The sequence below is a fragment of the Oncorhynchus keta genome, unplaced genomic scaffold (assembly GCF_023373465.1).
Source record: "Oncorhynchus keta strain PuntledgeMale-10-30-2019 unplaced genomic scaffold, Oket_V2 Un_contig_10789_pilon_pilon, whole genome shotgun sequence".
NCBI lineage: Eukaryota > Metazoa > Chordata > Actinopteri > Salmoniformes > Salmonidae > Oncorhynchus > Oncorhynchus keta.
The window spans coordinates 4,517-110,513 of NW_026277201.1; the positions used below are offsets into that span (position 1 = coordinate 4,517).

Below are 105,997 nucleotides of genomic sequence, written 5' to 3' on the forward strand. Positions count from 1 at the left end.
TTCCACTTCATGATTGTGTCCCACTTGTTGTTGATTCTTCACAAAAAAATAGTTTTATATCTTTATGTTTGAAGCCTGAAATGTGGCAAAACGTCGCAAAGTTCAAGGGGCCCGAATACTTTCGATAGGCACTGTACAAGCTGAGAGTGCCTACAAGCTGAGAGTACCTACAAGCTGAGAGTTCCTACAATCTGAGAGTGCCTACAATCTGAGAGTACCTACAATCTGAGAGTACCTACAAGCTGAGAGTTCCTACAAGATGAGAGCACCTACAAACTGAGAGTTCCTACAATCTGAGAGTGCCTACAATCTGAGAGTACCTACAATCTGAGAGTTCCTACAAGATGAGAGCACCTACAAGCTGAGAGTTCCTACAATCTGAGAGTGCCTACAATCTGAGAGTACCTACAATCTGAGAGTACCTACAAGATGAGAGCACCTACAAGATGAGAGCGCCTACAATCTGAGAGTGCCTACAATCTGAGAGTGCTTACAATCTGAGAGTACCTACAAGCTGAGTACCTACAAGATGAGAGCGCCTACAATTCTTCCAATAATTGTTTACAGACAGATTATTTCACTTAAGTAAAAAGCTGAGGACAGAGGAGACTGAATAGCTGACTCTCAGAATAACATTTTGATTTGTCCTCTCTGAAAAAAACTATTTTCCTCTCCCTGATTTGCTTTGGAGTTTGTGTTATTGAAGAATAACATTTTGATTTGTCCTCTCTGAAAAAAACTATTTTCCTCTCCCTGATTTGCTTTGGAGTTTGTGTTATTGAAGAATAACATAACAGAACTGTTGCGTTTATATTTTTGTCCAGTGAAAGTTCTACTACTTAAACAAAATGGATCTCCATTCCTATATTCTAAATGTATCACCCTCCCTAACAAAGTACACATAAAGGCTTACAAAACTCTGGGAAAATTATGAATAAGGCGATGTCCTTTTGCTGTTAAAACCTGTAGGCTGTGACAACTGCTTATCCTTGCAGCGTTATATGCATTCACTCTTAAATATATGCATATGTAGATATATACACACACGAAGTCATGAGATGTTCTTTTTTAAAAGTCATAATTTTATTATGTTTCATTTTTAGAGCCAATGGCCTTTAGATGACGATCTGAGAAAATAAGGATAAAGGGAGAAAAATCACAGGTTTCTTTTTTTCATTTTTTTGTTGATGGCATTGAATTCAGTCGTGGTGATAACATCCTTTACCCCCGGAGTTGGGGGTTGGGGGTGTCACTAGAGGAAACGTCCCTGGCCTTGCTTCTCTCTCATCCATGCCTGGATCCTCTCCTTCAGTTCAGGGACTGTGAATAAAGACAATGACACAGCAAAACATGACCACAAACCCCTGAGGACCTTAACCGTTAATAAGGTGTGCTAGTCGGACATATTGCCTAAAAGAAAATGGAAAATAAACAGACTTCAATTGCAGTTAGAGAGCTGGTCCTCTTCTTTCATTCTTATGTGACCAACTCTTGACTGGAAGACCATGCTGTGTGTGTGTACATACGTGACTCCAGCATGACCATGCTGTGTGTGTACATACGTGACTCCAGCAAGACCATGCTGTGTGTGTACATACGTGACTCCAGCAAGACCATGCTGTGTGTGTACATACGTGACTCCAGCAAGACCATGCTGTGTGTGTACATACGTGACTCCAGCAAGACCATGCTGTGTGTGTACATACGTGACTCCAGCAAGACCATGCTGTGTGTGTACATACGTGACTCCAGCATGACCATGCTGTGTGTGTACATACGTGACTCCAGCAAGACCATGCTGTGTGTGTACATACGTGACTCCAGCAAGACCATGCTGTGTGTGTACATACGTGACTCCAGCAAGACCATGCTGTGTGTGTACATACGTGACTCCAGCAAGACCATGCTGTGTGTGTACATACGTGACTCCAGCATGACCATGCTGTGTGTGTACATACGTGACTCCAGCATGCTTTCGTTGAGAGGCTGTCTGTTAAAGGGGTCAGTGGGGGAGTTGAGTAGGTGGCGGAGGATGATGGCTCGGTTCATGATGTTCCCAGAGGGCAGTATCACAGGGTCAGTCATTAATGTGTCCATCAGAGGGTCTGTGGACACACACGTACACAGACAAAAACAAAGAGAAAATTACATGAATCTTCAATTAAATGCGTAAAATCAACATATACTGTACTTTCCTCTCTTCAGATATTGTTATTACGCTCTTTGCAATTATTTTTGCATGCAAGTGTTTATGCTAAAAAATAAAGCAGACTATAGAAATGCAAAAAGGAATCTTAATTAAGATAAGGCAATGATCTTTAAATTAAAAGTTGTGTCCTATATTGAAAGGTTGCGCTACTGTAGTAGAGGGTTTCATATGTTACATGTTTTATGTTACACGTGAGGACTGTCATGACTGGCCTGTTCAGGTCATGTTACCAAAGAGCACAGTCCTACAGAGACATCTCTCACTGCCGCAGAGGTGGGGGTTTATGTAAATCGTAAGGCAGCAGACGAATCCTTTGTCCTCTCAGTAAGGAGGATCGGAATGTGTGAGTGGGCCCTAATGGAGAACCTACCTCAGGACGGTAACATGCAATAAATGGACGTTGGGATATTCCATCAGACAAAATGTTGGTAACAACGATAGATGGAATATGAAAATGAATGTCGTTTTTGTTATGTTATTAAAAGTTGAATGACGGCGATATAACAAAAACGTAACTTGAAGAGTTTTCATAATAGGTACCCGATGTTTGCATACTGTGCATTGTGTGGAAAGTCTCCAGATCAAATATAATGTTTTTGGAAAAGATGAAATGTGAAGTTAGTTGTCAAAACCGGATCTGAGTAAAATCCAGTTTGCCTCGTAACTTGATACGCCAAAAAGACGGAAACGCCTCTTTGTGACCCGGGGGCATAAAACATGTGAGCAGACTAGATGACCACGCGCTGCAGCCAAGGTCTACAAGTTGTCACAACCCCAAAACGCAACACGAGCATGAAGTCAGAGGAACCTCAATCAATTCTACGGTTGAGTAGCTGTATCTAAGGTGAATTCAAGCAGGACCAACCGGTTATTCTCTCCAAGGAATTGTGCGTCTACACTGCTTTCATTCCCACGCTGGAACCATCTATATGGCTGACCGTCCTCAGAAGAACCCTCTTACAGAACGAGGGCGAGGAAACAGACAACTAGGAGAAAGGACACTGACATTGTGTGGACAAGCAGACTTACATCTATATGGCTGACCGTCCTCAGAAGAACCCTCTTACAGAACGAGGGCGAGGAAACAGACAACCAGGAGAAAGGACACTGACATTGTGTGGACAAGCAGACTTACATCTATATGGCTGACCGTCCTCAGAAGAACCCTCTTACAGAACGAGGGCGAGGAAACAGACAACTAGGAGAAAGGACACTGACATTGTGTGGACAAGCAGACTTACATCTATATGGCTGACCGTCCTCAGAAGAACCCTCTTACAGAACGAGGGCGAGGAAACAGACAACTAGGAGAAAGGACACTGACATTGTGTGGACAAGCAGACTTACATCTATATGGCTGACCGTCCTCAGAAGAACCCTCTTACAGAACGAGGGCGAGGAAACAGACAACCAGGAGAAAGGACACTGACATTGTGTGGACAAGCAGACTTACATCTATATGGCTGACCGTCCTCAGAAGAACCCTCTTACAGAACGAGGGCGAGGAAACAGACAACCAGGAGAAAGGACACTGACATTGTGTGGACAAGCAGACTTACATCTATATGGCTGACCGTCCTCAGAAGAACCCTCTTACAGAACGAGGGCGAGGAAACAGACAACCAGGAGAAAGGACACTGACATTGTGTGGACAAGCAGAGATCCGTTAACAAAAGAGGTGGCGCCATCAGAGGGAGAAGGCGGAACTCGGTCCATGTAGAGATAACCCAACGTAGACCTTCGACAAGTAACAACATCATTATATTCTGACCTGTAAGGTGGCAGTTCGGGGCACGGTGTTAGGGCTAAACCAAGTTTACAAATGTATCCAAGTGTGCTTTTCTCCTGGGCACTCTCTCTCTTTTAAATCCCCATTTTGTGAAACACGTGTCATATTGTGTTGGCCCGCTAGGGACCTGTTTCATTGTACTAAGTTCTAATCAATAACCTACGCCGTATGTGTGTGTGTGTGTGTGTGTGTATCTTATATTATCATTTAGCTTGTTAGTAAATAAATAATCAACTCAATTGGTGTGGTACGGATTGAGTGAGAGCCGGGTTTGTGCAGATTTACAAACTATGCGACGAGACTGTAGAGGAAATTAATTAGCACTGCTGTAAAATCAATATTCTGATATTCTTTGATTTAATATGGGAAACGGAAACACAGTAAAATAAACTTTTCCCATGGTGCCCCAGGTTACTGAGTTAATGATTACCTGATTAGTTTAATCATGTAGTTATAAACATAGTTCATTATTCGATAAATAATAAACTAATTCCCCCCCCCCCTTAAAAGATTTAGATGCACTATTGTAAAGTGTCTGTTCCACTGGATGTCATAAGGTGAATGCACCAATTTGTAAGTCGCTCTGGATAAGAGCGTCTGCTAAATGACTTAAATGTAAAATGTAATGTAAATGATAAACATCCGTCGTCACTTTAAAGAGACCAACGTTATGATAGGATTCAATCACGATTTATGGCATTGTCTGGATGGCTGACCATATGTTCGCAATCACAAAAGTCAAACACCATGGCTTTTTTCCCATAGAACCCTGGGAGCAAGGACACCGTCGGGGGTATGAAGACATATGAAAACCTGAACTGACTAATTTAATGTTAATGTGTGTGAATTAAATTGTGGTGATGTTGTGTGTGGATTGTTTCAGGAGTTCATGACCAGTTGCAAATTTTTATATATATTTAAACAATAAAATAAAACCTAAATGTATTTTTACAGCGTTACTGTCTTAATCTGTTCGTTGGACGGCTGTCGGTTCAAAGAGGGAGCGGCACAGCTGTCCTATAATTGAGATAATTGAGGTTAGAATGCATGTGTGTTTTCATCCCTTTTGTTTATTGTTTTGGCTAAATGATATTAGACGATGGGAGATTTGGCGGAAGAATAAAAGACGGGTGGAAACTTTGCTCAAGGAGCCACTGTAAACCAAACTCCTGGTGTAGCATTCCGGTAATACATCGGAGTACTTTGAAATGGATACGAACAGTATATTTCTGAGTAATATTCCTGGAATTATTATATGATCGAATGGTAAATGTTATTCACATTACACATAGCATATATACAGAGCATTCTGACAGTATTCAGACTCCTTGCCTTTTTCCACATTCTTCTTTTTTTCCCTTTTTTCACCTTTATTTAACTAGGCAAGTCAGTTAAGAACAAATTCTTATTTTCAATGGCGGCCTAGGAACAATATCTGCCTGTTCAGGGGCAGAACGACAGATTTGTACCTTGTCAGCTCGGGGGTTTGAACTTGCAACCTTCCGGTTACTTGTCCAACGCTCTAACCACTAGGCTGCCCTGCCACCTCTATTGTACAGCCTTATTTTAGAATGGATCAATCTACACGCCAAACCCCATAATGAGAAAGCAAAAACAGGTTGTTAGACATTTCTGAAAATGCATATATATTTTTTTTACAGAAATAAGTATTCAGACCCTGTGCCATGACAGTTGAAATTGAGCTCAGGTGCATTCGGTTTCCGTAGATCATGTTTCTACAACTTGGAGTCCACCCGTGGTAAATACAATTGATTGGACATGATTTGGAAAGACATACACCTGTCTACATATGGTCTCACAGTTGACAGTGCATGTAAGCAAGCATTTCACTGTAAGCTCTACACCTGTTGTATTCAGCACGTGACAAATAAAATTTGATGATTTGGTCAGGGAGGTGACCAAGAACCCGATGGTCACTGACAGAGCTCCAGAGTTCCTCTGTTGAGATGGGAGAACCTTCCAGAAAGACAACCATCTCTGCATCACTCTACCAATTAGGCCTTTATGGTAGAGTGGCCATGAAGAATCCACTCCTCAGCCCGCTTGGTGTTTATCCAAAAGGCACCTAAAGGACTTTCAGACCATGAGAAACAAGATTCTCTGGTCTGATGAAACCAAGAATGAACTCGTTGGCCTGAATGCCAAGCGTCATGTCTGGAGGAAACCTGGCGCGATCCCTACGGTGAAGCATGGTGGTGGCAGCATCATGCTGTGGGGATGTTTTTAAGCAGCTGGGACTGAAAAACTACTCAGGATTGAGGGAAAGATGAATGGAGCAAAGTACAGAGAGATCCTTGATGAAGTCAGGTTTTCAAGACAACGACCCTAAGCACAGAGCCAAAACAACGCAGGAGGGGCTTCTGGACAAGTCTCTGAATGTCCTTGAGTGGGCCAGCCAGAGCCTGGACTTAAACCTGATAGAGCCTCTCTGGAGAACTGAAAATAGCTGTACAGCAACACTCCCCATCCAACCGAACAGAGGCTCTGCAGAGAAGAATGGGATAAATTCCCCAAATACAGGTGTGCCAAGCTTGTAGAATCATACCCAAGAAGACTCAAACTTGTAAATCGCTGCAGGAGGTGCTTCAACAAAGTACTGAGTAAAGGCTCTGAATACATATGTAAATGTATATCTTTCATTTTTAATATACACTGCTCAAAAAAATAAATGGAACACTTAAACAACAATGTAACTCCAAGTCAATCACACTTCTGTGAAATCAAATTGTCCACTTAAGAAGCAACACTGATTGACAATACATTTCACATGCTGTTGTGAAAATGGAATAGACAACAGGTGGAAATTATAGGCAATTAGCAAGACACCCCCAATAAAGGAGTGGTTCTGCAGGTGGCGACCACAGACCACTTCTCATTTCCTATGCTTCCTGGCTGATGTTTTGGTCACTTTTGAATGCTGGCGGTGCTTTCACTCTAGTGGTAGCATGAGACGGAGTCTACAACCCACACAAGTGGCTCAGGTAGTGCAGCTCATCCAGGATGGCACATCAATGCGAGCTGTGGCAAGAAGGTTTGCTGTGTCTGTCAGCGTAGTGTCCAGAGCATGGAGGCGCTACCAGGAGACAGGCCAGTACATCAGGAGACGTGGAGGAGGCCGTAGGAGGGCAACAACCCAGCAGCAGGACCGCTACCTCCGCCTTTGTGCAAGGAGGAGCAGGAGGAGCACTGCCAGAGCCCTGCAAAATGACCTCCAGCAGGCCACAAATGTGCATGTGTCTGCTCAAACGGTCAAAAACAGACTCCGTGAGGGTGGTATGAGGGCCCGACATCCAAAGGTGGGGGTTGTGCTTACAGCCGTGCAGGACGTTTAGCATTTGCCAGAGAACAACAAGATTGGCAAATTCGCCACTGGCGCCCTGTGCTCTTCACAGATGAAAGCAGCTTCACACGTGACAGACGTGACAGAGTCTGGAGACGCCGTGGAGAACGTTCTGCTGCCTGCAACATCCTCCAGCATGACCGGTTTGGCGGTGGGTCAGTCATGGTGTGGGGTGGCATTTCTTTGGGGGACCGCACAGCCCTCCATGTGCTCGCCAGAGGTAGCCTGACTGCCATTAGGTATCGAGATGAGATCCTCAGACCCCTTATGAGACCATATCCTGGTGCGGTTGGTCCTGGGTTCCTCCTAATGCAAGACAATGCTAGACCTCATGTGGTTGGAGTGTCTCAGTAGTTCCTGCAAGAGGAAGGCATTGATGCTATGGACTGGCCCGCCCGTTCCCCAGACCTGAATTCAAATGGGCACATCTGGGACATCATGTCTCGCTCCATCCACCAATGCCACGTTGCACCACAGACTGTCCAGGAGTTGGCGGATGCTTTAGTCCAGGTCTGGGAGAAGATCCCTCAGGAGACCATCCGGCACCTCATCAGGAGCATGCCCAGGCGTTGTAGGGAGGTCATACAGGCACGTGGAGGCCACACACACTACTGAGCCTCATCTTGACTTGTTTTAAAGACATTACATCAATGTTGGATCAGCCTGTAGTGTGGTTTTCCACTTTAATTTTGAGTGTGACTCCAAATCAACACCTCCATGGGTTGATAAATTTGATTTCCATTGATAATTGTTGTGTGATATGGTTGTCAGCACATTAAACTATGTAAAGAAAAAAGTATTTAATAAGAATATCTCATTCATTCAGATCTAGGATGTGTTATTTTAGTGTTCCCTTTATTTTTTTGAGCAGTGTATATATTTGCAATAATGTCTAAAAATCTGTTTTTGCTTTGTCATTAATCAGTTTTGTGTGTAGATTGATGAGGGGAAAAAAACAATTAAATCCATTTTAGAATAAGGCTGTAATGTAACAAAATGTGGAAAAAGACGAGGGGTCTGAAAACTCCTCGAATGCTCTGTAATTTATAGTATTCCGAGTGATGCAAGGCTCGCTACCTTGGCTAGACCCATCGAATAAGCTTATGGGCCTATAGCATTCATATGATAATGGAGTCGGATTTAATATTATATTATGGTCGTATTGCTCTTATACTAATTTCGGATATCCTCATTCGGAGTGGATTTTCACTGCGGATAGTGAGGCATATTTTTTTTATTTAACTAGGCAAGTCAGTTAAGAACAATTTTTTTTATTTACAAACCCAGACCACGCTGGGCTAATTGTGCGCCACCCTATGGGACTCCCAATCACTGCCGGGTGTGATATGGCATGGAAACGAACCAGGGACTGTGACACCTCTTGCACTGAGCTGCAGTGCCTTAGACTGCTGCGCCACTCGGGAGCCCATATCTGGACATCAAAGTATGAGGCCTGCATTCCCCTCCCAGAGTATATTAAGTCAGTAGTTATAGGATAGCCCAGTCTAAGCTGTCTGTGTGACTGACCCTCATTACTCACAAAATGTCCTGAGTTTTGCCACGATAGAGGGTCTTCCTTTTACTTGTATCCTAATCAAACTGACTTGAAGTCAGCTCATTTGACCGAAGTCCTGGACTATAGACGTTCAGAACATTCCGGACAGATATGTAAGGTACAGAACAGACACGGTGCTGTAGCAGGCCTAATGTGGAATAGAGGACTGTGACCAGTCTTAGTAATTTAAGTCTTACTGCGACGTTGCAGCCAAATGAACATGCCGCTGCGGTCAGGGGCAATTAGTAACACAATAAATAAAATATATATGTTTTGTTCCAAAACTTTCCAGTTTGAACACTAGAAAGTGAATATAAACACGTGCAAGTTTGAAACCTGGAAAACTTGAACACTTGCCTTTAAACTCGTCAGGTGCCTCACTGTAGTCCATTTCGGACTGCGAGTTCCTGGCGACTATCTCCTCCACCTTCTCCGATAGCAGCTTGAATTTTTCAATGGTGATGGTGGACTTGATGCCGGCTTTCTTCATCTTGGAAATCACTTCCTCAAAGAGCTCTCGGCTGTATGACCGCTGGAAAGGGGAGAGAAAGAACACCATGTAAGCCTTTGGAGTATTTATTACTACACACCATAGCAAAACGTTCTGTAACAGTAGATCCCTCCACGCTTTGGCCTGTTTGGTTCCTAGTGAAAGGGGAGGAGTGGAGCAAACAAACAGCCTTTCGGGGGAATTTTCCGTGAGACGCCTAAGGATGTAAGTGTGTCATTCTTCCAAATTATAACTACATTGAGATGTCAGCATGGTCTGTACTGACAGCACAGTCTGTACTGACAGCACAGTCACTAGTACTGCTATTTCTTCCCCAGGCTTTGTATTGTGGCTAACAACTATGTGCCTTGAATTTCATAATCAATTACTTTACCCAAACCTGGTATAATGACGTACATATGGAGGGGAGTGTATTTGGACAGTGAAGCAACATTTTTTACATTCAGCTCTATACTCTAGCATTTTGGATTTGAGATCAATTGTTTCATTCGAGGCAACAATACAGAATGTCACGTTTAATTTCAGGGTATTTTCATACATATCCATTTTAATGTTTAGAAATTAAAGCACTTTATGTATCCAGTTCTTCCCCAGATGAAGTATTTGGTACAAATTCACTTACTGTATTAGTCAAAAGCTTAGTATTTGGTCCCATACTCCTTGCTTGTGACTACAAATACCAGCAACATTGTGTGAAAACCTTGTGAAGACTTACAGAAAACGTTTGACCTCTGTCATTGCCAACAAAGGGTATATAACAAAGTATTGAGATAAACTTTTGTTATTGACCAAATACTTATTTTCCACCATAACTTGCAAATAAATTCATTAAAAATCCTACAATGTGATTTTCTGGATTTTTTCTCCGCATTTTGTCTGTCATAGTTGAAGTGTACCTATGATGAAAATTACAGGCCTCTCATCTTTTTAAGTGGGAGAACTTGCACAATTGGTGGCTGACTAAATACTTTTTTGCCCCACTGTAAGTGAGTAGATAAGATGCCGTTCAGAGGCTACAACAAAATATGCTGAACTCACCATTACCAATAACAGGGGAGAGGATAGCATTTTTGGGGGGGTATGATCTTTGTGCCTCTAACTTCTCACTCATCATTATCCATGTGTTCAGAAATACACTACCGTTCAAAAGTTTGGGGTCACTTAGAAATGTCCTTGTTTTTGAAAGAAAATCTAATTTTCTGTCCATTAAAATAACCTCAAATTGGTCAGAAATACAGTGTAGACATTACAGTGTAGACAATGTCAATGTTGTAAATGACTATTGTAGCTGGAAACGGCTGATTTTTCTATGGAATATCTACATAGGTGTACAGAGGCCCCTTATCAGCAAACATCACGCCTGTGTTCCAAAGGCACGTTGAGTTAGCTAATCCAAGTTTATAATTTTAAAAGGCTAATTGACCATTAGAAAATCCTTTTTTAATTATGTTAGCACAGCTGAAAACTTGTGCTCATTAAAGAAGCAATAAAACTGGCCTTCTTGAGACTAGTTGAGTATCTGGAGCATCAGCGGGTTCTGTTACAGGCTGAAAATGGCCAGAAACAAAGACCTTTCTTCTGAAACGCGTCAGTCTATTCTTGATCTGAGAAATGAAGGCTATTCCATGTGAGAAATTGTCAAGAAACTGAAGATCTCGTACAACACTGTACTACTCCCTTCACACAACAGTGCAAACAGGCGCTAACCAGAATAGAAAGAGGATTGGGAGGCCCCGGTGCACAACTGAGCAAGAGGACAAGTACATTAGAGTGTCTAGTTTGAGAAACAGACGCCTCCCATGTCCTTAGCTGGCAGATTAATTAATAGTACCGCAAAACACCAGTCTCAACGTCAACAGTGAAGAGGCAACTCCGGGATACTGGCCATCTAGGCAGAGTTCCTCTGTCCAGTGTCTGTGTTCTTTTGTCCATCGTAATATTTTATTTTTATTGGCCAGTCTGAGATATGGCTTTTTATTTGATGAGTCCAAAGAAACAGATAAAAATACACCTTATGGAACAGCGGGGACTGTGAAGCAACACAAACAAAAGCACAGACACACGCATACACACACACACACACACACTTACACATGGCTTTTGTGTTGTAGATATGTGGTAGTAGAGTAGGGGCCTGAGGGCACACACTTAATGTGTTGTGAATGTATTGTAATATTTTTAAAATTGTATAAACTGCATTAATGTTGCTGGACCCTGGGAAGAATAGCTGCCGCCTTGGAAGCAGTTAATGGGGATCCATAATAAATACAAAAAACTGAGGATGACCACACAATGCATTTTCATCATGAACACAAAAGCAATTGGTTTTCTATCCAAAGTTTAAAAGAAAATGGTGTGATCCATTTTAAACACAAGAGAGCAGCAAAATGGATAAAAGGGTGTGGCAGTAGCAGGAACAGAGGCATTTAGTAGGCAAAACCTGATACTTAACATTAGTTTATGGTAAATAATGCAAGCAAGTTCAATGGCAAATTTCTCTGAACAGGGTGGGAAAAAACATCACCAGATGCAGAGGGAATACATTAGATAGGATGAAGAAGCAATACTCCAAACCTCAGCTCCATACTACGTGTCAGACAGAACTGTTACTGTATACTGTTTGTTGGGGTATCTGTGGGAGGTCTTTGATCATTTTCCTGGATTCCTCATATCTTACTCATTGTTAGGAAGAATTATGGTCCAAATCGGATGTTAGGTACTATAATTATTGAACATTATATTATGAAACCTATCAATCAAATTCAATTTAAACAAAACAATGTTTCATGAATGTTAATCTTTTGTTTCGAACTACAGAAACTATTTCAGAAAAATCTGAGATGGTGGGTGTTGAAATACTGTTTTTTTAGGTGCAACGACCCGTGACTATATACAGTGCCTTCAGAAAGTATTCAAAACCCTTGACTTATTCCACATTTTGTTGTGTTACTGCCCAAACTCTAAATGTATTAAATATATTCTCACCCATCTACACACAATAACCCCCTAATGAAAGTGAAAACATGTTCAGACATTTTTGCAAATATATCGAAAATGAAATACACAAATATCTCATTTATTCACGCTCCTGAGTCAATACTTTGTAAAAGCACATTGGCAGCGATAACAGCGGAGTCTTTCTAGGTAAGTCTGGACACCTGGATTGTGCAATATTTGCCCATAATTCTTTTAAAAATGATTCAAGCTTTTTCAAAATCGGTTGTTGATCATTGCTAGACAACCATGTTCAGGTCTTGACATAGATTTTCAAGTAGATCAAAACTATAACTCAGACACTCACGACCATTCACTGTCTTCTTGCTAAGCAACTCCAGTGTAGATTTGGCCTTTTGTTTAGGCTATTGTCCTTCCTTGTGGAATGCAGACTGAACCAGGTTTTCCTCTAGGATTTTGCTTGTGCTTAGCTCCATTAAGTTTATTTTTTCATCCTGAAAAACTTTACAGTCCTTAGCGATTACAAGCATACCCATAACATGATGCAGCCACCACTACGCTTGAACATATGGAGAGTGGTACTCAGTAATGTGGTGTATTGGATTTACCCCAAACAAAAGGTTTTGTATTCAGGACAAAAATTAAATTGCATCTTTGTAGTGAGTAGGTGTATGGATACACCATCCAAAGTGCAATTAATAACTTCACCATGCTCAAAAGGATATTCAATATCAGTTTATTATTTTACCCATCTACCAATAGGTGCTCTTATTTACGAGGCATTGGAAAACCTCCCTGGTCTTTGTGGATGAATCTGTGTTTGAAATTCTCTGCTCGATTGAGGGACCTTACAGATAATTGTGTGTGTGGGATACAGAGATGAGGTTGTCAATCAAAAATGTTGTTAAACACTATTATCGCACAGCGAGTGAGGCCATGCAACGTATTATGTGACTTGTTAAGCACATTTTTACTCTTGAACTTATTAATGCTACCCATAAAAGGGTTTGAACAACATACATATTAGCTCAATACAAACTTTTCATTTTTAATTAATTTGTAAACATTTCTAAAAACACAATTCCACTTAGGCATAATGGGGTATTGTGTTTAGGCCAGTGACAAAACATCTCAATTTAATCTATTTTAAATTGAGACTAAACACAAAATAATGTGGAATAAGTCAAAGGGGTATGAATACTTTATGAAGGCACTGTACATGAAGTGCTTTCATTTCTAAAGTCTTTATTGAATCGAACCTTTATATAACTAGGCAAGTCAGTTAATAAAGAACAAATTCTTATTTACAATGATGGCCTACCCCAGCCAAACCCTCCCCTATCCCGGACGACACTGAGCCAACTGTGACTCCCGATGATGTCCGGTTGTGATACAGCCCGGGATCGAACCAGGGTCTGTAGTGATGCCTCTAGCACTGAGATGCAGTGCCTTATTCATACACCACATTATGTGTTACATCCTGAATTCTAAATGTTTTACACACCATACACCTAAATGAAATCTTATTTACATAAGTATTCACACCCCTTTGCTATGACACTACAATTTTTTAAAAATAAATTTGCAAGAACTTCTAAAAACCTGTTTTCACTCTGTCATTATGGAGTATTGTGTGTAGATTACTGAGGCGTTTTTATGTATTTAATCCATTTTAGAGTAAGGTTGTAACGTAACAAAATGTGGAAAAAGTGAAGGGGTCTAAATAGTTTCCTTAGACACTGTACTGTATCTGGGGAAGGGTATAAAACAATTTCTAGAGTGTTGGAAGTTGCCAAGAGCACAGTGGTCTCCATCATTGGAACTACCCAGACTCTGACTAGAGCTAGCCATCCGACCAAACTGAGCAACCAGGCATGAAGGACAGTGACCAAGAACTCAATGACCACTCTGACATGAATTAGAGTGGCTGAGATAGGAGACCCTGCCAGAAGGAGTACAGTCCTTCACCAATCTGGGCTTTATGGGAGAGTGGCTGTAGTATAGAGCCAAATAAAAAAAAGATATACTTTACTGTGGGAGGGGAGTGTAGGTGTGTAACCATAGACATTTGAGTCAGAACTGTTTTTACTCCCTGATTCATTGCTATCGGTACACTCAATATACACAGTCAGGCTGCAGTAAGGTCTTTCCTGCAGTTATTTTAATGTATAAAGCTCTTTATTTAGCAAGGCTTAGGGTTTAGTTTAGATTAAATTAATGTATTGGGACTTCTACTCAGACATGGGTTCAAATACTTAGAATGTTTGCCAGGTGGGTGGGGTTTGCAGTTGTGGGACTTTTCTATTTGAAAACCCAGGTGTGCGACTACTACAGTTTACCTGGTCGTCGGCGATGGCCTTGGCGAAGCGGGCACAGTCAAGTTGCAGGTAAATGTCAGTAAGCTGGTCTAGGAGCTTCTTGGGCTCAAAACCATACTTCTCTGGGTTCTCCACCTTCAGGTCCCGGCACTTGGGTCCGCATAGCTGCTGGAGGTTAAAGTTCAGCATGGCCGCCAGACGAGGCCCCAACTCCTGGAACGCACAAAGAAGGAAGTTCAGTCACCAGGAAAAATATTTGTGTATCTACGTCGATGAATAGGAATGGTTTAAGGTTACTATTGAAGTAGGCTTCACACAGTACAGGGCTTGACATTAAGGTAAATTTGCCAGTGGCACACCGGGCCAGTACCAAGTGAAAAATCCTGGCTAACTAGTTTGTCTCTTCTTTCTTCAGTCGGGTGCTGTGGTGTATTCTGTTGTGTTGCTGAGCCCTGGATACAGCAGCCAGTATCACTCCAAACGCGCATCACGGAAGTTCACATTAAAGAGTTTTAATGACTCCAACCTCAGTGTTTCAACCACTCCACAAATGTCTTGTGAACAAACTATATTTTTGGGAAGTCTAAACCATTGTCTATAAACCAACAATGGTTTATAGACAGATTATTTCACTTATAATTCACTGTATCACATTTCCAGAAAGATAAATGGTTGACCTCCACAAGTCTGGTTCATCCTTGGGAGCAATTTCCAGACGCCTGAAGGTACCACGTTCATCTGCACAAACAATAGTATGCAAGTATAAACACCATGGGACTACACAGCCGTCATACCGCTCAGGAAGGAGACGCGTTCTGTCTCCTATAGATGAACGTACCTTTGTGAGAAAAGTGCAAATCAATCCCAGAACAACAGCAAAGGACCTTGTGAAGATGCTGGAGGAAACAGGTACAAAAGTATCTATATCCACAGTAAAACGAGTCCTATATCGACATAACCTGAAAGGCCGCTCAGCAATAGCTGAGCCACTGCTCCAAAACCACCATAAAAAAGCCAGACTACGGTTTGCAACTGCACATGGGGACAAAGATGGTACTTTTTGGAGAAATGTCCTCTGGTCTGATGAAACAAAAATAGAACTGTTTGGCCATAATGACCATCGTTGTGTTTGGAGGAAAAAGGGGGATGCTTGCAAACCGAAGAACACCATCCCAACCGTGGGTGTGCCTTGCTGCAGGAGGGTCTGGTGCACTTCACAAAATAGATGGCATCATGAGGAAAGGAAAATTATGTGGATATATTGAAGCAACATCTCAAGACATCAGTCTGGATATCAAATGGACAATGATACCAAGCATACTTCCAAAGTTGTGGCAAAATGGCTTTAAGGACAACCAAGTCAAGGTATTGGAGTGGCCATCACAAAGCCCTGACCGCAATCCTATATAAAATATGTGGGCAGAACTGAAAAAGCATGTGTGAGCAAGAAGGCCTTACAAACCTGACTCAGTTACACCAGCTCTGTCAGGAGGAATGGGCCAAAATTGTGGGAAGCTTGTGGAAGGCTACCCGAAACATTTGACACAGGTGTATTTGGCTAAGGTGTTCCACTGTATTTTGTGCTGCTGCACAGCAATGTTCTATCCTCGTAAGAAAAGCTAAAAGGGGATGATTGCGACCACTTAGTAAACAAAAAATGTAGACAAATGAATGTTGGGCCTTACTTTCCCATCATGGCACTCTTGAAGAAAACGGATGAAAAACAAACTTTGGCGTTTTTCAGGTTATTTATATTTCTACCGTAATGCCAAGACAATAAACACTTTATTTAAAAAAAAATGTTTTACCCCCTTTTTGTGGTGTCCAATTATTAGTAGTTACTGTCTTGTCTCATCGCTACAACTCCCATACGGGCTCGGGAGAGACAAAGGTCGAGAGCCACAATCCTCCGAAACACAACCCAACCAAGCCGCACTGCTTTTTAACAGAGCGCGCATCCAACCCGGAAGCCAGCCGCACCAATGTGTCAGAGGAAACTCTGTACACCTAGTGACCTGGTCAGTGTTTATTTATTTTACCTTTATTTAACTAGGCATGTCAGTTAAGAACAAATTCTTATTTTCAATGACGGCCTAGGAACAGTGGGTTAACTGCCTGTTTAGGGGCAGAACGACACATTTGTACCTTGTCAGCTCGGGGGTTTGAACTTGCAACCTTCCGGTTACTAGACCAACGCTCTAACCACTAGGCTACCCTGCCGCCCCAGTGTACACTGCGCCCGGCCAGCCACAGGAGTCGCTGGTGCGTGATGAGACAAGGATATGAGACAAGGACCCTCCCTAACCCGGACGACGCTAGGCCAATTGTGCGTCACCCAATGGACCTCCCGGTCGCAGTCGGCTGCGATAGAGCCTGGGCTCAAACCCAGGGTCTCTGGTAGCACAGCGATGCAGCACCTTAGACCACTGCGCCACCCGGGAGGCCAGACAATAAACACTTTTTAAATCAAGAAGTTATTCCCTGCGTTTTCTTCAAGAGTGCCTTGATAGTGAAAAGTAAACCACATAATACATTTTCCATTCACTAAGTGGTGGCCATCATCCCCTTTGTTTCCCCGACAGTCACAGGATAACCTTTTCAAAGAGGCCTTAATGTTTCATCCATTCGAGTAGACCAGCACATCGTTTTTTCTTCTCAATGCGCTATTGTTTTTGTCGGCGGCTGTATGTGGCTGTGTTGACAGCCAGTAAAAGCCATTTTAATCTTTGTCAAAAACAACATTAGTAAATTGGGTGTTCTAGAGCCCCTCTGCCTTTGTAGCCTGGAAACAGAGCATGATTCAAAATGTGCATTTTTTCCCTGGTCAGAGTGGTACTCACAGGCCGGAGGAAGGGCTTCTGGACCTGCTTGGTGAGGATGTGGAACATGTCGACTGTCTCTGTAGCCAGGGCCAGGTAGGAGCGGGACACCCGCTCATCCTGGGTCAGCTGGGACTGGCGGCTCTGCTGCTGGCCCTGAGGGAGAAATGGATGAACACTCAGTGTTTCAGTCTTAAGGCACTACAAATGAGCTTCGTAACACATTTATAAGCACTTCACAACCCATTTGTTTTTTCCCCAGAAATTCCGTACTGACCCTGGGAAGCTGATTCCACTGCTCCTTGTTCTTCATCTCCTCCTGGACCTCATGGATGCGCTTCAGGGACTCCAGGCTCTCGTCCAGCAGGAAGGTGGTGTCGTTGATCAGCATGTTGATGTAACGCACAAACTGTTTCCCGGAGCTACAGGGGAACAAACAGATGTATTGATTGACTGGGAGGCCTGTGGAAGCCACACAGAAAATTCACTACGAGTCTGAACTAGTTCCGAGTACATTTTACACGCAGCATACAACCATGACCGGACACCTATTTAGACCAGGCCGTCACCATAAAAGTAATTGCCATGGGATAAATACTAAGCTTTGATTTTAGCCGACTTACTTGAACTCTTCCAGGAAAGTGCCATGGTGGCCCATGTTCTGCCAGAGGCTCTTGAAGATGGTGCTGATGTGGTAGCGGATGGTGAACTTGTCATAGAACTCGCTGGTGGCACCGGTGTGCTCCACGTCTGTGGGAGGGAGGAGTCACTCAGTCAGTTGCCTGTGAGAATCAGTCCACTTAACATTTTCAGACAACTGAGTCGAGCCAAGCCGTACTACACATCCACTGTAGTTGATGGAACCAACGACAGTGAATGTAGCGCAAAACTGAATCCCCCCGCACCAAGTGGTCTCACCAGTGTAGAACTTCATGAGGGCTGGGACCAAATGTTTGACGGACAGTTGGTGGTTCTCCATCATCTCAGAGAAGCGCTGGGTGCGGGGCTGCACATCTGGGTTGGTGACAAACAGAACCTCCACCAGCTTGGCAATCAGGTAGGGGTTCCGGATGTAGTTCTGACTGGAGATGAACACCACCAGGAAGGTGACAATGTTCTGGACACAGGGCTCATACAGGACCTGAGGGGAATACCTGGCAGGGCATTGAAAATGGATGCTGACTTTCAGTCAAAATCCATTTCTCAGAAGATGCATTATTTTACCTTTTTTAAAAGGTAATTTCTATATGACCCCCATTCAAACACCATCTTATTTAAAAGTGTTCTGCAGATATACCCTTGTTAATTCATATTGTGTAACCAGCAATTTGGGGGGGGTGTTAATTCAAATGTATGTAATTCATCTTCCCTTGATTTCTTGCTTCCTCTCTGCTCACCACCTCCTCATAACGCACTGGAGGAGAAGGTCTGGGGGACCTTTGAACTTCTCCTCCAATGCGGTTTGAGAAGATGTAGAGAGGATGTGAGGAAATGAGGGGAGACTGAGAAAAAGTCAAACAGAGGAGAGACTGTCCAGGGAGGAAGAGGGTCCCCCTCATGCATGTAGTAATACAAGGAAAGGTAATGTCTGCTGCATGTCAGGGCCAGGAGTCTCTCTGGTTGGGTCACATCGTTAGGAAATCCTTCTGGCTCTACTCATATCACATCCCTTTGAAGTTACCATTTATACAATACTCCAATAAAAGATAAACTGAAACATTTGCTTCAGGTAAAACAGGGTAAATTAACACGATCAATCCCACTCTGGTGGTCCCCATTGTAGAGTCTGTTGGTCAGGATTGGCTAAAGCTCCAATGAAGTTGTTTTAGGAGCCAATCAAAACTAAGGATACAGCAGCCCAGTTTTTATGACATAAAATAAAATACAAATTTAACACCCAAGTTTGTAGAAATGTTTTTTTTTCATTGTCTGGCTCTGCACACTGTAATAATTATGACCATCGATCTGTCAACTTACTGCACAACAAAAAGGAGGAACTCGGCCACATCTTCAATGTAAAACTCTGGCAGAGCAGCAAAGCTTTTGGGGATCTCGGGATTCAGTGGTAGAGTTGTGCTGCAAAAAGGGAAAGAAGGAATATAAGGGAGCGTCATTGACCCACTTAATGCAAGTCACAAACAATACAAACAATAGCTCAATTGCTCAGTTGTGCACCAGGGCCTCCCACTACTCTTTCTATTCTGGTGAGAGCCAGTTCGCGCTGGTTCTGTGAAGGGAGAAGTACGAGATCTTCAGTTTCTTGGCAATTTCTCACACGGAATAGCCTTAATTTCTCAGAACAAGAATAATCTGACGCGTTTCAGAAGAAAGGTTTTTGTTTCTGGACATTTTGGGCCTGCAATCGAAACCCACATATGCTGATGCTCCAGATACTCAACTAGTCTAAAGAAGGACAGTTTTATTGCTTCTTTAATCAGAACAAGTTTTCAGCTGTGCTAACATAAATTGCAAAAATGTTTTCTAATGATCAATTAGCCTTTTAAAATTATAAACTTGGATTAGCTAACACAACGTGCCATTGGAACACATGAGTGATGGTTGCTGATAATGGGCCTCTGTAGACCTATGTAGATATTCCATAAAAAAAAAGAGGTTTAAAATCAACCATTTCCAGCTACAATAGTCATTTACAATATTAACAATGTCTAACACTGTATTTCTGATCATTATTATTATTATTATTGTTATTTTAAAAATGGACAAAACATTTGCTTTTCTTTCAAAAACAGGGACATTTCTAAGTGACCCCAAACTTTTGAACAGTAGTATACACACACACACACTGAGCAAAAAAAGAAACGTCCTCTCACTGTCAGCTGCGCTTATTTTCAGCAAACTTAACGTGTAAATATTTGTATGAACGTAAGATTCAACAACTGAGACATAAACCGAACAAGTTCCACAGACTGAACAAAGGGGGGATTCAAAATCAAAAGTAGTCAATATTAAGTACTACGCCAGATTTGCCAGTTCTTGCTGTGAAAGAGTTCCCACTCTTTCACCAAGGCACCTGCAAGTTCCCGGACATTTCTGGGGGGAATGGCCCTAGCCCTCACCCTCTGATCCAACAGGTCCCAGACGTGCTCAATGGGATTGAGATCCGGGCTCATCGGCTGGCCATGGCAGAACACTGACATTCCTGTCTTGCAGGAAATCACTCACAGAACAAACAGTATGGCTGGTGGCATTGCCATGCTGGAGGGTCATGTCAGGATGAGCCTGCAGGAAGGGTACCACATGAGGGAGGAGAATGTCTTCCCTGTAATGCACAGCGTTGAGATGACCTGCAATGACAACAAGCTCAGTCTGATGATGCTGTGACACACCGCCCTAGACCATGACGGACCCTCCAGTTAGCAAACCTTAAGCTGGATTTTGCATCTCTTCAGCATCTCTCGGTGTCGGCTGGCAAGCAGAGAGTCCTTCCACTGGCTCTCACTACTCTTCAGCTCTTCCACCGTCCTGCCACGTCAAACAACAGGGTCATCTTCATTAGGGCACACCATAGCTAAACTGATAACGAAAAAAAGCCTCTCTTATTGGACCACTTCAAACTGACTGTGTGTGTGTACCTGTTGAGCTCGCGAATGGCTCTCAGCCTGCGGATGTAGCGTCGGCAGCCTGGTAGGATGGACAGGTGGTGGGTGTGCAACGTCAGAAAGAAACACTCTGTGGGGAACTTGGGATCATACAACTTGGAGGGGTCATCTGTCGATAAAAACAATCAGGACAATTTCAGGTAGGTGAATGGCACATCCAGTTAGTTAATTTTGCAGGTAATAATAATTTTAATAAATCCCAATTAGCAGACACTTATCCAAAGCGACCTACAGTCACGAGTGCATACAGTACATGGCATATACAGTTGAAGTCGGAAGTTTACATACACCTTAGCCAAATACATTTAAACTCAGTTTTTCACAATTCCTGACATATAATCCTAGTAACAATTCCCTGTCTTAGGTCAGTTGGGATCACCACCTTATTTTAAGACTAAGAAATGTCAGAATAAAAGTAGAAAATTATTTATTTCAGCTTTTATTTCTTTCATCACATTCCCAGTGGGTCAGAAGTTTACATCCACTCAATTAGCATTTGGAAACATTGCCTTTACATTTTTTAACTTGGGTCAAACGTTTCATGTAGCCTTCCACAAGCTTCCCACAATAAGTTGGGTGAATTCCTTTGGCCCATTCCTCCTGACAGTGCTGGTGTAACTGAGTCAAGTTTGTAGGCCTCCTTGCTCGCACACGCTTTTTCAGTTCTGCCCACAAATGTTCTATAGGATTGAGGTCAGGACTTTGTGATGGCCACTCCAATACCTTGACTTTGTTGTCCTTAAGCCATTTTGTTACAACTGTGGAAGTATGCTTGGGGTCATTGTCCATTTGGAAGACCCAGTTCTGACCAAGCTTTAACTTTCTGACTGATCTGACTGTCTTGATGTTGCTTCAATATATCCAAATAATTTGTCCCTCATGATGCCATCTATTTTGTGAAGTGCACCAGTCCCTCCTGCAGCAAAACACCCCCAAAACATGATGCTGCCACCCCCGTGATTCACGGTTGGGATGGTGTTCTTTGGCTAGCAAGCCTTCCCATTTTTCCTCCAAACATAACGATGGTCATTATGGCCAAACAGAGGACATTTCTCCAAAAAGTACAATCTTTGTCCCCATGTGCAGTTGCAAACTGTCGTCTGGCTTTTTTGTGGCGGTTTTGGAGCAGTGGATTCTTCCTTGCTGAGCGGCCTTTCAGGTTATGTCAACATAGGACTCGTTTTACTGTGGACATAGATACTTTTGTACCGGTTTCCTCCAGCATCTTCACAAGGTCCTTTGCTGTTGTTCTGAGATTGATTTGCACTTTTCGCACCAAAGTACATTCATCTCTAGGAGACAGCACATCTCCTTCCGAAACGGTATGACGGCTGGGCGGTCCCATGGTGTTTATACTTGCACACTATTGTTTGTGCAGATGAACGTGGTACCTTCAGGTGCTTGTAAGGATGAACCAGACTTGTGGAGGTCTACAGGTACACCTCCAATTTACTCAAATGATGTCAATTAGCAGCAACCAGTGTTGCTGAAATAGCCATTGGAGCCATTGGACTCTGGAGCAGTAGAAAATCATTCTCTGGAGTGATGAATCACTCTACACCATTTGGCAGTCTGATGGACTAATCTGGGTTTTGCGGATGCCAGAGGAACGCTACCTGTCCCAATGCATAGCTCCAACTGTAAAGTTTGGTGGCGGAGGAATAATGGTCTGGTGCTGTTATTCATGGTTCGGGCGCCTTAGTTCCAGAGAAGGGAAATCTTAACACTACAGCATTCTAGATGATTCTGTGCTTCCAACATTGTGGCAACAGTTTGGGGAAGGCTGTTTCCTGTTTCTGCATGATCGCCCCGTGCACAAAGCAAGGTTCATACAGAAATGGTTTGTTGTGATCGGTGTGGAAGAACTTGACTGGACTGCACAGAGCCCTGACCTCAACACCATCAAACACCTTTGGGATGAATTGGAACGCTGACTGCGAGCCAGGCCTAATCGCCCAACATCAGTGCCCGACCTCACTAATGCTCGTGGCTGAATGGAAGCAAGTCCCCATTGCAATGTTCCAACATCTAGTGGAACGCCTTCCCAGAAGAGTGGAGGCTGTTATAGCAGCAAAGGGGGGGACCAACTCCATATTAATGCCCATGATTTTGGAATGACATGTCGAAGAGCAGGAGTCCACATACTTTTGGTCATGGGCGGCAGGTCGCCAAGTGGTTAGTCGTTCTGCCCCTGAACAAGGCAGTTAACCCACTGTTCCTAGGCCGTCGTTGAAAATAAGAATTTGTTCTTAATGACTTTCCTAGTTAAATAAAGGTAAACTTAGTGTGTCTGACAGCTGGCAGTTTCATGGCCGCTGGAAATAGGGTTGCCGCGAAACCCTATGAGTACTGTGCCATTATTACTCAGGTCGTTGTGTTTTTTACACAACATTTCTGATTTAGGCCTTTATTACTACAGCCGACAGCACACTATGAGCCAAGAAAAACATTTTCCTCAACACCCTAGGATTACACCCAGAGTTTAGTCTCAACTTTCTCAATTGTCACATTATTCAATAATAAATCTAAATTAGGTTCAGCATTGAGCGAGTGATGTGTCCCAAACATTATGCTTTTAGTTATTGAGATATTTAGCACCAGCCTATTGTTAGAGTTGCTCTATGTCAAGGGTTTTAGTTATTTATTTTACTGTTGCAGCCGACGTGTATATTGTTGAGTCGTCAGCCTACACAGACACACAGGCTTTATTCAAGGTCAGTGGAAGGTCTTTAGTAAAAACAAAAAACAATAATGTCCCTAGCCTGCTGCACACCACACTCAACTGAATTTGCATGCGAGGATTCCATTAACGAAAACCCTCTGTTCTATTACAGAGCAAAAATATAAACACATCATGTAAAGTGTTGGTCCCAAGTGTCATGAGCTGAAATAAAAGATCCCAGAAATTTTAAAGACAAAAAGCTAATTTCTGAACAAACAAAAAAATGGCACAACCCTGTTAGTGAGCATTTCTCCTTTGCCAAGATAATCCATCCATCTGGCAGGTGTGTCATATCAAGAAGCAAATTTAAACAGCATGATCATTACACATGTGCAACTCGTGCAGAGGACAATAAAAGGCCACTCAAATGTGCATGTTTTATCATACAACACAATGCCACACATGTCTTAAGTTTTGAGAGAGTGCAACTGGCATGCTGACTGCAGGAATGTCCACCAGAGCTGTTGCCAGAGAACTTCATGTTAATGCATTACCATAAGCTTCCTTCAACATCATTTTAGAGAATTTGGCAGTACATCTAACCGGCCACACAACCTCAGCCCACGCGTAATCATGCCAGCCCAGGACCCCCACATTTGGCTCCTTCGCCTGCAGGATGGTCTGAGATGAGCCACCAGGGCAGCTGAGGAAACTGTGGGTTTGCACAAATGAAAAAATGTCTCAGGGAAGCTCGTCTGGGTGCTTGTCATCCTCACCAGGGTTTTGACCTGACTGTAGTTCGGCATCGTAACCGACTTCAGTGGGCAAATGTTCACCTTCGATGGCCACTGGAGAAGTGTGCTCTACACAAATGAATCCCGCTTTCAACTGTACCAGGCAGATGACAAACTGTGTATGGCGCCGGGTGGGAGAGCAGTTTGCTAAAGTCAACGTTGTGAATAGAGTGCCCCATGGTGGCGGTTGGGCTATGGTATGAGCAGGTATAAGCTACGCACAACAAACACAATTGCATTTTATCGATGGCAATTTGAATACACAGAGATTCTGTGATGAGATCCTGAGGCCCATTGTCGTGCCATTCATACGTCGCCATTGCCTCATGTTTCAGCATGATAATGGACGGACGGCCCCATGTCACAAGGATCTGTTCACAATTCCTGAAAAATGTCTGGATACTCAGACATGTCACCCATTGAGCATGTTTGGGATGCTCTGGATCGACATGTACGACAGCATGTTCCAGTTCCCGCCAATATCCAGCAACTTTGCACAGCCATTGAAGAGGAGTGGGACAGCATTCCACAGGCCACAATCAACATCCTGATCAACTCTATGGGAAGGAGATGTGTCGCGCTGCATTTGGCAAATGGTGGTAACACCATATATTGACTGATAAACACCCTACCTTTTTTTCTAAGGTATCTGTGACCAACAGATGCATATCTGTATTCCCAGTCATGTGAAATCCATAGATTAGGGCCTAATGAATTTATTCAATAATTTCGCTACACCCAACATTTGATTTTATTATATGACCTGTAATTCAGTAAAATCTTTGAAATTGTTGCATGTTGCGATTATATTTTTGTTCAGGTCACTCAATCCGGACAGAATTGGCAGAGGTGTTGCCATTATTTACAAAGGACAATTTAAAATGTTTCTGTATCTTTTGCTAGCTTTGTCCCTAAGCATTTTGATTGTCTTGTTCTTAAATGCCGGCCTTGGTCATAATAACCAGCTGACACTAGTAGGATTGTATTGTCCTCCCTGGGCTCACTCATGTGCTCTTAAGAATGATCTGAATTGCTATGCAAGTATGGTAAATCTGAACTGTTAATTATGGGCAATTTTAATATTGATTAGAGGACGTCAATGTTAGATACGATGAAAGATATTTGTTCTGCGCAAAACCTCCCTCAACTGATAACAGCCTACATGGCCGAATCCTAAAGATCCATTGAAATCTATCTTGATTTATCTTATTTTGACTTATTATACTCCAGATAAATGTTGCTAGTGGGTTTTTCCAGCTGGATTTTAGTGACCATTGCCCAGTGTCAGAGATGTGAAAATACATAAACCTAAGCCTCATGTCATCACTAAGAGGCATTTTAGTGAAAGCTTTTTTACATGATTTTTATTTTAGTGCATCTCAGCTATCACTGAACCGGATTTAGCTTAAAGCTGGTTAACAAAAGGTCTTCAATACTATTGTAGATAATTATGCTCCCTTCAAAACTCAGAGTTAAAGGTCAATTGAATGCCTGGTTCATTCCTAAATGATCTGAAGTCATTCCTAAGAGGCCAGGACCACAGGCATAGGCCCAGATTGCTTCCTCAGTTGCCTAAAATATTGCCAATGTGTAAGACGGATCAAAAAGGCTCAATCTGATTATGTAACCACTCTTTCTGATCGTAAAGGGAACCTGGCTAAATTCTGAAAAACTGTCAAAACTCTAAAGGGTTGCACTTCATTCCCTCTGCCCCATCAAATGAATTCAGACTCGGGCCCCATTAGACAAAAATGCCATCATTGATAGAAGCGTCAGACCCTTCTATCTCAAAGAATGGGCAAAACGCTGATTCAGAAATTTTGCAGATTGACTTGGAAAATGGTAGTCAAGCTTTTGCATTTCAGCACTTCACAGAAACATCTGCTATAGATACCAAGAAATCCACAGGGGCTGACTGATTTCAGCCAGGTCTGCTCAAGTGTGCTGCCCCCCTCATTGCTGGCTCAGTAACCCACATGTTAAATCTAACATGGTTATGGGGAAATATTCCTAAAGTATGGAACACAACTTATGTGCTGCCACTCCATAAGGGCGGGGTTAGTCGAGTTCTTGATGATTATCATCTCCGGGCTTCCATGTCAAGCTAAGACTCTCAAATCCTTGGTAAATAAGCAACTTCACTCCATCTGAGCCTGGTATTTTGAATATAAATCAATCTGGGTTTAGGCCAGGGCACAGCACTATCACAGCAACCACATGAGTTGATGATGATATTGCCAATGCTTTAGAGGCTAAAATTAATTGTGCTGCCTTGTTTGTGAACCTGTCAACAGCATTTGATAACGTTGAGCATGTTATTTTTTTGAACAACTTATCCTCGATTGGCCTGGGCTTTGACGCCTGCTCTTGGTTTCATGATCATCTAAGTGACAGACTTGCCTATTTAAATAACTCAGGCCATTGTGATTGGTGGGGTTAAGTACATAAAGGTGTTCCGCAGCTGTGCAGGAAGCCCTTACTGATTGTTCATGGCACCCTTTGTTTTATCACAGGAAACAGTTGTATAACTCACTGTATTCTTACCAAAAGGTTGTCTGGACCTCTTTGAAGTCATGAAGGTCACATCATTACGCTCCTTTTGTTCACAAAACCTGCTCCAGAAGCTTCCGACTTGCTTAACTAACATTATTAAGATTTAAAATTCCAAGCAATCAAAACCGTTCACAAGGTTGGTTAACTCTGAAGACTCCTCTTCAGACTTATATCAAATCGGCTTTTAGTTTTTCTACTCCATACGTTTGGAAAAACAGTACAAAAAGAGGCCTTAGTCTCCGTGGATTAGATTAGAGAGTGGACAGAGGAATTGTTTTAGTTGATTGTGTATATTTATGTTTGTCTGTGCAATTTGTATCGGGCTGTATTTTATTTGTTTTATATTGTATTACAACATTTTGTTCTATGAAATTGTATATGCAGGGCTCCCTTAAAAAAGAGACACTGGTGTCAATGTGGATTCCCTGCTAAAATAAAAGGTAAAAAAATAAGATTTGTGCAATAGCAAGGACTTCGCTATAGTAGCTAGCTAGAGGGAGTATTCAGCATTGAGTGTGCAATCTGGCGTTGTTAGCATAAGTCATGACGTGTCCTGGGGGGAGGATCATAGCCCCCCTCTGGAGGTGACAATCCCCACAGTGAAATGGTGAATTTCTACTAGACCAGCCAGAATCCAGCGCAAGCAGAGTATGGCAAAATGGTATGAACTATCGATCACCACATAAAAGTGATTAAATAATGGATGTCGCGGTTATCAGTCTGCAGCTGAGAACGTACGTGGCCTCGAACATAGACACTCCTCTAAGAAAGACCGGCCGGGTACTCCAACGTATCCACTCTAATCAACACTACGACCAGAAAGACTCAACAAAAGGACAATGGCGATCTCTACTGGGCAAACCAGACTTTTACATCAACGCATTTATCGAAGACCAATGTAGGACCTTGAGAAGCTTTGATCACATATATATATCATAAGATTTTATATTTACATATATATATATATATATATATATATATATATATATATATAAAAATAAGCCTGAAGACTCCTTAGCTGTCTTCAGAGTTAACCAACCTTGTGAACGGGTTTGATTGCTTGGATATATAAGATTTTATATTTACGTGATCATAGCTTCTCAAGGTCCGATAGAGACCCATTCCTTTGTCTCTCCTCCTCCCGCTCCTTCTTCAACCCCCCTTTGTGTAACCAGCTGTCATATCAGGTTAGTCCACTAGGCACTTTTCATGGCATGATTAGTAATCAATGTATAATCTATTCTGTAATTCTGTGTGATTTATTTAGGTATTTAGTAAATAAATAATTACGCCAATTTGTGTATTGCTGATTCACAATGTACAGTCGTGGCCAAAAGTTTTGAGAATGACAAATATTAATTTCCACAAAGTTTGCTGCTTCAGTGTCGTTACATATTTTTTTGTCAGATGTTACTATTGAATACTGAAGTATAATTACAAGCATTTCATAAGTGTCAAAGGTTTTTATTGACAATTACATGAAGTTGATGCAAAGAGTCAATATTTGCAGTGTTGGCACTTCTTTTTCAAGACCTCTGCAATCTGCCCTAGCATGCGGTCAATTAACTTCTGGGCCACATCCTGACTGATGGCAGCCCATTCTTGCATAATCAATGCTTGGAGTTTGTCCACAAGTTTTCAATGGGATTAAGGTCTGGGAAGTTCCCTGGCCATGGACCCAAAATACCTATGTTGTGTTCCCCGAGCCACTTAGTTATCACTTTTGCCTTATGGCAAGGTGCTCCATCATGCTGGAAAAGGAATTGTTCGTCACCAAACTGCTCCTGGATGGTTGGGAGAAGTTGCTCTCGGAGGATGTGCTGGTACCATTCTTTATTCATGGCTGTGTTCTTAGGCAAAATTGTGAGTGAGCCCACTCCCCTGGCTGAGAAGCAACCCCACACATGAATGGTCTCAGGATACTTTACTGTTGGCATGACACAGGACTGATGGTAGCACTCACCTCGTCTTCTCCGGACAAGCTTTTTCTCCGGATGCCCCAAACAATCGGAAAGGGGATTCATCAGAGAAAATGACTTTACCCCAGTCCTCAGCAGTCCAATCCATGTACCTTCCGCAGAATATCAGTCTGTCCCTGATGTTTTTCCTGTAGAAAAGTGGCTTCTTTGCTGTCCTTCTTGACACCAGGCCACCCTCCAAAAGTCTTCACCTCACTGTGCATGCAGATGCACTCACACCTCCCTGCTGCCATTCCTGAGCAAGCTCTGTACTGGTGGTGCCCCGATCCCGCAGCTGAATCAACTTTAGGAGACAGTCCTGGCACTTGCTGGACTTTCTTGGGCGCCCTGAAGCCTTCTTCACAACAATTGAACTGCTCTCCTTGAAGTTCTTGATGACCTGATAAATGGTTGATTTAGGTGCAATCTTACTGGCAGAAATATCCTTCACTGTGAAGCCCTTTTGTGCAAAGCAATGATGACAGCACATGTTTCCTTGTAGGTAACCATGGTTATCAGAGGAAGAACAATGATTCCAAGCACCACCCTCCTTTTGAAGTTTTGTCTGTTATTCGAACTCAATCAGCATGAGAGTGATCTCCAGCCTTGTCCTCGTCAACACTCACACCTGTGTGTTCTCTAGGGTAGGGGGCAGCATTCGGAATTTTGGATGAAACGCAAGCCCAAATTAAATGGCCTGCTACTCGGACCCAGAAAATAAGTTATGCATATAACTGGTAGATTTGGATAGAAAACACTCTAAAGGTGTCTGTGAGTATAACAGAACTGATTTGGCAGGTGAAAACCTGAGAAAAATCCATTGAGGAAGTAGCTTTTGTTTTGTTTTTGTAGTTTTCTATTCAATGCCATTACAGTATCCATTGACTTAGGACTCAATTTGAAGTTCCTATGCCTTCCACTAGATGTCAACAGTCTTTAGAAATTGCCTGTTTTGACTGCGTTTGAGCCTGTGGATTACTGAAGAAAACGCGCTAACAAGAGTTTTTTGGATATAAATAGACTTTAAATCGAACAAAAGGAACATTTATTGAGTAAATGAATATCTCCTGATTGCCACCATATGAAGATCAAAGGTAAGGGATTCATTTTCTCTATTTCTGAGTTTTGTAACGCTTCTGCTTGGCTGGTTACTGTTTGTAATCATTTGTCAACTGGGCTATGTTCTGGGCTAGGTATGATCTGGGCTAGGTATACTTTCGCCGAAAAGCATTTTCTAAATCTGACACCGTGGTTGGATTAAAAAGAAGTTCATCTTTAATCCTATGTAAAATATGTTTTGTTTTCAGAATTTTTATAATGAGCATTTCTGTATTTGAATTTGGCGCTCTGCAACTTCACTGGATGTTGGCCAGATGGGACGCTAGCGTCCCACATACCCCAGAGAGGTTAACGAGAGAATCACTGACATGATTTCAGCTGGTCCTTTTGTGGTAGGGCTGAAATGCAGTGGAAATGTTTTTTGGAGGATTCAGTTCACTTGCATGGCAAAGAGGGACTTTGCAATTAATTGCAATTCATCTGATTACTCTTCATAACATTCTGGAGTATATGCAAATTGCCATCATACAAACTGAGGCAAAAGACTTTGTGAAAATGAATATTTGTGTCATTCAACACTTTTGGCCACAACTGTAGACTAGGGTTCGTGCAGATAGATCTTACGATGTTCAGATGACTGATAGAAGGTAAAGAATAATTAATGACCGATTGATAACTGAAATGTAACAGATCTTTAGATCTCTAAGAGTTCATTGGGAAGATGGAACTCCTTAACTTGTTATGGCTGTAATCCCGATATCGGGATAAGTGTCATCAACAACCTCTGAATAGCATAGCGCTACATTCAATGTTTAATACTACAAATATTTATATTCATGAAATCACAAGGGCAATATAGGAAAACACAGTTTAGCCTTTTGTTATTCCACCTGTCGTGTCAGATTTTGAAATTGTGCTTTTCAGCAAAAGCAATCCAAGCGTTTGTGTAAGTTTATCGATCGCACGACAAAGCATTAAGTACACTTAGCATCAGGAAGCTCGGTCACGAAAATCAGAAAAGGAATCAAATTAATCGTTTACCTTTGATGATCTTCGGATGTTTTCACTCGCGAGACTCCCAGTTACACAACAAATGTTCAGTTTGTTCCATAAAGAGTATTTTTATATCCAAAATAACGCGATAAACAAACGGAGGTATGTTCAGAAATCCACATCAAAGAGCGGTCACGACAACGCAGATGAAAATTCCAAAAAGTTTCTATAATGTCCACAGAAACATGTCAAACATTTTTTATTATCAATCCTCAGGTTGTTTTTAAAATATTTAATCGATAATATATCAACCGCAAATGTCCTTCACAGTAGGAGAGGGAAAAGCAATACCGATCCAAATTCTGTTGCGCGAGCAAAACTCATGTGACCACTTAATATATATAATAATATATGCCATTTAGCAGACGCTTTTATCCAAAGCGACTTACAGTCATGTGTGCATACATTCTACGTATGGGTGGTCCCGGGAATCGAACCCACTACCCTGGCGTTACAAGCGCCATGCTCTACCAACTGAGCTACAGAGTTTACTTGACGCGATGTTATCGTTCTGGCTCATTTTTCTAAATAAAAGCCTGAAACTATGTCTGAAGACTGTTGACACCTTGAGGAAGCGATAGGAAAAGGAATCTGGTTCATATCCCTTTAAATCCAGCAAAGAGAGGCTATGGAACATGGACTTTTCAAAATAGAAGCTAGTTTCTGTTTTGATTTTCCTCAGGGTTTCGCCTGCAATATCAGTTCTGTTATACTCACAGACAATATTTGGACAGTTTTGGAAACTTTAGAGTGTTTTCTATCCAATACTAATAATAATATGCATATATTAGCAACGGAGACTGGGGAGCAGGCCGTTTTCAATGGGCACCTTTTCATCCAAGCTACTCAATACTGCCCCTGCAGCCATAAAAAGTTAAATAAACTTCTCCGTGGTGCCCCAGGTTGAGTTAATTATTGCATTATTTTATTCAATCACGTAATCAATTAAACGTTAGGTAATCATTTTGATAAAATTGCATGCCATCACATTAATTATACTAAAGACACATCCCAGAATTAATTTCATATGGATTGATTTGAGACTGATCCAGCCAGCAAGCAGACACCAGCTAGCTAACGTTTGCTAGCTAATTTCCGTGCACATTTTGAATTTCATTAATACTGATTCTACCACTGCTAGATGTACAATTAGGTAGTGAAGACCTGCTCATGAAAAAAAACTTCAAATATTAGTTACAGGTTTAGTTTTAAGGTGAGATTAACTCTGACTTGAGGATGTAGGGGGTTCAGTGGACGATGTCATCTTGATTACATTTTCTAATGTTAAGACAGCATATTGTAACCAAAGTTCTTTTTAGCTATCCCATGAGTATTTGCAAGTTAGCGCGACAGACGTCTGCACAGATCTGTCTATCTGACATGAGAAAATGACGCTTATTAGACTTGGTTTCAATGAGTAAGACAGATCTGTAACTCACATTCCTATGCGCATTTGGTTGGGTCATGAACAAAGCTACATATCAAGCCTTTAAAGATGCATTATTGCTTATTGCAGTTAACCACAGAAATACTTTGTTTTCTGTAAACAATAGGCCTATATGCTTTTGTTCATGTGTGGAGAGGTGTGCCCCTTTCCCACTTAGGAGACCTATGTTGACTCAAGAGAACCCCTAGAGGCAAACATTCTGTAAAGCCATTAGCAGTGTGCCTACAAATCTTCAGTGTTCCTATGCATAATCTCAACTAGACCTGTGTTCAAATGGCATGTGTTTTCTTGCAAATGCTTAGCTGTGCTTGATTGAGCTTGCCTGGCACAACAGACACAATTGAATAGTTCCAAACTTTCGGTACTCTGGGCCAACTCAATCCAATGCTAAAGCATTTAATTTGATTTTAATTATATTATTTTACAATAACAAGTCAAATAAAAAAGACAGCAATACTAACAATGACATTCATTGTACTGTTGAATGGGATGGCCAATTTAGAGGACAAAACAAAACTTAACTCACACATACACAAAATAAAACTAAATCCTATTAGGTGGTACATGTATATGAAGACAGCATCTAGTCATTACAAGCAGTGTAGTTAAGCCAAAAATAGATATTGAGTGGAGTACAGCACAGAGTAGCAGCAGATCATCAACCCAGTTATGAAGCGGGACTAGACCATTTATCCAGTATCGGCTGACATATTTTGTAAAACATTGGACTTCTATTGGAGGTATTGTATCGAATCTTTTCCATATGTATTACATTCTCTAAATCCCGTAACCACATTTCAAAGGTGGGTACAGTCTCCAGTTTCCAAAATTACAATATGAGCCTTTTGGCTAATAGAGTACAAAGAGAGACAGCTTTCCCTTCGTGGTTATTCCCATCAACTGTACCAAACAGAGCGGTCAATGGGTCTGGGGCTAGAACTCTATCAAAGGCTCTAGATAAATAATCCAAAATGAGAGCCCAGTAAACATGTAACTTAGGCCATGTATAGAATAAGTGGGTCAACGTCCCCTCATCCTGCTTGCACCTCTCACACAGTGGTGAGGTGTCCGGGAATATTTTATGCAGTTTTACTTTTGAGTAATGTAACCTGTGTATCACCTTAAACTGTACAAGTTTGTGTCTGGCATTCACTGAACTGTGGTTTATATTCCTGAGAGCTTCTACCCAGTCCTCATCTGAGATTTCTTACCCAAGTTCTTGTTCCCAAGCCCTTTTAATGGTGTCTGTGGATACCTCTATGTGGGCCTGTAGCACATCATACAGTCTAGAGACCGACCCTTTCGAATGGGGTTTGACAAGGATCAAGCTATCTAATGTAGGACTATTTGGCTTCATGCCATACTGTGGGATATGTGTCCTTACGAAATTTCTGATTTGGAGGTATCTGAAAAAATGTGTTGTTGGCATGTTGAACTTTCCCTGTAATTGTTGAAATGAAGCAAACTGACCATTTATGTATAGATTACCAATTGTTGTGAGCCCCTTCTCCCTCCACTATGAAAACACCACATCATCCAATGCGGGCTGGAAAGCATGATTCAGGCAAATCTGGCTGTCAATGTATATAGTGGGTATGTTAAGAAAATACCTAATCTGTTTCCAGATCCTAAGTGTATGACAAATGACTGGGTTAGAGTCATAAGTGGATTTATTCACATATGATGGGCTATTAACAAGTGCAGGGAGTGAGGAACGTTGACAGGAGGCCTGCTCAATCAAAAGCCATGCAGGCATATCCTTCTGTCTCATCGCAGGTAAGCTTTCCCTCCAGAAAGACACAATGTTCAGATTAGCAGCCCAATAATACAGTTTAAAGTGAGGAAGGCCAAAGCCCCCCTCTATTTTGTACTTGCATAAATGCTTCCTTGAAATTCTGGCTGCCTTGTTATCCCATAAAAATTGAGTTACTATTGAATACAGTTTCTTAAAATAGCTTTGTGGTATGAAATTGGGCAGACATTGGAAGAGGTAAAGAAACCTGGGTAGGACAAACATTTTAATAGCGCTTATACGACCAACCAAGGAGATAGGCAGAGTTTTCCAAAAATCTATATTTTGTTTAAGCTGATATATTTTCATTTCCCAATTCGCTTTCAATAGCTGATCAAGGTCTGTTACTACAATGCCAAGGCTTGTGAACTTGTCCATCACTGTTCTAAACGGGGTAGATTGCAGAAATTGCATATCCACAGGCCGTGATATTGGCATCAACTCACTTTTTTGCCAGTTTATCTTGTAGCCAGAGAAGGAGCCAAATGTGTTTATCAAGTTAAGTAAGGGTGGAATAGAAGTTTTAGGCTTGGACAAAAACAAAAGAACATCGTCTGCATATAGGGACATTTTGTGCTGTGTATCCTTTATTTTAACAGAAGCTATATCGGCACATGCCCGAATGCGAGTAGCAAGGGGTTCCATGGCTATAGCGAAGAGAGCAGGCGAAATAGGGCACCCCTGTCGGCACCCCTTGAACAAGCGGAATGACTGCGACATTTCTTGATTGGTTACCACGGGACGCCATTGGGTGTGCATAAATAATTCTTATCCAATTAATAAATTCCTTTCCGAACCCGAAGTGCTCTAGAACCGGCATCATATATTTCCACTCAATCCGTTCAAACGCCTTCTCTGCATCAAGAGCTATTACCACGGCCTCAACCTTATGATCGTGATACATTACGTTGAAAAGACGTCTCAAATTGTAGTGTATATGTCGGCCCGGGATAAAACCTGTCTGGTCAGGGTGTATGATGTCAGAAATATATGTTTTCAATCGGTTTGCCAATATCTTTGTCAACACCTTGTTTTCTATGGGGAGTAACGACACGAGGCGATAAGACGACATCTCCATGGAATCTCTATCTTTTTTCAAGATCAGTGCTATTGTAGCCTCATACAGTGTTTGCGGGAGTTTGGCATATTCTTTGGATTGTTTAAACATTCGCAACATAAGTGGAGCTAGACTGGCGCAGTACTTCTTATAGAATTCTATTACATATCCATCGGGCCCAGGGGCCTTGCTGTTTGGAAATTGTGTTATCGCTGTGTTCATTTCCTCTAAAGTTATCCCTGCATCGAGTGCAGAAGCTACCCCCCTGTCTAGTTTAGGAAGTTCACATTCAGCGAGAAAGCGTTCCATAGTTTGTGGATCAGTAGCATCGCATTTTGATTGGTATAGCTCTGAGTAAAACTGCGCAAAGCATTTATTAATATCCTGCGGATTTGTTACTATTTTACCCTTCTTGTCTTTTATTTTGTGAATAGCTCTAGATGCCTGTACATGCCATAGCTGTCTTGCTAATAATTTATGTGGTTTGTCACCCAGTTCAAAATAACTTTGTTGCATTCTAGCAAGTAAAGAGCCCACCCGTTTCGAAAGGATGGTATTGTATTCATATTTTAACTTTGTGATCTTCTGAAGGACTGTATACGACTGTATACGAGGAATTCGTCCTAAAAACGTTCTCCTGTTCCCCTAACTCTTTCAATTTCTCTCAGCCTAGTATTGGCGCGTTTCTTCCTCTCTGATGTATAAGAAATAATGTAACCTCTAATCACAGCCTTTAGAGATTCCCAAAGGGTGGAGTCGTCAACATCCCCCGTGTCGTTAGTTCCGAGGAAAAAGGCAATCTGCTCCTTCAAATACTGAGAAAAAGCCTCATCAGTAGCAGTGGGGAATATGTCCATAGGGGAAGTAGCAGTGGGGAATATGTCCATAGGGGGAGTAGCAGTGGGGAATATGTCCATAGGGAGAGTAGCAGTGGGGAATATGTCCATAGGGGGAGTAGCAGTGGGGAATATGTCCATAGGGGGAGTAGCAGTGGGGAATATGTCCATAGGGGGAGTAGCAGTGGGGAATATGTCCATAGGGGGAGTAGCAGTGGGGAATATGTCCATAGGGGGAGTAGCAGTGGGGAATATGTCCATAGGGGGAGTAGCAGTGGGGAATATGTCCATAGGGGGAGTAGCAGTGGGGAATATGTCCATAGGGGGAGTAGCAGGGGGGATATGTCCATAGGGGGAGTAAGCAGGGGGAATATGTCCATAGGGGGAGTAGCAGTGGGGAATGTGTCCATAGGGGGAGTAGCAGTGGGGAATATGTCCATAGGGGGAGTAGCAGTGGGGAATATGTCCATAGGGGGAGTAGCAGTGGGGAATATGTCCATAGGGGGAGTAGCAGTGGGGAATATGTCCATAGGGGGAGTAGCAGGGGGAATATGTCCATAGGGGGAGTAGCAGTGGGGAATATGTCCATAGGGGGAGTAGCAGTGGGGAATATGTCCATAGGGGGAGTAGCAGTGGGGAATATGTCCATAGGGGGAGTAGCAGTGGGGAATATGTCCATAGGGGAGTAGCAGTGGGGAATATGTCCATAGGGGGAGTAGCAGTGGGGAATATGTCCATAGGGGGAGTAGCAGTGGGGAATATGTCCATAGGGGGAGTAGCAGTGGAGAATATGTCCATAGGGGGAGTAGCAGTGGGGAATATGTCCATAGGGGGAGTAGCAGTGGGGAATATGTCCATAGGGGGAGTAGCAGTGGGGAATATGTCCATAGGGGAGAAGCAGTGGGGAATATGTCCATAGGGGGAGTAGCAGTGGGGAATATGTCCATAGGGGGAGTAGCAGTGTGTAATATGTCCATAGGGGGAGTAGCAGTGGGGAATATGTCCATAGGGGGAGCAGCAGGGCGAGGGTGGAGCAGGTATCCAACTATTCAGCAGCCTGATGATCTGAGGGTAGAAGCCATTGGACAGTCTCAGTTTTTGAAATTATGTTCCTGTACTGCCCGTGTCTAAATGATTGAAGCGAGGGGAACAAGGCATGGCTTGGGTGGCTGATGATCTTCTTGGCCTTTCTGCGACACCTGGTGTTGTCGGTGTCCTGTAAGCCAGGCAGTGTGGCTGCACTATCACCCTCTGGAAATCCTTGGTGGAGGTGTAGTTGCCGTATCAGGCTGTGATGCAGTCCGACAGTGTTCTCTCCACGGTGCTCCTGTAGAAGACCGTTTGGGCCTTCGGGGACAGGCCAAATTTCTTCAGCATCCTGAGGTTGAAGAGTCGCTGTCGTGCCTTCACTACGGTGTCCGTGTGGTCAGACCATTTCAGCTTCTCCAAGATGTGTACCCAGAGGAATTTGAAGTTATTTACCATCTCCACAGCAATCCCGTTGATGAGGATCAGTGTCGAGGAGGTAATGTTGCCTACCTTCACCTGGGGACGGCCTGTCAGGGAGTTCATGACCCAGTTGCATAGGGAGGAGTTCAGACCCAGGGCTGTGAGTTTTGTAATGAGCCTATAGGGCACTATGGTACTGAAGGTCGAGCTGTAGTCGATGAACTTACATATGTCCTCAGTGGAGACCGTGTGTAGCCCACGTTGTCATCGGGGGCTCTTCTCAGCAGCTCAGGGTCATTGTGCTCAAATCTTGAGAAAAAGGTGTCCAGTTCGTCTGGTAGGTTGACGTTGGTGACCGTGACTCTCGTGTTTTATTTCTTGTGTGTTTTTGTTCTACCTTGTCATTTTTTTGTGCGACATTGATAACTACATTGTTGGGTTTGGAGCTGGCAAGAAAGGCATTTCACTGTACACTTGAAACATTATGACGACAATGGTGGTGTCCAACTACATAGAACAGAAAAATGGAGCTGACAAATGGTTCCATTCTGATGCATAGGGGATCTATGACATCGGCGTATTTACTGTTATATTATCTATGGGTGTCCACTCACGTATCTCGGCCAGCCAGGTCTTGAGCTCTTCCATGGTGGCCTTGAGCCGGGTCTCCTCACGGCTGACCTGCAGGCGGCAGAGGGGGTGGAAAATGTAGTATGGGTCTACCATCTCCAGCTTGATCTTCATGCTCAGCTGTTGCAGCACAGACAGGAAGGTAATCATGAAGCCGTCTGTGGACACCAGCTTGTCGTCTGTCTGCGAGAGTAGGGGACGAGGTGGGAGGGGAAGATATTAAATATAATATGAAATAAAGAACTGCTCCGTCCCACTCCTTTCATATGTATTTGTTTCCGATAGGACAGTGAAAGAATGACAGCGACGGTGGGGGGAGAGCAGTGTGTGCTGGAATAGCAGTGGGTCTCTTCAGACCTTTTGGCCAGACATTCTAGCTTGAAAGGGTCACATTAGAAACCCTCAATACAGATGTTCTATAGATTAAATTAAAATAGGCTAGGATCACTAAGCTGTAAGCCTTTTACCTGCATCTGGGCTTTCTTCACATTGCGGTTGACCAGAGCTGCCATGTAGTTGAGCGCTACCTCTCTTGTCTCTCCATTTAGTAGGATGTTGTGGAGAATTTTAAACAAGTCACCCTGACAAAGAAACATATAAAAAAGTATTATGTCATGCCAACTTGAAGGAAGTATACTAAAAGTCACGATAGACCCGGGCAGAGCTCTAAGCTGACCTTTTTTAAGTAAAAACAAATGTAGGCTCACAACCAAACTTAGGAGCAAAATGAAAAATATTTGAGTTAATAAAGCTAGAATCCTGAATTGTTCTTGGCACACTGGTGCTCCTAAATAAAAATTCCAGGTCGCACAGCAAAATATTTAGCCCCATATGCAAGTAAAATGGTCGCACTGTACAGCCCTGCCAGGTGGGTGGGACTTACCCGGGCTGACTCCAGGTAGTGCTGCAGGGTTTGGCTACCCACACGAGTGTTCTCCATAGTGATGGCTGGGCCCGAGAAGTACTTGTCACCCACTTTGGTCTGGTAAAAAATAATGGCAACATAATTCTGGAAGCAATATGATAAAACTTGTCATGGTCATTTGTATATTTGTGAGCAATTTCTTTTTAAAGCATTTTGTGAAGTAAACTTATGCAATACAACAGGAACCACCAGAAAGATGTTAATCAGCAAAATTGGTAAATTCACTAAATTCCAAGAGACAAGCAGTGCTGCTGGGCTACTTTCCTTTTCTTCTTTTGGCCACATTGCATCGAGTCACACAAGCACACATTCATCTAGCTCCAGGGTGAAGTTCCCTCAATGTACAGATTTAGGATCAGCTTCCTCTCCCACAATTCTAACCTTAACTTCATTGGGATAGGGGGCAGCATTTTCACTTTTGGATGAAAAGCGTGCCCAGAGTAAACTGCATACTACTCAGTCCCAGATGCTAATATATGCATATTATTAGTAGTATTGGATAGAGAACACTCTGATAGAAAACACACAAGTTTCTAAAACTGTTTGAATGATGTCTGTGAGTATAACAGAACTCATATGGCAGGCGAAAACCTGAGAAGAAATCCAACCAGGAAGTGGGAAGTCTGAGGTTGGTCGTTTTTCAAATCAGCCCCTATTGAAGATAGTGGGATATTGATCATGTTGCACTTCCTAAGGCTTCCGCTAGATGTCAACAGTCTTTAGAACATTGTTTCAAGCTTCTACTGTGGAGGGGGGCTGAATGAGAGGGGAATGAGTCAGAGGTCTGGCAGAGAGCCACGGGCTCGTGGCGCGCGGTCATGAGCGTGTTAGCTCGCGTTCCATTGCTTTTCTACAGACAAAGGAATTGTCCGGTTGGAACATTAACCTCTTAATGAAGATTTATCATAAAAACATCCTAAAGATTGATTCTATACTTCGTTTGACATGTTTCTACGGACTGTAACGGAACTTTTTGTCCGACCTTTCCGCTGGACTTGCCCCCGCCTCGTGAGTTTCGATTTGTTTACTAAACGCACGAACAACAAGGAGGTAGTTGGACATAAATTATTAACTTTATTGAACAAATCAAACATTTATGGTGGAACTGGGATTTCTGTGAGTGCATTCTGATGAAGATCAAAAGTTGACTACACAACATGGCAGATATTTCTTTGGCTGGTTTGGGCTCTGAACGCTGTACTCAGATTATTGCATGGTATGCTTTTCAGTAAAGTTTTTTTTAAATCTGACAGCGGTTGCATTAAGTAGAAGTTAATCTAAAAGTTCCATGTATAATAGTTGCATCTATTATCAATGTTTATTATGAGTATTTCTGTAAATTGATGTGGCTCTCTGCAAAATCACCGCATGTTTTGGAACTACTGAACATAATACGGCAATGTAAAATTAGATTTTTGGATATAAATATGAACTTTACCGAACAAAACATACATGTATTGTGTAACATGAAGTCCTATGAGTGTCATCTGATGAAGATCATCAAAGGTTAGTGATTAATTTTATCTCTATTTGTGCTTTTTGTGACTCCTCTCTTTGCCTGAAAAAATGGCTGTGTTTTTCCGTGACTTGGTGGTGACCTAACAATTGTTTGTTGAGCTTTCGCTGTAAACCTTTTTGAAATCAGACACTGTGGCTGGATTAACGAGAATTATATCTTTAAAATGGTGCCTAATACTTGTATGCTTGAGAAATTTGATTTATGAGATTTCTGTTGTTTGAATTTGGCACCTAGCAATTTCAATGGCTGTTGGCGAGGGATTCCGTTCCCAGACAGGTTAACCGTTAAGAGTAGAAAAGGCAATACTGACCCAGGATCAGCATCTCGGGGCAAGTTCACTTTACCCCGATTACTCACGTCATCCTCTGCAAAGACCGACAGGCTGAAGAATGCTCCCAGGAAGGACAGTCTCTGAACCTCTCGGCCCATCCCCGGGCCCAGGGACTTGGGACACCACAGGGGCAGAGATGTCATCTGGACAGGACACATACACACACACGAGACAGGCACAAACTCAGCAAAAAAAGAAACTCACTTTTTCAGGACCCTGTCTTTCAAAGATAACTCGTAAAAATCCAAATAACTTAACAGATCTACATTGTAAAGGGATTTAACAGTGTTTCCCATGCTTGTTCAATGAACCATAAATAATTAATGAACATGCACCTGTGGAACAGTCGTTAAGACACTAACAGCTTACAGGCGGGAGGCAATTAAGGTCACAGTTATGAAAACGTAGGACACTAGAGGCATTTCTAGGCTGTTGCGCAGCAACTCACTGCCTTCCTGAAGACAAACAATGTATACGAAATGCTTCAGTCTGGTTTTAGACCCATCACAGCACTGAGACGGCACTTGTGAAGGTGGTAAATTACATTTTAATGGCATCGGACCGAGGCTCTGCATCTGTCCTCATGCTCCTAGACCTTAGTGCTGCTTTTGATACTATCGATCACCACATTCTTTTGGAGAGATTGGAAACCCAAATTGGTCTACACAGACAAGTTCTGGCCTGGTTTAGATCTTATCTGTCGGAAAGATATCAGTTTGTCTCTGTGAATGGTTTGTCCTCTGACAAATCAACTGTAAATTTCGGTGTTCCTCAAGGTTCTGTTTTAGGACCACTATTGTTTTCACTATATATTTTACCTCTTGGGGATGTTATTCGAAAACATAATGTTAACTTTCACTGCTATGCGGATGACACACAGCTGTACATTTCAATGAAACATGGTGAAGCCCCAAAATTGCCCTTGCTAGAAGCATGTGTTTCAGACATAAGGAAGTGGATGGCTGCAAACTTTCTACTTTTAAACTCGGACAAAACAGAGATGCTTGTTCTAGGTCCCAAGAAACAAAGAGATCTTCTGTTGAATCTGACAATTAATCTTAATGGTTGTACAGTCGTCTCAAATAAAACTGTGAAGGACCTCGGCGTTACTCTGGACCCTGATCTCTCTTTTGAAGAACATATCAAGACCATTTCAAGGACAGCTTTTTTCCATCTACGTAACATTGCAAAAATCAGAAACTTTCTGTCCAAAAATGATGCAGAAATATTCATCCATGCTTTTGTCACTTCTAGGTTAGACTACTGCAATGCTCTACTTTCCGGCTACCCGGATAAAGCACTAAATAAACTTCAGTTGGTGCTAAATACGGCTGCTAGAATCCTGACTAGTACCAAAAAATGTGATCATATTACTCCAGTGCTAGCTTCTCTACACTGGCTTCCTGTCAAAGCAAGGGCTGATTTCAAGGTTTTAATGCTAACCTACAAAGCATTACATGGGCTTGCTCCTACCTATCTCCCTGATTTGGTCCTGCCGTACATACCTACACGTACGCTACGGTCACAAGACGCAGGCCTCCTAATTGTCCCAAGAATTTCTAAGCAAACAGCTGGAGGCAGGGCTTTCTCCTATAGAGCTCCATTTTTATGGAACGGTCTGCCTAGCCATGTCAGAGACGCAAACTCGGTCTCAACCTTTAAGTCTTTACTGAAGACTTATATGATATGATATGATATGATTGAGTGTAGTCTGGCCCAGGAGTGGGAAGGTGAACGGAAAGGCTCTGGAGCAACGAACCGCCCTTGCTGTCTCTGCCTGGCCGGTTCCCCTCTTTCCACTGGGATTCTCTGCCTCTAACCCTATTACAGGGGCTGAGTCACTGGCTTACTGGGGCTCTCTCATGCCGTCCCTGGAAGGGGTGCGTCACCTGAGTGGGTTGATTCACTGATGTGGTCATCCTGTCTGGGTTGGCACCCCCCTTGGGTTGTGCCATGGCGTAGATCTTTGTGGGCTATACTCAGCCTTGTCTCACGATGGTAAGTTGGTGGTTGAAGTTTTCCCTCTAGTGGTGTGGGGGCTGTGCTTTGGCAAAGTGGGTGGGGTTATATCTTTCCTGTTTGGCCCTGTCCGGGGGTGTCCTCGGATGGGGCCACAGTGTCTCCTGACCCCTCCTGTCTCAGCCTCCAGTATTTATGCTGCAGTAGTTTATGTGTCGGGGGGCTAGGGTCAGTATGTTATATCTGGAGTACTTCTCCTGTCCTATTCGGTGTCCTGTGTGAATCTAAGTGTGCGTTTTCTAATTCTCTCCTTCTCTCTTTCGTTCTCTCTCTCGGAGGACCTGAGCCCAAGGACCATGCCCCAGGACTACCTGACATGATGACTCCTTGCTGTCCCCAGTCCACCTGACCGTGCTGCTGCTCCAGTTTCAACTGTTCTGCTTTATTATTATTCAACCATGCTGGTCATTTCTACTGACTGAAAAACACCAAAAGAAAGATGCCCTGGGTCCCTGCTCATCTGTGTGAACATGCCTTAGGGATGCTGCAAGGATGCATGAGGACTGCAGATGTGGCCAGGGCAATACATTTCAATGTCCATACTGCGAGACGCCTAAGACAGAGCTACAGGGAGACAGGACGGACAGCTGATCGTCTTCGAAGTGGCAGACCACGTTTAACAACACCTGCACAGGACCAGTACATCTGAACATCACACCTGCGGGACAGGTACAGGATGGCAGCAACTGCCCAATTTACACCAGGAACGCACAATCCCTCCATCAGTGCTCAGACTGTCCGCAATAGGCTGAGAGCTGGTAGGCCTGTTGTAAGGCAGGTCCTCACCAGACAATCACCAGCAACAACATCGCCTATGGGCACAAAACCACCGTCGCTGGAAAAAAGTGCTCTTCACTGACGAGTCGCGATTTTGTCTCACCAGGGGTGATGGTTGGATTCGCGTTTATCGTAGAAGGAATGAGCGTTACACAGCGGCCTGTACTCTGGAGCGGGATCGATTTGGAGGTAGAGGGTCCGTCATGGTCTGGGGCAGTGTGTCACAGCATCATCGGACTGAGCTTGTTGTCATTGCAGGCAATCTCAATGCTGTGCGTTACAGGGAAGACATCCTCCTCCCTCATGTGGTACTCTTCCTGCAGGCTCATCCTGACATGACCCTCCAGCATGACAATGCCACCAGCCATACTGCTCGTTCTCTGCGTGATTTCCTGCAAGACAGGAATATCAGTGTTCTGCCATGGTCAGCGAAGAGCCCGGATCTCAATCCCATTGAGCACATCTGGGACCTGTTGGATCGGAGAGTGAGAGCTAGGGCCATTCCCCCCAGAAATGTCCGGGAGCTTGCAGGTGCCTTGGTGGAAGAGTGGGGTAACATCTCACAGCAAGAACTGGCAAATCTGGAGCAGTCTATGAGGCGGAGATGCACTGCAGTACTTAATGCAGCTGGTGGCCACACCAGATACTGACTTACTTTTGATTTTGACCCCTCCTTTGTTCAGGGGCACATTATTCCATTTCTATTTGTCACGTCTGTGGAACTTGTTCAGTTTATGTCTCAGTTGTTGAATCTTGTTCAGTTTCTGAAAATAAATGCAGTTGACAGTGAGAGGACGTTTCTAGTTTTGATGAGCTAACATGGTGACTATTACATTACTAAGCCATACTTGCTTGGTAAAGGCAGTCACCAATACCACTATCTGACAATTCAAATTGCATGTGACCTGTACAACACCCCTTCACAATGTGAAACAATGTTTGCATTTTCTGCATATTGTAGATCTTTGTAACGCAATCCAGCTTAAAGTAGGATGAGGAAATGCTTATTTCTCACCAAGGCAGTATTACGAATGGAATTGCCTTACATCATGGTTCGCACTGATTTCAAACTCTGATTGGCACGATTCTAGTGTCGCTAAAAACCGTATAAGCTTACAGTGCCTTCAGAAAGTATTCAGACGCCTTGACTTTTCACATTTTTAGGTTAAAGCCTTAAAAATTATAATCTCTCAGCTAACCAATAATGACAAAGAGAAAACCCGTTTTTAGAAATGTTTGCAAAACAAACCAGCATATTTACATACGTTTTCAGACCATTTTCTGTGAGACTCGAAATTGAGCTCTGGTGCATCCTGTTTCCACTGAGTAACAATGGCCGCCTCTCTCTTTTGCGCACAAATCACTCTGAGAGCCCCCACCTCTCCACTTACGCAATGTGGTCGTTCACGCTCATTCTTCAAAATAAAAGCCTGAAACTATGTCTAAAGGCTGTTGACACCTTAGGGAAGCCATAGAAAAAGGAATCTGGTTGATATCCCTTTCAATGGGCAATAGGGATGCATAGAAACACAGGGGTTTCAAAATGAGTCACTTCCTGATTGGATATTTCTCAGGCTTTCGCCTGCAATATCAGTAATACTCACAGACAATATATTTACAGTTTTGGAAACTTTAGAGTGTTTTCTATCCTAAGCTGTAAATTATATGCATATTCTAGCATCTGGTCCTGAGAAATAGGCCGTTTACTTTGGGAATGTTATTTTTCCAAACGTAAAAATAGTGCCCCCTAGCTTCAAGAGGTTAACTTACTAGTCATACAATATCTAGCTGGGAGCTCGGGTACATCCCGTTTCCATTGATCATCCTTGAGATGTTTCTTCAACTTGATTGGAGTCCACCTGTGGTAAATTCAATTGATCCAACATTATTTGGATAGGCACACACCTGTCTATATAAGGTCCCACAGTTGACAGTGCACGTCAGAGCAAAAACCAAGCCATGAAGTCGAAAGAATTGTCCTTAGAGCTCTGAGACAGGATTGTGAGAAACAAGATTCTCTGGCCTGATGAAACCAAGATTGAACTATTTGGCCTGAATGCCAAGCATCACATCTGGAGGAAACCTGGCACCATCCCTACGGTGAAGCATGGTGGTGGCAGCATCATGCTGTGGGGATGTTTTTCAGCGACCAGGACTGGGAGACTAGTCAGGATTGAGGCAAAGATGAACGGAGCAAAGTACAGAGAAATCCTTGATGAAAACCTGCTTCAGAGAGCTCAGGACCTCAAACTGGGGCAAAGGTTCACCTTCCAACAGGACAACGAACCTAAACACACAGCCAAGACAACACAGGAGTGGCTTCGGGACAAGCCTCTGAATGTCCTTGAGCGGCCCAGCCAGAGCCCGGAGTTTAACGCGATCGAACATCTCTGGAGAGACCTGAAAATAGCTGTGCAGCAATGCTCCCCATGCAACCTGTCAGAGCATGAGAAGACCTGCAGAGAATAATGGAAGAAACTACACAAATACAGGTTTGCCAAGCTTGTAGCATCATACCCAAGAAGACTCGAGGCTGTAATTGTTGCCCAAGGTGCTTCATCAAAGTACTGGTAAAGGGTATAAATACCTATGTAAATGTGATATTTCAGTTGATTTTTTTTTTTTTATTAGCAAAAGAAATTGAAAAAACGATTTCTGCTTTGTCATTATGGGGTATTGTGTGTAGATTAATTATGATTTTTTTTGTTGTTGTTTTAATACATTTTAGAATAAGGCTGTAACCTAAAAATGTGGAAAAAGTCAAGGGGTCTGAACACTTTCTGAAGGCATATATTCCTTATTTATGCGCAAGGGGATTGTGTCTATGTCCCAAAGGGCACCCAATTTCCTTTATGCTGCAAAACTTTTGACCACAGCACTATGGGACCTAGTGAAAAGTAGTGCAATACAACGGGAATAGGGTTCCATTTGGGACGCATCCTTTGTCTTCCCACGGGGAAGAAGAGAGTCAACACCTTGGATTATGTGGTGCTATGGAGGAGATCGTTAGCTAATTCTAAGGGGTGTAACGTGAACCTATGGTTTGGGTACGTATTGTGGCTTTTGGGGTCATGGTTCAATTTCGGTACAGCGGGAAAATTAAATGTCAACAGTTACTGTAGTTAACTTATGTTTATTTAAGAAATACAAAGTGTTGATAATCCTAATTCCATATGGTTATTAGTCATAATGCCTGATGAGGGCACAAACAAGAATACCAACACTGAATATTTTTACATGAAAAAAACAATTACTCAACACTAAAATAAAGTACAATATCCATGTGAAATCAATATGTAAACATGGCTATGACATTGTATTGGCCTGTGCTATAATGTTTTCTAACAAAGAAAAATATGCACATTTGTGTGACTCTCATAAAGGGGGTGATTCTTTAGCACCCTACTTTGACTTTCCCACTCTGGGGTAATGAGATGGGATGTCACTGTTAAGTAGCTCTGGAGCCCTGGACGTCCATCCATCTGTAGTAAGCGCAACACAGGGGCATTGGCCAATTCATTGGCAACTTTGATTTTGCTTGATTGTATAGAGCGAGTAGTACCAGTTTGCTGAAATGGGTGCCAGAGGGCGAAGCCTGGTCAGAATCCGCTGTAAAGGGCTGCTTAAATGTATGGGGAAGATGTAGTTGTGTGGTTGTTGTTTTGCGTTTCCGTCTTGGTAGGAATACTGGCGTGATGTCAGCGTAAATGTGACAACATGTTTGAGGTCTCTCTGTCCATCGCCATAGTAATCTACCGGGAAGCCAAAATGTTCCCAAACGGAAGATTTAAACAACGATGGATAATTCTCCTGGTTTATCTACCTCACCACTCGCCATCGTACAGAACAAGTTCCAGGCTGCACCTCACAAAAGGACAGCTTTAAGTGAGACAATTAAGATTTTACTTTTGAAACAGCGTGAGCATAGGCTCTGGTTGTTTTAACAGAATAGCCTCAAATGTTTGTTTTTTTTTCAGATCAGATTTACTCAAGAAGCAGCGAAGGCATAGCCTACAGGCCCGAGTGTTTAACTTTTTTACGTATTAATTCATGGTCACAGTGTGGACCGAACCGAGGTCCCTGTACCGAATGGTTTGGTACAAAAAAAGTACCTTTAAACCCCTACAAATTATGTAATAGATGAAGAGATAAGACAGATGTCTCCGTCTCTCAGAACATACTCACCAAATTGCACATGGGGTGAGTCTTCCCAAACTTTATCTCACAGAGCTCAGCTAAAGCCTGTAGAAAACAAAACACGTCGTAAGTGAACGTTAAATAAACACCCATCCAAAATAACCTCATAACACTGACCATTGACTGTTAAATGACCATATTCAAATGTGATCTTTTCAATTAAGTTTCCGTCCCCTGGTGTAAAAAACAACAAACGCCCGATGTCATGTTATGACAGTTGTGACAAGACGTGATGTGTGTAAAAAGTACTGGGAGCCATAGAAATAGAATTACTAGCCCCTTAGACCATGGCAATTTGAATGGAACAAACGTGCACACTCAATATAGCAACCGGTCCACCAATAAAAGAACCATGGCCTTCAATGGGAAAATTCCCTATATATATATAGTGGGAGCCTAAAAGGTTCGCTCAGGGTTTACTGGCTCGTCACGCTAGCAGAGGTTCAGCCATGCCGGGATCATAATCCATTTGGCACATCTCAAACTTCCCCCCCATCAGTTAAACAGACAGGCTCTCTCACAGGCTGCAGTACTTACCATGAGGGGGAATTTAAAGTTGTCACTGTCGAAGGAACATTCTTTCACAGCCAGACCCAGCCCTTGAAGGATTGGAACGAAGATCTGAAAGACACAGAAGCGCAGGTGAGCAAATGAGGATTGCACCACAGTAAAGATAGCTGAAAATCAACATGGTGAAACGTACAGGACAACTTGATAATCTGCTTGATTTCACATGGTTTTTCTCAAGTGTTTGACCAAATCCTATATTACCAAATGTTTTCTAATGGACCTTTAAATTCTCAGTCTTACCTTCTACTAGCTTGGACAACGTCACACTAATAAAAGCATTGTCTGTGTGTCATTCGGTCTGTCGGTTGAGCCCACCTGTCTGAAGACCTCCTCCTGGTGGGTCATGCGGGCCAGCTCCTGGATAAAGCCATATGGCAGGTTTCGGCACAGCATGTAGGGCACCAGCAGGGACTGCTGCAGGGGGCTCCTGAGTGGAGGGGCAAGGGGAGGAGGAACGCTTTTACTCAGACACACAACATACCTGAACCATGTCACCTGGCCAAATACTATTTTGAGACCAAATTAGGAGCGTATTTTGAATGGGAAAATGTGCATTGTATTCTTGTTTTCTACCATTTAACAATTGGCAAAACAGGCATTCTAACAAAACCCTATTTTATACTGTACGTATGTTAGCGTCGAGTTACTATAACGAACATATACAAATATTTCAAGAGCAGCTTTTTCCATTGGCAAAACAGTATGTTAGCGTCGAGTAACACTGAAAATCTAAAACTTTGTCAGAAACTAATCCATGCTTTTGTCACTTCAAGATTAAACCACTGCAGTGCTCTACTCTCCAGCTAGCAGTAAATAAACTTCCGCTAGTGCTAAATAATCTGCCAGAATCTTGACTAGAACCCAAAAATGATAATACATCTATCATATTACTCCAGGGCTAGCCACTCGACACTGGCTTGATGTTAAGGCTAGGGCTGATTAAGGTACAAAGCATTACATTGACAAGCTCTTACCCATCTCTCCGATTTGGTCCTGCCGTACATACCTACATGTATGTTGCAGTCACACCTCTTTAAGGAATACCTAGGATAGGATAAAGTAATCCTTCTCACCCCCCCCCCCCTTAAAAGATTTAGATGCACTATTGTAAAGTGGCTGTTCCACTGGATGTCATAAGGTGAATGCACCAATTTGTAAGTCGCTCTGGATAAGAGCGTCTGCTAAATGACTTAAATGTAATGTAAATGTAACAAGACGCAGGCCTCATTGTCCCTGGAATTTCTAAGCAAACAGCTGAAGGCTGGGCTTTCTCCTACAGATCGCCATTTTTATGGAATGGTCTACCAATCCTTGAGAGAGATGCAGACTCGGTCTCAACCGACAAGTCTTTACTGAAGACTCATCTTTTCAGTAGGTCCAGTGATTGAGCAGTCTAGCCAAAAGGTGCTAATGTGAATGGCAAGACATTGGCGTGATGAACCACCCTTGCACTCTTTGCCAGGCCGGCTCCTCCCACTCTCCACTGGGACTTTCTGCCTCTGACCCCATTACGTGGGCTGAGTAACTGGTTTGCTAGTGCTCTCCCATGTCGTCGCTAGAAGGAGTGCATCACGACTTGAGTGGGTTGTCACTGACATTATCTTCCTGTTCGGTCTCGCGCTCCCTCGGGCTTGCGTGGTGGGGGCGATCATCGAGGGCTGTACTCTGCCTTATCTCAGGGTACTATTAGTTTGTCTGTTGATATCCCTCTGGTGGTGCGAGGCTGTGCTTTGGCAAAGTGGGTTGGGTTATATTCTGCCTGGTTTGTCCTGTCCAGGGGAATTGTCAGACGGGACCACGGTGTCCCCCAACCCCGTCTCAGTCCTTATGCTGCAATAGTCTACACAATATATACAAAAGTATGTGGACTCCACTTCAAATTGGTGGATTTGGCTATTTCAGCCACACCTGTTGCTGACTTGAATGAAATTGAGCAAAAACGCATAGAGCTTAAAAATAGTCTGTCTTTGGTTGCAACACTCACTACGGAGTTCCAAACTGCTTCTGGAAGCAACATCAGCACAATAAATGTTCGCTGGGACGTTCATGAAATGGGTTTCTTTGGCCGAGCAGCCGACAGAAAGCTAAGATCACCAAGCGCAATGCCAAGCGTCGGCTGGAGTGGCGTAAAGCTTGCCGCCATTGGACTCTGGAGCAGTGAAAACACATTCTCTGTAGTGATGAATCACACATCACCATCTGGCAGTCAGATCGGCGAATCTGGGTTTGGCGGATGCCAGGAGAACGCTACCTGCCCCAATACATAGTGCCAACTGTAAAGTTTGGTGGATGAGGAATAATGGTCTGGGGCTGTATTTCATGGTTCGGGCTAGGCCCCTTAGTTCCAGTGAAGGGAAATTTTAACGCTATGGCATACAATGACATTCTAGAGGATTCTGTGCTTACAACAGTTTGGTGAAGACTCTTTCCTGTTTCAGTATGACAATGCCCATGTGCACAAAGCAAGGTCCATACAGAAATGGTTTGTCAAGATCGGTGTGGAAGAACTTGACTGGCCTGCACAGAGCCCTGACCTCAACCCAATCAAACACATTTGGGATGAATTGAAATGCCGACTGCGAGCCAGGCCAAATCGTCCAACATCAGTGCCCGACCTCACTAATGCTTGTGGCTGAATGGAAGCAAGTCCCCATAGCAATGTTCCACCATCTAGTGGAAAGCCTTCCCAGAAGAATGGAGGTTGTTATAGCAGCAAAGGGAAGACCAAATCAATATCAATACACATGATTTTAGAATGAGATTTTCAACGAGCAGGTGACTGCATACTTTTGGTCATGTAGTGTATGTGCCAAGGGGCTATGGTCAATCAGTCATATTTCTCCTGTATGATCTTAAGGATACTACCTCGATTTCTCCAATCTTTCGCTCTTCCTTCCCGGAGGATCTGAGCCCTAGGACCATACCTCAGAACTACCTGGCCACTCCTGACTGGCTTTGTCCCCAGTCTACCTGGTTGGGCTGCTGATCCAGTTTCCGCTGTTCTGCCTGCAGCTATGGAACCCTGACCTGCTTCTGCTATACTATGAACCAAAGATAAATTATATAAAGGATGATAGTAAAAAAGCTTTGGAGCACCTTCAATTAAATTTTGAGCAAAAAGTCTAACTCAGCTCCAACATTATTTGAATCAGATGCCTCATTAGTTACAAAACCCACTGATATTGCCAACTACTTTCATTATTTTTTAATTGGCATGATTAGCAAACTTGGGCCTGACATGCCAGCAACAAATTCAGACACTACACATCCAAGTACAGGACCAGTCAAAAGTTTGGACACACCTACTCATTCAAGGGTTTTTCTTTATTTGTATTATTTTCTACACTGTAAAATAATAGTGAAGACATCACAACTATGAAATAACAAATAAGTAATCATGTGGTAACCCAAAAAACCCAAAATATATTTTTGATTCTTCAATGTAGCTGACACCTTTGCCTTGACAGCTTTGCGCACACTTGGCATTATCTAAACCAGCTTTACCTGGAATGCTTTTCCAAAAGTCTTGAAGGAGTTCCCACACATGTGGAGCACTTGTTCGCCGATTTTCCTTCACTCTGCGGTCCAACTTATCCCAAACCATCTCAATTGGGTTGAGGTTGGGTGATTGTGGAGGCCAGGTCATCTGATGCAGCACTCCATCACTCTCCTTCTTGGTCAAATAGCCCTTACACAGCCTGGAGGTGTGTTGGGTCATTGTCCTGTTGAAAAACAAAGCAAACTAGGTGGGATGGTGTATTGCTGCAGAATGCTGTTGTATCCATGCTTGTTAAGCATGCCTGAATTTTAAATAAATCAGTGTCACCAGCAAAGCACCCCCACACAATTACACCTCCTCCTCCATGCTTCACGGTAGGAATGACACATGCGGAGATCATCCGTTCACCTACTCTGCGTCTCACAAAGACACGGCGGTGGTAAGCAAAAATCGCAAATTTTGCATCAGACCAAAGGACAGATTTCCACCAGTCTAATATCCATTGATCGTGTTTCTTGGCCCAAGCAAGTCTCTTCTTCTTATTTGTGTCCTTTGGTAGTGGTTTCTTTGCAGCAACCCGACCATGAAGGCCTGATTCATGCAGTCTCCTCTGAACAGTTGATGTTGAGATGTGTCTGTTATTCACTCTGTGAAGCATTTATTTGGACTGCAATCTGAGGTGCAGTTAACTCTACTGAACTGATCCTCTGCAGCAGAGGTAACTCAGGGTCTTCCTTTCCTGTGGCGGTCCTCATGAGAGCCAGCTTCATAGCGCTTGATGGGTTTTGCAACTGCACTTTAAGAGACTTTCAATTGACTGACCTTCTTGTCTTAAAGTAATGATGGACTGTCATGTATCTTTGCTTATTTGAGCTGTTCTTGCCATAATATGGACTTGGTCTTTTACCAAATAGGGCTATCTTCTGTATACCATCCCCTACTTTGTCACAACACAACTGATGTTAAGAAGGAAAGAAATTCCACAAATGAACTTAAGGCACAGCTGTTAAATGAAATGCATTCCAGGTGACTCATGAAGCTGGTTGAGAGAATGCCCAGAGTGTGCAAAGCTGTCATCAAGTCAAAGGGTGACTACTTTGAAGAATCTCAAATTAAAATACATTTTGTTAAAACTTCGTTACTACATGATTCCATATGTGTTATTTCATAGTTTTGATGTCGTCACTACCTACTATTCTACAATGTAGAAAATAGTAAAATAAACCCCTTGAATGAGTAAGTGTGTCCAAACCTTTGACTGGTACTGTATATCTGACCAAATTATGAAAGACAAGCATTGTACATTTGAATTCCTTCAAATGAGTTTAGAAGACTTTAAAAAAGTATTGTTGTCTATCAACTATGACAAGCTACCGGTGTCTGACAACTTGGATGGAAAATTACTGAGGATAATAATGGACGATATTGCCCCTCCTATTTTGCCATATCTTCAATTTAAATCTTCTAGAAAGTGTGTGCCCTCAGGCCTGGAGGGAACAAAAGTCATTCCGCTACCTAAGAATAGTAAAGTGCACTTTACTGGCTCATAAAGCCAATCAATCAGCCTTTTACCAATCCGTATTAAACTTTTGGAAAATATTTTGCTCGACCAGATACAATGCTATTTTACAGTCAACAAATTGACAGACTTTCAGCACACTTACAGGGAAGGATATTCAACAAGCACAGCACTTCACAAATGACTGATGATTGGCTGAGAGAAATGAATGACAAAAAGATTGTCGGGGCTGATTTGTTAGACTTCAGTGTGGTTTTTGACATTATCGATCATTGTCTGCTGCTGGAAAAATGTGTGTGTTATGGCTTTACACCCCCTGCTATATTGTGGATAAAGAGTTACCTGTATAACATAACACATAGGGTGCTCTTCAATGGAAGCCTCTCCAACATAATCCAAGTAGAATCAGTAATTCACCAGGGAAGCTGTCTTGGCCCATTACTTTTTTCAATCTTTACTAACGACACGCCACTGGCTTTGAGTAAAGTCAGTGTGTCTATGCATGCGGATGACTCCACATATGAGCTACTAAAATAACTTGAACTAGATTGAGAATGGGTGTCAAGGAATAAGTTAGCCCTAAATATTTAAAAAAGTAAAAGCATTGTACATATTGATACAACAGTAGCTAAGATGGGGATAAGTCTGTCCATAATAAGGTGCTCATCTGCCTTATAAACACGATCAACAAGGCTGGTCCTACAGGCCCTAGTTTTGTCGCACCTGGACTACCGTTGAGACGTGTGGTCAAGTGCCAAAAAGGGGGATTTAGAAAAATTACAATTGGCTCAGAACAGGGCAGCACAGCTGGCCCCTAAATGTACATGGGGAGCTAACATTAATGATATGCATGTAAATCTCTCATGGCTCAAAAGTGGAGGAGAAATAGACTTCATCACTACTTGCTTTTGTAAGAACTGCTGACAAGATGAATGCACAGAGGTGTGTTTAAACTGCTAGCAAAAAACTGCTCGGACACCCATGCATATGCCACCAGAGGTCTCTTCACAGTCCCCAAGGCCAGAACAGACAATGGGAGGCACACAATACTACATAGAGTCATGACTACATGGAACTCTATTACACATCAGGTAACTGATGCAGGCAGTATATGTGTTAGATCCCTAATAGATAGAAATACTCTGTCTGAATGCTCGGCTATGAAAAGCCAACTGACATTTACTCCTGAGGTGCTGACTTGTTGCAACCTCTACAACCACTATGATTATTTCACCCTGCTGGTCATCTATGAATGTTTCAACATCTTGAAGAACAATCTTCACTGACAACCAGAAGAAGACTGGCCACTCCTGACCCTGACTGCTCTAAGTTTTTTCCTAGGTTTGCTCCTTTCTAGGGAGTTTTTCCTAGCCACTGTGCTTCTACATCTGCATTGCTTGCTCTTTGGGGTTTTAGGCTGAGTTTCTGTATAAGCACTTTATGACATCTGCTGATGTAAAAAGGGCTTACTAAATAATTGTACTGATTGACTGCATCGAGTTACTAAACTGAGGCTACACACGCTTGCAACTATGCAAGATGGCCATTTTGCGTATCTAATTTTCATTCTTGCAATGCGTATTGCGTAGGATATAACTTAGACACACAACATACCTGGAACGAGTCTCCTGGCCAATACTATTTGGAGTAATAAACTTATGTTTGGCCAAATTCTTGCATCATATACTTGTATTCTGCCCTTTAACAAGTGGTAGCATGCATGCTAACTAACGTGCTCTGAGAATGGTGAGAGAACTGTAGAGTGTGGGAGCAAAGGTGTAAACGACAAGGCAAAATAATGTGGATATGTGAACCCAATGATAAATAAATGCGTTGCTATGGTGCTAGAACAGAAGCTCCTGCTAGGGGGGCTGAAATGGCAGACAAAAAGAACAAAACATGTCTTTTCCATAGTTTAATTCCCAGGCGAAAGCAACATCCAGGCCATCTGGCATCACAATTTCAAAACATGTCTTTTCCATAGTTTAATTTCCAGGTGAAAGCAAAATCACATCACAACTTTCAATTGACAAGTTAATTTAGGTTTTCTTCCATGTGTCTATGAGTAGATATTTGGGTTGTCAAAAAAATATTTGAAATAAATGGGTCATTTGAAACTAACAGGCAACAGACCTAGACAGCTAGACACTATTTAATGGCAGAGGAAACACTGATGAACAGAATAATAGAAATGACTATTATGACCGCAGTATTGGAAGAGGTCACATGTGACAGGAAGGTGTCAGACTGACCTGGGCTGCGTGAGGGCACCCTGAAGGACAAGAGCAGCATGGGAAATGCACTGTGAGCGTATGTTGCTGAGGAGCTGACTGACACTGGGGTGGCTGCAAATCTGAGAAGACAAGAGGAGGAAAGAGAAGTACCGTTTGTTTTGACACCATCAGGGCTGCTCAGGTCAAGGTGACCCTGTCTCCACATTCTTCTGCAGAATCATAATTTGGTCACAGAGGAGTGGCGCGTTCTCTCATCGTGAGCGGTATTGTGGTTAGGGCTGTTACGGTGACCGCATTACTACCACACCACTGATCACAAGTCACAACCACAGTCGAATTCCATCTGATCGTTTAGTCATGGTAACTAGTGTTAGGTTCTTATTTTTCAGAGTAAATAACTCACGGACACTAGAGAAGCTTAACCAAGTTAAATTTTTCCCAAAAGGTCAACACAACTGTATTCAGACCGCAAAACCTTCTTCCCCCAGTCCACAGACGTCCATCTGCCTCCCCTATCTCAACCGTTGCTCTACTCCCTTCCACCCAACACATTCCAAAGCTATCCGTCTTCCCACAGAGAACCACTCTATCGTCTCTCTAATAACTGTGACATCAATGCAAACGTTTTAGAAAATCTAAATCAAACACTTCATGATAGACATGTTGTGCAACGCGAGCTCGTGGGCTATAGGCTATGCAATTGTCTATAGAATGTATTAAAAATCAAAACCTATACTCCAACATTTGTGCCACAACTAAAGTTGCATAAATAACTCAATTAAGCATATAGGAGGACTTGTTTCTTTTCTTTAGACCTATCTAAAAAAAATTATGGATTTATTGTGATGGTGTAGGCTATTTTAAATCTATTTATTAGACTTTTTAAAAATGTATATGTTCCAAAAGGTCTGCATCAGTGGCTTGTAGGCTGAGATGCTAAATGTGTTTATGTCGATTAAAAAAGGTAAATTACCGTGGGACCGGCAGTTATTAGCTTAACAATCACCGGCTGACAAAATGTCATGACCGCCACAGCCCTAATTGTGGTCAGGCTCTTTGAACTCCATTGGGTATTACCTGATTTGTGTTGCGAGGGGTTTATGTTCATGCATTTTATCCATCTCTCTTTTAAATAACATTTTAATCAGAAAAGAGCGTTCCGATGTGCAAATTTAACTTTGCCTCATCTCAGGACATTTCTGCTACAACCAGAGGTCTTACAGCACACCACGCATGGCTGAAAAGTAAGCATTGTTTGGGGACACTATCTTAAAATGGTGTTTCCAAATGCTTCCAATAGTGATGGGGGAAAAAATCTATAGAAACCTAGATTATTTTTTGGACGATGTTACTTTGACTCCATGTATTGATTGGTAAAATACAACCAAAAAATGTGCTAAGTAGCGTTAGCTAGCACTAGTGGGCTGTAACTGCGGCAAAACGCCGCTATTTTTCATCCTATAGCTTGTTCTATATCTTATTTCTAAATTGTGAACCAACATGTTTTCAGTACTTCTATTTCCATGACTGATCAAAACAAATGTTCTCTTGCGCTCACCTTTCTCTCTGCCGCAGACAAATAGTGAGCAATAATGTTTGGAACATCATCGGAATAAAATGGCAGATACGAATAGCAATAAATATCGTATTGTGAGGTCCCCGGCATTTCCCAACCCTACTTCCAAATGAGTAGATATGTGGCTCCCCACCTTAGGGTTCACCCCTATGTTTGGGGTGTTTCCAGTTTACCTTGGGCGCCTTACTTTCCTCCATGCCGACACTGTCAAAGCGCTCGATGAGGTAGTTGAGCATCTCAGTCTCCATGCACGCCTCGATGGAGAAGCAGTCGCTGCAGGATTGCGAGTCAATTCCCCCTGCAGACACACCCAGACTACACAGACAGATGGAGAGTAAAACAGAGGGAGACAAAGTCATTACATTTGACAGTACGACAGGCGCAGAACAAGCCGCGTGGACAAATGTGGTAAATAAGCGACCTTTCAGGTTCTCCTGAAAGAAATGTCCAACGTTAGCTACAGTACTGCAGCGTAGTGTTTCAGCATTTTTAATCCACAATTCTTGAGTTTGAAAGCTATCTAACTTCGATTTGACAAAATTCCTTCAATAATTTCCCTCAATAGCAGTTTGAAGTTTAAAGCTGGGTCGTGTTTAATAGGGCACGCAACGGAAAACCTTTTGCGTTTATTTTTGTTCAACTCCATGTAGTCGCTGGCTCCCTCCTGGTATGTTTCAGTCCATTTTCAGTTAATTTCCTTCCATTTGGTGCCTAATGAACACAATACAGGTCATGGATTCTACAGAGATATCCATTGACCACAAGGGTTCACAGGTGTCTAAGCTAATGCATTGCTAGTGGTCGGTTTCAGAAGACAGACCGGTGGGTAACCTGTGAGCATCTTCACACCAACACAAACCTCTGGCTATACAGTTAGTCATGTTATCTACGGTTGGAGACATTAAAATAAAATAAATCATTTATACAGGTTGTGACAAACTGTCGCTAGGAGATACCAGGGCTGCGTTGCACACGTATTGCAACAAATGTTCTGCCAATACCGCAGAAATCTAACTTTTTAGTGACTGCAGGGATATTGCGGATAACAGACACCATCTGAAGACAAGATCAAATCCGTTGTCGTCTTTGATCTGAATATTGTTTGCAGTAAGATTAAACAGTGTCTTCGACATGCACTTCAAGGTTTATTTGCCTGGTCTTGACAGACAGGTCTACATTTTGGATCCTTTCCACAAATCACACATTTGATCCGAGAGCTAGAGAAATTGGCCATCTGAGCTACAGTACATGACAGGGCTAATTCACTGGGAAATTACAATCCTGGGCCAAACTCGTGCTGATTATTTCCAAGACCTTCAGGATCCTAGTGCTTGAGTACCTGATATCAGGCTACTAACTGCAGTGCTAGCCTAGTCAATCTTTTTTTTGTTTACTTAACTGCAATTTAGACAACAAAGCTGAGCACCCTGCCTCAATCTGTACTGAAATAAACTAGTTCTAAGGTTAAGCTTCAAATACAGCCGAGGCCTGTCAAATCTGCAAGTGTTTACAGCCTCGACATTTCTGAACCTGTTCCTGCGGCAGCTGGCCTGCAGTGGTTTAACGCTGGTTACGTCCCAAAGGGCATCTAATACCTATATAGTGCACTACATTTGGCCAGGGACCTGGGGTTCTGGTCAAAATTAGTGCACCAAGTAGGGAATTGGGTGCCATTTGAGACGCAGTGGTTAGCGTTTAAATATTTTATTTACTTATCTAGGCAGTCGCTCTACCAAAAAGGCCTCCTGTGGGGACGGGAGCTGGGATTAAAAATACAATGTAAAACCTCTCCAGAAAGGAGAGAGAGGTTAAAGGTTTGGTGATAGGCTTGGGCAGCAACCTTAAAGAAGGGTCTAAACCATCTGACCCAGGGTCAAGTTTCAGGAGCTCCTTCAGCACCTTGGACTCAGTGACCGCCTGCAGGGAGAAACTTTGTAGCGGGCGGGGCAGGAGGAAAGAGAGAGAAGGGTTGAGGCTAGTTCCATTAGAAGGGGTGGGAGATGAGGAAATGTTGGGAGGGGCAAGGAGGCATGGCTGAGTCAAACAGGAATCCTGACTTACTCCTTAAAGTAACTAACTTTGGTGTACTTATTTCTCATTAGCCTGAACGAGAGCCAGTAAGCCTGAGTATGTGTGCACCGAGCCTGTCGCCAAATGCAATTCCTGAGGTGGAGTAACTCTTCAAGATCGCGGCCGAACCAGGGGCTGAACCTGTCCAAGCGTCTTCGACAGAAGGGATCAAGCTGATTCTATACCATTTTACAGGAGGCCAGTTCATGAAGAAAGGCTTGCTCATTAAAGTTGTTTAGCAAGCGTCTATGACCAATCAGGACAGGTCGTTTCACTGAGCAGCCATTACGAACACTGTAAGACAGTGATCACTAAGGTCATTACAGAAAACACCAGACTGATAGCTATCAGGATTATTTGTGAGGATAACGTCGAGGAGAGTACCCTTTGCTGGGTGCTTGGTGTCATACCTTGTGGGATTGGTAATAATCTGAGAAAGATTTAGGGAGTCCCATTGCTTTAGGACTCGGTCAGGTGGTTTAATCATGTCCCAGTTTAGATCACCTACCAGGACAAATTCAGACTTAGTGTAAAAGGGCCAGGAGAGAGCTTAGGGCAGTTAGGGTACAGGCCTACCTGCCGGTGAGTCTACTGAAGACACAGGCCGTGCAGCGGTGTATACCTGGACCCAAACTGAAACAAAATCCTCCTCCTGCTCATCCTCTTCGTCGCTGCTGTCCTGAGACATGTCAGAGAGGGCGAAGAACAGAAAGGAGAGGGGGCTGGCGTGGAGGAACGAGGGATAAAATAGGTGGTCAGGGTGGAAAAACATGAAGACTAAGACGGGATTTGATGGACAGTTGAGAGACACAGGTCATATATATAAGAGAGGGTGGGGTTGGGAAGGAAGAGGGTAGCACTGAGGAAAGGACATAGGAAGGAAGTGATATGACTAGCACACCGTCTCTCGGACTTCAGCTGAACCCTGATTGTGATTCACTGTGGAATAGAACACACGACTACTCCCCTAGTGCTGACCTAATTCCATGTCCATCAACATATATGAAGATACAAGGACACATAGGCTCCTATAGCCACCATGGTCAAAGAGAACCAAAGCTATGCTTCACACAAAAAACATGCAAGGACAAGCAATGCATTTGAAAGCAAAATAAAGGGTCTTTCTCCTCGTTTCTCAATGACACTGTTCCAGCTCCAAGTTTTTATTCATCAGAACTGGGCCATTGTCCCAACTGACCAAACACGGAGCATTTTATTTAAACATACACACTCTTTTTTTATGACAGCAATTGTAAATAGTTCTAATCAGAGAATTTAAGGTTTGTGGGTGGGAATTATATGTAAACCTTTACTCTGTGACTTCTTCCCCAGACACAGATTAAACCTAGTCCTGGACAAAAAAGCAACTCAATGGAAAAACTACATAGAGATGTATTTTTAGTCCAGGACTAGGCTTAATCTGTGTCTGGGAACAAGAGAGTACATTTCAATTCTAACTTGGTGGAAAAGGGCTTTACTTCTCATTTCATTTGACAGCGTTTGCAACCACATTTCAATCCACAGAGCAAGCTTTTCAGTTCATACTCTAATCCAATCGTGTTGGGGGTATATCGTGGGCAGCGGAGGCTGGAGGAGGATTAATGTTTTAGTAAGGTAGCTTGTTGCACACAGGTGGTTAAGGAAGTACCTAGACGGGATCCGGGCAGCTTGTCGGGCAGCTGCTCTGGGCGAGGTGGGCAACAGAGGGAGGGGCATGGAGCTGGGTGGGCGAGGTCTGGAGGAGGGAAGGAGAACCGACTGGGGGGTGGTTGGTAGTCGTGGGGCTGGGGCCTGGGACAGGGCGATGGGCGGTACTGGGAAACATGCAGGGACAGGGCCAGGGACGGAGGAAAACCCAGGGAGGCTGGCCAGAGTGGGGCAAGGGGGGGTGGAGAGCCCGCAGGGAGAGGTGACAGAGTAGGGCCGGTAGTGCTCGGAGACGGGCAGGGGGGCGGAGAGAGAGAGCCTAGAGGGGTTGGCCATGGTAGGGGGACTTGGGGCTACCATTGGATGTGTGGAGGTGGGTAGGGATGGAGAGGTCATCCTGGATGGGTTAAAAGCCAGTGGGTATGGACTACACCCGTATAGGCTGTGGACAACATGGCAAAACAAAGGGGTTATATAAGACTTAATGAAGAACACAGAACGATACCATGACTGTGCCAGTTCAAAAAAACACAACACTTCCTATTGAGTAGGCCTCAATTACAAGAAAGGGAACAATTCAATCTCTGTCAATTTCAATATAGGAATTCCATTAGACACTATTTTGAATGGATTCCATCAGGGTGTCTTGTACAATTTGTAATCAGAGATCAAAGTTAAATGGCACTGGTTGAATTTGAACAACCATATGTGCAAATGGTAAGTTTAGGCTGGGCTCCAAATGGCACCCTATTCCCTATACAGTGTACTACTTTTGACCAGAGCCCTATTGGAGCTAGTCAAAAGTAGGGGAGCTCTATAGCGAATAGAATGCCATTTGGGACACAGTCCTACTGTATTTACCCAGGACTGGGGAATAGTTGTGGGGTCATTGGGGCATACTTGCCTGGACAGAGAGCTGGTCCCAAATGAGCTTGCACTGGTGGCCATGGGACTGCCGCCCTGGCTAGAGGGCTGAACCAGCGTCAGGTGGCGGTCGGGAGATTTGGCAGCAGCAATAGGCTGGGACGTGGAAGTCAGGCTGGCGAAGGGATTGTGGATGTGCGACATGCTGGACATCATGAGAACCTCCATCAAGATCTGGCCAATCAGGTCTTTAAAGTCAGAGTAGACTGGGAGGAGGAAGAGAAATAGCATACACACTTCATTTGTGACTTGTCATTGCAGTGCAATGTACAATAGTATACATGAGACAAAAAAACTATTTGCATTTCAATTTAATACAAATATTTTCTTCAAATTTCAACAGAAACATTGGGTTAGAGGAGATACATTTTTTTAATAGCTATTGCATTCAGATGCCAATATCCTAAAGCACTAATCTAGGACTTTTCTGCAAAAAGCTATACAATTCAAGAAAATCGTGTCAAATCTCCTGCATCTTTGCCCTACCGTCTTCGGGCTGCTCTGGTGGAACTCTGCGGCAAGCGAGGGGAGAAAGATGACATCTCTGTCCTGCTCCTTCCAGGAGACACGCAGGATCTTACAGATGAGCTGCAGAGCCTGCTCTTCAGAGACATCGGAGGTTTCAGCGGATTCCTGGGACAGGCACACCCATGGAAAGTTAGAAGTACTAGCTAGACCGGACAATGCTGCTCAAGTGACAGGTGGACCTGCGGTAATGTTGAGTGTATCGATAGGCGGGAAAAATCGACATTTACATGCCCTTGGGTAAATGCAGGGGGATCAGGGTTCAATGTGTGAAATGAAGGCCACGAGGTCGACATGTGAACTTGAAAAAAAACAAAGTGATGAACAACAGCAGTGAGTTTATTTTTTCTTCAGAGATTCAATTCAAATTAATTTAGAAAAATAAGGTCTACATTCAATAAAAGGTAGTAATAACAAAAATGACTAAAATTATCGACCTAACAGTCGAAGCATTATATTTCTCTATCAACGTTAAGAGATTCAATTAAATTGAATTTTGAAATATAAAGCCGACATTCAATAAGGCAGCACTAACAGTCAGACAACTAATTTGGATTAACATCAACAAAGTGACAGTCCATTCATCTTAAATCAAACTATTGGGGTTAGCACACTGGACAGAGCTGTTGTCTGGTGATCATAGTAGGGCAGGGCCTATCAATGTTCACGTTCAGGACCTTGGACAGAGAAATAGACTTAATTTAAACATGTCGTTAACTTTTTCATAGATCTTTACCATTTCCACATTTTGTTACGTTACAGCCTTAATGGATTAAATAGAAAATGTTCCTCAATCTACACACAATAAACCATAATGACAAAGCAAGTTTTTTAGAAATGTTTATATATATTTCTACAACTTGATTGGAGTTCACCTGTGGTAAATTAAATTGATTGGGAAAGGGGGACACCTGTCAATATAAGGTCCCACAGTTGACAGTGCAAGTCAGATCAGAAACCAATGAGGTTGAAGGAATTATCCATAGAGCTGAGACAGGATTTTGTTGAGTGAGGAACAGATCTGGGGAAGGGTACCAAAACATTTCCAAGAACACAGTGACCTTCAACATTCTTAAATGGAAGCAGTTTTGAACCACCAAGACTCTTCCGATGGTGACTCTGACAGAGATCCAGAGTTCCTCTGTGGAGATGGGAGAACTTTCCAGAAGGACAACCATCTCGGCAGCACTCCACCAAATCAGGCCTTTATGGTAGAGTGGCCAGAAGGAAGCCACTCCTCAGTAAAAAGGCACGTGACGGTGCCAAAAAACACCTAAAGGACTCTCCGATCATGAAAAACAAGTCTCTGGAAACAAGTCTCTGGTCTAATGAAACCCAGATTGAACTATTTGGCCTGAATGCCAAGCGTCACATTTGGAGGAAACCTGGCACCCTCCCTACGGTGAAGCATGATGGTGGCAGCATCATGCTCTGGGGACTGGGAGACAAGGGACTGGGAGACAAGTCCGGATCGAGGGAAAGAGCAAAGTACAAACCGATCCTTGATGAAAACCTGCTCCAGAGCACTCAGGACCTCAGACTGGGGTGAAGGTTCACCTTCCAACAAGACAACAACCCTAAGCACACAGCCAAGACAATGCTGGATTGGCTTCAGGACAAGTCTCTGAATGTCCTTGAGTGGCCCAGCCAGACCCCAGACTTGAACCCGATCGAACATCTCTGGAGAGACCTGAAAAGAGCGGTACAGCTACGCTCCGCATCCAACCTGACAGAGCTTGAGGGGATATGCAGAGAATAATGGGAGAAACTCCCCAAATACAGGTGTGCCAAGCTTGTTGCATCATACCCAAGAAGACTTGATGCTGTAATCGCTGCCAAAGGTGCTTCAACAAAGTACTGATTAAAGTGTCTGAATACTTATGTAAATGTGAAAATGAATCCATTTTAGAATAAGGCTGTAACGTAACAAAATGAGGCAAAAGTCAAGAGGTCTGAATACTTTCTGAATGCACTGTATATTTACCAGTAAGATATGATCCAATTGATGAGTTCAACCATCTTACACAATTGAAAACATGGAAATATAATGCCTTTGAATTAATTAGAAGTAAAACTCCCTCGATGAATGAGCCTGTTTCTGCAAAGCAAGTTTGGTGAATTTATTAAATATTTTTGACAGAAAAACACCACCCTTTTAAAGAATTCAGAGTGAACGATAGCTCCAAAAAAAAAGCTAAATCAAGCTACTGTTTAAGCTCTCTTGGACTGCTGGTGATCCTCTTCTTACCTCCTTAGGCAAGTTCTGTCTGACACTGGCATAACTGAGAAGGGGATAAGTGACGTTTAAAAATCATTTTATCTCTGTCAGCTTTTTATTTGAGAGAAACGGTGGCTTTTGACAGTCAAATCGACTGCTCTTCCATCTACCAGCGTCTCAACGGTCAACACGTCAACTCATAGTAAATTGCTGAAATGAAAACAGATTCACCATCTGCTGTGCTAGATGAAATGCTTGATCCAATTTCCCCCCGACTGCTGAATCATTAACCCATATTTTTGAGCTGACGATTATATCTAGTACTATCCCATCACAAAAGTGATTGACCATTGTGACCCAAATACATTTAAAAATAATAATAATTAAAATCACCCTATTTCTAAACATTCCCAGCTAAAATATTAGAATCCTTGATTAATTCTCAGCTAAGATCTTTCTGATCTTTGAAATGTATTCTAAATGTACATCAGTCGAGTTTAGACAAGGTCATAGCACTATCTCTGCGGCATCCCTAGTACAAATGTGGTTGATTGTATGGATAAAAAGCAACATTGTGCTGCCCTCTTCATGGACCTTTCGATACGGTTGATCACACACTGCTAATTCAGAGGCTTTCCACAATTGGCCTAGACCAGGCTGCAGATATAACTCAATGTGGATCTACTGATGGTGTTTAATCAGGATTCCTGGATATTATGATAGGACCCAAAATTGACCCCCGTGGGACACCTATGTTTTTTTACTGTTTACATTAACAATATTATCTTGTCTGTAAAAAAAAAATTGTAACTCGCAATTGTATGCTAATGATACTGTTGTGTATGCTATTTCCCCCAAGGTTGACCAGGCTCCATCTGAACTACAGTCGGTCTTCATTGTACAACAAAATAATTCTATTGACCTGAAATTAGTATTGAATGCAGGTAAAACTAAGTACATGTTCTCGAGAGCGCATAAAAATAACTAATGATTTAAGCATATGTACTTTGGTTGGTGTCCATATTGATCGTGTCCCTGCTTTCAAGTATCTGAGCAACTGGACAGATGAAAAGGTGACTTTTAAAAAAGCCTATTGAGGAGTTAAGCTGAGAATAAAAATGGGCTTCTTCTATAGAAATAGGTCCTGCCTCTCGATAAATAGTAGAAAGCAGATTAGGAATGTCGGTGTTCCTATCGGTCCTAGACTATGGCTACATCCTCTATATGAACGCAGCTTCTACTTCATTAAAGCCGTTAGATGCCGTTTATCATAGCGCACTGCGCTTAATTACGGGTGACAGTTTTAGCACTCATTTCGCATTCGCTACCAGAAAGTTGGTTTGAACCTCTGAGGTCACGTAGGTTGATACATTGCTATTTATAAAAAAATGTATAAAGCCCTTTTACAAAAAGTCCCACTTTACCTAACATCACTACTAAACTTTAGACATAGGAGTTACCACACCTGGTCTCAGGGATGGCTAACTCTGGACATTCCTTTGGTCCCTACTGAGTTTTAGGTAAATCAGCTTTTAGTTTTTTTGCACCTTTTTTGTAGAAAACTCTTCAAAATGTTGTGAAATGTGATGTTTTGGTGCCTCTAGGCCAATTCAGAACACTGATTGAGGACCTTTTTACTGATGAATGTCTGTTTATGACTTTTTTATATATATTTTGTTCTGTAACTCATCTGTAAAAAGAGACATTGGTCTCAGTATGACTCCTTGATGAAATAAAAGGTTACATAAAAAGACATTGATCACGCCATGCTCAAACACAGAGCCAGTTGATCAAGGTCCGGTTGAGAAGCTCAGATATATGCTCTAATGTGGAGCCCTATTAAACAACCTAATCTGAAAACCTGAATACATTTGCTGCAAATGTGCCATACGTCCATGCCTGTACATTTTACCAAAATTACACAAACCTAAAACACAAGGCAATTATCCAGGCAGACCAGAGGTTGCTATATGCTCAATGCTAGAGGCATTGTCGAACTTCGTAGACTAATTAAATCTCATGTGCAAGCATTGACATGTGTGAAAGACTATTGACTTCATAAAGATCTCACCAATAACGGGTTTAACAGAAGACTTGTTTGGTCACAGATGTCGAGTCTATATACCAGCTGGCAGTCCTAGCTCACTATTTGAGACCGACATACTAACAAATACCCACCAACAAACTTTATTCTACAGCTGGATGAATATGTTTCGACGTATAACTACTTCAGGTTTGATGATGAATTCTACCTCCAAACGAATGGAATGTCAATGGGCTCCACATTCGCTCCAAGCTATGCTAACCTTTATGTGGGTCATTTTGAGGAACTTTTTGTTAATAATGAAAACTAAAATCAATTTTTGAATAAAGTCTTGAAGTGGTATCGATATATTGACAACATTTTTTGCATATGGGAAGGAACAGAAAAAGAGCTGTCAGACTTTATGGCATTAACCCCAATCTCAAATTCACTATTGAATGTGACACTCAACGTGTTCATTACCTCAATATGTGGATTGAGAAATCAAATGGAACCCTGTTTACAACTCTGTATCGAAAACAAAAACCGGACAGAAATACTCTGGACAGCTTCCATCCGGAACCATTAAAGAGAGGACTTCCAAGAAGCCAGTTTTTCAGACTGCGCCGTATATACACACCACTCCATAGAGGACTATCTAGAAAAAGCAGTGGAGATGCACACTAAGATTATAAGAAGAGGCTACTCTCCACAATGTGTGGATGAAGCTCTTAATTTGGCATTGGGGGAAACACGAGGTGAACTGCTACAAAAAGACCTGCTAAAAGCTAAAGAACAATCCGTAATGTTCACAACTACATATACTTTGAACTCACGAAAAGTTTGAGATGCTGTCAAGAAACACTGGCATATTTTATCATCGGACCCAGCTTTGCCGGCCGAATTTAAAAATTCACCACTTATTGTGTATAGGAGAGGTCGCAATTTACGCGATAAATAGGGTCATGCCAACTGCCAGCCACAAAATAAAATCAGCCAGGCTTTTTTACGCTCTCTTCCGAATGGTAGCTATATATGCAGAGGTTGCGCACAGTTTGAATATTTCTGCCACCCACACACAGGAAAATAGTTCCAAATAAATGACATTATTACGCGCTCCAACACCCATGTTATCGACATCATTAAATGTTCATGTGGGCTGTGCTATGTCGGTTAAACCTCTCGCTCTCTCAAACAGAGAATTAGTGAAGATAAAAGTTCAATCAGGAGAAACGACAGGGATTATCCAGTCGCAGTACATTTTACTGACCTGAAGCATGATATTTCTACCTTTTAGATTTTGTGGCATAGAGAAAGTTAAGATATCAGACAGGGGAGTGATATTAATAATACTCTGAGTAAAAGAGAATGTTTTGGGATTTTCACCCTCCAGACATTATTTCCTAGAGGTCTTTAATGATGAAATGCCTATGTATGTTATGTTGTGAACATGAAATGTGCCCCTATTTCAGATGAATCTACGTTTTTCTTTTGCTGAACACAATGATTTATGAAAACTTCCTTGTTAGGTCGATGTCCTCATTGTGGTTTTACAGATGTGTTTAATAGGTTATGTACACACTTTATTCTAATATTTATGAAATCCACATTGTGATATATTGTAGAACATTAGTTTTTTTCTCGACTCCAACCCCATTCGATGAGTGGAACGGACGTGATGGGGCTTGGTCTACATAAGGGTGCTAATTTTTAAAAGCTCTGACGAAGGCCGTGAGGCCAATACTTAAAGCTTAATAAAGAGCAGTGACACTATTAAGAGCAGTGTGAGCGTTTCCTATTTTATTCGACGGTTACCATGCACCTGCAAAAAAGATAGGTCAAATGTGCTCGTGCCTTTTGAATTTTGAAGCCACATAATCCAAGTCAAGCTACATCTAAATCTTTTTTTTCTCGAAAATACAAAGTTCACGATTCACAAATTAATTGATTCAGCAAATATAATGAATGGGCAGCATGGTAGCCTAGTGGTTAGCGTTGGGCTAGTAACCAAAGGTTGCAAGTTCGAATCCCTGAGCTGACAAGGTACAAATCTGTCGTTCTGCCCATGAACAAGGCAGTTAACCCACTATTCCTAGGCCATCATTGAAAATAATAATTTGTTCTTAACCGACTTGCCTAGCTAAATGAAGGTAAATAAACAAAATAAAAAATAAAAAGTAAATTGTTTGTTTCATTAAAAATAATCATTAAAATTAATCATATGAAATCAAAAAAGTAAAAGGAGAAAAATCACTTTGTATGGCCTTTATTCTTGAGTGTTGGTGGAAAGATTTTTGGGACACGATGAAAGCATATGCTATCAATCACTAAACAGTTAACTAGAGGATACAATACAATTGAAGTCGGAAATTTACATGAACATAGATTTGGAGTCATTAAAACAGTTTTTTTAACCAACACACATAAGAAATGTGCCCACGCCCAATTTTTCAGTTTTTGAATTGTTAAAAAAGTTTGAAATATCCAATAAATGTCGTTCCACTTCATGATTGTGTCCCACTTGTTGTTGATTCTTCACAAAAAAATACAGTTTTATATCTTTATGTTTGAAGCCTGAAATGTGGCAAAAGGTCACAAAGTTCAAGGGGGCCGAATACTTTCGCAAGGCACTGTACCTTCAAACTCAGTACCTCTTTGCTTGACATCATGGGAAAATCGAAATAAATCAGCCCAAGACCTCAGAAAACAAATCTAGACCTCCACAAGTCTGGTTCATCCTTGGGAGCAATTTCTAAATGCCTGAAGGTACCACGTTCATCTGTACAAACAATAGTATGCAGGTATAAACACCATGGGACCACCTAGCCGTCATACCGCTCAGGAAGGAGACGCGTTCTGACTCCTATAGATGAACGTACTTTGGTGCAAAATGTGCAAATCAATCCCAGAACAACAGCAAAGGACCTGAAGATGCTGGAGGAAACGGGTACAAAAGTATCTATATCCACAGTAAAACGAGTCCTATGTCGACAAAACCTGAAAGGCCGCTCAGCAAGGAAGAAGCCACTGCTCCAAAACCGCCACAAAAAAAGCCAGACCACGGTCTGCAACTGCACATGGGGACGAAGATCATACTTTTTGGAGAAATGTCCTCTGGTCTGATGAAACAAAAATAGAACGGTTTGGCCATAATGACCATCATTATGTTTGGAGGAAAAAGGGGGATGCTTGCAAGCCGAAGAACACCATCCCAACCGTGCGGGTGCTTTGCTGCAGGAGGGACTGGTGCAATGAATCATCTGAGCGTAAAACGTCAACCGGACATTATCGTAGAGCACTCAATTGATTCACTCTATATGTGTGCGTTGTATTGACCTGTTCCCTTATTAATAAGTGATTAAAGATTTCGTTTATGTATAACTCTGACTTGTGTGATAAGTTTGCCTCTCCTCATTTGATAGTGAAGAAATTAACCACCACAGCATCCTGACGGGTTGCATCACTGCCTGGTATGACCTGCTCGGCCTCCGACCGCAAGGCCCCACAGAGGGTAGTGCGTACGGCCCAGTACATCTTCGGGGCCAAGCTTCCTGCCATCCAGGACCTCTATACCAGGCAGTGTCAGAGGAAAGCCCTAAAATTGTCAAAGACTCCAGCCACCCTAGTCAGACTGTTCTCTCTGCTACCGCACGGAAAGCGTAACCGGAGTGCCAAGTCGAGGTTCAAGATGCTTCTAAACAGCTTCTATCTCCAAGCCATAAGACTCATGAACAGATAATCAAATGGCTATCCAGACTATTTGCATTTCCACACCTAGATAGCTAACCGTATGCTTTAACTTGAAATGAAAACGACAGACTAAATTAGAAACTTGTAATATCTGAAACTTTAGCGAGCTAGTGTTGGGGAATAATCAGAATTAGTTGGTAACATAGGTAAGATGTTTTATATTCATCTTATGTTTGTAAGTTACTTCTCATCAGAATGTGTTTGTATAATACTGTGGCGGGGTTGCAGTATCTGTTCTCTGTCAAGACTAAGTTATTTGGGCCGGAGAGAGGGGAGAGGTCAAGCGTGTATCTCTTGGCTCCACAATGTCTGTGTGCCAGTCAATGTGTCTCTGTGATCTTGTCAAGATAGGATGGATTTGATATATGCCTGTTGATATGTGGATTTGGTTTATGGTTCTGAGTTTGAGAAAAGAACATAGTTTAGGAGACAAAGCTGAACGATAAATTATGCCGATGCTGTCTGGCTATGTGTGTCTTTGCTATAAAGGATCTCAGTTGCAATGTGTAAGGAACTCTCAGAGAATTCATTTATAGACACTGAATTGATCTGAGAGTCATAGGGTTGTGATGGAGCTCATATAATTAAAGATGGACTTTGTGATAACTAACTCTGACTTGTGTGTGGTTTGCTTTCATGATTTGGTAAATACAGGAAATTTCCACGACACTAGTCTCTTACATAGATGGACGCCAAGAAAGCCATTGGTCAACTGCAAACCATACAGAATGCTGCAGCACAGGTACTGACCAAGACCAGATGAAGAACACACATTACACTGGTTTTATGGTCTCTGCACTGGCTGCCAGATTTTCTATTGTTCTTAAAGAAATCCTAGACTGTGCACCCCAATATATGTCAGACATGCTTTTAAGTTATGTATCCAGTAGGTCACTCAGGTCCTCTGGCATTGTCCTTTTAACTATCCCAAAGCCTAGGACCAAGAGGCATGGAGGCAGCGTCTGGAATAGCCTGCCAGAGAAGTTGAGTGGGGCCAAAACTGTGGACACATTTTTAAAAAAGAGATTGTAAAACCTTTTTAACTTTGCTTTCCTTGGGGTGCTTTTAAGTCTTTCAGTTTCTCATTTTATATATTTTTATCGTATTTTTGTTGTGCAGTAAATACTTCAGCTTAATTTTTTTTTCCCCTGTGAACATTGTGTTAGATTACATGTTGGAAATGTGCTGTATAAATACTGCTTGATTTGATATAGCCTCGTTATTGTTATCTATTGTGTCACTACTTTCTACTTTTATTTGCACATTTTCTTAACTTTACACTGTTGGTAAAGGGCTCAGAAGTAAGCATTTAAGGTAAAGCCTACATCTGTTGTATTGACATGTGACAAACACAACATGTATTTAATTTGGAGTACATGAATCCCCAGCTCATTTGGTCCAATGTATTGATATACCAACTCGCACCGAAAGAGAAAAAGAGTTCTGTTATCTCCCATTCATTTGGCAGACCCTTTTCATGATAGAGGCTGCGTCTGAAGGCTCTGGTCAAAAGTAGTGCGCAATATAGGGAATAGAGGGTGCCATTTTGAATACAGACAAAGAGCGACTGATAAAAGTACATACCGGAAGGAAGAGGGTGGATTGGGAGCCCTTGCCTACCTTTTCAGCCAGGTTCCTCCTCTCCCTGCGGTCATTGTCCTCCACCTCCATGTTCTCTATCCCTGAGCAACATGGTCAATGAATTAATCCCTGCATCAAATCACAGTAACAGGCTATCAACACAAAAGGACATACACAGTGGTGAAGAACAGTTAAATGCAGCGGGTGGCCGTCTTATCGCAACACTTGCCATCATTTTCTGTTACCCCCCCAATGGTTTAGACATTTAGAGGTTATATACTGTGCAAAGTATTCACACCCCTTGACTTTTTCCACAAGAATCTCAAATATAAAATATATTTAGATTTATTTAACACTTTTTTTTTTGTTACTACATGATTCCATATGTGTTATTTCATAGTTTTGATGTATTCACTATTACTCTACAATGTAGAAAATAGTCAAAAATAAAGAAAAGCCCTTTAATGAGTAGGTGTTCTAAAACATTTGACCTGTCGTGTATTTTCCTAAGTATGTGAGAGTAGGGTGATTCCCTTGTTGGCTCTTGAATCAGGTCCACCAGCACCAATGACGAACGCCCTAACCCAGGGATAACCAACTAGATTGTACAAATCATGACTGGTACTGAATATTTATACCCCCCTCCAAGGAGGCGTGTATTAAATGGCGCCGGAGAGGATTGCTGTCATTTCATGGGTTCTTGACCAACCGTGTTATTGTGTTCGTTTTTTCGCATTTTTTACAACTTATTTTGCACATAATGCTGCTGCTACTGTCTCTGATGACCGCAAAGAGCTTCTGGAAATCAGAACAGCGATTACTCACCTTGAACCGGATGAAGAATCTCTTTAAATGAGTTGGACGAGAGCCATTTACTCCAGACACCCAAAGAGGCCCTCATCCCAGTCATTCGCTGGAGAAAGAGACGGAAAAGAAATCGCAGAAAGAGATCGGGGTGCCTTGTGAGGACCCGCTGATGAATGGCTAATTTTCCCTTGCCATCCGTACTACTGGCCAATGCACAATCGCTGGAAAATAAATTGGACAAGCTTAATGCAAGTATATCCTACCATCTGGACAATACCGTAATATCTTGTGTTTCACCGAGTGGTGGCTGAACGACGACGTGATCAACTCACAGCTGGCTTGTTACACACTGCATCGGCAGGATAGAACAGCAAGAAACACTGAAAAATGCCTGAGAGCACCAGCTGTTCCAGACGACTGTGTGATCACGCTCTCCGCAGCCGATGTGAGTAAGATCTTTAAACAGGTCAACATGGACACAGGGCCAGAGGGATTACCTGGACGTGTAGTCCCAGCATGCGCTAAACAACTGGAAAGAGTGTTCACTGACATTGTTAAACCTCGCCCTGTCTGAGTCTGTAATATCAACATGTTTCAAGCAGATCACCATAGTCCCTGTGCCCAAGAACACTAAGGAAACCTGCCTAAATGACTACTGACCCGTAACACTCACGTCTGTGCTTTGAAAAGCTGGTCATGGCTCAGAACACCATTATCCCTCAGGGGTGCGTGCCCAGTCCCCTCCTGTATTCCCTGTTCACTCATGACTGCACAGCCAGGCACGACTCCAACACCATCATTAAGTTTGCCCGATGACACAACAGTGGTAGGCCTGATCACCGACAATGACGAGACAGCATATAGGCAGGTAGTCAGAGACCTGGCCGTGTGATGCCTGGACAACAACCTCTCCCTCAACGCGATCAAGACTAAGAAGATGATTGTGGACTACAGGAAAAGGAGACCCGAGCATGCCCCCATTGTCATCGACGGGGCTGTAGTGGGGCAGGTTGAGAGCTTCAAGTGCATTGGTGTCCACATTGCAAACAAACTATCCTGGACCAAGCACACCAAGAGTCGTGAAGTGGGTACGACAAAACCTATTCCCCCTCAGGAGACAGAAAAGATTTGGCATGGGTCCTCAGATCCTCAAAAAGGTTCTACAGCTTCACCGAGAGCATCCTGACTGATTGCATCACTGCCTGGCATGGCAAACTGCCCGGCCTCCGACCGTAAGGCACTCGAGGGTAGTGCGTACAGCCCAGTACATCACTGGGACCAAGCTTCCTGCCATCCAGGACCTCTGTACCAGGCGGTGTCAGAGCAAGGGGCAAGTGGTACCGGAGCGCCAAGTCTAGGTCCAAGAGGCTTCTAAACAGTTTTTACCTGTTCAGACTACTGAACATCTAATCAAATGGCCACCCAGACCACTTGCATTGTCCCCCCCTTACACCGCTGCTACTGCTATTATTATCCATGCATAAGTCACTTTAATAACTCTACCCACATGTATACATTACCTCAATTACCTTGACTAACTGGTATTTAGCATCGCTATTGTTATTTTACTGCTGCTCTAATTAATTGGTACTTTTATTTCAGGTATTTTTCTTAAAACTGCATTATTGGTTAAGGGCTTGTAAGTAAGCGGTTCACTAAGATCTACACCTGCTATATTCAGCACGTGACAATTACAATTTGGTTCCTCTCACTGGTATAGTCACGGCCCTGCCTGATGCTAGAACCTTTGTGGACATGGAAGTATGTGTTTGTGTAATAGGACAGTTCCTTCTTCTCACTTCATATGACCTGACCTCGGCCGAATTCCTTACTTATTTTTAATCCATGGCCGTCCTACCTTCAGGTGACTAAAAGCAGACTGTTGCCTTCAGCCTCCCTCAAGAGTCATGATATTTAACCAAGTTTAACATGTTTGACAGAATGTAACATTTCTGCACTCCCTCGTCTCAGTCAGTAACTTTCCATACACATAGTTCATAGCCATACTCCATTGACCCCAAAACACACATTCCTTATACAGTTATCAGTCAATTCTAGTCTGGTAACATGAATTACTATATTTCAAGCCAGAATCCAACAGTATGTACTGACAAGTGACCTACTGGTTGTGTGTAGGTACTGACATGTGACCTACTGGTTGTGTGTAGGTACTGACATGTGACCTACTGGTTGTGTGTAGGTACTGACATGTGACCTACTGGTTGTGTGTAGGTACTGACATGTGACCTACTGGTTGTGTGTAGGTACTGACATGTGACCTACTGGTTGTGTGTAGGTACTGACATGTGACCTACTGGTTGTGTGTAGGTACTGACATGTGACCTACTGGTTGTGTGTAGGTACTGACATGTGCCCTACTGGTTGTGTGTAGGTACTGACATGTGACCTACTGGTTGTGTGTATGTACTGACATGTGACTTACTGGTTGTGTGTATGTACTGACATGTGACCTACTGGTTGTGTGTAGGTACTGACATGTGCCCTACTGGTTGTGTGTAGGTACTGACATGTGACCTACTGGTTGTGTGTATGTACTGACATGTGACTTACTGGTTGTGTGTATGTACTGACATGTGACTTACTGGTTGTGTGCATGTACTGACATGTGACCTACTGGTTGTGTGTAGGTACTGACATGTGACCTACTGGTTGTGTGTAGGTACTGACATGTGACCTACTGGTTGTGTGTAGGCACTGACATGTGACATACTGGTTGTGTGTAGGTACTGACATGTGACCTACTGGTTGTGTGTAGGTACTGACATGTGACCTACTGGTTGTGTGTAGGTACTGACATGTGACCTACTGGTTGTGTGTAGGTACTGACATGTGACCTACTGGTTGTGTGTAGGTACTGACATGTGACCTACTGGTTGTGTGTAGGTACTGACATGTGACCTACTGGTTGTGTGTAGGTACTGACATGTGACCTACTGGTTGTGTGTAGGTACTGACATGTGACCTACTGGTTGTGTGTAGGTACTGACATGTGACCTACTGGTTGTGTGTATGTACTGACATGTGACCTAGTTGTTGTGTGTATGTACTGACATGTGACCTAGTTGTTGTGTGTATGTACTGACATGTGACCTTGTTGTTGTGTGTATGTACTGACATGTGACCTAGTTGTTGTGTGTAGGTACTGACATGTGACCTAGTTGTTGTGTGTAGGTACTGACATGTGACCTACTGGTTGTGTGTAGGTACTGACATGTGACCTACTGGTTGTGCGTAGGTACTGACATGTGACCTACTGGTTGTGCGTAGGTACTGACATGTGACCTACTGGTTGTGTGTAGGTACTGACATGTGACCTACTGGTTGTGCATAGGTACTGACATGTGACCTACTGGTTGTGCGTAGGTACTGACATGTGACCTACTGGTTGTGCGTAGGTACTGACATGTGACCTACTGGTTGTGCGTAGGTACTGACATGTGACCTACTGGTTGTGCGTAGGTACTGACATGTGACCTACTGGTTGTGTGTATGTACTGACATGTGACCTAGTTGTTGTGTGTAGGTACTGACATGTGACCTAGTTGTTGTGTGTAGGTACTGACATGTGACCTAGTTGTTGTGTGTAGGTACTGACATGTGACCTAGTTGTTGTGTGTAGGTACTGACATGTGACCTAGTTGTTGTGTGTAGGTGTAACTGATAGATGCACACACACACACACACACGTTTTTAAATGTGCAGTGGGAAAGTTGGGAAAGTAATCAGACCCCTTCCGTTTTTCCACATTGTTACAGCCTTATTCTAAAACGGATTAAATAAAATGTTTTTCTTCAATTTACACACAAATGCCCCATAATGACAAAGCAAAAAAAACAGGTTTTTAGAAATATTTGCAAATGTGTTCAAATTAAACAGAAATACCTCATTTACATAACTATTCAGACCCTTTGCTATGAGACTCGAAATTGAGCTCAGGTGCATCCTGTTTCCATTGATCATCCTTTAGATGTTTCGACAACTTGACTGAAGTCCACCTGTGGTAAATTCAATTGATTGGACATTATTCGGAAAGGCACACACCTGTCTATATAAGGTCCCATAGTTGACAGTTCATGTCAGAGCAAAAACCAAGCCATGAGGTCGAAGGAATTGTCTGTAGAGCTCTGAGACATGATTGTCTGCAGCATTGAAGGTCCAAGAACACAGGGGCCTCCCTCAATCATAAATGGAAGAAGCATGGAACCACCAAGACACTTCCTAGAGCTGACCACCCGGGCAAACTGATTAATTGGGGGAGAAGGGTCTTGGAGATTCAGAATTCCTCTGTGGATATGGGAGAACCTTCCAGAAGGACAATCATCTCTGCAGCACTCCACCAATCAGATCTTTATGGTAGAGTGGCCAGACGAAAGCCACTCCTCAGTAAAAGGAACATCACAGCCAACTTGGAGTTTGCCAAAAGGCACCTAAAGACTCCCAGACCATGATAAACAAGACTCTGGTCTGATGAAACCAAGATTGAACTCTTTGGCCGAAAGCCAAGCGTCACGTCTGGAGGAAACCTGGCACCATCCCTACGATGAAGCATTGTGGTGGCAGCATCATGCTGTGGGGATGTTTTTTAGCGGCAGGGACTGGGAGACTAGTCAGGATCGAGGGAAAGATGAACGGAGCAAAGTACAGAGATCCTTTGTAGATAACCAAGGTGGCTTAAGAGAGTTGGAACTAAGTCTGACTCAGCATTTTTAGGTCCTATACAACATCTGTTTGGTTCATTATCAGTTAGGTTCTAGGCCCAACGTCGACAGTTTCATTATTGTGTGGAAGGACCACTAGAGGGCAGGCTGGGCTCATGGATAGTAGCCCAACAAAGCATGGGAGACAAGGTAACCAGAGTCAATTAAGCACAGCTGACGGTACTAATGAGATACTCTCCTTCCCCTATAAAAGAGAGAATGGAACCAGCAGAGGAATGGAACCAGCAGAGAAGGGGAAAACTATCTCTGGAAGATGGCCACCGAGAGAGAGAGAAGCTGTGCTGAAAGAACCACGAAGATGGTGACAAACCTGTGATTTGTTTGTTGTAGTTTAAAGATTATCCTATTGTGTTCTTGTCTCATCTGTAGAAGAAGATGTGTGTTTTTCCTTGGAAGATTTTTCATTGATTATGTTAGAATGTTTTTGTTGACAAAATACCCTCAATAGAGAACCGTGTTCAATCAGAAAAACCTACTCCTGACTCGTTTATTCCACCTTCCCGCTTTAGAGTGACGCCTAATTACTTGGTACGCTCACATTTGCAATAATTAATCGATATTGAATAAAGATGATTGTTTGAAGAAATGACAAAGTCTCTCTCACTTGAATAGAATATTCCACCACATTTCTCTGAACAATTGTCCTTGAGAACTAGGATAAAATTATTCTGTTGGGCGATTTTAATATTCATGTTGACAAAGAGACTGACTCCAAGGCCGTTGATTTTATGAATCTTTTGAGCTCTGTGGACTTTATCCAACATGTTACGTGCTTCTACACCTGCATTGGTTACTGTTTGGGGTTTTAGGCTGGGTTTCTGTACAGCACTTTGAGATATCAGCTGATGTACGAAGGGCTATATAAATAAATTTGATTTGATTTACTGGGCCCATCCCTAACTTCAGCCATACTCTGGACCTGGTTATTACCAAGGAGCTTTCTATTGACATATCCTCTACTGTTGATGTTAGTTTAGCTGATCATCATGCTTTATTTACTACATTGTTGCCCACAGCCCAAGGTAATACTGAACAAACTATTTAGAAACGCTATCTTACCTCTGAAGTTGCTAAAGAGCTTTTTGTGTGTGTATGAATAATACACCATCACCTTCCTCATGATGATTTAGTTGATAACTTCAATATCAAATTAAGGGCAACACATCCAAACAGAGAGCCCTGTATAGGACACCAAAGCACTGCCTTAGCTGATTTCTCAGAACTATTGTACATTGTCCTTGAACTATGACAAAATCACAGATGAGTGAGGAAACAGAATCATCGAAAAACACATTTCAGAAAGGCAGAACGTCAGTGTTGCAGGTCCATTATGATATTCTGAGCAAGGCAACTTGGCATATAAGGCAATTAGAAATGACAGATGGGCACATTTTTCTAACTTGATCATTAATAAATCAGAATCATTTGAGAGTGCTATTCAACCATAGATGGCCTGATAAATCCTACCCCCACAAGCCTGAACTTTACTCCACATCTAAATGTGATGAGTTTACTGCATATTTCAGAGATAAGATAAAACATTAGGCTGGGTGCCAGTCAAGCAAGACCTGAAGATTGATGTTATGTGACCTAGCCTACCACGCAAAGGCATTATGGAGTTACTTTCCCTGTTTGAAACATGCTCAGGAAAGTGATATCACAACTTAAACCTTCGACCTGCCTTCTCGATCCAATCACCACCACCTTCAGAACAGCTTTAAATTGCATATTTGAAGAATTGCAAGCTATTGCTAAGCACTCCCTGCTCACAGGCACTTTCCCCACTGTACTAAAAACTGCTATGGTGAAACACCTGCTGAAGAAAAGTAAAATTGATTATTCAGCTCTTAAGTGTCGGCCAATCTCTAAACTTCCATTCTTAAGCTAAATTATGGAGAAATTGGTTTTCAAACAGCCAAATGTATTTTTTAATTTTTTTTATTGTGCCCACCACAGCACAGCCTTAGTTAAAGTTGTAAATGACCTTAGAGCCAACAAATGCCAAACAGCTCTCTGTCCTTCTTCTCTTGGATTTAACCTCTAGTGACACCCCATCCCGTCTAGTGACACTAATTAGCATAATGCAACGGATATAAATATCACTAGAAAATATTCCTATTCATGAAAATCACAAATGAAATATATTGAGACACAGCTTAGCCTTTTGTTAATCACCCTGTCATCTCAGATTTTCAAAATATGCTTTACAGCCAAAGCTAGACAAGCATTTGTGTAAGTTTATCGATAGCCAAGCATAGCATTTTGTTCAGCTAGCAGCAGGTAACTTGGTTACGGAAATCAGAAAAGCAATCAAATTAAATTGTTTACCTTTGATGAGCTTCGGATGTTTTCACTCACAAGACTCGCAGTTAGATAGCAAATGTTCCTTTTTTCCAAAAATATTATTTTTGTAGGCGAAATAGCTCCTTCACGTTTGGCTGAGAAATCGCCCGGAAATTGCAGTCACGAAAACGACGAAGAATATTCCAAATTAGTTCCATAATATCGACAGAAACATGGCAAACGTTGTTTATAATCAATCCTCAAGGTGTTTTTCAAATATCTATTCGATAATATATCCATCGGGACAATTAGTTTTTCAGTAGGACCGATTGGAGTAATGGCTACCTCTGTATTTTATGTGAGAGTCACCCTGGGAGCCATCAGGTGACCACTTGCGCAATGTAGCCGCTTACGGGTATTCTTCAACATAAATGCGTAAAACTACATCACAATGCTGTAGACACCTTGGGGAATACGGAGAAAGAGTAATCTGGTTGATAGCCCATTCACTGCTCAATAGGGACTCATTGGAACGCAGCGCTTTCAAAACAGGAGGAACTTCCGGATTGGATTTTTCTCAGGCCTGTAACATCAGTTCTGTTATACTCACAGACAATATTTTTACAGTTTTTGAAACTTTAGAGTGTTTTCTATCCTACGCTGTCAATTATATGCATATTCTAGCATCTTGTCCTGATAAAATATCCCGTTTAAAAACGGGAAAGTTTTTTCCCCATAAATTAAAATATTGCCCCCTAGTCTTAAAAGGTATTCAACACTGTTGACCATTATGTCCTTCTGGACAGGCTGGGGAGGTGGGTTGACTTCTCCAGTCCAGCTCTAAATTGGTTTAGGACCCATTTAACCGGTCAAGAGTTTTTCCACCATTGGTGTACATAACTCAGAAAATACATAACACATCGCGTTCCACATGGTTCAGTACGGTTCAGTAGGTTACCCATTGGCAGCATTATCAGAAAGCACGGCATTGATTTAACGCTACGCAGATTATACACAACTTTGCATTTGTGTCACCAGAGGATTTTAGCTCCACAAATAAGACTGTTAGTGATTTAAATACTTGAATGGCTCACAACTTCCTCCAGATAAATCAAGACAAGACCAAGGTACTTATTATTGGAGCCAAAGGACAGAGAGAATCTTCACACAGGAATGTGAACAAAATAGCCTGAGGAACATTGCCACGGTGCAGCCGTTTCTATCTCAGGCTGAAAGACTCATCCATGCTTTTATTACAAGCAGGCTTGACTACTGTAATGCTCTTCTGTCTGGTCTACCGCAGAAAGCCATTGGTCAACTGCAAAACATACAGAATGCTGCAGCACGGATAATGACTTTGACCAGACAGAAGTTTTAGAATTGATTTTAATATTTTGTTTTTAAAGCAATCCACAATTGTACACCCCAATAGATGTGTATTTATTAGGGATCACCATTAGCAGCTAGTCTTCCTGGGGTGCAAACACATTAAAGGCACTTACATTACATATCAAACAAAGTCTAACAAAAGCCCCCCCAATGTTATCCATTTCTCTGAATGAATGTCCTCTACAAGCGTGCTGAAAGTCTTGTCAATTTGTTTACTCTAAAAATAGCATAGTATCTGGTCAAACTATTTTTTCCGGAAGTTTACTAAGGGTTGTAACAGGCTGTTGGGTCGGCTATTTGAGCCAGTAAAGGGGGCTTCACTATTCCTGGGTAGCGGAATTACTTTTGCTTCCCTCCAGGCCTGAGGGTACACACTTTCTAGTAGGCTTAAACTGAAGATATGGCAAATAGGGGCAATATCGTTCACCATTATCCTCAGTAATTTTCCATCCAGATTGTCAGACCTGGTGGCTTGTCATTGTTGATAAACAATAATAGTTTTACCTCTTCCACACTCGCTTTACAGAATTCAAAAGAACAATGCTTGTCTTTCATAATTTGGTCAGATTAACAGTACCAGTCAAATTGACACACCTACTCTTTATATCCTACATTGTAGAATAATAGTGAAGACGTCACAACTATGAAATAACACATACAGAATCATGTAGTAGGCAAAAAAAAGTGTTACATTAAAATATACATTTTATATTTCTTCAAAGCAGCCACCCTTCGCCTTGACAGCTTTCTCTCAAGCAGCTTCACCTGGAATGCTTTTCCAACAGTCTTGAAGGAGTTCACACATATGCTGAGCACTTGTTGCCTGCTTTTACTTCAATCTAAGGTCCAACTCATCTCATACCATCTCAATTGGGTTGAGGTCGAGTGATTGTGGAGGCCAGGTCATCTGATGCAGCACTCCATCACTCTCCTTCTTGGTCAAATAGCTCTTACACAGGCTGGAGGTGTGTTGGGTCATTGCCCTGTTGAAAAACAAAACGATAGTGGGACTAAGTGCAAATCAGATGGGATGGCATATCGCTGCAGAATGCTGTGGTAGCCATGCTGGTTAAGTGTGCCTTGAATTCTAAATAAATCAGAGACAGTGTCACCAGCAAAGCACCCCCACACCATCACACCTCCTCCCCCATGATGGGAACCACACATGCAGAGATCATCCGTTCACCTACTCTGCGTCTCAAAGACATGGCGGTTAGAATAAAAAATCTTACATGTGGACTCAGACCAAATGTCAGATTTCTATCGGTTTAATGTCCATTGCTCCTCTTTCTTAGCCCAAGCAAGTCTCTAATTATTGGTGTCCTTTAGCAGTGGTTTCATTGCAGAAATTTGACCATGAAGGCCTGATTCAACAGCCTCCTCTGAACAGTTGATGTTGAGATGTGTGTTACTGTGAAGCATTTATTTGGGCTGCAATTTCTGAGGCTGGTAACTCTAATGAACGTATCCTCTGCAGCAGAGGTAACTCTGGGTCTTCCTTTCCTGTGGCGGTCCTCATGAGAGCCAGTTTCATCATAACGCTTGATGGTTTTTGCGACTGCACTTGAAGAAACTTTCAAAGTTGTTGAAATGTTCCGTATTCACACTGATCTTCATGTCTTAAAGTAATGGACTGTCGTTTCTCTTTGCTTATATTTGACCAAATAGGGCCATCTTCTGCATTACAACCGCTACCTTGTCACAAAGGATTGGCTCAAATGCATTAAGGAAAGAAATTGTACAAAATGTACTTTTAACAAGGCACACCTGTTGATTGAAATGCATTCCTCATGAAGCTGGTTGAGAGAATGCCAAGAGTGCGCAAAGCTGTTAAAGGCAAAGGGTGACTACTTTGAAGAATCTCAAATATATATTTATTTGATTAACACATTTTTGGTTACTACATGATTCCAGGTGTGTTATTTCATAGTTGATGTCTTCACTATTATTCTACAAATGTAGAAAATAGTAAAAATAAAGAAAAACCCTGGAATGAGTATGTCTGTCCAAAGTTGTGACAGGTACTGTACATGGATGTGTAGTGTCAGCATGTATTCCTGGCATGTCATTCCTTAATATATAATTAAGGTAGTTGGCAATATCAGTGGAGTGTGTGATGAATGAGCCATCTGATTCAATGAATGGAGCAAAGTTTGCGTTTTTTCCCCAAAATGTCATTTAAAAAGGTGCTATCATTCTTTAAAGGATGTATTTTTGTTTCATAGTATAGTCATTTTAGACACATGATTTCTCAATTTGCAATATGTTTGCCAATGGGTTGTGCTGCCAGACTTTATTTGCCTTTCACTTCATTCCTCTCCACCATACAATTGTTAAATTCCTCATCAATCCAAGGGGTTTTAACACAGTCATCTTAATGGGTGCGTGGTTAGTCATTGGAATATACAATTTTATAAATGTGTCAAGTGCAGCATCTGGTTGTTCCTCACTACACACCACAGACCAGTAAATATGTTTTACATGATCAACATAAGATTCACTACAAAACATGTCAGACATGCTTCTGAGTTGTGTACCCAGTTTGTCCTGCAGATCCTCTGGCATTTTAACTATCCCAAAGCCTAGGACCAAGAAGCAAGTAGAGGCAAGCCTTACTAAGCCCCCAGCCTCTGGAAAAGTCTGCCAGAGAACCTGAGGGGGGCAAACTGGACATTTTTAAATGGAGATCTTAAAACACCTTTTTAGCTTTTGAAAAGCTTGGCTTTTCCTGATGGCAGCCTTTATTAATTCAGTCATCCAGGGCTTGTCTACGGTTGTTGTTTTGTTATTGGCATGCATATGTCAAGTGCAGTCTGAATGCAGAGTCGAACGTCTCCACCTTTGCATCGATGCTCTCCACACCTCATATGGCAGACCAGTCAGTACTGAAACTACATCATGCAAAGGCCTCCTTTCTGTTCTGGGTTACCAGACGTCCTTTTTCCCTCTGCACCTCGCTTCTCCCTCCTGATGTGGTGTTTGGGGAGAACAGCAGACACTAGTGATCACTGGATCCAAGAGGAGCAAGTACAGTGAGGGTGTTGTAGAGATATTTGTAATGATCAGATCTAGGATGGAGTCCACTCTGGTCTCATCTTTGACCACTTGTTTCATGTCTGGCGGGGAGTTTGTCAGCATCTGGATGGGCAAATTAAAGTCTCCACACAGGATGAGACCCATTTGGGGATAGGACATCCTGATCACATCAAGTGTTGATGAGATAATCCACAGTGTTCTGCTATAGTGTTTTCTTACTTGCCCCTGGTTGATTGCAGAGTACTCAAACTACCAGAGCTGAAACTGAGCTGGGGAGTCATTTAGGACAGAGCTGAAGCAACACACTCAAATTTGTCTTTCTCTATGTCAGTTCTTCTCTCTGCCTGCATACTGTGGTTCACACCTCTTTCTCTATGTCAGTTCTCCCTGCCTGCATACTGTGGTTCACACCTCTTTCTCTAGGTCAGTTCTTCTCTCTGCCTGCATACTGTGGTTCACACCTCTTTCTCTAGGTCAGTTCTCTGCCTGCATACTGTGGTTCACACTCTCTCTCGGTCAGTTCTCTCTGCCTGCATTCTGTGGTTCACACCTCTTTCTCTAGGTCAGTTCTCTCTGCCTGCATTCTGTGGTTCACACTCTTTCTCTCGGTCAGTTCTCTCTGCCTGCATACTGTGGTTCACATACATAGTCACACGTGCTCCTCTCATCCCCTCTGGACCTGTCAATTCTGAACATCTGACAGTCTTGAATGAAAAGAGATTAATCTGGGATATTTTCGTGGGCCCAAGTTTCAGTGACACATCGAATGTCTGCATTTTCTGATGGAAAAAGCAGTTCAAATTCATCCAATGATCTTGAATAACAAACAAGCACAGTGTCAGTCTCTGGGGCATTTCTGGATGTATTTGTGACATCACATAATTCCGTTAGAACTCTGTATTCACGTGAGAGATTGTGTTTTTGATGTATTTTAGGTCTGTTACCTTCTATTGTCAATATTTTCCTCGGTCTGCCCTTACCAGCTGTAATCCCTCTCACCCGGCTTCTTTCCGCATTATCCCGAAGGTGCAGTGCCAGTGAAGGTGCATGTTGTTTATATATCCATAGAAAATGAGTATTGAGTATTCCACAACATTTGTACAATTCATTGGTATCAAAGCCATGAAGTATGCAGTGTGACTAAAAAAACATTTCAACCATGAGGTGGACATCAATCCCTCACACGCCAGCAGCATACCACTGCTGGCTTGCTTCTGAAGCTAAGCAGGGTTGGTCCTGGTCAATCCCTGGATGGGAGACCATATGCTGCTGGAAGTGGTGTTGGAGGGCCAGTAGGAGGCACTCTTTCCTCTGGTCTAAAAAAATATCCCAATGCCCCTACACTGCTGTATGTAGGGTGCCGTCTTTCGGAAGGGACGTTAAACGGGTGTCCTAACTCTCTGACGTCATTAAAGATCCCATGGCACTTATCGTAAGAGTAGGGGTGTTAACCCCGGTGTCCTGGCTAAATTCCCAATCTGGACCTCAAACCGTCACGGTCACCTAATAATCCCCAGTTTACAATTGGCTCATTCCTCCTCCTCTCCCATGTAACTATCCCCCAGGTCGTTGCTGCAAATGAGAATGTGTTCTCAGTCAACTTACCTGGTAAAATAACAGATAAATAAAATAAACATTCTGTATGATTGGCAATAGCATGATATATTTTTGAGTCTACATTTCTTCCACATCCTACCTGATCCACTCAGAACTGAACGGCTTGGCAGTATAGGGGCTACGGGTCGGTTTTGAAAAGATCGAACCGAGTTGCTCACCTCTTTTCACAGGAGGCAGTGTCGATGTCCATGCTCTGAGATCTGGACAGACTCTGGGTCTCCAGGCTGTTGGAGGGAGAGCTGGAGAGGGAGCTCACACCCTCGCTGCTCTGACTGCGGTACGCCACACCTGAGACAGGAACGACAAGGGAAAAAAAACAAATAAGCAAGGGCAACAGAATGAGATTATTTTTTTCAAATGGCACCCAATTCCCTGTATAATATAGGCCGTGGTCAAAAGTGGCACACGACAGTGCATTCAAAGCTCTTCACTTTTTCCAATTTGTTACAGTACAACCATGTTATATATATATATTAACACACAATGACAAAGCAAAAACAGGTTTAGAAATGTCAGCAAATGTATTAAACAAAAAAACAGACTTATTACATTTAGATAAGGATTCAGACCCTTCAGTCAGTCCTTTGTTGAAGCACCTTTGGCAGCGATTACAGCCTCGAGTCTTCTTGGGTGTGACCCTACAACCTTGGCACACCTGTCAAGCTCTGTCAGGTTAGATGGGGATCGTCGCTTCACAGCTATATTCAGGTCTCTCCAGAGATGATAGATCGGGTTCAAGTCTGGGGCCTGGCTGGGCGACTCAAGGACATTCAGAGACTTGTCCTTAAGCCACTCCAGCATTGTCTTGGCAGTGTGCTTAAGGTCGTTGTCCTGTTGAAAGGTGAACTTTTGCCCCAGTCGGAGGTCCTGAGCGTAGTGGAGCAGGTTTTCATCAAGGATATCGCTGTACTTTCTGCTGTTCAATTTCCCTCGATCCTGACTAGTCTCCCAGTTGCTGCCGCTGAAAAAAATCTCCACAGCAAAATGCTGCCACCACCATGCTTCACCGTAGGGATGGAGCCAGGTTTCTTCCAGATGTGATGCTTTGCATTCAGGCCAAAGAGTTCAACCTTGGTTTCATCAGACAAGAGAGTCTTGTCATGGTCTGAGAATCATTTAGGTGCCTTTTGTCAAACTCCAAGCTGTCATGTGCCTTTTACTGGGGAGTGGCTTCTGTCTGGCTACTCTACCATAATGGCCTGATTGGTGGAGTGCTGCAGAGAGGGTTGTCTTTCTGGAAGGTTCTCCCATCTCCACAGATGAATTCTGGAGCTCAGTCAGAGTGGCCATCAGGTTTTTGGTCACCTCCCTGACCAAAGACAGCTATTAGGAAGCGTCTTAGTGGTTCTAAACTTCTTCCATTTAAGAATGGAGGCCACAGTGTCTCGGAGCTCTACGGACAAGTCCTTCGACCTCATTGCTTGGTTTTTGCTCTAAAAGCACTGTCAAGTGTGGGATCTTATATAAACAGGTGTGTGCCTTTCCAAATCATGTCCAATCAATTGAATTTACCACAGGTGAACTCCAAATCAAGTTGTAGAAACATCAAGGATGATCAATGGAAACAGGATGTACCCGAGCTCCCAGCTAGATATTGTATAACTAGTAAGTTAACTGTCCAAAATGTGCTAAATGCTGTGCAGTTGTGCATTTGGGTTGCTCATTTAGAAACTAGTTAGCTATCTAGCTAAGTGGTTAGCTTCTTCCAAACCAGGTTTTGCTTGGTAACAGCAGAGAATCCCCTCCTGGATTAAGAGCCTTGATGTCTAATATTTGCTTTATGTAAGCAGCAACCTGAGTAGCATTTTTTGTGATACTAGTATAACTATGAGCTGGGATGTTTGTCCTGCAAATACTTTAGGTCAGATTCTATAAAATGTTTGCAATGCACTCATTAGCATTCTCTATGGGATTTTACATGTACTTGTTAGCATTACTAACCTTTAGATTACAATAGCACCCCTTGTGTTCAGTGCTGGTATTACTGAATATCCCAGCATGGTATGAAGGTATGACCATCTGGATACCACCCAAGCCTAGCCTACGGTCAAGTTAACAGGTTGTTAGCTAGCTAGGTAACATGACTGAACAACGTTTGTTATCGAAACAATAATTAGCAAACCGGGATTGTTATTATTTATTTTTTAAGTAATGAGTAATGTTTATGTTTAAGCTGGTTTTGCTGTAAAGCTGCAAGCCTTTGCTCCATTTCCCCCCTTGTCTTACTCAGGCTGGTTATAACAGGCGATGGATACAATGTATCAACTTTGCTCGCTCTGCTCCAATGTAACAAATATAACAATAGAAGGCTCATCAGGGTCTGCATACCTGCCGTCAGTATGCCACGTGATATGCGCATGAAATTGAAGTGGATATTATTGGACCGGCACATTCAAGAGACTCGTGGCTGTTGCTTCAATTCAACTGAATTTATAAACAAACTGACTAGGGCAGTTTGGTAGGGCAGAAAAAAAGAAAACAAAATGGATAATATATCATATGATCTAAAATGTTGGTATTAAAAGTATCATGATGTTTTGGTACCGTGATATTACTGTGGTGCCGGTATAACGTGCAACACTAGTGGAAAGTACACATTTGTAAATAAGCTCAATACAACACGGCTAAGAAGTGAAGTATTTTGTCCTAAGTGGTGCTTTTTACTTACCTATTCTCCTAATTATGGCTGACAACAAAAACACAGGCATTCTCTGCATGTAGAAGGCTGAGGCTGAAACATCCATACAGGGCAAATAATGGAATTTTATTGAAGTTTAGCTTTATGTGTGCTGTCCATTTAATTCACTATTTAGCATACACCAATGCCTTTATACCAAGAAATAGCAGTCTGACAAAACTTGCTTGGCTTCCAACGTAGGAGACTGTGTGAAAGCTAGCTAAATAACGCACAATAGAAATTCAGCCAAAAGTGTAGTCGTCTTTAAAAGGGATAGCGCTGTCCTGGCAATTAAGCCCTTTTTTCTACTTCCCCAGAGTCAGATGAACTCATGGATAACATCTTCATGTCTCTGCGTGCAGTTTGAAGCAACTTGTGTGCAATGACTAAGTCCATGAGAACAGCTAGATAGTTAGACAGTTAGCAATGGCTCATGAAACAACCTTCAACTTCCTTCAAGCTACACGCAGAGACAAACAAATGGTATCCATGGGTGCATGACAAGTGTTTCTGGGGTTATCCCTAAGATCTGGTAAACAGCACAAGTCCTCCCTCTACACAAAGGCGGCAATCCTTCCGGCTTGAATAACTACTGTCCGATTTACAAGCAATCTTGCCTTGCCAAAATGTTTAGAAATGTAGAAATTTAACTCATACAATTCTAACCGCTTCAGCAGCTACACTTGTCTTGGATGTGCTACATTGTTTAGACCATAAAGAACATTGTGCTGCCTTATTTATTGACCTGTTGAAGGAGTTTGATACAGTTGGTCTTGTCTGAAATGGGCCTAGATCAGGCATCTTGCAATTGGTTCAAGAACTAACGCACAGCTTCCTCAATATTATGAAAGGTGGTCGATTTTAGCCCGAGGACATACGCATTTGCACATTAAAAGGTGACCAAATTGAGCAATATTAATATTAATTATTATTAATTAATTATTAATACTTGGGTATTCTGATTTACGATAAGCTCTTTTAAAGCACACTGAACGGGAGGGAGGGGCAGAATTAAGATAAATCCTGTTTCATTCACTTTGAAAAGTAGAAGGAAGATTGTTCAAGCAACACTTCTCCCAGCACTTCATTATGGTGATATAATCTACATACATGCGGCAGCCTCAGTTTTAAAACCTATTATTCAGCATGGCTTTTTATCACTGGGGACAATTTTCATATACATCAACTGCATTTTATCTAGTTATATTGGCTTGGAGTCTCTGACTAACAGAAGGGCCCAGCGTTGATACTTTTTGGCATATAAAGCAGTTCTTTTCAGACCCGCTCTCTGCACTGGCTGGTTCTGGCGGTCCCACGGGTCTCCACTGAGCTGGGGGAAAATGCTTTTAGTTTTCATGCCTCCAGCATGCCTTTCATAGCCTTCAGGCCACCTTGAAGCTGAACTTGCTGGTCCCAATTGGACAGTTTAGATCAATTTTGATTGATGTAATAGTCTGTTTTGAGTCATCTTTTGTATTTATTGTATTGATGCTGAATTGTGTGTTCCTGTTCACAGAGAGCACCCTTGAGAATGAGACCCTGGTCTCAATGGTGACCCCTCTTCTAAATAAAAGTTAAATCATATAAAAAAATATTGGACTCTGGGTAAGTAGAAAAAGGGCATAATTGCCCAAATCCACACTATCCCTTTAAACATAATCTGCTCATACCTGAGGCACCCATAAGAAAGGTGACACTCTGGACATTGAGTCCCAGTGCGTGTGAGGCAGCTGGTGGAAAGAGCTGGGGTGTGGCCCCTGAGGTCCCAGGAAGGGGCCCAGGGGGGGGTCTCTCTCTGTGGGGATGTCAGGGGAGTGCTGGGCTGGGATGTTTGTCCTCCTGCCAGTCTTGCCAGTCTCCTCATGCGGATCTGCAATGAACAGAAGAAAGTTAGACTGAATCATCATTAACTATCTACCGGTATAACAGACCAAATACGAGACACTCAGGGCTTTTTTTAGAAACCATAATGATTAAATCAGTGTGATACATATTTAGTATACATAAAACATGTTGATTAAATCATGGTTAACGTTACAGTATTAATACTAACGAATAGCTAGCTGGATAGGCAATTGTAATATTGACGTTTTTAGATCGTACATAACTATCTAGCCAGCTAGATTGAAATGATTACGCTTTATGCTAACTTATCTTCACTAACGTTACCATTACAGCAAACAACTATAACACCGGCTAGCAGGTGAAACGGTCATTTAAATCTAGCCACCACTGATATTGACGATAACATTTATTTTGGCATTGTTGGTCTACAACATCTGTTGGAAGAATAAAATGGCATCTATCTAGTTACAGAACTAGTTAGATACCTAATCGGCACGCAGCTAAACTGGCTTGCACATGGTGGCCTTCTGTGTTAGTTAATGTTTTCTAGCTAGATTGGGTGGGCTAACGATCTAAATATTCATTATTACGATGCTATGTCCCATTAATAGACGTCTAGGTATCCAAACCCGTATTGTTGTTGTTAGCTAACAATTACATCTGCGTAACGTTACAGACTCAGCTAGTTAGCCAATCTAATATCACCTAGTTAGCTAACGTTAGGTTTGAAAATATAACATGGACTTGCACAGATAATCACGACCACAAGCAGTAACTTAAGTTGTCACATATTGGATCAAACGAATTGTAGTTGTACCAACATTTAGACGTTACCTTACCTCGTCGGCACTCAACTCCATCGTTTTTCCTTTACTTTCAGCTAGCTTTAGCTTACCTATTGTGCCAGCCAACTAGCTAGCTTTCCGTTTAATATACACACATGTGCATAGTCTAACAAATAGCAGTTTGTATTGATTGTCATAAATTTAAAGGGGAAAGACAGAGTTTCCTACAAAATGTGTGTTATCTATTCAAATGCTACGGAGAATGAAACAAACATAAAAGTATAATTAATCAAAACACGAAGGTGGCCATTTTTATCAGACGTCACTTGACTGGGGATAGAGAGGAAGGGGCAAAGCAAGAGGGTGTACTCCGCCCAAAAGCTGTACACTAAAATAAGACCACGAAGTGAGGAATCAATGCGTTTTTTTTACTTTACATTTTCTACGTGAGGCACTGAGGCTTATTTGACCGAATAGAAGTTTCGTAATGTTTAAGTTGTTATGAATGCACTGATATAAGTGGACGCACGTGGCATTTCGGCAACATAAAAAAACGACTTCGTATCGGAGTTGTGCCTGTTCTTCACTGTGAGAATCTGCCCGCTCATTGGCAAGAACGGTCCCACCTGATCTCGCCTACTCCCGCTTGCCTTCTATCTTTGAGGACATGTTTTTTTTATGATTAGAGTGGTACCCGAATATCTTGTCAATATAATAAATAATCGTTGGTCACACTGAATCACTGTTACACTGAATTGTGAATACTGTAATTGTGGGGGTTGAATTATATTTTGCAAATTGTATTTGGTCGACTGGTTTGTAAGTCGCTCTGGATAAGAGCGTCTGCTAAATGACTTAAATGTAAAATAATTTGTAAGTCGCTCTGGATAAGAGCGTCTGCTAAATGACTTAAATGTAAAATGTAAATGGTAGCCTAGAGGTTAGAGAGGCTCCGGGTGTTCCGGGTCGCCGGTTCAAATGCCCAAGGCGCTTCAGTTCTCCCCTACAATTGCTCCATGTGCGCCCTTGCTTCAACCTCTCTGTAAAGCCTATGCATTTCTTTTCGGAGCGATGGGACAAAGCACAACACAAGTTTCCATGTGTGTACGTTGGAAAATAAAGTAATCTTCCTCTAATCTTGAAATCCTGCCCTGCTATATATTCTAAATTACGTTAATTGGATAGAAGAGTGAACTGAAAATGACAACAAAATATGTATTAATGCTCCCATTTAGCAAAACAACTTTTCTGAAGCTTTAAAACTGGCATCAATTATGTTAAAATTAATACAACATTTAGAGGACACCAACAGACCACTTCGACTTCAACATTCTGAGTAAAGGATACAGAATTGTTTTTCTATTTGACTGTGATATGTTGTTGTTGTTTATCTATCTTAGTTGAATGCACTGACTGTAAGTCACTCTCGATAAGAGCGTCTGCTGAATGACCAAAATGTAAATGTTGAAAAAATAACACCTGCCAAGCATGCTGGGTATTATGGTAATGACCTATTCCCCAAACAAGTACACATTTGGTGGATGCGGACCAGATCCAAACGAGTTTAGTACAGTAGAGCACAGTATAACATAGAAGAGTACAATACAGTACAATATGGTACGTTATGGTACAGGACAGGACAGTAGAGTTTTATTCAGTAGAGTACAGTAAGTACATTCCAGTACAGTATGGTACAGTACAGTACATACATAGCCTTTAATTCATTAAAGTAGAGTACAGTAAAGTACAGTACAGTAGTGTACAGTAAAATATAGTTTAATTCAGTAGAGTACGGTACAGTAGAGTTTAATTCAGTAGAGTCGAGTACAATAGAGTTAAGTAGGGTACAATACAGTACACTTTACTATACCCTACTTTTCTTTACTGTACTGTAATGTACTCTGATGTGCTCTACTGTAGTATACTGTGCTGTACTGTGCTGTCCAAACTTGTGATACATAGATGTCAATGACCAAATCCGGTCTGGACTAAATCTGAAACAACTATAGATTTCTATGTCTGGGCTAAATCAAAGCCGATCCAATTATAGACATCTTTATTATAGACGTCTAAATCAAGTCCGGTCCGGACCAAATCTGAACGTCTATGATTGTGCCAAAGAAAGACGTCCCAAAGACTTCGCCTGACGTCAAATGCTTAGTGGGTGTGATTTATGGAGAGTCAAAACTAATTGACAGTGATCAATTTTCACATTTGTATTTTATTTTTTGTAATGTAAAAAAATCATACTCCATATTATATAGATGATTTGTTGAATTGTATTCACAAGTTAGAACTGATTTTTGCAGCAAGACAAATGACATTGGGCAAATCAAATCCAGTTGTGTATACGTTAGATCCACACGATGCCTCGTGGCAACCCCATGTGGCCTCATGGCAAGACACAGGACAGAGGACAAAAAGAACACAATAGGATTTAGAGGAGTCCAAGTTTACCGGTAACACTGCAGCAGTCCACTTCAGCTATTGACTGATATCTGATTATTATTATTATTATGATTATTATTATTATTATTATATCTGCTGAGATTTCCTAAACCTGTAAAATGCGGAATTTCATTTACTCAAACATCCAAATTATTTACAACTATTAATTCAGGTGAGAATTCTCCTCTTAATGTCAACCAAGCTCTGCAGTGTTTGTCTCTTCACAGTATTTACTGTACACAATTTGATAACAGTAATCCAATGGTACCTTCTAATGGTAATAAAATATAACGTTTTTCATTTGGAAAATGTTATTTATTTAACTATTGACAATACCCTTATGTTTATGAGCACACGTAACAAAACAATACATGTAACTAGGCAAGTCAGTTTAGAACAAATTCTTATTTACAATGACGGCCTACCCCAGGCCAAACCCTCCCCTAACCCGGACGACGCTGGGCCAATTGTGCACCGCCCTATGGGACTCCCAATCACGTCCGGTTGTGATACAGCCTGAGATAAAACCAGGGTCTGTAGTGATGCCTCTAGCACTTAATTCCAGTGCCTTAGACCATTGCGCCACTCGAGAACCTTCACTGGAAAATAAAGAGTCAAGTCATATTATCCCAGACAACTAACAGCTCTTGGACCTGGATTTATTTACCCATGCTTAGGGTTCAGAGTGGCAGTAAACACAATTGGTGTACATCATGGAGCATATTATCTTCTTCTCAAGAGAAACAAATCTCAGGGCTCTATTCAATCCACATCACGGAAGTTCAGCTTTACAGGGTGATTTACATTTAAAGGCAATTTTCCCATTTCAGGTGAGACCGCATGCCCGCTAAACGCTGCATACTTCGGCTTAATCAGGAATTACCTTTACGTTTCTAGCGCGGAACCTGTAACAGTTTAGCTTTACAGATTTAATAGAGCCCTTACTATTTAGTATTTTATTAGGATCCCCATTAGCTACTGCTAAAGCAACTTGAAGTGCATCCTTCACACATTAGTTTGAAAACTTGGCCTTCACAGAATAACACCTGAGAAAAAAGATACATAAGAATAACAAAACTACTTTTAGTAGATAAAATAGAAAGCATGGAGAAGTAGTCTTTACAGCACAGGGAAATGTAAATAATGAAAGACTGGGCTAATGTCCAAAGAAGGTCTTTGCCTCCAACTAATGGGGAAAATGAAATGCACACTGATTACCATATGCCGTTTATCCTCCTCTATCCAGAGTGTCCAACCACGATTCTTCTTCTCCCCAATCTGTTGTGAGAGAAAAATTATGTATTTACCTGATTTGTTTAATATTAATAGTTAACAATTAATATGCTTAACAATAGTAAAGACGTTTCTTTAGTGCCAATGCTGTGCTCCTGAGAAAGGATGGTTCATCTCTTCCACGTTCACTCCCTGCAGCTGGTCTCGCCGTGTAGTCAAGGACATGAGATAGAGATAAACTTGAGGAACAGATAGACCTGTATTGTTTTCAATCATCTTTGCTTCTGAGTAACCTGGTCACACGGCATAAGTCAAATAGCCTCTGAGAGTGACCACAGTTCTTCAGTCCATCCTGTTCTTGTACCTTCTTCCAAGGGCACAGCTGTGGGGAGATAGAAGAGAACGGAGCGTAGCTTGGTAGAGAAAGGAGTCAACGTAACTGCTGTTATCACATGTTTGTGGCTATGACCTCACCCACCTGATACACCTGGCCACAAGAAGAATACAAGGTAGCTTATGATTCTCTGATCTGCCGGGGAGGGGTGGAACCAACCATGACTAAGCAGTTTTTGGGTTTCTACATTTGAAGATACACTTGACGAAAATACACTTCATTAAAATATTGTTTATATTTACATCTGTCGTTCTCATAGGACGCTGTTCAATCAAAAAGAATAGCTGGGCTACCCCAGATAAATTGAATACAAGATTCTTCCAGCGCAGAGCAAGTAAATCAAAATTGCATGCAGACAAAAATGATTTTTTTCTTCATTTTTCCTTTGTGTATCACAAAAAACTCACGGAATCAAAATTGATCTGACCATACCCCTCTCAACAACTAAGCTACAGTCTCCACACACAAATGATCAACATCAAACGCATCACTTTAGCTGTCTCCACTCATTCAGGCTGCTAGCTCTCCCATGAGTCTACCTTGAGCCAGTCAGAGGTGTCTGTGGCCAGCCTGGCCAACTCTACACTGTGACAGGCCTCAATCAGATCCTTCTTCTTATAGCTGTCATCCACAGAAAAGATGATGCTCCTCACAACTATGACCACAGGAAGATTGAGGTGGAGCGCGCCCACAGGACAGGAAAACCCACCACCGGCCCAGTTGACAGGCCCAGGCCAATAGTGGTCAAGTTCCTGAGGTTCAAGAACAAGGTAGCTGTTCTGGAAAGAGAAACTTGAGAGGAACATATATCTTCCTCAACGAGGACTATCCTGAAGCTGTGCGTCAGAAGAGGAAAGAACTTATCCCAGCCATGAAAGCTGCCAGAGAACGTGGGGACATTGCTTACATCTGATATGACAGGCTCATTGTCCACCCTCCCTAACAGAAGCCTGGAAGGGATGAGAGAGTAGCAAACACACCAATTGATTAATGGACTTCTGAATGGATAATTTTTCTCTTCCTTTGTTTGCTCTTTTCAATATTATGTCTATCTTTGATAAGCAACCCAGGAGTGGGATGAAAATAGCCCATATTAATATATGAAGAAATAAGGTTAATAGAAATGTTAATAGAAATAAGGTTAATAGAAATAAGGTTAAAAATAAGGTTAATAGAAATAAGGTTAGAAATAAGGTTCAGGAAATAAGGTTAGAAATAAGGTTAATATAAATAAGGTTGATAGAAATAAGATTAATAGAAATAAGGTTAGAAATAAGGTTAATAGAAATAAGGTTAGAAATAAGGTTAATAGAAATAAGGTTAGTAGAAATACGGTTAATAGAAATAAGGTTAATAGAAATAAGGTTAATAGAAATAAGGTTAATAGAAATAAGGTTAGAAATAAGGTTAATAGAAATAAGGTTAGAAATAAGGTTAACAGATATAAGGTTGATAGAAATAAGGTTAATAGAAATAAGGTTAGAAATAAGGTTAATAGAAATAAGGTTAGAAACAAGGTTAATAGAAATAAGGTTAGATATAAGGTTGATATAAATAAGGTTAATATAAATAAGGTTAGAAAAAAGGTTAATAGAAACAACGTTAATGGAAATAAGGTTAGAAAAAAGGTTAATAGAAATAAGGTTAATAGAAATAAGGTTAATAGAAATAAGGTTAGATATAAGGTTGATAGAAATAAGGTTAATAGAAATAAGGTTAGAAAAAAGGTTAATAGAAATAACGTTAATGGAAATAAGGTTAGAAAAAAGGTTAATAGAAATAAGGTTAATAGAAATAAGGTTAGAAATAAGGTTAATAGAAATAAGGTTAATAGAAATTGGGTTGGAAATAAGGTTAATAGAAATAACGTTAATAGAAATAAGGTTAATAGAAATAAGGTTAGAAATAAGGTTAATAGAAATAAGGTTAATAGAAATAAGGTTAGAAATAAGGTTAATAGAAATAAGGTTAGAAATAAGGTAAATAGAAATAAGGTAAATAGAAATAAGGTTAATAGAAATAAGGTTAGAAATAAGGCTAATAGAAATAAGGTTAGAAATAAGGTTAATAGAAATAAGGTTAATAGAAATAAGGTTAGAATAAGGTTAATAGAAATAAGGTTAGAAATAAGGTAAATAGAAATAAGGTAAATAGAAATAAGGTTAATAGAAATAAGGTTAGAAATAAGGCTAATAGAAATAAGGTTAGAAATAAGGTTAATAGAAATAAGGTTAGAAATAAGGTTAGAAATAAGGTTAATAGAAATAAGGTTAATAGAAATAAGGTTAGAAATATGGTTAATAGAAATAAGGTTAGAAATAAGGTTAATATAAATAAGGTTAATAGAAATAAGGTTAATAGAAATAAGGTTAGAAATAAGGTTCAGGAAATAAGGTTAGAAATAAGGTTAATATAAATAAGGTTGATAGAAATAAGTTTAATAGAAATAAGGTTAGAAATAAGGTTCATGAAATAAGTTTAGAAATAAGGTTAAGGAAATAAGGTTAGAAATAAGGTTAGAAATAAGGTTAGAAATAAGGTTAATGAAATCAATAACTTTCTAACATCAGATAACGTTCATATATTAGCCATTTCTGAGACTCACTTAGATAATTAATTTGATGATACAGCAGTTGCAATACAAGGATATAACATCTATAGAAGAGACAGAAATTCTTATGGGGAAGTGTTGCCGAATATATTTACAGCCATATCCCTGTAATGCTTAGAAGATATGGCAAGTGTTATTGAAATACTGAGGTTTCAGGTTCACTTGACACATCTAAAGCCTTTTCTTTTGGGGTGTTGCTATAGGCCACCAAGTGCTAACAGTCAGTATCTAAATAATATGTGTAAAATGCTTGATAGTGTATGTGATGCAAAGAGATTGGTCTACTTTCTTGGAGACCTGAATATTGACTAGTTTTCATTAAGCTGTCCACTCAAAAAGGAAGCTTCTCACTGTAACCAGTGTCTGTAATCTGGTTCAGGTTATTAATCAACCTACCACGCTGTTTACAAACACTACAGGAACAAGATCATCCACATGTATTGATCACATTTTTACTAATACTGCAGACCTTTGTTCTAAAGCTGTATCCGTTACTATTGGATGCAGTGATCACAATATAGTGGCTATATCCAGGAAAGACAAACTTCCAACAGCTGGGCCTAAAATAGTGTATCAGAGATTATACAAAAGATTTTGCTGTGACTCTTATGTGGATCATGTAAAAAGTATTTGTTGGTCTGATGTGATTAATAAGGAGAATCCAGACACTGCACTTGGTGAATTTATGAAATTGCTTCTTCTAATTATTGCTAAACGTGCACCTGTTAAGAAACTGACTGTTAGAACTGTTGGATTGATGAGGAATTTAAAAACTGTATGGTTGAAAGAGATGGGGCAAAAGGAGTGGTTAATAAGTCTGGCTGTACATCAGACTGGCTGTCTTACTGAAAATTTAGAAATTATGTGACTAAACTCAACAAAAAGAAGAAGAAATTGTAAATTACAGTTGAAGTCGGAAGTTTAGATACATCTTAGCCAAATACATTTCAACTCAGTTTTTCACAATTCCTGACATTTAATCCAAGTAAAAATTTCCTGTCTTCAGTCAGTTAGGATCACCACCTTATTTTAAGTATAAGAAATGTCAGAATAATAGCAGAGAGAATGATTTATTTCAGCTTTTATTTCTTTCATCACTCAATTAGAATTTCGTAGTATTGCCTTTAAATTGTTTATCTTGGGACAATCGTTTCGGGTAGCCTTCCACAAGCTTCCCACAATAAGTTGGGTGAATTTTGGCCCATTCCTCCTGACAGAGCCCGTGTAACTGAGTCAGGTTTGTAGACCTCTTTGCTCGCACACACTTTTTCAGTTCTGCCCACAACTCTTCTATAGGATTGAGGCCAAGGCTTTGTGATGGCATCTCCAATACCTTGACTTTGTTGTCCTTAAGCCATTTTGCCACACATTTGGAAGGATGCTTAGCGTCATTGTCCATTTGGAAGACCCATTTTCGACCAAGCTTTAACTTCCTGACTGATGTCTTGAGATGTTGCTTCAATGTATCCACATAATTGTCCTCATGATGCCATCTATTTTGTGAAGTGCACCAGTCCCTCTTGCAGCAAAGCACCCCCACAAAATGATGCTGCCACCCCCGTGCTTCAATTTTGGGATGGTGCTCTTCGGCTTGCAAGCCTCCCCCTTTTTCCTCCAAACATCACAATGGTCATTATGGCCAAACAATTCTATTTTTGTTTCATCAGACCAGAAGACATTTCTCCAAAAAGTACAATCTTTGTCCCCATGTGTGGTTGCAAACCATAGTCTGGCTTTTTTATGGAGGTTTTGGAGCAGTGGCTTCTTCCTTGCTGAGTTGCCTTTTAGGTTATGTCGATATAGGACTCTTTAAACACTGTTTAAAGGCCCAGTCAACTTAGTGTATGTAAACTTCTGACCCACTGGAATTCTTGATACAGTGACTTTTAAGTGAAATAATCTGTAAACAATTGTTGGAAAAATTACTTGTGTCATTGTCACACCCTGACCATAGAGAGCTGTTTATTCTCTGTTGGTTGGGGTGTGATAGTGACTAGGGTGGGTCATCTAGGTGATTAATGGTTTATGTTGGCCTGGTATGGTTCCCAATCAGAGACAGCTGTTTATCGTTGCGGCTTGGTCTACCCTTTATGACGATCATGACAGAACATCCCACCAACAACGGACCAAGCAGCGGGCCTGGTAGATAATGGCATCCTGGTCTGTGGAGGAGATTAGGGAGAGAACATCCTGGACTTGGGATGACATAATAGCAGGAGAGAAGAGCCTGCCATGGAGGCAGGCGGAAGCAGCGAAGGAGGCACAACGACGAAGTCAGGGAGGTAAGCCACAGAAACTCTAATAATTGTTTTTTGGGGGGGCACTTGGAGCAGTCGGCGTTGCCGAGGAGTGAACCAGAGCCAGTCTGGGAGAAGAAGGAGAATTTGGAGGAGAGAGAAATGGGAGAGTTGTTGAGTTGGTGGAGGATGCACAGATTTGGAATAAAGGAACGTGTTGTCAGTTTGGTGCCACCTGAGTCAGCTCCCTGTACTCGTCCTGAGAAGATTGTTAAAGTTCCGGAACAATTGATGCCGGCTATACACACTAGGTTTCCAGTGCACCTTCACAACCCACTGCGTCCTGTGCCAACTCCTCGCACTCTCCCTCAAGTGCGTGTCCCCAGTCAGGTCCGTCCTGTTCCTGCTCCTCGCACTCGCCCTGAGGTGCGTGTCACCAGCCCGGTGCAACCTGTACCGGTCCCACGCATCAGGCCTCCAGTGCGCCTCCACAGTCCAGAGCTTCCGGCGACAGTTCCCAGTCCAGAGCTTCCGGCGACAGTTCCCAGTCCACAGCTTCCGGTGACAGTTCCCAGTCCACAGCTTCCGGCGAGTTCCCAGTTCAGAGCTTCCGGTGACAGTTCAGTCCGGAACCTCCAATGATGTTTCACAGTCCTGAACCTCCAACGACAGTCCACAGTCCGGAACCTCCAACGACGGTCTACAGTCCGGAATCTCCTGAGATGGTCTACCTCCTGAGACGGTCTACAGTCCGGAACCTCCTGAGACGGTATAAAGTCCGGCACCTCCTGAGACGGTCGGCGGTCCGGCACCTCCTGAGACGGTCTGCAGCAGGGTTTCTCAGTCCAGAGTCTCCGGCAACGATCTACGGTCCGGTTCCTCCGGCGGCGACACATGGTCCGGTTCCTCTTGCGACGATCCCCGCACCAGAGCCGCCATGGAGGAAGACGTTATATCTGCGAGCGGAGTGGGTACTTCGCCCCTCACTTGAGCCACCCCCGACGATAGATGCCCACCCGGACCTTCCCCTATTGAGTCAGGTTTTGCGGTCGGAGTCCGCACCTTTGTCACACCCTGTCACACTCTGACCATAGATAGCTGTTTATTCTGTTGGTTGGGGCGTGATAGTGACTAGGGTGGTTCATCTAGGTGATTAATGGTTTATGTTGGCCTGGTATGGTTCCCAATCAGAGACAGCTGTTTATCGTTGTTTCTGATTGGGGATCATATTTAGGTACCCATTTCCTCATTGTGCTTTGTGGGATCTTGTCTACAGATAGTTGCCTGTGTGCACACCAGTAGCTTCACATTTTGTTCGTGCTTGTTTGTTTTGTTTGTTGAGTTTCTATTCATTAAAATATGTGGAACTCTACGCATGCTGCGCTTTGGTCTACCCATTATGACGATCGTGACAGTCATGCACAAACTAGTTATCCGAACCGACTTGCCAAAACTATAGTTTGTTGACAAGAAATTTGTCGAGGGGTTGAAAAATGAGTTTTAATGACTCCAACCTAAGTGTATGTAAACTTCCGACTTCAACTGTATATAGAATAGAGTCCAATTAGATGATTAAGGTGTGGTGACTATATTTTGTATATCCTTTTGTTTGTGTTTTAATAATGAATTTTATCTCATTTTCTTTGAGACTTAGGAAGTGATACGGCCACAAACAAGTTCCCCATACGACCACAAGTCAGTGTCACAGTGCCGCTCATCTGGGGAAGATAATGATGTATTGCATGACTGTTGTGCGTTATTAAAGTCTGTCTAAGTTACTGCCTAGAGCCACCAGCCTGGACAACCGGACGACGGGTCCTGAGCGAAGAGCCACAACCAGGACATCGCCTGGCCATTCTTGTGGTGGGTTGCAACTTGCAGAATCCTTCCAAGATTGAACCCACCAGAGGGGGACTGTCATGACTGTCCTGTGAGGATCCAAGTCAGATCAGGTTACAATGAATAGACTTCAACCAGACCTTCTCTCACCCACAGAGGGGGAGGAGGGAGCTGGTGGGGGGTTGACTCCTCACGCTCTGTTGTAAATTAAAGGAGATCCAGGGTCTTCTCCAAATTCACAAAGGAATGTGCTTTGTCTCCAGAGACTTTCCCCGCTGAAACTTTAACACGTTCAAAAGCGAATACTGAAACAATATTACTAACAGAGGATGTGGGGAATGTTCAGAGACGAGCTATAGAAAATGAAAGTCATACTGGTTATATTGTGATGTCATTAAACATTTTATAAAGGAAATACTGTAACTTGAAAAGTATACACACTATATGTACGATGTCTCCATTCTTAACGTTGTATATGAAATATGATTAAATTATTTTTGTTAAGATGGGGATGTAATTTTAGGAGCCATCAGAGATCATTTATTTTCTATAAACTTTGAGCAGTAAGTAGCCACGCCCTGACTGAGGTCAGAGAGCATGTCAGCCTGACGGAACCGTTGATGAGATAAATAACAGTCATCGGACATCATTTTCAACAGGACAATGAACCAAAACACACCTCCAGGCTGTGTAAGGGCTATTTGACCAAGAAGGAGAGTGATGGTGCTGTATCAGATGACCTGGCCTCCACAATCACCCGACCTCAACCCAATTGAGATGGTTAGGAGTGAAGGAAACCAGCAAGGGCTCACATATGTGGGAACTCTTTCAAGACTGTTTGAAAATAATTCCATGTGATGCTGGTTGAGTGTGCAAAGCTGTCGTCAAGGCAAACGGTGGGTCATTTGAAGAATCTATCATTTAAAATACATTTAAATTTGTTTGACACTTTTTGTTACTACATGATTCCATGTGTTATTTCATAGTTTTGATGTTTCCACTATTATTCTACAATGTAGAAAATAGTAAAATAAAGAAAATCCCTTGAATGAGTACTTGTGACAGGTGAAACAGATCAGAGTGTGACACTTCCCCCTCCTCGTTCTTGTCCTCCTCATTGTCCTTGTCCTCCTCCCTCTTGTCCTTGTCCCCCTCTTACTCTCACTCCTCTTCCTCTAACTCTCTCTCCAAAATTGGCCTCCATTATTGTCCAAACCAAGAAAACCAACCTGAAACCTATTTACAGTGCTCAAGTTCTGATTTCTAAGTGAAGAAATTAGTTGTAAGTGTTTTCACACGTGAGCACTGGGTGTAGGTAATCGGTAAATGAGTGTGGCATTTGGAATGGCAGTATTTCCAAATGAAACACACGATCTGTTTTGAATGATGTGTCTAATGTAGAGACCTGTGTTTAGTGTTTTGCAAGAAGTGTGTTTTACAATTGCAAACTGAGTGTAAAGCAGATAATGTGCGTGCAGTTTTGAACATGAGGTACATGAGTTAATGGTTTCACTGAGTGTGCCTCAAGTACCACTTTTAGTGTCTGAGCGATTGTAAAAAACTGTAATGACAAACTCGTATGCCACCTGTAAATACGAATACAATTGTTAAATTACAAGCCTAGTTGGTTTAGCCAAAGAAAACAATTGTTAAATTACAAGCCTAGTTGGTTTAGCCAAAGAAAAAGGCAGCAACCTTCCTGCTAGCCATGATTGGCTGAGATAATGAGTGGGCTGGACATGCCGAGAGATGAATTCGGATTGGTCTTCAATGTAGCATGGCTGTCTATAACATGATCTGGTCAGTATGTGTAGGTAATCCATTCCAACGCAGCTTTTTTGAACGATATCACATAGTTGAACAGCATAAGTGTTGCTCTGCACTTTCTGGAGGACCGAGTTTTGAAATCAGTGGAATTCGAGTATGATCACTTAGGAGTAGGAGAAAATGCTGGCGTTTGATTGCAAATATGCAGATCAAACTAAGGGCAACCATGGCCTCTGTGACAGAGAGGGAGAAGTGTCCATCTATGTATATGGGTAAGATAGTCTAGCTAGCTACATTTTCAGATATGACATGTTTCTGATTTTGTCAGAAAGTAGTTTTGATTTCAAGGCAAAGTATACTGTTAGCTAGCTAGCTAACGTCACGTGTAGGATCTGGGTAGTTTTGTCTGTTAGAGCCATTTGCATTGCTAGTAGAGTTATCTGCTCCGATTTCAAAGAACTCTCATCTGAGTGTGCCAGAGCGCAGAATAACTGAGGAATTTACAAACGCTCAACACCCGTTGGATATGTCAGTAAACAAAAAAACGTCATTCAATTGTGACTGACCTCCTTGATTCAGTCTTATATAGCAAAATTTGAAATGGTGTTATTTACATTGGATAAAAGCAGAGACAGAGCTACAAAATTGTATATCATACACTGCATTTGAGGAACAATGGGAAAGTTATTCTGCTTTGAAAGTTTGCATCCTCACTGAGAAAATGGCCTTTTATTGTTTTTGTGCCTACTGAAGAGCTATTCTTTGTCTACACCCATTCAGCATGGTTCAAACCATCTCAAGCTTTAGCCCCCACCTAAACCCTCACCATTTTACTCGCCCTAGCAGAGCTGGATAGGCTGTATTCATCTTATTCAGAGCGTTGGTGACTAACTTTGCTGCTGGCAACAATTTAATTATGCTTTTTGGCCGACGTTTACTGACACCAGCCATATTCAACGGGTGTTGAGCGTTTGTAAATTCATCAGGTATTCTGCGCTCTGGCACTCAGATGAGTGCTCTGAAATCAGAGTAGACGGTCAGACTGAATTTACTAAGTTCTTGTATTTGTTTGTAAGTGTCTTTTTTATAAATCTTGTTTGATTAATATGTATCAAGTCTGGTAGGACTGTTGCCATTCTGTTGCTTATGAGTTTTGTTGTTGTGCTATTGTACAATTTATTAAATGTGCGGTTCTGCAGGGGACTCTCCCGATTTTCTTGGTTTTATAATACAACTTAAATAACTCTTTACATTTACATTTAAGTCATTTAGCAGACGCTCTTATCCAGAGCGATTTACAAATTGGTGCATTCACCTTATGACATCCAGTGGAACAGCCACTTTACAATAGTGCATCTAAATCTTTTAAGGGGGGTGAGAAGGATTACTTTATCCTATCCTAGGTATTCCTTAAAGAGGTGGGGTTTCAGGTGTCTCCGGAAGGTGGTGATTGACTCCGCTGTCCTGGCGTCGTGAGGGAGTTTGTTCCACCATTGGGGGGCCAGAGCAGCAAACAGTTTTGACTGGGCTGAGCGGGAACTGTACTTCCTCAGTGGTAGGGAGGCGAGCAGGCCAGAGGTGGATGAACGCAGTGCCCTTGTTTGGGTGTAGGGCCTGATCAGAGCCTGGAGGTACTGAGGTGCCGTTCCCCTCACAGCTCCGTAGGCAAGCACCATGGTCTTGTAGCGGATGCGAGCTTCAACTGGAAGCCAGTGGAGAGCGGAGGAGCGGGGTGACGTGAGAGAACTTGGGAAGGTTGAACACCAGACGGGCTGCGGCGTTCTGGATGAGTTGTAGGGGTTTAATGGCACAGGCAGGGAGCCCAGCCAACAGCGAGTTGCAGTAATCCAGACGGGAGATGACAAGTGCCTGGATTAGGACCTGCGCCGCTTCCTGTGTGAGGCAGGGTCGTACTCTGCGGATGTTGTAGAGCATGAACCTACAGGAACGGGCCACCGC

The 105,997-nt window shown here is 42.2% G+C and overlaps 1 protein-coding gene across 1 annotated transcript; it reads right to left on the minus strand.

Moving 5' to 3' along the window:
* Positions 1-1,059: 1,059 nt before the first annotated feature.
* On the minus strand, positions 1,060-92,084 carry LOC118373314 (ubiquitin conjugation factor E4 B-like). Its single transcript, XM_052500501.1, is given in 31 exon segments — positions 1,060-1,320; positions 1,959-2,105; positions 9,272-9,446; positions 14,720-14,911; positions 17,539-17,673; positions 17,795-17,939; positions 18,141-18,267; positions 18,436-18,671; positions 19,495-19,593; positions 20,492-20,514; positions 20,629-20,757; positions 20,901-21,000; positions 21,111-21,246; positions 38,412-38,610; positions 38,895-39,008; positions 39,311-39,409; positions 41,229-41,345; positions 48,184-48,240; positions 48,733-48,816; positions 49,081-49,192; positions 56,036-56,136; positions 57,767-57,908; positions 62,215-62,440; positions 62,708-62,867; positions 72,371-72,432; positions 73,157-73,244; positions 82,412-82,532; positions 86,361-86,490; positions 90,550-90,664; positions 90,666-90,749; positions 91,564-92,084. Coding segments are annotated over 31 exon segments (3,744 nt in total). The 5' UTR covers positions 91,585-92,084; the 3' UTR covers positions 1,060-1,252.
* Between the last annotated feature and the right edge of the window lie 13,913 nt (positions 92,085-105,997).